Source organism: Brienomyrus brachyistius, chromosome 6 (assembly GCF_023856365.1).
Source record: "Brienomyrus brachyistius isolate T26 chromosome 6, BBRACH_0.4, whole genome shotgun sequence".
NCBI classification, from domain to species: domain Eukaryota; kingdom Metazoa; phylum Chordata; class Actinopteri; order Osteoglossiformes; family Mormyridae; genus Brienomyrus; species Brienomyrus brachyistius.
In genome coordinates, this window is record NC_064538.1 from 20907923 (window position 1) to 21052101 (window position 144179).

General features: G+C 42.8%; 2 protein-coding genes and 1 long non-coding RNA gene across 13 annotated transcripts in view; 1 reads left to right on the top strand and 2 right to left on the bottom strand.

Moving 5' to 3' along the window:
* Positions 1-1873: 1873 nt before the first annotated feature.
* Positions 1874-18644, bottom strand: LOC125745499 (uncharacterized). Of its 2 annotated transcripts, none has more exons than XR_007398688.1 (3): positions 17892-18644; positions 4756-5764; positions 1874-2542 (listed from the first exon to the last, which is right to left on the bottom strand). It is a non-coding gene; the product is annotated as an uncharacterized LOC125745499 (long non-coding RNA). The 2 variants fall into 2 exon arrangements; XR_007398687.1 differs by lacking the exon at positions 17892-18644 and adding an exon at positions 16812-16877 and having other exon boundaries at positions 1874-2494.
* Positions 16935-68567, top strand: LOC125745496 (teashirt homolog 2). The gene is made up of 2 exons (XM_049018422.1): positions 16935-17375; positions 64726-68567. Exons 1-2 carry the CDS (start codon positions 17336-17338, stop codon positions 67776-67778), a joined length of 3093 nt encoding a protein of 1030 aa, XP_048874379.1. The 5' UTR covers positions 16935-17335; the 3' UTR covers positions 67779-68567.
* Positions 68568-141277: 72710 nt separating this feature from the next.
* Positions 141278-144179, bottom strand: part of znf217 (zinc finger protein 217) — a 14746-nt gene continuing 11844 nt past the window's right edge. For 9 of the 10 annotated variants that reach the window (XM_049016240.1, XM_049016236.1, XM_049016234.1 and 6 more), the window contains 2 exons: positions 143788-143918; positions 141278-143650 (listed from right to left, as the gene is read on the bottom strand). In XM_049016240.1, coding sequence (XP_048872197.1) covers positions 143809-143918 — 110 coding nt within the window. In that variant the 3' untranslated portion in view covers positions 141278-143650; positions 143788-143808. The remainder of the gene's footprint in view (positions 143651-143787; positions 143919-144179) is intronic. The other variant, XM_049016244.1, reaches the window with a different exon arrangement.

Consider the following 144179-nt stretch of genomic DNA (forward strand, 5'->3'; position numbering starts at 1 on the left):
ATTCATTTTGGAAAACGTATAGTCACATGCTGTTTTTGATCCGAGGAATTGGTTAATTTTAGTTTTGCTTTTCAGATGTAAATAACCAAATGGGTTTTTTATATATATATATATATATATATATATATATATATATATATATATATACATGGATAATCTCCACATGCAGGACATTAAATCATACTTTTCGGCAGTAAAAAAAGAAACAGGCCGAGCTCGAGACCAGTGGGCTCAGAGGGAAACACATAAGTCACTATCGATGGTGTTGACAAAAGCCTTCCTGTCCAGCATCAGGAAGACGTAACTCAGTGCTGCTGAAATGTCTTTTAAAAGCAGCAACGCTCTGATAAACCAACTCCCCAGGCCTTTTCTTTAAGGATACATTGCTTTGTGCTTTGCCAGTACAGCATGACAAGCAGCTCTGGAAAGCCATGCCTGCCTGCCAGCATTCTCCCCGCGCTGATCTTTCCTTCCCGTTCCCTTTTCCAAAGAGAAACCCGTGTTCTTCATTCTATCCTCGCTCGGATCCTCCCCATCCGGGGGTCAGAAAACGGCTTGGGCTGACGACGCCGTTGTAACACGAGTGCGCACCATGTTTTCGTGACGTTTTATTATGTTTGCAATAAAGTCCCGTGGTACCCTTTATGGATCAGTGGGTACGTTTAATGGTGTAGGTCACCTTTCCCCAAATACAATGTCCTCCACAAGTCTGGAACAGCACTGAGTGGAACCAGTGCTGGTGCAGTCAAAATACTTATTAGTCAAACAATTCCCTCCGGAATAATGCATTTGTCAGCCACTATAGGGGGATAACCTGGTCTTGATGGTGCCGGAGGACGTCCCGGTGGAGCCAAAGATTGAGCCCTACAGACTACAAAAGCCTTACCCATCGACAGTGGTGGTAGGTAAGTCTTTTTTAGAGGGTGTGAAAAAGATCAACCCTCCATGCCTTGCGGCAGCCACCCTGAGAGAGCCATGGTATGACCCATGGCCCCTATAAAGTTGCGAGTGAATCAGTCCAGGGATAATAAACCTCTCCCAAAAAAAAAAACGAATTCTCAAAAAACAGGAAGAATACAGTCAGGCCACAGGGCAGGTAAAAAGCGCTTCATATTTACCTATAAAAAAAAAGAAATGAAAGATGCTGAGGCGCCCATTTTGCAGCTTTATTTAATTAATGTGTGAGGTAATCCTGAATCTTAACAATAAAATGCGTGTTATGTCCAATCAATACCTATTACCTATTGACATTGATTAGCAGAGTTGGAGTGTAATTATAATCAATTTAACAATTAAAAATAAATTAATAATAATAAAAAAAAACACATTGCTGTATTCAGTGGGAGAAAAGTGGCTGACTGGCAGAAACACGAACTGATAATGAAGTTTCCCTTCCCCCTGGATTACGTCTTTGTCTTTTAAACGCTTTTGAATTTGGAAAGCGAGGCGAGTGATCTTATGACGGCAGACACAGGGGTGAAAAAATGCTGTGCCTACCCAGCACAGCAAAGAAATATCGCAAGCACTAGCATGCACTGAGACATTACTGCTCAAATGTTATTTATGTTAAATAAGGTTTATATGCAAATAAACTAACTTAAATACTAGATAGATAGATAGATGATAGATAGATAGATAGATAGATAGATAGATAGATAGATAGATAGATAGATAGATAGATAGATAGATAGATAGATAGATAGATAGATAGATAGATAGATAGATAGCCCACAGAACTATTTAATTCGGGTGCAAATTACCAAATACGTTTTCAGTACATGCTGGATTTCATACATGGTAAACATAGTACAGCAGTGTAAATGTGGTAAAAACTGTATTTAAAGTAGCTTGTTCTTCTTCCATCTTCCCGCTCTGTCTCGTCTCAGGTTGCCTTACTCAGAATGTCACTTTGAAATGCATATTTTCATACTGCATCACATACCCAGCAAACGTATTTAAATCCACCCCGATGTGTTCGACGGGCTCTGATCCTCAATCCGACGGGCTACTTGATAAGACCTTGAGGGGTGCTAGTGCAGCACCCCTCACCTGAACTTCAAGCTCCTTCCACATGACCCCCCACAGCACCACCTGCCCCTCTGCGAGAATAACACTATGTTTCGCCCTTTCTGTCGGTTGGAAGAGAAATCCCAGTTACAGTCGAATAAAGACTCAGTGATTCATCAGATTTACGCGGTTTGGCCTCAGTTAGACCCCAAGATTCACACGGGATGAAGCGTGACACCTGCCTTTAATCAGGGGCCGTGACCCCGCCCCACCAAAATAGCTAAACTTCATAAAGAATTCATTGCTTTGTACAGTGTTGTACGGCCCTCGGTTCATCCCCTGCTAAATATATGCATACAATTTGTTAGGCATCGTGATAATATTTCCATAATCATCACCGAAAGAACTTTGTTAATTTCTGCATGTGGTTGAGAGTCAAGGGATTTAAACTTATTTACCTGTATTTGAGGGAGAAGAGCAGCTGTCGCTGTGGACAGAAACAGATGACCAGGCTGTTACACCCATCCGCGCTTCTCTAAAAGTCAAATGAAGCAGCACCTTTCATTTTATTTCATTGCCCAGAAACTGTGAGCCCCATAATGACACAACCCCCAGAATCCATCATTTCCATGCCTACTTTCACTCCCCCCGTTGTTTATTTGTCCTCCTTTTCATGGCTACGTTTGGGTGTTTTTGGCACCATCCGTATCAATTACAAGTTCTTTATTTAGCAAACACTTTTATCCGTGTTTTTGAGAAGGCGGGGTCAGGCGGTCCCTGGAGCACCTGGGGGTAAAGGGTTCTGCTCAGGGGCCTGACAGTGAAATCGTTCTGCCGACTCTGGGATCTGAACTTAGGACCTTCAGATCAAAGGCAGAGCAGCCAAATCCGGGCGGGCCGCGAACATCTCCCGTTGCGGAAAGGGAAAGCCCCCCCGCACGCTCCCAAGTCCTCCCAGTCACATGTTTCTGTTCTGCGCCCTAAGCTGAGCCCCCCCCCCCCCCCCCCCCCCCCCCGTGACGTCTCCATCCATTTAAATCAGTTCGCAATTTGCCCATTTGTATGGCTTAATATTTACCTAAACAATTCAGATTAATTCAGATTTCTCACCCCAGAGACCAACAGCGGCGCCATTTCACAGAGGAGTACAATTATGCGCGACAGCCGCGGATGGGGAAACAGAAAGAGAGGGTGCTGTGTGTGTTCTTCCTGTGAGCAAACGCAGTGAGCAGGCGAGCCAGCTAGCGACACCGCCAAGCACACCCATCCGCCCTTTTCCATTTTCACTACCCGCCTCTCCAATCAGCACCGCCATTATCACAGATACCAGCTCAGAAGATTCCAGGAGCAGAATGCCACACTTTGGTATCTTGCAATTTGGCCGTTAAAATAAATGCGGCGTCACATGATTTGTCTTATTTAATACAATAAAAATATATTTGTCTCGTTGACTTGCTGTAATTATTGGACAGTGTTTCTATTAAGTACTTACTTAAACGAGTGCCAGGCCATGTAAACCACGCATGCAATAACCTGCAGTTCTAGTCACCCATGTACTGATTTAGGTAGCAATGTTAATTATCTGGTAGCAGAATTTACTGCTTGGGGTAAATAAAGTTACCGCTAGTATCCGTGTAGTAATTTTGAAAGCTTAATGCCAAAAATGATACTGGTTTCCACAATTTTGGCCACTAATGAGTCTATCTATCTATCTATCTATCTATCTATCTATCTATCTATCTATCTATCTATCTATCTATCTATCTATCTATCTATCTATCTATCTATCTATCTATCTATCTATCTATCTATCTATCTATCTATCTATCTATCTATCTATCTATCTATCTATCTACTTCAGAGCAGAGTGGCTCTTCAGGTCATCTTAATGAATGCCATTCTCACAGTGCTCCAGCATCCATTGAGCTGAGGAGGCCTTTGGCTCGACGGTGCCAGCTGGATGTGAACACAGGTGAAATTGAACTCAGGTTCCATCCAAGGGGAGGAGGAGTGGGGGCCCGTCTCAGCCAATGGCGTATCCTCACAGGCCTTCCGCAGGTGCGGGACCACCTGTTTGGGCCGATCTCAGCATGCCGTTACCCTACTTTCACTAACCTCAAGTACAGTTACCATAGAAATTGTACAGTAAGCATGTCCGTTATTTTACGGACGGCCCTCCATTTTGATGGTGGCAAAAAAGGGTTCTTTGTGTCATTTATTTGTAAGAAGAACATGAGAGCCTTTATTTATGAAAGGAAGTATTTGTTCTCATTGTGTGGCGCCTTAGCAGACTGTGCCACGTACATTAACAAAACATCTGAGTAGTTCTAAAGAGTGGAGCTTGAATTTACAGTTCACTGTGGGACTGTGTCATGTACCATGTTATTACTTGCAGAGATACAAAGGACTTCAAATATTTACCGCAAGCCAATCTAACTTTGGCGATCCTAACTATCAAGGTGAAAACCAGTTTTTAAACAATTACACCATTTTGACAGACTGATCCTATTAGCAAAATCTGAATCACTCTTGAGGTTATTCCCCCCAAAAAAAGTTGCCTTTGTGTGACGTTCCAGCTATTTGAGCTAATAATTATTGATTTGCTTTTTTTTTTTTACAAGTTGGTCTGTTGCCCAATCAGGGGACCCTTTTCGTGACATTGTATAGATTTTGAAAATTTGTTTTGAAATTTCTGTGTGTTGAAAAGACGTGAGCAAATTCCTTTGAGAAAGGCAGGGAGCAGCTTACCGTTTCTGGGGTAACCGTCCACAGCGGACTGTCGACCTGTCACAATTCGATCAGGCGTTCGTCCGAACGTCAGTGGCAGAGAGAGACCACTAGACTGGCGTGCGGTTTCCTGGCATCAGCGTTTCCTTCCGCATTGCTCCTCCCTTGTCTCCGCCTGCGTTCTTGGTCGCGTGCAGCAGAATGCAGAACTCGCAAAGCTGCACGTGACGATCAGCTGAGCAGGGATGAGTTCGGCTCGGTCAGATCGGACGTGCGGATGACGTAATGGCTTCCACGGGTCTTCGAGGCCCAGGTGCCATGCCAGGCCTTGAGAAGTGTGACACGCTGGAGTGTATTACCTCAGTATTACAGGAGAGAAAAGGGTGAAAAACCCAGCTCTGGCGGAGCACAGAAAAAGGTCTGGATGTGACCATGTCTGTCCAGCTCCGACCTTAAGGTGCAGCTCCTGCTGTCCGCCTGGTTATGGTAAATTATGTAGCTTCTCTCTGCTGATTAGGTGAGAACCTGCATATCCTTGCAGGAATCTCTGTCAGAGCCTGCTAGCATCAAGACCTTAGGTTCATCTGAGTCTGTAAACCAGCCTCTGGGCAATATCTTCTGCACTCCAAACTAAAAAAAAAAGAAAAGTTTGGCTGCTTTGTTCATGGCAATAAATAGACAGACAGGTAAAACTTCTATTCTTGTATTCAGAAATACTGAAAATCCAAAAACTATTTTTTTTTCTAAATGTAACATAGCACCACCAGGGAAGTAGAGAGCTGTGATGCCTGGAGTTTTTAACTTCTTTCAGGTCCACCCATGGCTTAACAGAGGTGCCAGACAAAACCAGCCGCATACATCCGACAGCAGTGATATAGGACAATGTCCGCAGTGGATGATCACAGAGATGATAATGGCAAAAATCCCACTTTATTAAAGAAGGTATACCACTTCTGTCGCAGTTCGATCTTAAGCTTTAGAGATGTTCGGCCACGGATGCTGCCATCTGGGTTAGGGAAAACACACAAAGCTGCAAAGAAAGGATCATGATTTTATCATGAAAAATGCAGAACATTAATGGAGGAAGTGAACAAGGCTAGGGTATAATCTAGATGGGATACCAGGCCATCACAGGGCACATACATGCACACACTCACATACTATTGTATGCTATGCTATATTATACTATACTATACTACACCATACCATACCATACCATAGCACTATACTATACTATACTATACCTAGGTTAGTAGTATCTTGTGTTGGAACTGTGGGTGGAAAAGCACACAGCAAGGGCAGAACAAGTAAACTCCAATTACTGCTCTTGAAGGTGGGATTCAAAACCCAAACTCTAGATGTGTGAGGCACATTATGTTTACAGTGTATACTTCTGGTTAGCATTCTGGGTGTCTCTGAGCATTGTACTTGTTGAGTACTGAGGTTCAGAGGTCAATCTGGCAGTCCCCTGAATTACAAATGGCCTCTTCTGCCAGGACATGGGCCAGATGACAGGTTAGGCCTGTCATGTTTGGAGAAGCACTAAATGTGTTCTTCTCTTGGCCTCCTGGAGAAGTGGGTCTTCTCAGAAACCCAGCATGGTTCTTCAACCATTGGGAGCCACAAGTGCTGATGGATGAGGAGAAGCTTAAGTCCAAACTTATATTTTATCTATTCAGCAGACTGTTTTATACAAAGCAACATATGGGTCCAACAGTTAGCAACTGGCTAAGGGCCTTGCTCAAGGGCCCAATGGTGAAATCACTCTGCCGACCCAGGAATTTGAACCAGTCACCTTTTCATCACAGACACAGCTTCCTAACCCGCTGAGTGACGTCCCACCCCCAACAACACATTCATTACACACAAACAAAAATATACATACATAAATACACACTCTACACAGTTGTGCATTTATGATGGAAAAACACAGCATTATCAGGCGTCTTTAAGAATACACAGACGTGTAGACACACACATGTAAATGCAATCGGCGATAGATCATAAGAGATATGCTTGTCAAGGGAGATCCAGTGAAATCCCATAATATGTTATTCTTGCTCTCCCATCGACGTGGAGCATTTCTGCACTTGCAAGCAGCACCAAATGAGCTGTGACTCGAAAGCACAGCAATTAGAATAACAGTTGTGCTTTGGCTAAATTTGAACTGGATAGTGTGCAGCCAAAACAGTGACCTTGAGCGGCATCCTGTCACACCAAAAAGCCGACTCCTTCTGCCACGGGAAAGGCGTCCTTCCAGATGGCTTTGTGCACAATCCTCTCCCTAATTGTCAGTTTTGTTTTCCGAGGAACGTACAAAACATGACAAGCGAGCCGGCGAGGAATAAAGGGAGCATGAAAGCTAGAAATCGGAACTTTCCAACGACAAAGCAAATCGGATCTAGCGTTAAAACCTACACGCTCGTTCGACGAGTTCCTCTTTTACAAACATGAAAACGGATGTCGGTAGGGGGGGCTGGCTGTGCCATGATCTTACAAAGTCCAGAAACAGCTATTTACATTCAAGAACGTCACAATTTGGACACTGAACCCCTATTAAATCTTTAATTGCATCATCACAGGTGCAACACTCTCTGCTATATTACATGGTTCTTAATGTGGAACACATACAGTATATGTTTGTCAAATGTTGCCCTATTACACTTGGTCCAGACACTGCCCATTACAAAGCTTATTTGGATATTTGATGCCATTGTTTAAGCTGAATCATATCTGTTTGAATTTGATATGTGTCTCATTGCTCTTTCAGCCTGTTGCTAACCTTAAATAACAGCATTCCAACCCGAGGCGTGAATGAAAACATCAATTTCTGTGCTCTCAAGGTGTAAAAAAAATAGCTCATTGATTTAATAAAACCCTTTGCTAAATTGATTGGACAGAAAAGGACACACATTGACCTACATTTACCTTAGGACCCTGAGTTAATCTGTTTTCTTGTTGCGGTTTACAAATAATAGCCCTGTCATAATTACCGCACCTCAAATGTGTTTGTTTGTATTATTTTATTGCTTAGGCAACACTTTTGTCCAATGCAGTTTTTTTTCCCAGTTGCCAGGAATAATGTATGGGAGCAAACTGGGTTAAATGGCAAGTTCAAGGGTACAGTGAGGCCTGGTGTTCTGGTAACAGAGCCGGTAACATTGAGGTTATCAGCTGATAACTATGCTATGTGGACAGCTGTGAATGTGCCCATTCAGAAGTCGATTGGGTGCTTAGTCATGGCAAGCTAGAGATGGTGGTGGTGGTGACCCCCAACCTCTCTGTCCCGGCAAGCTTCTCTTTGTCTCGGAAGGTGCCCACCTTGGAGGGTGGGGAACCTGCCGTGAATTTTGCCTGTTAGGGTGGTTTGCTAAGTCAGTCCCCCTCAGAAGATGGCACCCTGTGGGCTACCTGTGTCACTCATAGGATTGACTGGCCGTCACTGTCAGTCATGCCAAGGACGTGCCTTTAGGGACTCTCTCTGCATGCCTGAGACTGACGTTCCCTAAAAGGCATGGCGGTCATTGTCTTAGATGAAGGTCACCCAGTGCATCCACACTGAAGTACAGACAAAGCATTCACAGCGTTCCTGGGGTCTTCTGGGATGCATGGACTCTCTCAGCTTCTGGTTCCCGATTAGCAACCGACCAAAAGAAAGGGGAAGTTTGGCGTTTGTGCGGCTTCTCGGGTGGTGTTGGTACCGTCTTGGCCGCTGTGCTGTCTTGTGGTTTCGGGGCTCTGCTTACTGCTGGGACACAGCAGCCCCGCTGTCCAGAGGATAAAACACCATCTCCTCTCGTTTCAGGATGCCTCTTTTTGCCACCTTTGTCAGTATCAACCTATCGCTCACCTGGGATACTCTCTTACCCTGGCCCTCCTCCTGTCCTGTGAATTTTTCAGACCCTACAGTCCCCCCTACTGCCGGGCCTCCGGTGGTCAGGATGTTGATTGACATTGAGAAATAAATTACCAGCGGAGCCTGCAGTTGGACAGATATTAGTGGGGGAAAAATTGTTTGCTCCTCCCCCCAGTTATTTTTGATTGACAGTTGAGAGAAGATTTCCCATCCTCTCTTTGCCTGTACTATAATTGGGGTCGATGTGCAGAAATCTATGGCCTTCACTAGCCACCACTGCATTAGATGATACTTATGCAGAGCTACGGTGAACGACTGGGAGGATTCTCTTAAGTTAGGCCAGAAAAGCATTGACTGGTCGCCCACATTAGTTCCCTCTACCGGATTACCACTCAAGCTTGCAATCCTGCAGTGCCAAGGACCTTAATGGAGACTTGAAAAGAATTTATGGTTTTATTTGCCATTCGTATAAATATGAATTGAGGTACATTGGAATGCATCTTTTCACATATCCCATCATGCTCTCCTTAGAGACACACACATTCACAAATATATATATATACAATTGAGTGTGAAGTTTGGGGTCTGAATGCAGGGCCAGCCATTTACCTGGTAGCCCTGGAGCATTTCTTAGGGGCACAAGGCCCTTGCTTGAGGGCCCAGTGGACATATGACAATCTACCAGGCCTAGGATTTAAACCTGCGATCTCTTGATCATGGGCATGAGTCCTGACCCAAAGAAGCGCAGAGCAGCGTGTTAGCAGTGTCGATAGTGTAATTTCATGTGCATTTACAGCACTCTCCTTTCCTCCAGTCTGCATTTAATCTACAGAGTGAGTGAATTTCTCTCATTTCGTCTTTTCTGCTTTTTTTAGTTTAGGGGCAGAGAGGTCAAGGTGTCTCCATCTTCTCTGTCACGGAAAAAAAAAAAGTACAACAGATATTGTCGACTAAACGCTACACAATGAGGTCTTTCATTCTGTAACAATGCTTCACCTTTGGATATAAACAGTTCCTTGGTGTGTAGTACTGTGTTGTGTGTGGAGGTGGGGTGCAAAGAACAAATATATTTTTCATTTGAGGCGCAGAAGGTGGGGGTGGGGGTAGCCATGATAATGTCGTAAATGAAAATGCTGTGCATTATTAAACGAGTCACTTACGCCTGGAGTCCCTGCCGCGTTTATCCGCACCTTTCTGGGTGCGTCGCCGTCACATCCGTCAATGCTAAAGGCGCATCAAAGGTGCAGTTCATTATTCATACGTGCCAGAGACCCGAAGACAGCAGATGCTAGACAGGTCTTTGCCCCCGTGGTTTTATGACGGTTAAAAGGTGAGCTGTGCTTTTAAGTTCGGGGGGAAGATCGTGGTTATGATGCCCAGCACCATCATCATCATCTTCATCGTTGTAATCATGCAGGGGAGATTCTACGAGTTGTTAAGGTCGGGGGGGGGGGGGGGGGGGGCATAAGAGGGAGCTGTAATTCACACGAAGGGGGAAACCTTGTCATTAACCAATGAATTGTTTTAAATCCATGAGTGACGGGGGAGGGGTCACTGCAGGGGCCAATCAACTTTCAGCTGGGGCCTGTCTCCCCGTGGCCCCGCCCATGTAATCGTGGCGTATGTTCATTTGGTTTCTGCTACCTTCATAAGCAACATTGTTTCCCTCTACAGCATCCACTCGAAGCGGAGCGTCACGAAGTACGTGCTTTTATAAAACTTGATGAATTCATTCAAATTAAAAATGTAATTCTAATTGCCTGCTTAAAGGATGAGCATCCAGTTGCTGCTCTAAATTTGCATCTTCAAGGAAAAATAATCAGCCGATTCCACATTTCTGTGATCATACTTGTACGTATCGTCTTTCTTTCCCCACCGACATTTATGAACTGGCCCCCTACCCGAGCAAATGGGAAATATAAGAAACACTACATTTAAGTAACTTTTTATTTGACAATTCATACGTGCCCATGGCGTATTTCACAGTCCGACAAACAAACGAATGAGCATGATATTTTTTGAAACCTGATATCACTCACAGGACTTTGCTTTCCCTTTCTGTTGTGGCAAATTCCCTTTCGGCTCAACATTCCAGGTGAAAAGTCCTCCCAAATAATGAATTTAGGGAGGTGCTGGTGGAGGGTAATGGTGTGTACCTGTTATTGCAGAACATACTGAGTGTTACTCCAAGGCAAATTGATTAAAGGTCATAAGTAGAGTCAAGGGCCACCTCCCCTCCCTAAAAATGGCCGACCTGTGGCTCCTGCCATTCAGGATGTTACGTGTTTATTTTTCAAAGTTGCCACCAGAGTACTGGATTTAATCTATCTGCGCGGCTTAAATAAGCCGATCTAGCCGTTGACTCGCGAACAGATTAGCAGTCGGAGATGCGGCCCGCGCTGAGATTTATCGTGTAGGATAATTGACACACGACGCACGTGAACACGGAACTGGGCAGGCGAAGATGCGTTTGCGCTCGTGGAAACGCCCAAGACGTGGCTGCGCAAGCAAAGGGCCGTGAAAGATAGTAACACCTGTATTCCTTTTACTGGTTGTTAAGCACTGGAAGAAAATTCTGTGCAATATGCATAACCAAATGCTGGAATAATGAGCCATCTGTATGTGTGGTCTCCTCCTTGGAGATGCCAGCTACGGCACCATCTGCGACTCAGTCACCAGCTGTTTTCTTTCTTATTACATGCTTATTAAAAGCTGGAGTTGCTCTCCTCTTCAGAAAACGGGAACATGGGTGGCACTCTTTGTAATCCGATTGCCTCGATCTCAATTAAAAAAAAAAAAAAAACGGGGAGTTTGAATTAATTTCTGACTCCTGTTAGAGTGAAGTCACCATTCTTTTTTTTTTAAGGGAACAAGGCATTTTTCTTTTCATGAGGACTGATGTTTCGCTAAACGGTATATTAAATTGAAAGGAAAAGAAAAAAAAACAATACACGACATGCGAGTCAGAATACAGGCATGCAAAAGGTCGCCGCAGTCCCTCGGAAGAGAGTTTAGTGTACCGTGAAGGGGGGGGGGGGGGGGGGGGGTCCCCTGTAAATGTTAGTGCATTGTGGGCTGTTCCCATTACTGAAAATTATGGAGTGGGGTGGGTGTTTCAAACATTCACAAAGGATTATCCAGACACTAAAAATTGCCTTTAGATTTATAATTTTGCTTTGGAAAGGTGGGGGGGGGGGGGGGGGGGGGGTTCACATTACAAAAATGAGCATCCTGAAAAAAAATAAGTAGTAAAAGGAAGTCTATTTTTTTTTTTGCAGATGGTACCTTGTACATCAGTCACAGGATAAAGTGACCATTTTAAGGGAGCAGACAATGGAGAGTGAGGGCCTTGGGTGGGGGGGGGGGTAACATCTGATGGTGGGTGGCACAAACATGGACCGACATTTGCCTCCGTCAGCTGATCTCAAGACATCAATCCCCCGGTGACTTGGACATGAGCTGCATGTTGCGACAGAAATGTCTGACGGCATTGGCAAGCCCAAGCCGGGCCGAGTGGATCAGGCTCGATTGGAACCCGAGAAAGTTGGGTTCAGTATGGCTAAAGGAGGCGCAGCAACAGAGGGCGAGTGAGAGGCAAACCAGAGCACAGGCATGGAAGAGATGGCCGCGCACGTGGATCATGGCATACGCTGCTACTCATCATAGAGCACGCTAGCATGTTCTCTCAGTACCACGCCTTGTTTCGATATCTCCTGACCACACGTCAACCAGAAGCAAAAACACACATTCGGGAGGCATTGAAGATGAAATTTTCATTACCCATCCTTGCTTCTGATGGGTGGCGGAGAGAATTATGGGTACTCTCGTTAACTGTAAACAAATTAGACCCCTTTTATGAGCGTTTCTTCCTGCGTGCATGCAAATACGCAAGCGTGCAGGCTGCATATGTGCAGGCAATGCATCCCCGTGCACATTGAACCACACATGGAAAACACCGGACCACACAGAAGTTCAGAAAGAGCACGGACACAAACAAAGCCCCCAGCCCAACATCCACCCTCCATTGGAAATTATCTGACAAACCCTCGTACGATCAGGAACGAGCTTCATTAAAATAAATGGCAGGACATTAATCTCTGCTCACGTGCTGACGTCTGGTGCAGAATTAAGTCAAAGTGGGCTCACCAGGCCCGTATGGGGCCCCGTATGGGGCCCAGTGTGCGGACGTGTCGAACACGTGTGTGTGTGCCCGAGGGCAGCTAGGGTCCGCGCTCCGTGGATCCGCTATGGGAACTTCTCACTTCGACACCGGCATAAAAGCTCACCTTCTAAATTTCTTTAGGTTCTGTATGACCAGGCTGTTAATTAGCTCTCTCACCTTGTATTGCTTTTATTTTGCTGCTTTGCACAATTCCAACCTGTCGTACGGGGGTATAGCTAGGAAGCCCCCCGCCCCACTTGTAATTTACTTGTAATTTCATTTATCTGAAGCGCTGGGCCCCTGAATTTGCCAGGTTATGGACACCCCCACGGCACCCCTCCTGTTATGCTTTGGGCCATTACATCTAGTTGTCCTATACTTGATTAGTGTTTTATTTTCATTTGTTTATTTTATTTGTTTATTATATTTTATTAATTCTTGTGACTGCATTGGCATACCACTCCAAATTCCTCGTACGCGCAAATGTACTAGCTGGTAATATAACTGATCCTGATTACATATCACATGTCCTGAGCCGGCGCATGTGACTGACATCAGAAGCACAGGGGCCACGGGCTTTAAAAGCACTTTCTAGGAGGGATAAAAGACATACAAATGGAGTCATACCCAAGCGTAACCCCACACCAGCACCGCACCCTCATGATAGCCTAGCTTGGGGCTAAATCTCAATAGCGTTCGGAAAAGTGGGCCCTCTGGCACTCCGCTCAAATTGTTATGGTTATTTTTATTACAGAAAAGATATCAAGGATGTTGTATAATTGGACATTTAGGCAAAAAGTTGAATGGCTGCACCACTGTGCCTACAGAAATAATTAACCTCCCATTGTTCAGTGTTTAAAAAAAAAAAGGCAATGAATTGACCAGCTAGGACTGAGGATTCTGGGAAGGCGTTATACGTTTGTCAAAGTGACCTGGCTTGGGGGGGGGGGGGGGGGATGGGAGAGGTTAAGACAAGAATTTTTCAGAACAGGAAGGCAAGGATGCAGCACAGGCCTCTACAAAAGAAAATGTGAAGCCAACAGCAAATGAGTAAGAGGGCTAATAAAAAAACCCGAAAGCTAAATCACATTCCCCATGTACAAGACGGCTCAGGATGAATCCAGGAAAGACCGTCGACTGCTGAATCTGACCTTTATTTTCTGGCCTTCTCCCTCAAACTGGGGGACCGGGGCTCTGCAATCTGCAAGCATATGCTGCGGACAGGACGTCAATGTTATCACTTCTGGTTTGCGCGTTACAGCGCGGAGCCCAGGCCCCTAACTTCTCTCCGTCACCAGCTGTCTGTCTCGCATGTAATTTCAGTTTTGGATCAAGAACAGATTTTCATTCCCCAGGTGCCCCACTGTTTGAGAGGGATAGAGCATTTTAATTAGGCTGCCTAACTTTGGGATTTTTTAGCAAGTCTGTGTAACTAAATAGTTGATCCTCCAGGATACGAAAAAGGACACAATGTCAAAGAATAACATTGCTGGAGGCTTCTTTCTCTTTTTTTATTTTTTGTAAAACTAAATTTGGCAGGCTTCGTTCAGGCTGCGCGCATCTAATGTAAGTCTGAAATATACGCACATCAGTCTTCCCAGGAAAAGACATCCGATGAAATTATACCTCAAGTCCAATAACAAGAATAGTGTATAAAGTACTCCTGAAAGCTGATTTTTTTCTGGATATCACAGCATTTAAATCCAGATCGAGGTTTACAACCACTGCCATGTTAGACAACTATGACATCCTCTGAATTAGAATTTACTTTATTGGCCAGGTACACCAAAGTATACTAGGGAGCTGTCTTGGCATTATTGGTGAGTATATTCACAGATAAGGTAGAATATTAATTTAAAAATAAATAAATAGATTCATTCACTCATTCATTCTCTGTGTAGCATTCTCCAGTGCATGGTTGCAGGGCTCCGAAGCATATTCCGGAAGTAAACAGAATACTATAAAATGTATTTTATAGTATGGACAATAGTGCAAATCAATACCGATTACAGTCATCCTTGCATTACACTGTAAAAATCACTGGTGGGGAGAGATTTCCAGACCATTTTCCCAGAATATTTTCATCTATATCAAGAAAAAATATCAGTAAACGTGATCTTCCGGGGATTCTGGGAAGTCAGAGACTGGACGTCACATTTGTGCTTACAGGAAATAATAAGAGGGGTCTCTCGTACGGCATATGGGGCGTGTAAAAGGCGTTAATCGGCGTTGCTGGCAGATTGAGAGCAGGCCCTGTACGTGACCAGGTGAGCGGTCGGCACGCTCATGCAAAGCAGCCACGTTAATGAAAGCCGACATGTAAGATGAAGCACTCTGAGAACGTAAACAGAAAGATCAATTTTACTGAACCGCGGCGAGCGAGCTTGTCAAACAGCAGAATTCACCAGCATTTCATCCAATATTTAAACATTACATGACCACTGGAATTTGGGACTTATACAATAACCATATCTCAGTCTCCTCTTGCCCTGGCTCGCCCATATTTATTCGTTTAAAATCTAAATATGTATCTTGTCACATATTTATGGCGTAGCCAGAATGCATGTGTTATTTCAACAAAGTGGTGCTGCGATCTGCCCATCATCGGACGTTGCCGTGAGCCTATCAGGTCTGTCTTACGAAAGGCCCGATGTTCCAGCACGTTCTCGTCATGGAGATGGAAGCCCGGGCACTGGTCTAATCAGAAGGGCTGTTTGGTGGTGGTGAGGGGGGGGGGACGGGCGGGCACATGCGGCAAACCTGCCGGCCAGAGGAAATGGCATGGATGGTAAACACCAGGTGCGCGACTACGGAGAGGGGCTCGCCGGCAGGGGAGACAGTGCCTGGGTAGCGGGGGGTGGGGGGGGGGGTGCAGTTTGCATGGGGCCTGTCAGTGTGCACACAGGGTGTTAAAAGCTGTCAGCCTGTTATGCCCTGTGCAGGTTGCGAGCCATGATTGATCACAGAAAGGGTCAGAGGGAGTTCAGGGGAGGCTTAGGCATGCTGAGTGACAGACACCCTTACGTCTGCAGCAAAGAGAAAAAAATGAATGATGGATGAATGAAAAAATATAATGAACATTACAGTAGATCAATGCTGCTCCCTTTATCCGTGACACACTATTGTCCCATTCCCCCCCCCCCCCCCCCCCCAACAAAGATTAAACCCATCTTCAGCATTCTGATACTGTAAGCTGTTTACCTGGTCTGTAGTTACCTTCGCTTCATTTTCTCATATGTGAGAAAGGCACATTCAAAATAATAATATTAATAATAATAAAATAACGATAATAATAATAAGAGTAAAGTTTTGGCAGCCTCGAGTTAAAGAGTGAGTTTAACATTAGTCCTGACTTCCTATTTGACACACGCCTATTTGACGGAGTGCTTCTTTTTCTAACCCTGACTTCTGGAGCAGGTGGAGAGCTCAAGATGACAGACATTACAACCTGATCTCCTGCTCTGAAAAAGGGCCCAACATAACTATAATAACAGTCTGCACACGTATACTTCTCTTCCAGTAATAACAGTGAGAGCGGTAATTTTGCACTATATTTAACTTATAAAGTGACGTCTTCTTATAGTGGGTTTCATCTCCGAGGCACTTCCCAACATACTGCTGGCCGGTTACCTTAGGATTGCGTTCAAACGTCTTAAAAAATAAACTACAGCTTTTCCAAAAGCATAACATCTTCAGAAGTAAATCGACTAAATATTTACCATGCTGCCCGGTAAATGTAGGCGTTCTCCGACAAATTTGAGACCATCACAAAATGAAACTACAACATCGAACCGTGGTATTATTATTATTATTATATTTGTCGCAATATGATGTACATGCAATTGTAAAGTCTTCATGCTTTCTTACCGCAAAAAGACGTGTTTGGAGGGCAAATAAATGATACGACTGTAAAAATGTAAAAAAAGTAAAGGCACAGTCTAAAGCATTGAAACTAAAAAATAATAATAAAGCTTGGCAAAAGAAACAACATTCACAAACTGAATGCACCGGCAAGGACAAAAGCAAGAAGAAACGCGTGTTTTTTCCATTGATACAGACCAGCCCGTATCCGCACGTCCTGTCCAGCCTCTGTCTCTTTAATAAACTCGTGGTTATCTAGTGTAACAAATGTCTCGCTGCCATCATCAAGTCCAGGCGTGGAGGGAGGAGTTTTTAATGTTCAGTTTGTTCGGCGGATCGATGTTTGCTGGCATCGCCTCGCCCTGCCTGTGCCGTGTGTGATATAGTGTTACAGTGAAGCGCTGCGCTGCGTCCTTTACACAGCTCACACATCACACACGCATACTGGGGAGACTGGCATCTGACAGCGATCGCTCCTTGGCTTTGGAAACGAAACGGAGAAAAACGGAAAGGAAAGAAAACAATCCGCCATAGATCTGGGACATAAGAAGTGAAAGTGCGCACCGATTATTTCCCCCCATAATCCGCTGATATTGGATTTTTAAAGAAGAGGTCAGAAGTACTGAGATCAGAGAAGAAAGACTCGCTCTTTCTTTATGGACTATCTCAGATCGCATAGCAATTTTACCTGGGCAGAGTCACCGTGAACTGCGAGTTCAAAGATGCCAAGAAGAAAACAGCAGGCACCCAGACGGGCTGCGGGTAAGGGGGAACGGATCGGACTGGGCTATCATTACCAGTCTCTGTCACTTTTATTATAGACGGTTAAATCATCTGTGCTCAGAATCGGATATTAAAATGCAATGCTTAGTTCTGTACTTCTGGGGCTAAGAAATTGACAGTGTGATTTTGTAAAATATAGAATAAGCTCCAGCTCTCATAAACGCCAAATAGGACTAAAACAGTTTCGTCGAGGATTAAGTCTTGCGTATACCCGATAATGCCATGATAAAGTCAGTTTCGCTTATTGTAGATACGTGAGTGTTTTTTTTTACTCGCTCATTCATAGTTTTTGTTCCGTATTATAATAGCGAGTATATTCTCGTGTACCATTCCCATTGATTTGAGAATCGGTACCGTTTTGTGTACAAACCTTTTGTAAAAAAGTTTCTTTTAAACTCAGTGCTTGCCCTGTGCTTTAGGTGGGAACTAAGCGAGGAGGCAGCCTGCATGCAGTATTAAGATGCGCATGTTTTTATATTGATCAAAATATCATACCTGAACTTCATATGAACTCTCAACCATCGATGTCTTATGGCCAGACCATGTCTTGTATTCTTCATGCTCAGTCTCATCTTTCTTCCATCTGTCTCGCACGAGGTTGAAAAAGTTATACAAATTCATGCAATTATTAGCTATAACATCACACGAAGTGCATGATGTAATATTTTGTGGTATTTCAGTGGAACCTTGTGCATCTAAACTGGAAGGAGTGAGCTGTTCGCTATAAAACGATAAACTTCTAATTTTAACGGTGATTCAAGCTAGTGTTAGTAATATCTTTGGGTTCAATTCGGTAATAATCGAAAGCGTTAGCAACAGCGATTTATCTGTTTTCTGTTTTCAAAATCACGCCGTGGCATTTATATTTAACAGGTACTGTATTACTTTATTTGTTTTGTTATAAGAAAAAAAACTAGCTAACCTGTGTATGATATATTCCTAGCTTTTGGTTTGATATTTGATCATCTGTCACCTTGCGGTCATTGACATCAGATTTTGAAAAGTATTTATAAATTACACATAAAATAACTAGCTTAATTGTACTCCTAGCGTATACGCTGCCCGGTTTCCCCAGCCCAGACACGTACAATTAGTCATATCTTAGGTTAAATGTGGATGTTTTCTATACACTTCTTTCTCTCTCAACATGAAGAAAGTAGGATTAATGCTTAAGGACAAAAAGGGATTCCGATCCCTGCAGTAAGGGATTGTCTGGAAAGTTTTTTTATTTTTTTAATTGCGGTGAAAACAATAGCACGTAGAGGCAGAAAACAATGAGACGCAGAAACAACATTTCTTTACAAATATTCCGTTTGGCAACCTATATCTATAATCTAGGTCTAAAAATATGGTAAATTGTTTAGTAACATTAGTGAATTATTCCGCACAAAGGTTAGTTTAAATGTGTGTGATGCTTAGCGGCATAATCATGACCAAAATAACAGAAATACTAAAATTAAAAATTCTAAGCCATGTCCTAAACGTAGTAAACATTTTAACCACGGCATTTGGAGAGGTGCTTTCCGTCTCAGGGCAAGTGAAAGTTAAAGGTATAGAGCAGTGGACAGGGCCGGCCTCTTCATTGTTATCCGGCTAATACGATATATCATAGTAATAGTGATTATAATATCGTGAGCCAGTCTTGCGTAAGCTATTTTGAGGATGGATGGATTGATGGATGGATGGGTGGGTGAATGGATGGATTGATGAATGGATGGATGGAGGGATGGATGGATGGATGGAAAGATGGTTGGACAGACAGCAATAAAAATACTTGCCTTACTGCTACATAAACTGTTTTTGCCAAAGATGGCTAAAATAAAATCAAGTAAATAACATCACACTTATTATATGAAAAATCCATTGTTATAATTATTATTGTTGTTAGCATGACATGTGCAAATATTGCTAGCGGTCCTTTATTAAACTTGTCTGATGGAAAGAGGTTATTTAAGACCTTTTACCAATTTTTACTCACAAAATAATACTTCGGACACGTGGGCATTACCGACAGATGACTGGTGATTTTACAGTATATGTATAATTTTAAAAAGGAAAACAGTAATAATTGGAAGTCCCAAGATGGAAGGATAGGAGAGTGATCTTTAGCCATAGTGACCGAGAAACAGCAGTTTTACTTCTGAGGTTGTATATGTTTTTGGGATTAAAAAAAATAAGTGTTTTGTTTTGAATGAACCTGACTAGCACTGTATTCATACTTCAGACAAAAAAATAGTGGCGTAAGAATAGAAATCGTATGTTATGCAGATGGAATGTAGTACCACAAAGGTGAAATTTTGAGAATATGAATACATTTATGTATGCAGAAATCCTATATACCTGCCGATTCTGGCTGTAGTTTGCTCGTTTTATGGCTGTGAATGGAGCGGGTTTTTTGTGTCTTCGTGGTGGTTTAGAATTTACTTTCCAGATGGTAAGTATTGTTTGCCAACGATACCACATCCTTTACCCCCATTAAGAGTCAGGAGAGCTTTAGCTAACAATCCCTGCCCCCACTGTAGCTCCCCCCACCCCACCCTGCCCCACAACACATACACATAAAACATACACACGACACCGTACCGTGTACAATTCTTTCCACGTGTCACTCAGTGGAAGGCCCTCTCTGCACACACATCATGATTATCCTGCAGAACTTTTGAGAAGATTCCTTAGCGATCCGTTTACATGCTTTCAACTGCCTCGCCTGTAATCTGGTAAATGTGTCAGCCCTATAGAGAAATAAGCCTTCCAGAAGAGTTTCTTCATTGTTGAGGTAATTGTCTCCTCTTTGACAGGCACATTCATCAGTGGCTTAATGGTCAATCAAAAGTTGGCAGGCAGAGTGTTTTCATTCTTTCCTATCCACTACATTAGGAATACTTAATCAAAATGTCTCCGGGTAATGGCTGTGAAGAGTTCATGACTGACTGATCCGTTGTCTGCGCCGATAGAAAATTAACAGCTCGGTGCTGGGGAGATGTGAGCTCACAGATAAACAAATTGTGCATTAATATTTCATCTTCAAGACCCAGGATGTGCTATCAGCGGCGGAATATTCCTAGCTGCCCTGTCATCTCTCTTTCTTTATATTCTTGAAGGCTCTGTGCAGCTGTAACTCATTTCGCCTGATGACTTTACTGGGGTTACGGAGAGTGACGACAAATTGATTACCTGGCGGTGCAAGAATGGGTGAGGAGACACGGAGTGACAGTCATGTTATAATAATATGTTTAATGATGTGTGGAGAGGGAACGGGGAGAAAAAGGTATTAAAATAAGAGCCGGGAAGATGCGAAAAATAAAAAATAAAGTTTCGGGGAGTCGACACTCTTAAAGCTGCAGTGCCTCCATCCCTGCTTTCCTAACCACCCCCCCATTTTATTTTTGCTGTGTTATATTAATTCTTGGGAGAACCTGGGCCTAGATGGAAGGTCTGACGTTACAGGAGTACTCGATGCACATGGTCAGTGAGCCCCAGCGCCCCTGGGTAATTGTGCAGCTGGGTGGCAATTAATCTTTGTATGTTTGAGTCAACCGACTTCAAAAGGGGGGGGGGGGGGGTCAGACCTGTTTAATTTCTTATCTTTCCTGACTTTAAAGAGTTAAGGACTCAGTCTAGACACACAATTACTTCCCTGTAGGCTTCAACGATTTGGTTGTCATGCAAGCAGTGCAAAGATTTGGAGGGGAATGTTTTGATAGACTTTAATATTTTCCGTAGATCATCGTTCCTGTTTGCCATTGGTAAATCGATTGCCTCCTTTCTTGAAGGAAACCTTACGTCACCCATTGAAAAATTCCCAACTTACTCCACATTTCACTGTAACTCGTGGCGTTCTGTAGCATCCTGGACCGCTTGCCCAATTTGTTGTTAACAAGATAATGCTTTTTGTATGTTCCCTGGGTTTTTTTGTTCTGTAAGCCTCGTCGTGCCAGTAACTGACTGACAGAAGCTTCAGGGAATTGGCTAGCTTCAAGTTCTCCTTAGTGGTTTGTTCTGGAAACATCTTAGGAACAAGGCAGATGCTGTTTGTCTAGTTTAGGTTGAAAAAAGTGATGCAGTAAAAGTCAGGGATTGAGAGGAACCGAAGCTAAGAAAAAACAGTCATTAAAAATTCCTGGTAAACTGTCAGCCCCCTTTATTAAAGGACTTACTCACATTTCTCTAATGTATTTGTTTGGTTCTGTTGTTTTGCTTGTTTTTATAACTGTTTCGTATCAGCTGGAGTTTCAGGATCTCGTTTCATTTATCTCCCTAAAACTTATTCTATCAGGTCAGCCTCAGCTTCTAATTAAGGCGTAATGATTTCTGAAGAAGCTTCTACGGCTCTTTATTCCGTGAGACAAATCAAAACAAGCAAAATAATAGTTGTGGAGGTAAAAAGAGATTTGTGTCTTCCGGTGTGGGTTTGACTTCGCATGCTGGTGTTAGCTGAGTCTCTGCAGTCACATATCCGGATCTGTCACTGGAGAAACTAGGGTTGTTTGACTTTAGTATTGAGGTAACAGTAGAGAAGCTCCTCCTTCGCTATATGGAGAAGAGCAGCTAGCCTGTGGCTCAAGGAGGTGTTTGTGTCCCAGAAGGTTACGAGGAGCATCATTTAAGAGAAGCTACACCTGTATTACATTGGTCAAAATATCGGGATATATGACCTAGCTAGATATGTACACAATAAATAGGAGAGCAAGTGGCTATTGTAATATTCTTTAGTAGTCAGTCGTGTCTAACTAGGAAATGTATCACACCGAACTGAGATTGACTATCTTTACTACACACCAGGGTGCACTTCACGCTAATATGCAAATAATCATCTTATGTGTCTAATCACTGCAAGTCTTAGGTCCAATCAGAACCTATGACAGCTACATTACAGATGAGTGCCTCAAGTACAATTGCTGGATGGAGAAAGCTGATGTTGTTTTTTTGATGTGGAGGCAAAATGATTCAAGTAATTTCATCTCACATAGCGTGTTTCACATCCCTCAGAGCTGGTGTGACGAACTGATGGCCCGATTTTGTCTGTTTTACTTCCCTTGGTTGTACGTTGATTTGCATTAAGGCGGTGGTATTTGTGGCTTGGCGATACATGATACTCCATGCCACCCCGACACGTCCCGTAACACACTCTAGCTGCACTGCACGCCTCTGAGCTAAAAGCTAATGTTAGCTAATACTTCCTATGCCAGAGATTGTACCCTTTAAAGATGGTGGAAACTGGGGCCCTCTGTGGCCCCAAGTGAATCGGGCTCTGTGGTGCAAGGCGGGGGTGTCATGCCTGCACAGCACCTGTGTGTCACTCCTTCGCCTCACACCCCCATCAGGACCAGCGCTCCTTCCTAGGCAAATGGCACAATTCGATACGCCGGTTGGCTGATTCGTGTGGATCATTTTTCCCAGAATTCATTGCGGGAGAAAAGGCTATTCATTCTTATACTCAATTTTTTCCCTGTTATCCCAGTATTAGGCACACTGCCGAGTTTATTTCAAGCCGGTTCAAAGTCATTATTTTACCCATCGCAGCATCAAATAAAGTGCAACTTGGTTATTTTTACTTTTTATTTATCTGTTTGCTTGTTTTTTTTTTACTCGTTGCACATCTTGTGATTTACAGTTTCATTTAGTCACCTGAAAGTAATGCCACGGGGAGCAAACTGGAAGAGGAATTGCGGAAGGGAGCTTAATAAATGTGGAAAAAGCGAATATCACAGTTTGCCCTTTGATTGCTGGGAAGAAATTTTGACAACGATACACTTTATTAAAGCGGGTTCAAAAAAAGTTTTTATCTGCCAGTTGAGCTGGATCAGCTTATGAGTTTGTTAGAGGGATTTTATTTCCCTTCTCAGTAGAAATACACTCTTTTAAATTGCCTACATTCATCCCTTAGTGTTAGACACAAGTCAGGGAAGGACATAATGAGTGCTGTTCATTTGTGGCGCGCCCTTAGCACTCATTCGGTCTATCTCTGTTCACCATATGGCTGTGGAGTTGTGCAAAATAATCAAAGCCAGATCAAGCAACAACTTGTTTCCAGATGCATTTTGGGAAGCCAGTGGAGCTGTTAGCCCTCCAGTTAATAATAGGAATAATAATAATAAAATCACACTCTGAAAAGTCACACTTTACTCATTGACCTCGATTCAGCGACATTGATCTTGTTGCTTTCTAGCCTTTGGAGGAAACTGTGCTTCTGCTACCTTTGAACGGAGGTCGTTTGGGAACGTCGTCAGACGCAGGTCTTCTGCTGAGTTATGCAGAACTCCTCCGCTCTTTTTAAAATTCCCAGAAAACTGATTTCCTTAGTTTTCTTGTCTTTCATGCACAGGTATTGTCTTGCCAAGTATATTTGACTGACATTGATGGTTTATAAACTTGATGTCCATAGTGATTATTATATGCTTAGCTATGAAGTAGCCTTATAGTACAAAAAATATCATGCCAAAGAACTAAAAATTAAAAATCTTTTTTGTTTGTGCTGCATTAGCTCCCAAGGTGGGGGAGGGGTTCTGACCTCTGTGCCTATCTGTTAATAAACGCCTACCTGTGTGAGCCTTTGGATGTCCAAAGCCTGATAAATGATTTAAAAGCCCCCCTCCCACCCCAAGATAGCACAGGTCCGAAAATTGCTGAGTATTGGGATATATTGAAGTGTGTAGCTGGCTTAACTTGAGTGATTGTGTCTTTAGTTTGTTTACTAGGCCCTCGTCATTAGACGGAATATTCACAGTGACTACACCGCAGACACTAATCTGCTTTCTTTCTTATTTTTCGCTGCATTTAAAAAAAAAAAAATCCATGAAACAGGAATTATGGCTTCTTTTCACGGCCCCGTGAGCAGCGGCGAATCTAGCGTGAATAATGTCACGCACAGAGGGAGTACGGCTCACTGACCTCAGTCCGCATGGCGGCCATGGGGAAATCTTAACCCTTTATGTGTCGGGTGGAAAGCTACGTGACAGGCAGTGAACTTATATGATGCAGAGGGAATGTTTTTCATGCTACACATCTGGGATGCGTTTGTCATGCAGTGATTTAATGTTGGAATTGTGCACTGTAAACCTGCTCTTTCACAGTTGAGTCTCGAGCTCCATCCCTCTTGCGCTGGGCCTCTGTTCCACTGTAACAGCCACCACAGCGCCACCTGTGGGCACTTGCAAAGCGTTTGCAGTCGGAACAGGACTCTGAAACAGCTTGCACCAGGTGCCTCATGGGCAACACTGACCTTTTTTACTCCTGTTCTTGCTCACTAACCCCCGCCAACACACACACACACACACACACACACACACAGATACAGACACATACATACTCCTCTGCCGGTGGCAGGAAATATACCACCATTGGCTGCCACTCTCAAAGCAAAACCTCTCGGCACAAGCTGTCCCCGGTGGACACCCTCTTAATGGGGGGGGGGGGGGGGGGGGGGGGGGGTTTCAGTCCTACTCGAAGAGGTGAGGGCACGTCATACCCTACAATGCACCACTTATTTGCTTCTCATCAAGTCTTTAATTAGGTCCAATTAAGATTTAGAATGTGAATTAACCTTTAGCAGTTGTTTCCTGTATAAATAATGGCTGTAATATTTTTTTTTCTTTAGTTGGTGTTTTTGATCATCAGCAGGTTTTGTCTCGGCTCATTTTGTTGTTCTGTACATAATGATACCATAATTATACAGTAAATGCTATTACAGCTATTTATTATTTTTTAATATATTACATTTAAAATGACTATTTTAAGTGATGGTCAGTTGTTCTCTAAGTATACAGTTTTGAACACAGGGTTACTAATTCCTGTCACTGATAGAGACTTTAAATTCTAAATGTATTAACAGTTTTTGTCTGAATTCATTGGTTACTTTTTACACTGATATGCTGGTAAAATGCAATTTAACTGCAGTCTTGTTTGTTGCAAGCACCGATGTTCTAGAACAGTTTGTCTTCTACAAAAGCACAAACAATCGCTCCTGTGTTTATTGATTGCTGGTGACACCTAAATTTTCTCCTTTGATCTAAAATCTACCTTGTTTTGAGTTCTCTGTATACATATATTTTAATATATTCTGTGACTTTTTTCCATTACAAAACTGCTGCAACCTGTGTAATATCCAGCAAAACTGTTGGAAATCCCCAAAACTTTTTCTTTCTTTTTTTTTTTTGGGGGGGGGGGGGGTTTAGAGAATAGGCATCTACACGTAAATTAAAGTAGAACGTATTCAATCTTCCGTCATCTGCCGTCCCCATAGCAAAGATTTTCCGTGTGTATGGCAGTTATTTCATTAACACCCTGCATAATCGTCATCAGATAGCTGTTATCAATAGTTTGGAAGATGCACACTTACTGTAAAAGCCTAGCCGAGTAGTGACTCTCCCTGCTACCATAATTTGTAGAGAGTAGGATGCACAGTCAAACTATTCTGGCCAGTTTGGTGATAAATGTGTTGTTGTTAGGATCTGGGACAAATTCAGGCTTTTCGTATTACTTTTGAAGCAAAATATATGTGGCTTAGCAGTGTTTGTTTTTCTTGGTATTCGGACCATGTTTCTCGGTATCAATTATCTTAATGTTTCATGTGTAGAATAAAACTTCATGTGAAAGTGGAGTTTTGGGAAATTGTCCGACTTGAGCAGAGTTAGTTTTGTGTTTACTAGAGTGTTATTTATACATTTTTATATTTTTAAATTGTGATTTACTGCAGGACAGTTAGAGAGTCATGACACCAGTGCGGGTGAGGTTTTGTCTGGTGGGAGGGCATTGATGATCTGTGATGTGTCTATGATAAACATATGGATAAAATGTGAAAACGGTTGGGGTTTGACATTACTGTACATGTTGTCATGTGTGCTGACTTCCATTGTGCTTTGAAGCTGAATTTCACTGCTCCTTCTAAACTAGCCGGAATTGCAAATGGAAAGTTCAGTCTGTATGCCTGTAGCCACAGTAAAAGGTTCCTATCTAAGCAGGAAGGAGGGGGCAGGAAAGGGGGGGGGGGGCAGCCAATCAGCAGGACTAATGTCCACACTATATCATGTCCCCAACCTTATACTTTTGTGTATTTGTTCGCCATTAAAGCTGTTGGTCTTCTGACTGATTTATAGCTGACAAGTTCCATGACTAGTCATGCGGTACAATTATGTACGGGCTAATTTGATGAATCAACTTGATGTTCCGCAGCCCCTGCCGGTCTCCCCTGCGTATGCTCTCAATTTTCTGCTGGAGGTTAAAAAATGCGCTTTGAAATTTTGCTAATCCCATCACATATGACTATGGTGTCTCGTGGAATAATGTTTGGACATGCACCCTTGACTAAATCCAGAAATAGAATGGGGGGGGGGGGGGGGGGGGGGGGGGGTATAGTGGGGTGGGGAATGAGGAGCCACAGCTCTGACAAGTGCTCTCAATCAATGACTAAATGGACTGTTAACCGAGGCGATGTGCTCTCCGGAACATTCTTGGTTATCATTCATCCCCCCCCCCCAGCCCACCCCATCCCAATAGCTGGCTCCCTGGGCTTCACATCCTAGATGTTTTGAAGGGAATCTCAGAGAAAACAAATGTAACGGCAGGGATGAGCATGGAGACGGCCCGTTATTCACAGAATGCACCCGGCAGGCATCCGCGCTAACAAACTGGACCCTTTCTCACAAGCATCCCTAAATCTGTCGTCTATGTAGCGCTGAGGATTGGCGTAAACGAAGCAGAGCGACTGAATTATATTTTAAATAGGCTCGGAAACAGCTGAATTTGCAGGATCTCTTCAGAGAGAAAGGATTCTGCTGTAAGGGTTCATGCACATTCCTACAATACGGTAGAACCCCTCTGTTGTGAATCCTTATTGGCTCCTTGTTTAGTTATCACCCTCCCCTCCCTTTAGCTCATTGGTCCATTCAGCCAGTGGGGACCAATGTGCACATTAACCCTTTGACCATTGCCACCTCCTGATGGGCCATTGTACCAAATGTCGCGAAATGCCCAAATTCAAACAGATGTTGAGTAAAGAGCAGAAAGGGATTGCATTGTACCATGGGACCAGTGTAGTCTAATTGTTTTCTGTTCCTCTTTGAGGTATTGATTATAGCGGTCAGCGTTTAAGTGCATCTTTCCTACAGGCCTACAAGGGTCAAAGGGAAACAGCAGTAGGACTGCTGCTTATATAAATAAAATTTTAAATGAAATACACTTTCCAAGCCATAAATTAATACCAATTAAGATATTGATTAGAGATTTGCCTTGTCCTGCAATTAGGTATCACTGAACCAGCTTAGCATCTCCTTCAAATTGAGTGTAGGCTTTCATTTATGATGTCAGTGTTTTTTTTCTTCTTTAAAAATTGGATAGATATTCTCACCCCATATTTACAGACAATTGATTCAAGATTGTGGGGAAACTGAAATAAGCGATGTTTTGAGTCCAGTCATTTAACAGTGAGAACAGGTTGTTCTTAAGTTGTTTTGGAATCGATAGAGAAATTTCACTTCGTGCCGTGAGACCTTAACGACTGCAAATTGATATCGCTTCAGATATGCGTAATTAAGTAGCTTTTTTTGTCAGGAGCCCCACTTTTTTTTTCAGTTTGCTGAAATCTTTCCAGTGCACGTCTGCTGCAGGGACAGTGTCAACGCTCGAGATAACGGCAGCAATTTCACTAATGCGTGTGGGTAAACCTCATCGCCCTCTGCCCGACGGAATCCGCCAAGCGTCTTTATCTTGCCGTCTTTGTCAAAGAATATAAATGCCTCCTGATGTTTAAAAGTGTGTCACCAAAACAGCGTCGGTTCTACGGAGATGTCTCACTCACTTTTTCCCCTTAGTTAGCAAAGTGTGTATAAGCTACCTTCTTTAGCTGCTGTCTGATGTGGCAGCATAGGGCACAGGAATTGATGGTTCCTCGTACCTTGAATGGCACAAATCATTGTGTGCAGGTGTTTGTTAGTGGCTGCCATATGCGTCACACAACATTACAAAGTGTGTAAATGCGTTCAAATTGTACAAGTCGAGCGTATCCAGTAACTTCGCTGGAAGTTTTGCTCAGACGCCTTTACGTAATTCACAAAAAACGTCCAACAGTGCTGCCGAGTGTAATTGTGGTGTTACAAAACAAAACATGCAAAGATATTGTAATGCTAACGAGGATTCCAAACTCCACACACGGAGCGGAGGTGGAATTTGAACCCGGGACCCTGGAGGTGTGAGGTAACAGCACTGAGCCACCACACCGCCCTTATATAGCAACATTCGCACTTGATAAATTGATATTTACATTTTTTAAGAACCATGTGCGCAAAGACACAGAAATGAGCACAGATGGCCAATGACCTGGTAAGAGAAAACAAAACAACGGGACATCACCTTCTCCTACAGCATACAGTGTATCATTAGCTCAAACACACCATAGCTGCTCGCATCATTTGCATACTGCTGCTGCTTGTCCTCATTTGCATTCTGTGGCCAGCTGACATATAAACTGTTTGTCTTAGTTAATGGGTAAATACATGGCAATTATCAAGGATTACATGCAACATTTCTGATCAACACAGTGGATTTGTTCCTAAACATGCGATAAGGAGTCTTGAGTCGTGTACCGTGTCCCGCTCTTAAAACTTCCGAGCAGGAACTGGAGGCTACTTTCATAGAGGTTAAGGGACCGTCCTCCAATAGCTTATCCTGCTCAGGCATTTTGGCCGACTGTATGTCTTTGGAGTGCAGGAGGGAACCGGAGTACCCACAGGAATCCCATGCAATTTAGGGAGCACCTGCAAACTCCACTCCCGTATGCAGGATGGAGACCACATTCAAGCCCCAGCCGCGGAAATGTGAGGCGACAATGCTGCCCGCTGAGCCACTGCGCATCATCTTGGACTGGATATAATTATGCCTTGTAGCAGACTTACGGATGTTGAAGAAAAAAACACCTTTATATTATTATGTTTATAGTCTTCGGTTTGGAAACTCACTCGCAAAGCATGTTTATGATTTCCCATTAAAGCTACTTCCTTTCATTTATATTTTATCCAAAAAAAAAAAACTATGCAGGCTCCCCCCACTTCCCATGCAGAAGCAAATGAAAAAGAAGGATTTCCCAAAAGGATGGACTCAGATTCTGCCTTCATGTGATTTATTACACGCAGTTGAAGGGGGAGGTTTCATACCGGAAGACTTTTGCTTAATTGTTGCTCAACTGTATCTGACTAAACCAAAACACAATGCCAAGATTTCCTGTAAGAACTGACTCGGCTGATGAGTGATTCCTGTAATTTACATGTGGGTGTCCGATTGTCATATGGCTGGGTATGAGTGTAAGTGTTTCGTGACTGACAGGACAGAATGCGATTTTTGCCCCATGCGTTCTGACACGCAGAATCACACAGGCCATTGTTTGTGGAGTGTTCTAGAAGAGGCGGGGGAATTTAGTATTGTTAAGCTAGTGCGTTAAGATTTTCCAGTTGATAATTCTGCATTGCCTGGGGCCCCATTTTCATTTAACGTTTACAGTTTTACTTTGAGGTCACGGGGCCGCTTCAGAAAACGTTTACTGTATTTTCTGCCACCTAATTATTTTGCATAGATGAGTGTACAGGCGGCTGAAACCGTCCTATATCTCACAGACCATCACTATTCGTGTTATTTCAGTATTTTCACTGCTATATGTTACTTAAGCTTAGTATCAGGTATCACGGCTTCGGAGATGTCGTGATACGGTTTTGTAACGTTGACAGATGACCTAAAATGGAAAAAAAAAATAGTGTTGTGTAGTCATTTTAATGCAGCTGTGGGACCAACGGAAATCCAAAAAAGAGGGAAATGCTTTTTGGATGATTGTTATTTTTGGTATTGTGCAGGTAAAAGGGTCCTATGCCCAGCAGGGTGTCTAGAGTTATGCCCGCTGAGCTGGGCATGACCAGCACTGGATAAAGGTCCAGTTTCTCATGGCAGGATGTGACACCCGCTGTTTGTCAGCTGTCTGCGGTCATCTTACTGAAATGACTGGCTCTGATGTTTACAAGCCCACACAGAAAGCAGGCTCCGCGACTCGACGCCTGCCCACGGTTGCTGGATGCTGGACTCCGGTAGCTGCATGGGGAGGGGGCAGATACTGGATGTGTGTATCGCACGGAGGCGACCGACAGATCTCCCATGGTGATCGCGCCGGCGGAGGGGACGTTGCCGGCTGGTCCGGCTGCCTCAACGTACTTGTCAGGAAATTCAGCCTGCCCCCCCCAGTACCGCCTCGCTCGTCTAGATGTCGATCTCAGCCGGGGCGGTTTGTCCGCGGGCCATACATCTGTTTCCCTGTCTGTCAAGAGTAGCTCCCGTTCTTTATAACCCACAAGTTTCCTTTTACAAGCCTGAGTGAAGCTGCTCTACCCTGTGTGGATGTCTAACTGCACCACGCAAGGCCGCTAGTTGGGGCCGACCTTGTCTAAGGCTCTAATAACCACCTGTCTCTTTGAGGGCCCCTGGGGGAGCTGGTGGGGGTCCCCAGCTCTCTCAGGCTTCAGGAGGCTTTAGGGTGTAGTGGAATAAGCACCCCTAATACCTGACATTATACCACCGCTGGGTGGATGTCCTGTCGGGGAAGTCAACAATCAGTTGAGTTCCTTAATTTGACTCACGCTCTGAAGATTGCAGCACCAGCTGGTCCCAAAACACAGGTTTCCCCTTCATTTTTTCAGCTCAACATGTACATTTTCACTCCACCTAAAACCTATAAATAACGTTATTTGCCATTTGCAGAATGACAGCAACTTCGGAATGTTTCCTTTTTCATATTGTGTCTTGCACTCCTTTGAGACACACAAACATATACGGGAATCTGTCAGCTTACGTCCTACTGAGTAACGTGTGACCGCATTTACCTCCGAGGTCTATCGTAAATAAACACTGATGGAGAGACGCCTGAAAGCGGACGCAGTAGGATGTTAGCGGGTGTATCGCTTAGTGTAACAGCTGCAGTAGTATGGGCCGTATAATGACTCCCTGTCCATATCTAACTCGTATTACCGTACGGCTTCAGTACTGTATATGTGAGGGGTAGCTACAATAAGCAGACATGATAAAACAAACTTGCTGTACGATAAAATACCTCCCCACTGCTTCGGGCATCGGCTTCTTCCTCAGCTCCCTAGTTTGCCGCTGTGCGACTCTGGTTTTGTAGTGCAATTAGTGCCTGATTTTTTTGAGAACTTCAAGATCGAGCTCTTTTTATCATAATGTGTTGTGGTTTCATATTTACATGATTGTTTTCTCTTGAGTACTGTGCCTATATTACAGCATTGCCCTCTTGCCTTTCCGCTGTAACTATTGAGAAATGCCCGAACTGAGTAATTGTGTCCGGTGGTCCCGGTTAGAGATGCGCACTCAAGTTCACGGATATGGTCGAGGTATTTTTGCGTAGCGCCTGCAGCATTTCGGGGAGGGGGGGGACATGTCACTATTCAGCCGGGGATGGGACTCGAACTGCCCACCTTCTGATCACTAAAAAGTTCTATTTCCATGGTTCTGCATTTAATGTTAAGTTTAAAGGTTAAATGACTTAGCACTGAGTCCCCCCCCCCCCATACCCAAATAAGCATTTCCTGTGTAACACTTTCCAGTCACTAAATAAATTAAGCTTACGATTCTCATGGAACTGAAGACGTTTTTGGCCTGAGTCACGGAGACCCACCTCCATTCACTACTGGCGTTAAAGGTCACCATCCGGTCAGCGGCTCAGGGAAAGTAGCCCGACGCTCACAATGGATGCAGCGGCCGGAGGGGGCGGGTCCTGCCATGCTGGTATAGTGTGTGACGCTGCCTAATGTGCAGGCCTGTGCTTGGGATTTCGCAGGAGCTTTTCCATTCAGCCGAGAAGGGCAGAAATGAAGTATAATTTCTTTGGGTAGCGTAGGTGAGGAAACCAAATTTGAACTGCTTAAGCTACATGGAATGAGAGGCCCCCGGTCTGGGCATCCCACCTCCTTTATTTTGGAAGTATGAAGCGTCAGTGATTATTTACACGCCTCTTTATACGGTTTTGTTTTTATTAATGTCCCTTTTGGCCTCATAGGAAATAATTCCGTATATAAGAGAAAGGCGATATCACAAGTGGCCTGTCCTTTACTCCCCCCACGACCCCCCCTCCCCCCCCCCCTGCACCTTTGTGCAATGTCTCATAAACGTCACACATAGTCCAGTTTGTAATATAACTATTCGGCCTTTTCTTTTCTGCCATAGTTCCTGTTCATCATCTCAAAGCCATAACTTACAGCACGGTCCTCCTCCAAGCTCACGGTACAGGCAGTCTCTTCGGGGACCTCATCAGCTTGTACCCCCTCCCCTTTCGCCTTAGGGCATCCATATTAATTTAGCCTGATTAAAGAAAAAGAAGGACCAGGCCCGATCGTGGATTATTCTCCATTTGAGAACATCTGTGGCGCGTGACCTGTACCGGGGCCAGCCTAGGCGTGGTGAAGTCCACATACCCGGAGAGACTTCCTGGAATAGCCCCATCCTACATGCTCGTCATATAGGAATACATCCGACTCAACATAATTAGCGATCAATTCATCGCCATGCCAAGTCGGGGCGTTTGCGGCTGTTGTCGACTTGGCCGCTGAGGACGATGTACTTCCACGAGTTTGCAGAAGGACCCTCCTCGTGTTGAGGCGCCGTCGAAACCGCACGAGAACTGAGTGCAATCAGGGATGTGCATTTCCGTGCGGCATCACTTCCCTTTCGCCGCGTACATCTGCGACTCGGCTCGGAATCACGTGACCCACTCGATAGCGTTTTTTTCCCCCACCCATAAGGGGAATGTGCAGTACCTATAAGATAATTCAAACTTGGGAAGTTTGAAAGCAACTTTATTCTACAACAATAACCATATGGGAACAGTGCCCGGGATTCGCTGGACTTATAAAAGTAGATCTAATACAAAAAGCTATGAAATTCATTCCCTTTTTATAACCCATAAAGCAGTTTCAGGTCAGGTGCTACTGTATTTAGGTGTTGGCGAGAATTCGTATTCAAAGGTATGACTTGCGTCCTGCGTGAGTGTGGGAGGTCATGTTATTCTTATGAGTTTGTCAGCATCTATGGCGCCATCTTGATGACCCATAAGTCTCTGCTTCTCTGTGTCAGAGTGTGAGGGCCTCAGTGGGGCCCCTCTGACATTCCCTCCCTTCACTGGTCGAACTCCATGGTGCCGTACAGTGCAGGACAGCCTCCTGCAATGTTGTGCATGATGCCGATTGTAAAAAGGGATTTTCTGCCATGTATTGTAAAGCAAGATTAGAGTTATATAAGCATATCCAGTCGTATGTCTGCTATTTCTCAAGGGTGGCTTGAAATTGTACGTTCATGCGTTCTGTGTTAACATCCTAAAATCATATCCCACACATATGTGAAAGGAAACTGCTTACAGGTTGTTATTCTACTTCATTTATGTTTGGAGGAAGTAAGCACAGGAAATTGGATGATTTAGCAAATTTTACTGACGCTTCAAACCAGGCTGGTGTTTGATGTTGTCTTTTTAAGCTAATGCTACTTAGATACTGTGCAGGGAGATGGGTTAGTGCCATAGCAACTAATCGTCTTAACGAAGCTAACGACGGAACTGTTACCGTGTCACTCTGCGTCGTCACCAGTGTCAGTACAGCCGTCCGACATCCTTGCAGTAACGTTCTGGCCAGTTTCGTCCTCATTCTGCCCCCATCATTCAGCAGGAGTCTCCAGGCTCTGACTTGTATAATTCAGTCAGGTCATCATCACCATCGCATGCCAGACTAGGTTCATCTATACACCCATGTAAATAACTGTAAGTGAAGGCCAATCAAATGCCTTTGCCAGGCATTATAGAATATCTACCTGTACTTATTTTGCCACTGTATCTACCCAGTTTTCATTGCTTGTCTTTTACCATCGGTTTTCAAATTGTCAGTACAAAATTATTCTATATAAGTAATTGTGTTTTAAACCTAAAGGGAGAGTTTTTATCAAATTCAGGCAGTGATAGATTTAATTGACCATTAGGTAATAGCATTTTTTTTTCTAATGTATTTTTAACTTTGTATATTCTGTGCAAAATTTAATAACAATCAATTTTGAAGCCGGTCAGTTTTTCAGGACCTCACCGCCGGGTCGCCTGTAGACTGACCGATATCTCCTTTTATCAGAAGACTTTCTTTGACCTGCAGTATTGCAGGTAAATATTTTGTCTGTCAGCCTGCAGAGGATATTTCCACAACAAAGCAGTTGGACTACTTCAGTGAATTTTTGAAAGACCTCTGCTTTAGATTATATCCAGATTTTTAAGCTAATGAATCAGAATATGCAGTGACACGGGTAACACACATGCTTTTTATTACTTCTTTACTAATTAAATTGTTTTTTCCCTCTACATTTAAGCACCTCTCCCTGTAAAGTTTCAAAAAATCCATTTTCATTTGGTTGCACAATATACATTTGTTGTGTGTTTTTTTTGGTCCTGTGCGGTACATATTTGGTGGTATTACACTGCGGTATTAAATCCTTTTAATAATCTTTTATCTGCCCAACAGAAGCATGATTGTTTTTTTTATAGATATTTTTTTCCCTCCTTTTTTGTAGCAGTATCAGTGGTGGATAATACTATGGCGTTAACACTGCTTGAATAAGCAAAACCTATGATTAAAGATGTGGGTGTGTACACTGGCGTTTTTGCAGAGCGGAGGAAATCAATGGTAATGAAACAATAGTGCAGCGTCTCACTTTGCACTGTAATTATTGACACGCTTTGAAGGCCCCACCAAGGGCCCTGTCTTCCTGAACCCTACCGGTGTGGCCGTTTTGCAGGTTTTTTTTTTTTTTTTTTTGCGGTGCACGCCCTCTGAGCCAGCGGTGTCTGGTTGCCATGCCGACTCCAATCATGACTCAGGATGGAACGGCCCTTCATCTTGCCTCGGATCCTGTGGGGTCCCGCTGCAGGTTGGGGAGGTTTGCTGTTTCCTGCAAGCATGGCCGCCGTGAGTCCAGTAGACGGCCTGCACTAGCCGCTTGTTTGTAAAAGCGGCGTGAGTTTCTGAGTTTTAGATGTCTGAATATCCTCTATATAACAATGATAATGACAATGATGGCACTCTTTGCAGTGTGTTCCATTCTTTGTCCCCAGTGCATCCTGGGATAGGCTTCAGCAACCCCATGGTCCTAGATACAATGGATAGAAGGATGGATGGTGACTCTAGCGTTTCTAGGATTAAGATGGGAATAAGAGGCACCATAATTCATAGAGATATGCTTTCAATTGGTAAGTAATAAGGGAGGGGGGAGTCTGGGGGGCCAATCAGCTTTCAGCTTTGGCTCCACCCCTGTACCTGCCCATGACAGATGGATAATAAGTATTGAACTACTTAAGTATTTCCAAGCCTTTGTTATATAAAGTTTGTTAAATAAACTTATAACGGCTGATGGACATATGAAGAACACATACACACAACTCCGGTGAATTATTGCATTCTGTTAATTTAGCTTACCCTCTCATCCAGAGTGACACACACAGTTAATGTGGTAAAATGAAATGCCTTAAGTGCAAAGGTAATTGACACTGATTAAGCCACATCAACGGGCAACAAATTGAATGAAACAGTGCGTGGTGGCTGACGCAGACACTGGCAAACGAAGTTTACGTAGGCAGAGTTAGGTGCTGCATTTCTAAGCTGGATGGCCAGTGAAATTAAACAAGGTTATTCCAGCTCTGAACGCGATTACATCTGGCTACACCATCAGGGAAGCCATTTGTGAAAAGAGGCCGGCTGTTGGAAAATAATTTTTTTACGATATATAGACACAATGATTCATACCGACAAAAAAATCCAAGACAAACTGATGACTATTGCGAGCACGTTGTGCCAGGATACATTTGATTACTTAAAATAACGTCACATGTAACAGTCACTAGTACGCACCATGGGTCACTGGGTGCTGGGTACTATTGTTTTATTTACCTATGTTTATCTGCAATTTTTTATCATTATTTATGGAGCTGCCAAATCTCAGGCTCATAGTTAGAGCCATGCCCAGTAATTGAGTCTGGTAAATAATCAAACTTTGCCGATAATTAATTGTGCGCGGCTTGTGTTACACCGTTAGCCCCTAACGTCCTTGAGAACGTGTCACACGAGGTGGTCGGGTGCATGTGCGTGCACGCACCATTTCCACCGCCCCCCGCCGTGGCAGCTGGTGCGGCGACAGCCACTTTGATATGTGAAATTTCGGCCCTTGAGTAATTGACCCGTTTTGATAAACGCTCCTGAATGACACTGGCATAATTCACCCTAAAAGTTTGCCCTGTCATGAGGATGAGCCAACTGTCTCCCGCAAATATATGAGTGCAATTTTCCAAATAGGTTTATAGCAGCCCTTGAGAGGGAAGGGTGAGATAGCGATATTACTGACTTTATTACTGCGGCCCGGCGCCGCTCGCTGGTCCGTGAGGCTGCTCTCTCTCCACAAGCTGCCATCAGACCTACATCTAAACGATGGGTGGGCAGGGGGGTGGCACACGTGACCGCAAAACCTGTTACTTCCCTTTAGGTGGCCTTGTAAAATGAACCTATCCTGCGGTCTGCACATACTTGGGTGGGTCGGGGGAGGGGAGGGGGGGCAGTTGCAAGGACGGCAAGTCCAGAGAAGCATCTTTCTATGTACATCTGACTGGATGAACCCAGTGCGGATACACATTTGTGGCCACTTGAAACTGCTTCCCACTGATTAGGGCCAGAGTGGTTCTGGGCTGAATGCCAGTCTATCACAGAGCTATGGTAATAATAATAATAATAATAATAATAATAATATTGATGATGATGATTACTTCAGTCAGTACCCCATGACTAGCAACCCCTCCCACTTGGGCCCTTTCTCGCCCCCCCTCCGAACCCAAGCCCAGGACAAAATCCCCAGTTCTTCCCAGCAGACAGCAGACCTAATAATAATAATAACAAAAATAATAATAATAATAACAGTAATAGTAATAATTATTATAATGCTAGGGCATATCATTGGCTAATGATAAGGTTGGCCTCTCTCTATGAATGGTCTCTTGTATACCCATCTTAAAAAGCATCGTGAATAAAGACTGAAGCTAAAATATCTGTTGTACCTAGAATAGCTTCAGTAAGAGATCCACCTGAAATACCCGAACTGAGCATTAGTGTGGGAATTACAGTCAGTTACCTGGCGGATATAAACCCCGTAAGCGGACTTCTGTACGGCTGAGATGTAGGAATAAGGAAGAATGGAGAGGAGTGCAGGCTGAACTAAGCGGCTGTAGACAAAGACAAGAGGAGGTAATTAGAGAGCATTCAATGGTAAGACTGGTTAGCGGCTCAGGAGCTGGCAGCCAGTGGAGAGAGGGGCTGCTGCTCAACAATGGAGCGAAATGTGACCAGGAGGGGGGGAAGTAGGCAGAAATGATAGACTGAAGATAAAGAGGATGATTTGTCCATCAAGGCTTTTTTGCCTTCCATCCAAAAAAAAGACTCAATTTATGAGAGTGGCGTCTGAGATGCCATTATGGAAGAAGCAATCCTTTTCTAATGTTGGTTCTCTTCAGCAGAATCATCCTCGACTCATTTCTTCTCAGTCTGTTTCTCCTAGCATTCAATTTTTCTTAAAGCAACTTTTTTCAGGGAGGACAATTTACTCTTGACCCAATAAAAATTCTCTTCCCTCCTTGCATGTCAAAACAAAATGTACACTCCTAAGAATCTAATTTACGGAGCCAGTGTAGTGCATCTCTGAGTTGATGTAGGACCCAGGTTTGAACAAAAGAAACACTGTATGTCTGCAATTCAGCACTGATGCCACAAAACCTGCCCACTCCTTTTTTGGCTCCCCATGAATGGTGTCCTTTAATAGTCAGGCGGGTGTCAACTGAAGGGAGGGGGGAGGGAAAAAAAAACAGCTGAGGAGGGGTACTGTATGGAGGGATGGTTTGACTGGCAACAATCAATCACACCTTGAGGAATAGTTAACAGGGCAGCAGGAAATAGATTACTGGCAAATCAGGGAGTTTCACGAACAGCAAATAGTACAAGCATAAGGCCGCAGTTTTAAGCTCAAGTTCATCAGCCTACTTACCTCTCACTCTGTGATCTGAGTGCGAGTTTCCCTCAAAAAGTCAAAAGCAAAGTCAGCATTTTATTACCATTGTAATAATACTGCAGAGTAACATCCAGAAACTGGACTGCAGCCATGCTAGTGATGCCGAAATTTATTGATATGGGGGTTTCTTGCATATTAAGTTGGGTGATTTTGTATAATGATAAAAAAGTTTCCCAGCAGAGCTGAATAAAATTACTTATGTGCTACATGTTAATAGTTACAGTAATGTGTTGATAGTTATTGTCGGTGTTGTTGTTGTACCAACATTAAAAATTATTTTTGTCACGTGTCCTTAATTAATAAATGCAGTTGAAGTGGAAGGACATGACTGCTTTACTAAGCTCAAAAATACAAAACCTGGACCTCAGACTCTGATGTGAATTAGGGAGTAAACTAATCAAGTTCCAGCAACATTCAAAAAGAGTTTAAGCCTTGTGGCAATCATTAAAAGGACCCAGAGACAAAATAGCTTTTCACAAAGGTACATATTCACCTACACTGAGTTTGGGAAGCAAAATGTTATTGCCATTTTATCACAGCCAGCAAGGAAGCAGAACAAAGATTAACCAGCATTTAATTTGTTTTTCTACGTTAATCAACAAGCTAGAACTGGTTGACTACATTCAAGAAAATACATGGCCACTAGCTAGATTTACATATATTAGCTTGTAGCCAAATTAGCCAACCATGTTTCAGCCAAAAAAGAGAATTTTAATTAAGATGATATACGGTGTGATATACATAGAGATACACGAATATATGGCCTAACAAATGGCTGAGGATTGTACAGTAAATCTCACTGGATAATGAATAAACAGAGATGAATGGCTGAAGCTGATTGAAGGCTGTTATTTAACTTTTAAATATTTACTGAAAACCACTGTTCCGAAGAGGAGGCGCTGCAGATTAGAGGGGTGCGTTTTACGAACGGATGAATCTTGAGCAGTCAGTGTAGCGAATGACTGGTGTGAAGGATTTACGCGATCATTACGCAACTGGGCGCCGGTATCTGCTTTATGGAGAGAAACTGCCTTCGGGACTATGCAAGTGGTCAGTCGCACGGCTTCAAAAAGTTCATTAGGTGGAAGTTGTGTAGAGGTTCACCCATCAGAAAAACTAGTTACCTAACCCTGACCCAACCAAAGGACTAAATAACCTGGAGACATGTGCTGTTTGAATATTGGTATGTTTCCCAAACAAAACAAGTAATCCCTCAAATGACTGCAGATGTATTGTTGTAAGACACCGGTGGTAGGCAGACTGTCCCGTGCCAAATATAAAACGTTTAATACTTTAGTAATAGCAAAAGTAAGTAAAGTAAGCCCTGTAGTAATGACAATTTTGTCGTAGGTCAGATTACCCAAGATAATTGTACTTAATCCATGAAATTACATTAACATTTTATAAAGTGATGTTTTTGTGCCTTCATATTTTTACTTTTCTGGGGTAACATATTGCATTCTTGAGGTTATTGTTGGCTGCCACTGTGTCCAGTGATCAAAGGGAGGCAGTTGATTTGTGTTGAGCTAATGAATAGGACAGCTGATTAGCCACCAGAAAACAGCACTGCGAATGATGGTGAATCGACATTGGACAGAAGGGGACAAGACATCCCTGCTGTGTTTATTAAATGCTCGGGACTGTAGGGGGGGAAAAAAGTAGTTTCTGAGATTTGGGATTGCTGCTATCTTTTTGGTGTAATGAAATTTAAACTGGCTGCATTTTTAACAGAAAAATGTAAAATGTACACCCTAAACAGACCCTGAGGTATAGGCAGAAAAAAAGGGAACGTTAGTAATCAAAGAAACTCCAGTCAGTTTCTACTATAAGCACAATTCAACGCTAGAGCCAACTGGCACTGCGATATTGCTGTGATATTGCGAGGGAAGGTTGTGTTTCCATTACCCAGCAGTGGAAAAAGTCAGCTAGATTATAGACAGCCACACTAACGCATTATTGTGCAGTTTGATTTCAGTCTGCATATCATTTTTTTGTGCAAGTTGACTTGCTGTCCAGTGTAGTTTGAGATTAAGTCCATCGACTGATCTTAACTAAACTGCGTGCACAAGAGAGCGCGAGAAAAGTAATGGCAAAGGACATAGATCTGGTCAAGTCCAAGCAAGTTAAGTGCTGCGACAGCGCAGCTGGAAATTGCAGCGGAGTGGAAAACCATAAGATGCATTAAATGCATGCCTGTCTAAGACACCATGGCGCGATGGTGCTGAAAACGTTCATTACGGCCTTTGCGAGATTTAGCCCGAGAGACGCGAGGATAAACCTTTATTGTAGGAAGAACTGGCTCTGGGACGAACCACTTTGATGATGTTTTTCAAACCGTAAAGTTGACCCAGTCTTAAAAAAAAAAATGAGCTAATTAATAAAATTCTCCAATTGAGGCGAATGAAGTTAAAGCACGACGTTGCTGACGGGCAAGGTTAAACCTGAACAAAGGATGGTTTGTCGGGAACAGCAAGTGAGAGCATTTAAATGAGGAGGGGCACAGAAGGGGGGGGGAGAAAAACTGAATTGGATGAAAAATGAGTAACTAGGGACTGAAAAATGCAAAGCAGATGTTTTTTCTTGCCTTTTCTTCAAAATGGCAATGAAACATTAGTGGTGCTATTACAGATCCCTTTCATAGCTCCTTTTCATCCACTGACCCACCAGCAGAGATGAGCAAGTGAATGTCAGTTTAAAGTCCAGTCCGGTTCAGTTCCAGATCCAGCACCGGTGCTGACGGGCCGCTCACCGAACCCTTATCACCACATTTGTTTGTTTGTTTGACTTACTTGATTTTATTTACATGAACTGGAAAGACTCTTCGCTTCTGGGTTCTGAAAGGTCTAGCCCCAAAACCGAAATGAACTCCTACCATCACTTTGGATCAGGACAGGATCTACTTAAGCTGTGATTAAAGAGAAGCACGGCAGTCATCGCAAATCTCCTAATGATGGTGATTTTCCTAAAAAATGTGGCCTTGTTTTTACTCGTGCAAACGCATTTCGGCAGCATTTCTGAAATAATGGAGGTGATTTTTTTTTCGTCTAAGCTAAAAATAAATAATTGAGAATACTTGGAAAAAATATACATAGCATGTAATTCACTGTGACTAAAGATGGGTTAATGGCCCTAATTCTATCTTGGAGAGCTAAGGGATTTGAGTTTAAAGATTGAAAGGCATTGGGACACTGCAGTTGTACCCTAAAATATGTTGGAAATGGACCAGCCGTGTATTTGCATAATGCTGGGGAGCCCATGTTGTTATTGAAGCCAAAACTCAAACCATAAAATCATTAGCGTAGGCAGTAGTTTAGGAGCAAATATCCTGCAGTCTTAGCACACTAATAATGAATTGCCCCCCCCCCCCAAAAAAAAAGAAAATAAAAAAAATAAATACATAAAATCAACCTTTCCCTGAACCATAGCATTAGCATAATGGTTTAAATGTGTTTCCCAGAATTTTGTAGGCGACTAAGAACCAAAATCAGGTTAATTTTTCCTGTTTTTTTGTTACTAAATAAAAATTATGCTAAAATTCTGCCCAGTTGTTGCAGTATTTCTCATATTTATCTTGCTTTGAGATTTATTTTTTGCTTTGAGAATGTTTATGGATATTTGTATTTTAATTTCTCCCCTTATTTTTTTAGTTGAAATGTTATGCGTTTACTTGGAAAAAACATCAAATTTTGAGAGATGACAAAATTAAAATTAAGTTAACTACTTAGCATTTATTATCTAACACCAATTACATTATTAACTGTCTTTTAATAGAACGATATACAATTAAACCAAAAATGTGGGCCCTATTTAACATGTAATGCATTTTCTTTTCTTTTTAGAGTTTGTTTTCTTTGGTTCTGAGTTAATACATTACTTCTACTGATGGGATCTTATTAACTACATACCTCACCCTAACTGTTCACAGCTTCCCTTTACGTTAATATGCAATACTGCCTTGGGTTTGAATTGACAAGGAGTTCCCTGCATTTACCTGTGATTTGTGACACTCATCCATCTCCCAAATGCTTATTCAGTGGATGGTCACTGGGGGGGGGGCTGGAACCTATTCCAGGCAGTGCAAACCATAAGGCAGGGGACACTTCGTCCGGTCCATTGCACAAACATGCTATAGATAATTTATAGGTGCTAGTTAGAGTAACTTTATCTCTTTGGACTGTAGGTGGAAGCCACGGTATTTGTAGGGAACTTAAACAACACGAGCCAAACTCGCAAACTCTACATACAGAGTTCGAGTGGGATCTGAACCCAAGTCCTTATGTCGTGGGGAGACATGTGCGGCCAACGATACTGAATCACTGAATCATTATTATAATGCTAATACAAATAAAGGAAGACCAGGAAATAAAAGAAGTCTGAAAAAATTGCAAAAGGCAGTAGCATCCCAGCAACTCACTACAGGACTTTTATAGAAAATGAACAAAAAGAAAGAGTAATTAAAATTTGACGTTAGCAAATAGTTCCATAGTCCCATAGTTTTAATTTCGCTTCAACTCGTTAACATTTCGTCAAGTGAATTTAGCGAAGAATTTATGTGATATGCAGTTTCAGTGCTGGCATCCTTGCCTTTAAATACCTCCAGCTTAATGAAAGGTGCATTTTTTAGCTTATCGTTATTTTTTTGAAAGTGGACGTGAGTGCAGTGGTGCGTCACTCTGTTCCTCGCCAGCCAAAGACCCCCAAACCCGCAGAGCTGCCGTTAGCGTCCCTGGGCTGAAAACGAGGCGGAGATGAACTAGCTGGCTCGTCTGCGCGGTCGGCCCGGCAGTATATCACGGGGATCGCAGCTGCGTCGGGCCTCTGCGCAACACGGGCCGCTCATAAATATCCACCACCCCCCCCCCCCCCCCGTACCCCTGTAGGGGCCCCTCTGATGGTGGCGGTGGAGGGTTGCTGCTGTCTGTGTGATGGACCGCTGGCGTTCTCCCTACCCCCACCCCTGGAATCTCTGGGCTTAGGCTCGGTGATGTGGGGAGGCTTGGTCCTGCCTGAGGAGCCTCTCTTGTCTCCCCTGACCCTCCCCCCTGCCCCCCCCACACACACACCCCCTCGCCCCCCCGCCCCAATCCGAAAGTGACACATCAGCCTCCCACAAGCACCGGCACAGCGTCTTGGCGGCAGAACCTCAGCAGCAAATGGGCGTCACGCTGCAGGTGCGCTGGACAAATTAGTCCTATTTATCTAGTCTGATTACCTTAATCCGCTGTAGAGGTTTATTTATGTGTCTTGCTAATTCATTAAATACGGCCGCTTTGTGTCCGTTCCATCCGTTTGTATTTTTGTTTCGTTTTTTTTATATTTGTGTTGGTATGAGCTTGAGTGTGAGAGGCATCCTGCAAATTATTTCTTTATGTATCTTGAGGATAGTGTTCTGGAATAAGGCTTAACGACTTAGTTAAAATGACTCTGTGCACACACACACACACACACACACACACACACACGGACATGGCCAGAGACACACATATTGTGGTGACAATCAAGAAGCAGTAATTAGCCTCCCTTACTTTGTTATAATTGGAGGCGGCGGGTGCTGCAGTCAGTGGTATTTTTCTGGTAAGTACTGCTAAGTTCTTCCGACCTGCTCACTGTTTTCTTCATTCCTGCTGAAGCGAATCTCCTGCATTCATTTGTATTTTGATGTGAGTAGATTGCTTGTCTTTCATCAGCCTGCTGACCTTACGGCTCCTAACGGTAGGAGTAGGAATGGTGTTCATACCGACCGATGGCCCCCCCCACTTTCCTTTTGGGCCCTCTGTCGCCTCTTCCTGTTTGTGACACTGTCCAGGTCAGCCCCAGTTGGCAGGGTACAAAGGAAGAGAGTGTTTTGGGGGGCTGAGGGGGAGTTATTTCCTGTTCTTGTGATTCATATATCAGTGGAACTCCCCCCTGTGGTTGTTTGGCAAAGACAGAATGACGGGTGTCATTTATCATATGGACTGAAAGAGGTTGTGGGAAAAGGGATTTGAATTCTTTTGTAGGTGTGTATATCCTCCTCAGCGGTGGATCATTAAATGGGGGTTTTTTTTCCATATACAGCACACTCTTATAACTCTACCCACCGTTCTTAAATCTGTTTCACTCCAGACTAATGGACTAATGAGGAGGATAATGTGAGTATGTGTAATGTTATGGATATTCTGATTATTGGACCATTTAGGCTGTGAAGTAACAGTTTGGGGACGGTTTGTCTTTAAATAATCTAAGGGAGATTAGCCAAATTTCAAACTCCCAGAGGAAAAGACAAAAAAACAAACCTGCCTGAAACTGGTTGTGGATTCTGCGTCGTTGACTGTCTTAATGGGGACACTAAGGGTTAATCTATTTTTAAGTCTGCCGTGTTATCAGTTATAGAATAATAGGATTTAAAGCTACTTCTGCGCTGAATGTCCGAGGAAACACTATTTAATTTTGTTTCTATTCTGTATATAATTCTGTTGATATGAGGTATGTGTTGTCTGTTTATTTGTGATTTGTCACCTACCGTGCCAGTCGTGTTCCTCAAAGGCAGGCTCAGCCCCCAGGCCCTGTGCCCCCCCCCACACCGACCCACTAGCTAAATACTATCATTCTAAAGCTCATGTCTGTTGTAAATCCGCTAGATCACTTCCAAAGGAGAAAGACAGCTACTGATCCCACCAGTGGCATATAGAGCTCAAAAAGTGTGTGGTGTGTGTGTGTGTGTGTGTGTGTGTGTGTGTGTGTGTGTATTTACATGTAAATATACATGTGTGTATGCCGGGGTTTGTGCAGGGGCAGCCCCCGGATTGGCCCCCGGACTGCCCTCGTCCCTCCTCTTCACCAATGCAAAACATTTCATTGGCTAATGATAAGTTTGACCCCTCTGTCTGAATTATGGCCCCTCTTCCCCCCCCCCCCCCCCCCCCACCATAAAAAAAATCTTAGAATTGCCTCTGATGTGTGCATATTTATGAATTATGCAATATTCACCGACATATATAAATATTTCAGGTTTCCTACATTTTATTTATTATTAGGATTATTTATAAGTATTTTTTCTACTGGGTAGCAGTTAGTGATGTTTTTATGTTATTGCATCCGGTGAAAACTTCTACACTGATATGACATACTTTCTGCGAATAATGTTACATCCACGCTATCTGTCGATCCTTTCGGACCGTCTGAAAGCCCCTTATCCATTTAGCACGGTCGTTTAATCGGTGGGTGAAGAACAGGAAGCCAAAATGCAAGATGACAATTTATAGGGAGCAGCGGTCTACCAACCAAGACACGTTTCACTGTGTTTTCTTTTAAAAAAATAAATAAAAGGAAAAAATGAGCCCTTATCCAAGGCCCAAAACTAGACCATAAAAGGGCATTTGCTAACAAAGCTTCAGAGCGGTGTGTAGCGGCGCTCGTTTCATGATGGCAGAAAAGAGTACGAGAAGCTAACCGCTATAGCTAAACCCTACCCTTCCCCTGATTTTTTTTCCCTCACCTTAATGTCAGCCAAACTGCTAATTTTGTTTTACCAATTAGCCCTAAGTTTTTAATTGCAGTTATTGTCTGTTTATGACTCTGCCGGGAGCACATGATTGCAATTAAAGAACGCAGCAAATGATAATTAATTAAGCGCTTTTCTTTTTTTCCCTCCCTGAATGGGGGGAGAGGTTATTGAACCTGCTGTAACTTGGCTGATTTTCCCGCCGAAAACATTTGGCGGTAGCGCTAATTCGCATTTGTTTTCATCAAGCGGCACCTAGTAGTATTATGATCCCCCGGATGCGTGCTCTTTGGATTCCATTAGGGGTGCGTTCTGTGCTGAAATTGGGGTGTGTTGAAGCCTCATCACCTCTCAAAAGCCTCGTGAACATTATCGGATGTGGTTGCTCATTAACTTCTTTTTCAGAAGTTTTTTGCCCCCCACCAGTTTCCAGAACAAGCAGAAATTTTCAATGGTATTTTTGGTTTTATTAATATCACCATCACTCACATGCTGTATTTAAGTAATGCGCTGAGTGAACTTTTACTTAGGATCTGTGACTGTGATCGAAAGGTTGCCGGTTCGAATCCCGTGGTCCTCAAAGTGACGTCCCTTCAGCGAGGCCCTTAAACCCAGCTGACCCAATACACTGTCTGATCCTACTTTCTAAAAAGAAAAAGAAAAAAATGATGTTGTTTTGGATAAAAATGTCTGATAAATAATTTTTTAAAATGTAAAAAAAAGCCAATGTAAGAATCTGGGCATCCTGTGCATTTTAACTTTTTTTTTTTTTTTTTGAGCACCGACCGAGTTCGCTTCTGTAATTCATTACACTCTGCAAAGGTCTGGGCACTTCCGTGAATCTGTCATGAGATGCCGGTGGCCGGCGTACGCAGGAAGCGATGCTGGTGGAGATTTGTCCATGCACCGCGTTCGCCGTCTTCCCCCGGCGGAGCGTCTATGCAGTTCACTGGCTTATCACGCTGAGCCTCATATGAAACGGCCCAAAATCCTGCCCGCTCCCTGTGATTGATGAAGCAACCTTCATCTGCTGAGGCAGAGCCTTTGTTCTCGCGTAATCTTCCACCATATGGCTAAACTCAATGTCCTTAAGTGCATTTAGGGTGGCGGGGCGGAAATGGGGGGGGGGGGGGACCAGCGGACACCGACCGAAAGGGTCAGCCTGCTGACGTGTACACAGACGCACGGGGAGGGGGCTCCTGGCGCTCTTTCCGAATCGTAATGAACTCCTTTCGAATATTTAGCGTGTTTGTTTTCGATGAGTCTGGGGGTGTGAATAATTTGCTCAGAAAATGTGTTAATGGATTTTTTTCAGTCTTCTCAAAATGACAGATTAGCGTAGCTGGAGAGTAGATATATATGGAGAGTTTATATATATATATATATATATATATATATATATATATATATTTGTCTGGGTTTTAGTTGGCTGTATCCGAGGACAGCGAGAAAGCGGTAGCTCGCGAAAGTTTCTGACTTTGCAGCGAATGTGTCTGTTATTCATAATGTTGATTTCAGGTAAGTTATCAGTTGAGGATGTCTGTGAGCTTGTTTTTAGGGACCGAGACGTACTCTGATGTGAAGAAAGGGGACGAGATGGTGTAGAGGAGACGCATGACAGCTAATCTTGATGAACTTGTGGGTCCATTTGCTTTTAACTTGACCTGGATGTAAGTCGGCATAGTCAGATTTACTTCCCCCCCATATTTTATAGGCTCTCATTGTGCCCGCATATCTGAATGGGGAGGGGGGTCCTTCTCCTGGAATTCTAGAGAGTTCTACAGCACGGATGGGGAGATAGATTGGTGGGGGGGGGGGCACTGGATCTAGGTGGCAGCACGAGTCATCAATCACAGGCCCTCATGGGGAAGCCGCCGGTAAAACTGGGCCGCAGGCCTAGCTGTCAGGCACTCTGATGGCGGGCAGACGCAGGGCTGAATGCCGCTGGTTCACCAGGGATCGGCATGTGCCCGCAGCTTTGCTGCGTAAACACGCGCAGGTGCTGGTGTCGTCCCAGTGCAGGGCTGCCTGCATTGCCGACAGAATGAAAATAACGCGAATGGCGCGTTATAAAACTTCAGGAGCGTGCTGGCGCAAACCGACATTAATCCTTGTGAAATCTGAGAACCAGGAAACCTGAAAGTTGGTGTTGTTTGTAGGCATGATGCTTCACGCCTTCTGGCAACAAAGGATGTTGATAAAACTCGGGTGCGTCACAGTTATGCTTCATGAATGAGCAGCACGGACTGAGACCGCGACAAACGATGGATGAGGTGAGTTGGATCTTGGCTGCAACTGACGCGTTTGAAGGCCTTGGTACCGCCATCCGATGGGAGGAATGAGAATTGACTGAGGATGCCGCTGCCAAATAGATCGTCCTCCTCGAATCTGCACGTCGAATCTGCAGCGTTTGTTTACACTGTCGGATGCGGTTAAATCGGCGGGAACTATCCAAATCAAACACGCTCACTCCGAAGACTCACTTGCTGTGGCGTGGCTCATCATCGCAGAAATGGCGGCAGAGGGCAATCTCCCCTCGTCGGCTCCCCAAAAAGACTCTAGGACTCATCCATTTATTTACCCCTGAGTCCTCCAGAAAAGGCTGCCGGGTGCATCTCCACCAATGGAGAGCATCGCTGTCAATACTCCTTGAGATTGATGGTCCTTCTGCCCGTGTATTGATTCAGCCCAGGCCAGAGATGTATAAGTACCATTTGTCATTTCGGGAATTATTTGGAGTCCTAGTTAAAACCCAGCATCGGGGAGATGGCCGGGCCTGGGGGGCGGGGGGGGGGATGCAGGTTGTCAGGGCTGTGATGAATGACTGCACGGACTTCGGCTTTCGCCGCGAGCGCCGGGCCCTTTAGCCGCTATTTGCTCTCACCGCGGTCCAAGAAAAACACGGCGACGAGTCCAAAGACTGTGCAGCGTAGCTGTGTTGTGCGGGCCACCGGGCTAGGTGGGTGGTCCAGGTCGGCGTGAGAGGGAAGGAGGAAGGGAGGGGGTGGGATTTGCAGACACAGAGTGACCCCTCCCTCCCAGCCCAGTGAATATTCTCTTAAAAGCTTAGGGAGATAGAGACTAGCAATGTATAAACATATATATATATATATATATATATATATATATAAATTTGGTTGTTGAACCTTGTAGCCAGTTTCAGTTTGGGATTTGCGTATTGCTAGATGGATCATCTTTAAGATCATGAGGAACGTGGCCTAGATCCAAGAAAGAGCTGCTAATGAGCTCTATAGGCTTAACACTCAAAGCGTAGCTCAAAGTCAGCTGTACAACTTCTACTGTCAAACTGATCTGTGTGGTTCAACTACATTCTCATTAAGCTGTTCCTCAACACCGAATCCTCAATACCCTCAACACTGACTCATCATTTTCCGTCGGTCCTGACTGAGGGATGAATCGATCTGAGCGTGAAGATGGGGGCTCACCAAACGTCCGTGGCATTGAACAAATAATAAAAAAAAAACACTGAACGTAAAAAAAGATCAAACTCAAGAATGACAAGTAATTACGCCAATTGTCAGTCAGATGTTATATTTGAGAGTAGGGTTTTGGCGGTGCGGGGTAGGCTTGCCGCTCCAGTGGCTGCTGAAATCGTCACCTCTCACGTCTGTGTGGGTCTCCTTGTGTGTCCCCAGCCCCGGCTGAGCCCAGGCCCGGCGTTCCACCACAGGAAACCTTCTGTCCCTTCTGCCTTCCTCCTACCTGCCAAAATCCTGCTCTCCTAGCGGAATGCCCTTGAGCTCTGTCCATCTCTCTTGGATCCAGGAACACCCCCCCCCCCCCCCCATCCCACCGTAAGGTAGCAGCCCGGGGATTAGCGATGATCCCAACGACCTTGTGGCATTTTGCTCCGGAAGCTTCAGAGGCGGATCCCGGAACCTGCAACCGGGGCCCAAGCTCCCCCCCCCCCCCCCCCCCCACTCCGTTCCGCTCGGTTCGACGCATTTGAACAGACTCTGTGGCACCAAACAAACGGGAAAAACAAACGCAGAAATGGGGAAGATTACAGTGGGCCGCTCTGTTCATATTTATGATATTTATATCAAACTAAGAGTGTTTAATGAAAACTTGACCCAATTATGCCCTGAATTAGCAATATTTACTCATCTGGCGAATTAACAAGCAGATGCTAAGGGTTCCTGATATCACACTTAAACAGATACGGTCTCTTATCCACTTCTTCTCCAGCACGGTGCCTGCAGAGTGAGATCTTACCTCAGTCCATCTCCGACCATGAAGCGCTACCTCCTTCTCAGCCCATCTGAAATCTCGTGCATCCCGCCTTTTTATTTCCCCGTTTCCTAGAAGTCGAGCAAACGAGTGGCGCATGTAGGACACCCAGGACAGATGTTGGGGATTACTTCCACCTCATCGCCCAGTTCTGCACACTTAAAGTGCCCCCGAGGGTCCTAGGAGGGAGCAGGGGGGGTGTTGTGTTTTAACGACTGTCCGTGCTGAAAGGAAGAAGGGCCTGCCTCCCGGTGACGACCGCATCGCGGTGGGGGGGGCATGTATGTGTATGTGTGGGTGTTTGTGGATCAGTGACGCATCTCCAAATGTTAAATATTACCAAGCGGTAAAACCCAGTGAGAGCAAAAGCTCATCTAGAAGGGAAAGTCAGTGGGTTTTTTTTTTTATGGGGGGGGGGGACAGGTAACATGTCTGTCGTTAGAAAGGCGAGCAGATTGAGGTGCTTTCGCCCTAACACCAGCAAGGTGTGCAGTTATCGGTGCTGGTGCTCTGCAGAGCTGGGGGGTGTCGCCGGTCAGGGATGCCGCATCCTTAATTACCATTGATATCTCCATGGCGGGGGGAGCCGGCCGTGGCGCCAGGGTCTGTGCTCACTTTTTAATTAAGGCCCCGTAGTGTAACTCGTCAATGTACATTATTGGAAGAATGAATGTCAATGCCATTGCCTTTTCTATCCCTCCTTTATCTCTGTCAATGATTCAAAGACATGATTTATGGCTCGTCTCCGTCTTTCAGGATCATCCATCAAGCCGGGGATCCGCGGCAGCGCCGCTCGCTGTAAATCATCCTGAAAGCCCGTCACTCATTTCCATTAAGCGCACCTCCGTCGCCCTGTCTCCGCCCCCCTCGGTGCCCCCCCTCCACCCACCCACCCAGGACCCCTGAAGCCCGCCTGGGTATCTGTTCCATTCCGTTGCTCCGCCCGCCCCCCCTCCTTTTCAGTAAATTAACCACTTTCCAGTGCGTTGAATAAAAAGCATCGACTGGGAAGAGACACCCCCCGCTACATTACCGCCTAAAGGCCGAGGACCGGCATGTGCGCTTGTTCCTTACTGCCTGTTGGGGGCAGCGGTGCCTTAGTCACCTGCATTTGCCATGTAAATGACTTAATTTTTTTTCTAAAATGATAGATAACTATAACACCAATATTCAGGCTTTACAAACTTTTTAGCATTTACGCTAAAAGGCTAAAAGACATAATAGTTTCAACTAATTAAACTAGATAAATATTCAATATGTCACTACCATGGACCTCAAGTGACCTCGGGGTCCTCGCCACACGTATACAGTTGCCCCCAAATTTTGCCCGTCAGACTGTTTTGGGTCGGCATCGTCCTTCATTAGAAAATGGGGGGGGGATTATATTCAGTGAAAGACTGTCAATCGTCTCACAATGGCTGATGTGCTTCCCAGGGGAGCAGCCTGTCCCTGCAATTCAGCGGCTTCCTTTTTTATTTTAATGAACATCTAAATATCAGCGATGTGGGGGGGGAAACTAAATATCCATAAGCGGGGAGGAGGGAACAAGAAGGAGATGAAGCCCGTATTGAGAGGGTTGGGGGGTGGGGTGGCTTTCGGGGGGGGCGGGTGGGGGGGGGTTTGTGCCAACACATATCACAATTTGGGCAGCAATTGTTCCCGCAGCCGACGGCGGGGGGTGACACTGCGCGCCAGGCGAATGCAGAAGTTTGCGCTTTCTTGGGAAAAAGCAGCGGGTTCTAATCACTCTGCGGAGGACGCTTGACAACAGCGGCCGACAAATTTGCCATTAAAATGAAACGGAGCGGGAGGGGTCTCAGCGCTCGGGGACGACGCCCCCCCCATCAGTACCATCCTCCCTTTTTCCTTCTCTGCGCATCTCCTCCTGGCACTCGGGGCTGCTGGGGCCCCCATCGCTCCCCTTCATGCTTGCCATGAAACAGCCTTTGGTCCCAGTGAAGCTGACAGTATTGCGTTCCTGCTAAAAATTTACTGTGGAGCCTCATTGTATTTAATGAAGGGAAAATGTGGCATTCTACTATTAATGAACTTGGAATATATATATATATATATATATATATATATATATATATATATATATATATATATATATATATATATATATATATATTAAAAAGGTGGGGGTAAAAACGCCTCCTCTGCTGAAAACTGCACAAAATTGCTTGTATAAGGAAAGTGTTGGTTGGAGCACATCCAGAATATAATGAAAGATCTATACGGGGAGGGAGAGCAGGCAGAGTAACTGGGATGCAGATTCCTGTTAATGGAGTGCCGATTCCCCGGCTCCGGAATTAGATTCGTCGGGGCTTGACCTTGATGGAAGTCTGTTGTCGTGACGACAGATGGCAAGAGGCACGGAAATAACGTACGACGAGTGGCCCGCGCCTCGCAAGATCCGCTACCTGTTCAGGGACAGCAGTCGGGATGGATGAGCTGATTAATGGTGCGCCCCCCCCCCCTCCCCCCCCCGCCCAGCATGTGCTCCTGCAGTCAGAAGAAGGCAAGTTGGCTGGGGGGCGTTTGACGAGCCACGAGCCACATGAAACAGGCCACCTGAGTTGGGACTCTAACGTGTCGGGGTTTCTGCCCCTCGCTCAGCTGAGTGGTCAGAATGAGCACATTGAAGGATGTTTTACTTTCCGTCTGCATCACTTAAGCTGCATCGGGATTTTTCACAGACCCCCGTCTCACTCTCCTTTGATACTGTATGCATCCCTAGAGCCTTTCGGGGGTTAAGGGCCCAAAAGAAATGTGACTATTCTGACGAGGATGGGATTCAAACCATTGACCATCTGATCACAGGTGTCCCGTGAATGTGCATTTCTGTCCCGTTTTATGGTGGCGACAGCTTCCCGTGTGGACAGTCTCCACTGTGTACGTCCTGGGGACTGAAGTTGCTACTTCCCAGTGTGCCTGAGGCATTTCGACAGCAGCACAGCACATATAGCACAACAGTACAGCGTCTCCAGCTCACGCTCTGCTTCTCCCACTGCTTATATAATAATGTAAAAGTCTGAAGTTTTAACACGGGCCTAGAATCCATTGTCTAGTCACAGTTGTCCTTGAAATGCATCAAGTTTCAGGGAGGACGGTTGACTGAGGATTCCTCATCTCGTTGAAGTACTCGTCTAATGAAATGAAATCCCGCGCTGAAATCCCGGCACGGGCGAGGAGGGATCCTGGCACAGCTGTGTCTGCAGCTGTTGGAATCACCTCGATCCCCCGCTGGCACCACTGGTACTAATGTAATTCTGCTGCCCTTGGGCCTGTTGGAACTTCAAAGCCCAGACCGTGCGAATGGTCCACACCGCTGTCCTGCCTTGTAAAACCGCGAACGGGCATAGTGCGAGCAGGCGGTGGTCTCTTTAATGATGGTTCCCCCTCCATGTACAAGAACGCAGGCAGACAGGCATGCACACACACACACACACACCAACGCCCACACACACACACAAGCACCGCCCATGCAAACACACACACACGTTGGGTAAACATATCTTTATGGAGACCGCTCATTCATTTCTATGGGAAAAAATGCTAACGCTAACTATGAAACTATTCACCATAAGGGAAAAAAAAATGGGTATTCATCACATTGTGGGGACATCGTGTCCCCGTAAGGAAAGGTATACCTGCTCACACACACACACACACACACGCACACACCTTTTGCCTCTCCCAGCATTCTTGAGTGACGTTCAATCAGGGGAATCTGAACTGAAGCAAGATGGGCCTTTATTGGTGTGCCTCGTTTGCTTGGCTGGGCAGCCCCAATATGAGCGAGCGAGGGATAGGATGATGGCTTCTCCTTTGATACGGTTGAGCGAGGGGTAAACTGCCACTCTGCAGAAAGTAGCTATCAGACCTCATCATGTAGTTCCGCAGAGACCGTGTCAATGGTGCAGGCGACGCCGTATGACGGATCGAGCGTCGCGCCCCGACGCGGACGCACCTCACCGGTGCCAAAATTCCACTGTAGGGGAGGTGGGGATAGGGGGGCATGTACAGTGTAGCGTTTCTATAAATCTGCTTGCTAATGCCCTGTCCGTTTTTACCAAAACTAAATATCTTGCAGTCATTCATGATAACTGGGCTACTAAAATACTAAATTACTCTCCCCCTTGAGTTCCCCCCCGCCCATCCTCCAGAAGGACGTCTATGCTGTCCCTTATCCTGAGCATGGGGAACAAAGGAGACAGTGTCCAGTTGTCCGCTTGCGCAGCCGAAACAGAAGGCCTCTTCATGGCCCTTTCAGGAGAATTACGCAGACAGGGACACTTAAGCTGAAAATAACAGAACGGCGGGCCGGCCAGATTTGGGGGGCCGCGCTCGGAATAGATCAAATGGCCGAAAAAGTTGGGGGGGGGTGCAGAGGCCCAAGGAATCTGCAGACTGATAAATGGGCCCTTTCGGTGTGCCAGCCTCGTCCACGGGGGGGTGCAGAGAAAGATAAATAATAACTGCTGTCTGTGGATCAAGTGGACAGGAATACTGCGGTCCGATAGAGGAGATGAGAGACGCCCTGGCCGAAGATCCACAGCGTTTAGCTTCCGACTCTCATTCATGCAAGTGGGGTCAGGAGTACAAAGTTCATTTGGATTCGGTTTCAAATGTGCGCCAGTCTGCGTCTATAGACACATCCACGCATCTCAGAAAGTGTGCTGACAAATTGCGCCTTGGCCTACAGGCGGCCCCTCCTTGAAATGATGACATGCAAGAGAAGCTGTCCGATTTTAACTGAAAGGAATGCGGAAGGGACACACCCAGGTCTATTTTGGGCAATATCTGCACCCATATATATATATTTTTTTTTTTTTTTTTTCCACTGCCTTAAAAAACAGTTTGAATGCTGAATGTGTCACTGAGCACTGAAGATGGGCTTGAGGCTGAGTGAGTAATCCTAACCCTAACACCAAGCCCAACCTGAGAGCCAAGTAAAGGGAGAATAAAGAAGAAAAGAAAATGTTTCAGCACTTCTATCCTCGAAATAAACTTAAGGGAAAAGGTGTTAAAATAAAAGCAAATTCCAGGCCGAGCATTCATTAACTTTTAAAGGGCAGATAGCGTGGTGGAGAAAGCGCTAATCTGCCCTCTGCATGTAAACACGCGTCTTAAGAGGCACATGGTGCGTGGTGGACTTGGGTGAACGGATAGAGAGGGGAAGCACCACGCCGGTGGTAATTTCATACATGGCCCTCTTCCCCCGGAGCTTGTCTCCATGCCGGCGGTAAAAGAACATTGTTAGAGCATTCTGGGCCGCCCCGGGAGTGAAGCACCCGTGAAAGGTGGCTGCGTGTGAGGCCGCAGCCGGCGGTACGTTCAAAGCGATGACTCGGGCGCTCAGCTACATATTGCGAGCCTCTCCCGCCGCTCACTTCCCATTAGGCGCCGGGCTGAGTGATGCGTCTCCGGGCGGAAGCTTCTAGCTGCCAACAAAAGAGCAGCGCTGCATTATGACATCATCGGAGGGGACTTGCAAGCCAGAGCCGGTGGGGGGGGTGGGGGGCAATGTGAGAACATAGATTTGCTTCGACAAGATGACATTCGGCATGGCACAGACCCCCCCCCCCCCCCACCTCACTGCCACCTGCACCCCTCCCCTTCTTTTCTTTATTTAATGCACTCCAAAAATCCACATGCAGTAGCTAATTAGTGAAAATGTTGGTTGCATGCATTTCTTCATGGTAATTTTTTTTTTTATTTGTAATGAGTCGTGATTTTATAGTGTGAGATGTTACCACATGGTTGATGTATCTTTTATTATCCATTAGTTAGCCTTTGTTTATGCATCTCTTACAATATATTTGTCATTATTTAACCCTCTTAAATATGGCTTTTTAGAAGGGAGGCATTGAGTGGTTTAGCTGTTTAAGCTGAAAATAACATGGCCTCTTCATGCATGGGAAAATTGACAGGAATCTCTCAGCCGCATTATGATTCGTCAGATGGATCAAAGCTCGTTACATCGATTGGATGTTCAGTGGCTTTTCTCATGGCTGTTCCATACAGCTTTGTTTAACCTGCTCCGCCAGCTTTAGCTAAGGCCCCTTTTGCCGGAATTTCCTCTCAGATGTCCTCCCAATTTTGAAGGGGGACATAACAACAAAGTAACCAGTAGTGTCAACGAAACCTCTGAACCGCGCAAAGGATTTACTGCAGTAAGGACAGTAAACCAATTAAAGACTTGAAACAAGAGAATTGTATGAAATCTGATACCGTCTCTGTGTAGGGAGCCGGGGTTATGCGCAGACAATCGCGTCGTTAATTAGACGATTACGGTTTTATTTTTAGCAGCATGCCGCACCCCTCCCATCTCCAGCATTTTCTCCTTATCTTGTCAAGGAACTACGACGGAAAATGTTTACAAAGCTCTCCTCTGCCAGAGCTGCTTTACTGGCAAATGATATTTAAAGTGATCTAATTAGGCGCCTGAAGTGGTGATGTCAGCGACGGATCGTTCGGGTGCCAGAAAAACAGCCCAGGAAGGGTCTTTATGACCAGGCACGTGTGAAATTGATACCCGCACTCAGTCTGCACGGTAAGCATCTTTGCATTTTACTGTGGTACGAGGGGGGGCGGGGGGGCTGGGATCTCGTGAAGGGAGCACATCTGTATGGCTGACTGCGAAGCACACTGCGAGACACGCAGCCATAATTAACTAGCAGGGTAGGCTCTGTTTCCCCCATCTGTCTGCGTGCCGGCGGACGGGCTGTTTTTGCGACGTTGATGCATCGCGGTGGCCACCTTCAGCAGCCCTCTCCTCATTCCGAAAGACAAATCAAACATTTTCATTTAGTAGTAGTGGTGTGGACAGAAATAAAACTCAAACTACCAGGAGTCTGTCTGTCTGTCACTATAGACTATACACTATAGAATATGGCCATAAATAGCTCTGTACCAGGTCTGCATACACTATAGAATATGGCCATAAGTAGCTCTGTACCAGGCCTGCATACACCATAGAATATGGCCATAAGTAGCTCTGTACCAGGCCTGCATACACTATAGAATATGGCCATAAGTAGCTCCGTACCAGGCCTGCATACACTATAGAATATGGCCATAAGTAGCTCCGTACCAGGCCTGCATGCACTATAGAATATGGCCATAAGTAGCTCTGTACCAGGCCTGCATACACTATAGAATATGGCCATAAGTAGCTCTGTACCAGGCCTGCATACACTATAGAATATGGCCATAGGTAGCTCCGTACCAGGCCTGCATGCACTATAGAATATGGCCATAAGTAGCTCTGTACCAGGCCTGCATACACTATAGAATATGGCCATAGGTAGCTCCGTACCAGGCCTGCATACACTATAGAATATGGCCATAGGTAGCTCCGTACCAGGCCTGCACTGCTCAATTTATACACACAGCGTAGAAAGTCACACTTGCTGCTAAACAGGATGGGATGATGAGAGGCACTGGGTGAGGCAGTGACGTGGGTTATCGACAAAAAGTGGAGTAAATGCATCCGGGGTCGCGCTGGCAGGCCTCTACCCGCGAGCCACGAACGCCACGGGAGTCACAGGTCTTCCCCTCTTCATTTGTCGCTTTATTTGTAGCTGCTGCATGCCTTAAATTCCACTTCATAAAAGCGCCGCCTTTCCCTTCTGTTCCACGCCGACTTCCGTGCCGAATTGTACTGAAGGTGCCGGTTTGTTTATTTATTTAGTTTTCTTTATTTTGCTGCAATAGGAATGTTGCGTCAGCCGTGAAGGGGTGCAGTGCGCATGTGCAGTCCCCCCAGCCCAAGACACGGGCCAGCCCAGGCCATTTGTGTGCGAACGTGGGCTGACGGCCGTGACATTGGACTTTTCGCTAATGAGGGCAGCGGGACACGCGTTTGTGTGGGACTAGCCTAGCCAGATTAGCGCCTCTTTCACGATTCTTTCCAGACTAATAAAATAAAAAATACTCCAGCCACTGTGTGGCGTGTAATTTACAGCAATTACTTAGCTGTATGAATATGTATGTTGTCTTTTTCCCTGGATTTGTTTCTCTAGCCCACCCCCCCTGCGATGCCACGTACCTGTGCTGGGGGCAGCGTCGTCCTGGGGCCGAGGCATAAATCCGGGAGATGAAAATGTCACCGGCCAGGTTCATTTTGCAAAGGGCTTTTGATTGGCGCACGCACGTGTAATTGATTGTTCCAAGGACAGGAGGAAATCTAGAAATGTCATAACAGTACTGCTTAGACTGGTCCCACTGCTGGGCAATCAATGGGAAGTAAAAAGGGATATTGATCCACACATGGCAAGAAAAAAAAAAACGGCCGAGATGAGGCATGAGAAAGGGGAGAGCGGAGCAAGCCCGTGGACCTGTCAAAGCCACCCCCCCCCCTCGAGTTACCCCATCTCCGCTCAAGGTAGAGTTACACCCCCATCAGATACACGTGGGGCGGGTTGGCTCGAGGTTTTGCAGCTGTTTGCTAGTCAGCCCAGTCACTTATTGGCCACCTCACCTGTCACTCACCAAATCAAAACATATCATCGGCTAATGATAAGGTTGGCCCCTCTCTATGAATTATGGCCTCTCTTATGCTCCCCATCTTAAAAAAAAAATCCTGGAATCACCCCTGGCTGGATCAGAGGGATAGTGTGAAGGTATTGGGAGGGGTAGGGCAGGTATTAGACTCATACTGTAAAATGAGAGAGAGGGATTTGATAACGTTTCCTTTGCAGAGGTTCCTTTAGCCAGATTTCACTTCCACACTGTGTTCAGTGTTTGGTTTTACAGTGAGGGTGGGGTGGGGGGGGGCAAACAGAAAGGCTAGGGAGGTACTCCACTGTTTATTTTTATGTCTTTATATTTTACCAGTGTTGCAGCACTTATTTTAAACGCGTGTCTAACAGCCCCAGGGGTGGCTGTCAGCTGACACCTTTACGTCCCGCAGAAGCTCATCTGAACACTGTCTCCCCGAAGATGATTTGCGCCACTGGCAATAAGACTTTAATTACCTGAAAATACTATAGCCAGAGTCCTTTTAAAATGCTGAGACCTTCATTAACGGAATTTTAATGTGCCGAGGTCTAGGATCATGAGGTCCACTCACTCTGCTGTCAGACTGCTTTATTGTACTTTCTTCTTTTTTTTACCCTGAGTGACAAATTCGTACAGTACCAACAACGAAATGTGCAGTGACAATAATACTGGCAGGATTATATTAGGCTTAGGATTACTAAAGTCATTTTAAACTTATACTCAGCTAAGTGTTCGCCTTCAAGCGTCAGAAATCTGTTAATGAATTCTTCCCTGGGAAAAAACATGAATAAATAAATGAAATTCAGTTTTATGTCCTTCAAATGAAATGCATGATTGCCACGTACATCATCTTTGGAGGAGAGGGAAGGGGGGAAAAAAAATGTCCCATCCACCTTGTCACGCACATTACGAGCGACACGGACACATTAGCCATGTTTTTTCGTATTCAGCGGTTTAGCCGCGTAAGACGGCGGCAGGCTTGCGAGACGAGCCCTGATGGGACCTGCCTGTCTGGATGCATTCGAGGGACTTTGCTCCATGCTTGCAGACACCCTGTGATGGCACCTGCTGCAAGATGATCTCCAGGGGAGGGTGGGCAGCACTAAATGTAGGCCCAGGCTTCCTGTAGTCACAGGAAGTCAAAATGTCTGCCTAAGAGGGAATGGCTAGAAAATCCTCACTGTGCCCAATTTTACGTGAAATTTACGTATTCAAGGGCCCCTGTAAAGTGCGGGGCCTCCTAAATGTGCTTGGATATCCTAGCCCCTTCCATGGCCCTGTGGTCTGGCCTCTGTGTTGTAGAGAAATTGTGAGGAAGGATTTAAATGTTTCTGTTTTAAAAGCCAGTTTGAACGCTGCACATTCTTCCTTCAGTTTATTTGCTGTTTTAGAATGTAGACGAACACTCGAAGGTGACAGTCCCCTTAAAAGTCAAACGCGCTGGTCTTCCCAGTCCCAGGGAAACAGTAAGTGGGATCAACAGACATTTTTAAACGTTAATGAAAATAAGAACGATCTTTATATCAAAAGCGAGCTCCCCCGCATCGAGACGGATCGGGTTGATGAGTGGAGAAAATGTGTTTTATTTGCTTTTAATGAAAGAGCGAATAGGGAAAGGAGTGTGTAACCGTAGAGTGTGAGGTGGGGGTGGGGTGAGGTGGGGGGGTTGCAGCTGTCATTAATGTTAAATACCCAGTGGATCAGGCTGCTGCGGCCCCCACAAACACTGGCACTCAAGGAAACGCAGACCCTGTTGTGCCAGGCGCCTGCTGAAACGGATTAATGTTATAAACACTTCAAGTTGCTGATTTATGATGGACACCCTAGGTTTCCTGACCTTTGCATATCCCTGTCTGAACGTATAAATTTGTAGTGACACAGATTGGAGGCTTTACAGGGGTTTATGACATGCTAAATCTCCGCAGTGGCATGCCAGCCTCTTATTTTGTAAGCCAAGTTAGACTGAAAGGGGTATTTACTGATCTGAAATAGCAAGCGAAACAGTTTCGTGCAGAATTGCCCAATATTTAGTACATTTTTTGATGTTATAGTGTGTGTTTTTATAGACATTTCTTTAATAAACATAATTTTGTAAGACGTTTTAACTTGAGCTGTTTGGTTGATAATATCCATACAAAGTTCTTATTGAGGTTGATTTTAGTATATAACATACAATGTTAATTTGAGAATATTAATAATCAGCTTGAATTGATTTATCTATAAATATGACAAAACTGCAACAGCTGTGAAATTAAAATATACTGTCAAGTTAAACAGCCTACCAGATAGATATTTTAAGTCATAAATGTCTCGTATTTTGTTGAATTAGTAAGGGTGTGTTTGTGTATTCTATGGCTACATTGAGTTCGCTTGGCACACATCTTCATCATAAACGAATCGAGTTGTGCCACCGTTCATGACAATGTGGAAATATCTCTCCCTAGAATGTGAATTAATTCCTCAGACTTTTAGTCTCAGTCAGGACACAAAATCGTGGATATTCCGATTTTATAACACAGGAAAGCTATAATACATCTCAGAACTTAAAATATACTTAATTTTTTTATCTTAAATATATTTATATTACTTTGATACTGCAATAAATACACATTAGACACTCAAATTTGCTAAATATAATTGTAAATGAACATAACATGAAGTTCTTCGTGCTTGTTTAAGGAGTGTAAAAATGCTGAACAGCTAATTGTGTTGACCTTTAGTTTCAAACATCTTCATCTTGCATCCAGACATCCTGTAGCCCACACATTCCAGTTTAAGTAATTGCCATCGTTACTTTCATCATAAATCATGGCCGCCTTGAGTATTCTGTAGTATGTTGAGGTCAATCATGGCCGCCTTGAGTATTCTGTATTATGTTGAGGCCAAAACAATATATTTTACCCATTTTTTTCTCAGTTGTCAGTCTGTGATACCAAGGACCCACTTTGGTAAAATCTAATAGAAAGACAAATGTGTTTACTCCTCCCACCATGTGAATTATCACATCTCACCTTTGAAAAATAACAGTAGGAGCTATTCAGAATGGAACCGTTGAGTACATTATCATAGAAATTGCAGCAGCAGAAATATGCAGATGCTCTGGATGTCTCTGCCTTTCATTGTTGGGTTTGTTAAAAGTGCCAGTCAGTGTAATATTTATGAACACAGATTTCTAATTAATCATGGGCCCTGTCATCTTAGATTTCCATGAGGTAAAGCTATTCATGTTATTCATCGTATCACCTTGTTGCTACGAGGGCCGAAGCCGGCGCTTCTCGTAAGAATGAAATACGATACTGGGAAACACGTACACAGCTAAATGCTGGCAGCTTTGTCACGGAGATCCGTGCCCCTTCAGAAGACCATTCCTCACTGTTTGTATGTTTGAGAGAGGGCTTAGCAAGAGGGGTTAGCTTTAATCAGAATCAGAATCTTTATTTGTCAAGTACACAACAGTACAAGGAATTTGTTTTGGTGCAATGTACACAAGATAAAAGTATTTTTCAAAAATTAATAAAATAAGGTATAGTGTAGGTAGTGAAACAGATCTGCAAATGATGAAGAAACAGACAAATAAAGTGAGAGGACCAAATGTAGGGTACAAACAGCTTGGGGTATGTGCAAATGAGCTTATGAAGTCAACAAGAGTATGAAACTCATACACTGGGTGATTAGATTTAAACGCGTCAGGCGAGCGTTTCCCATAGTAATCTGCTTTATTTTTAATAACTAGCCATAAAATTCTTGTGAGCCGATGTCGCGACCATTTGATGTCTGAGTTCACAGCTGCTCCTCACGAAAGTTCTTTGAAGGTCCATTTCGCTTGCCGTACCGTCTCAGCCGTCGGCTCGGAATTCTTTCGGAAGACTAGAGAACTGCTGGGACCGAGCTGCAAGCCGGTCATAATCAGCAAAAAAAAAAAATGCATCTAAATCCATGCATAAAACATGGTTCCCTATTCCTGAGATGCTCTCGGAGGTATGGGAGAGCATGTTAAACCAGCACCCATTGTGGTCAACCATTAGATAATGTCTCCTGCAGTAGAACAAGGTCACCGCATGCTTAGAACATCTTCCGAGTGCACGGCTCCTTACAGCCGGGGCTTCATTCTCCATGTTTGTTTTGAAAGGGCAAATCCCGTTTCCATCTCCTTCCATTAGCTGCCAGCCGTTCACCTCCAGGGTTTCTCCTGGGGCTCTTGTGAAATATTGATTAAAAAAAAAGAGAGAGAGAGAGAGAGAGTCTTCTGGATTTGAAGACTGAAGACATTCCAAGCCGTACAAGGCGGGTGCTCTTAAGCCCTCGCATACTGTATTCGTCTCACAAAAGTGCCTGTATCTCAAAAAGAAAGTTTAAACCGAAAGAAGTTGAGTAACCGCCGGGACAAGACCGGGAGTTCGGTGTTTTTTTGAATAAAAGCCTCCCTGTCTGTGATGCGTCATGAATTTACGACGAAACACATCAGAGTGGCACAGTGTGAGTTTAGCTAGAAAGTTGAGCCGTGACAGCTTTCAGTCGGGCACGAAGAAGTCACCTCTGAAGCAATGGAAGGCCCCAGAATGAAGGAACCCAGTGTCCTTCAACTTCAGTGTGATCGTTCTCCAAAGACCTGGGTTGTTTTTTGTTTTTTTTCTGAGGTGGGATATTTGTTTGTTTTATTTTTTCTCGTTAGGATTCTGAAGGTGCTGCAAATTACACCCGTTAAATCCCTGACACATTTTGGTTTCATGATGGAGTATTGATATTGTAATTAACGTTGCCACTGGTGTTCAGCGAGAGGCACATAACGCGGCGCCTCGAAAAGGAAAAATCTCTAAGAAGGGAGGGAGATGTCAATTAGAAATAGTGTTGTTTAATTACCAGTTAATTGAAGCAATAACATTTGCGTCCTGTGTTGCAAGAATGAACAGGTGAATAATGAAGAAGATAATTACTGTTTATGAGATTGTCAGGAATAGTAGGGTGAGGTAAGGGATCATTGGTAATCTCAAAATGGCAGATAATGAGCTCATTTTTGCTCTCAGCTTTGAGGTGTTTTTAATGTTATCCGTATTCATATTCTGAATCATAAATGTCCAATTTTTTCTACATGGGCACAGAACATACATATGGGTTGGACATTGTAAAATGGGACTTCAGTATATAGCACTTTCTTCTGTGATTTGTGGAAATGACTGATTTAGCTGAATTGTTTTTTTTTTATTTTGATATTATACACTTTTAATAGGCAGTGCTGAAGCAGCAGTCCTACTCTATTCTGTTTACTTTTATATTTGCACATTTATTTTTTATAACCAATCACACTGCATTCTATGAAATGTACTGGAAAGCACACGTGAATACATATTCGGTTCCTGACGTGCATTTTAAACATGCGTGCGATGTTATTGATTAATAATGCCTTTTGAAAATGTTCAATTTGCTGTCAGTCTACAGCTGAGGCATCTAAATTCAGCTGCAGCGACATTCTGGGATCTCAGCCCGGTGTAACTGTACCCAGAAGCCTGCTGCTGCAGACACCCATAATCACACGGGAATATGTCATTTGGAATAACACTTAGCAGGACCTTGGGAGAAATCAATTCCCTTTTGCCAGTCACTGGCCCACAATTGTTATAAACATGAAGGGGGGGGGACCTTTTGACATAGCTCTCAGTCAATGGCGCGCCATGAATTACAGGGTCCTGCCAGATTCCTTGCTGCTTGTTAGAGGACGCACTATGCAGAGTCATCTGTTTGATTCTCTGTAGTGTCTTAACAATGAGTCTCCACAGCCTCTCTCCGCCAAGATGTTTTCTGTTTGCCTTGTCACATTTCAAAAAACGGATTTACAGAGTGACGCTTAAAGCATGAATGCTGGACATGATGCAAAAGCTCTGCATATAAGGGGAATCAACAAATCTCTCTCTTGATTTCTTCATAGAATTATCTGTTTTTTTTTTTTTTTAATTGCATTTCCCTGTTCCTTTGCAGTGTACGAGCCAGATGACGACGTCGGTGTCCAGGATGCCATCGCAGAGGATGACGCAGAGAACACCATGACAACTGAGGAAGAGGGCCCCGACAAGGCCAGTCTTAAGGAGTCGGAGGAGAAGGAGGTCGACAATAAAAGCAGCTACAGCTACCAGAACTCTCCTCTGAGCATCCTCTCCAATCAGGAAGCCGAATTGGAGTCCCGCCTCAGTGACGCCAGCGACAGACTGTCTGACTTCAAGAGCACCTCAACACCAGAGAGCCAGAGGGACCCAGAGAGTAAGGGCTCCAAGCTGAAAGATGAGATGCACAACAGCCTGGAGAAAATGCGAGCTGCATATGCCAACTTCCTCTCGGATTCCTACTGGACGGGAATTGGCATGGATTTGAAGATGGCTAACAATGCAAGCAAAGGAAGCTGCGATAGCACCAATGGGAGTACCAAAAGTGAGTTTGACTGGCACCAGGACGCACTCTCCAAAACCCTCCAACAGACTCTTTCTCCCAAGCCTGCCTCCAAGCCAAACCTCTTCAGCTCCGTCCACCTTTACAGGCAGAGCAACAAGGCATGCGGGGCCGTCTTCACGGGGGCCAGCCGGTTCCGCTGCAAGGACTGCAGTGCAGCTTACGACACCCTGGTGGAGCTGACGGTGCACATGAACAAAAGTGGCCATTACCAAGATGACAACCATACCAGACAAGGTAGCACCTCCACGTCTTCCTCCAAGATGCGAAAAAGGAACCTGCAGGACATGGAGGGGAAGGAAGATGCACAGAAAGTCCTTAAATGCATGTTCTGTGGCCACTCTTTTGACTCCCTGCAAGATTTAAGTGTCCATATGATAAAAACTAAACATTACCAAAAAGTGCCTTTGAAAGAACCCATTCCCGTAATCACACCCAAACTAATTCCACCGACTAAAAAGCGGGCGTATGAAGTCACAAGACCCTGTTCTCCAGACTCAACCACAGGGGTAGCCAACTACAATGATGCACAAAGGTCCTCCGGCCTCCATGCTCCCCACAGCAATCGTTATGGGTATCAGAATGGTGCGAGCTACACGTGGCAGTTCGAGACATGCAAGTCTCAGATCTTAAAGTGCATGGAGTGTGGAAGCTCGCACGACACTCTCCAGCAGCTCACAACTCATATGATGGTCACAGGGCACTTCATCAAGGTTACAAGTTCGGCTTCTAAGAAGGGGAAGCAGCTAGCTTTGGACCCCCTAGCCGTCGAGAAGATGCAAGTGTTCGCGGAGCCCACAAATGACTTGCCCTCCGGTACAGAAGGTGACAAAGGGTCTCCAAAGAGTATGGCCACTGGCAACACTGAGAAGGACATGAGGAAGGAGGGGTCGGTGGAGAAAACTGCAAGCACCAAAGTAGAAGAGAGCGAAGTCAAAGATCATAAACTGGATGGTGAAGACCAAAAGCAAGAGGATAAACCATTCAAGTATCCATACTTGCGTGAAGAGGACCTTGAGCAGATGTCTGGAGGAGGAGGAGACATTCTGAAGTCTCTGGCTAATACAGTAGCGTCTGCCATTAACAAGGCGCAGACTGGAACACCCAGTTGGAGTGCCTATCCTAGCATTCACGCTGCATATCAGCTCTCTGGAGTAACTAAGAGTGTTCCTCTTTCAGTGTCACCGCCCATTCAGCTAAAACAGACCTTTAACAGCAAACTGAGGCCCATAGCTCCAAAAGGGAAGTTTTATCAGCCCGGTGCAGGGGCTGAGTGTTTTCCAGGCCAGCATCAGAGCATGGACATCAAAAAAGAACTGGGCAGCACCTGCGACAGCAAAGAAAGCAAAAAGTTTGATGAGGCTGAGAACGATGACAGCGATGGCCACGAAGATTCCTCCTCCTCTTCAAAGCTGGATGCAGACTATGTGAAAGAAGGGAACGAGGTGATCAAAGGGAAATTGAGCCCGGATTTCTCCGACAAAGGGAAGATATCACCAAGCCCTCCTGCCAGCAATGGATGCATTAATCCCTCAGCGCTTGTCAATGACTCCCCTGAGATTCTTGGCATAAACCCACTAAGTGCACTGCAGTCTGTTCTGAACAATCACTTGGGTAAGGCTAATAAGCCTTCAAACTCAAGACCAGAGGCCACACTCACAAATCGCAGGCACTCCACATTCACCAAAGTCAACCGTGGTCTGGAGAAACCTGCCTTGGCTCTTATTCCACCCAGAGATGGCAGGGTCAACAACTTCCTCTTCGAGAGCAACGACCAACCAATCGACTTAACGAAATATAAACAACACAAACCGAGTCCTGCTCGCCTGCAGAGCTCAACGCCAATGCCACAGAAGCACGCTCTCTCTGACATTGCAGACATGGTCAAGGTTCTTCCAAAAGCCACAACCCCAAAACCAGCCATGCCTTCAAAGATGCCTCCCATGAAGCTCGAATCGGACGTGCGCCGTTTTGAAGATGTGTCTGCGGAGGTGTACTCAGTCCATAAGCGGAAAGGGCGGCAGTCCAACTGGAATCCACAGCATCTCCTTATTCTGCAAGCTCAGTTTGCCTCTAGCCTCTTCCAGACATCGGAGGGCAAATTCTTGCTTTCGGATCTCGGCCCTCAGGAGCGGATGCATATTTCGAAGTTCACCGGACTTTCCATGACCACCATCAGCCACTGGCTGGCCAATGTGAAATACCAGCTGAGAAAAACAGGAGGCACCAAATTCTTGAAGAACATGGACACCGGCCATCCGATCTTCTACTGCAATGACTGCGCATCTCAATTCAGGACACCGTCTGCTTTTATCATCCACCTGGAATCCCACCTAGGTTTCCAGATTAAAGACATGAGCAGACTGCCACTGGAGCACCAGACAAAAGCAGAGCCAGAACTTTCAAAGGCTTTGGGAGCCGGAACAACGGAGGCCCCGTCTCCAGAGGAAGACATAGACTCTAAGTTCAAATGTAAACTCTGCAGTCGGACATTCGCCAGCAACCACGCCGTTAAACTCCACTTAAGTAAAACTCACAGCAAGTCACCTGAGAACCATTCACAATATGTTGAAATGGACAAGGAATAACACAACAAAGGCCCAACTTTTTACTATACATTTAATTTTGCTGATTCTTTAATGCTTAAAAAAGTTTAAAAAAATGTAAAAAAAAAAAAAAAGTCTCTTACCATGTTTCAAGTAGCATTACTTGCTGTCTTTAGGAAAATCTATTAGTGAGATTCAAAAATAAATATTTTTAATAAAGACCAGTATGGACCGTCTGCCTGAACTTAAAATGGACTATTATCAGAAAAAAGAAAATAAAAAAAAAAATTTGATGGTCCAAAGACCTAACAGCTCATCATTTTGCACCCTAATCAAATGCATCACCAGTAATGAAATGTATTACTGCTTGAAACATAATTGCTGATGTCTGCATGCAATAGCATTGGCCATGACTACTATTTATTTGTATGATATGCCAAGTTTTAATTGTATTACTTTTAAGACTGATTAATGCGTTTAATTGTAATTTACAATTCTAATTGTGAGTCAACTGCATAAATGTGCAGGTGTACCATCAGGTAGCCAGAAACCTGTTAACACATTTATGGAAAATGTACAGTATAATGCTCTGTAAAATGTTTGTGTTGCAATGATAGAAGAAAAGCACTTTAATAAATGTTTAATCACCCGTTTAGGCTCAGATTCTGTAAATGATCCAACCATTTTAGACAGGCTGAAAATGAGGGTGTCCCATCGATGTTAATAGAGCTGAACAAACATAGTGTGTTTCATGTTTAAAAGATGGGGAAGCGATTGACACCTGCACCTTTTTTTACCTATACAAATAAAGCGTTAACATTTTCTAACAAACTGTGTCGTTTAGAGTTACCAGCATTCTGTTTCTTTTGTGGCCGTCTTATGGGTCATTGTCACAGAACTAAAATGTGTGATCGTCACGGCAACCTTGTGGAATTTCACGCATGAATAAGGCACTTTGATCAAGGCTATATACTTGCCTGAAATTTACTGTGCTTCCATATTCACTAGATGGAGCAATGGATCAATATTTTGCAGGGTTAAAGTTCACGTAAAAAAAGAAGATCACATCATTACCAGAAGCTCTTTTTATATGAAGTCATCCTTTTCATTAAAATTAATAAATTTATTCATCAGACTTTTTTTTGCCTCTGCTCTAGCCAGCGCATTATGGTGTAATAATCAAGATTTTCAATAAATTTGTCTTAATTCTGTCAATCAGTAATACCTTTGGAAAGTTAATTATATCAGTCAGACCAGAGACGGAAAGACTCTATACAACTGAACTTCCAAGTAAGATTAAGCGAATATAGAAGCCAATTATTGCATTCGACTTCCTGTACAGGCTTAAAAGACTATAAACTTATTTTCAGAGCAGAAAGCATTGTGACTCTGAAGCTGTAATGAGCTCTTGCAGTCTCCTGACTTTCCTGTGTCAGTGGAAATTTTTCGTATTTTCACATTTTTGGCCGTACAGAGGTTTGTAATGTCAGCGCAGACGTCAAAGGAGGTAAGAACATCTCTTAAAGAAATTAAGAACGCTGGTGACCAAAGCATAATGACCTAGTATTTTCCGTGTGGTTTGCCGCTTATGAAATGACCATGAATTCTTATTTTTGGGTGATGATTCGAATGGATTTATCTGGATAGGACATTTCTGGGCCATAGAATGTCGCTTCAGTCATTATCGGTGATTTTCTCCATATTCAAAGAACGATGAACTAAAAATTTACCTTCGGACATTGCTGTAAAAGCGAGCGCTAGCGTAACTTAACTACAAACCGATATAGAAGTAAGCAGCCTATTTGTACAAATCAGACAATACCAGTAGGTCTGTGCAAAATGGCTTAAGAGAATTAGCTTATGTGTTCGGGGAAACGCTGAAATTCTGGCGATAACCTGTTAATTACCTCCTGTGAGCCTTGTTCTGCTGTGATTTTTGGTGCAGAGATCAAAGAGTTGCCTTTGAGCAGTTTGGCTGCAAGTTCAGGAGAGTTGCATGTTTTCACTTCCCAGGAAGTTCCCTGCTACCTGCTCTGGATCACTTTGCTATAACTCTACACATGAGTGAAGTGTGCAAGTGACATGCTGCTTATAGCCTCTGCTGAAGTTTGGGCTTTTTTTTCCCAAAAAAAGAATCTATATGAACCTGAGGCCCATATCGAAGTGCTCATTCACAGGGGCTGGGCCATAGGGCCACAGCTGAAAGCTGATTGGCCTCCAAAGTGCCCTTCCCCTGTCACTCACTAAACCAAAACATATTATTGGCTAATGATATGGTCGGCGCCTATGTATGAATTTTGGTCCCTTTTATGCCCCTCTACCTTAAAAAAAGTCCTCGATTTGCCTCTGCTCATTCACTGCCACCCAGTGAACCCGGTCCACCTGTCTTTAAGGTGAACTGTGTGCCCATTTCTAGAAGACATGCGATCTGTCACATAGTAGGTGGCAAATTGTGGAGATGTGACGTTTCCGTGGTCCTGAAGAATGTAGCTCTTTGGTCAGAATCATGGTCCCCAGTGACCATCTGTCCTCAAACCCCTCGTTCATCTCAGTGACTTAAACAGGAAGAGAGAAAACAAGTGTCTTAATCAGGAATGGAAGACATATGAATCAACAGAACTGTTTCATCTTAAACTGCGCTTTAAATCATCTGTACCGCAAAACACGTTACACCAATTAAACATGTACCACACTGCTGTGTTTTTCATTAGTGGTGCGTTTGTCTTGAATTAGGCCTGAAGAATTGTGTCATCACTCTGGGAAAAAAAAAGAAAAAAAAAACGGATTTTTTTTTTCCTTTTATGGCTGTGATTACAATTGTTATTTTGGCAGTAACTGCACTTCTGAAGCACTCCAGTAATGGATGCAGTTCCAAATGTATATTATGAAGTTTACTTTGGAATGGGGACTCGTCAGAATCACAAATATGATTGGTTCCGGGGAACCGCATTGTAAATAAAAAAGCCGCCTCGAAACCAATGTTGTCATAGGAAACAACACCGTACGACGCAGATTACAGCCTGAATCACAGCCGTTGCTGTATTTCCATCATATAAGGTCGTGTTTTGTGTCTCAGCCATTATACACCATGAGGATAATTACCTTCAGCACTTGTGTTGTTAAATAGCAATTGTAGACACGAATGACACAAACAAGGCAAGTGCACATGAGAGAAAGCTACTTTTTAGTTGTAGTACAGTCCTAAAAAGTAGAAAGACCCAGAATCCATTCTGCTGATTCACACCTTTTGGCTTCTCAAACAAACAAGCTTTAACTGTAGTCGCATATGTTTTTTATTTCCTTTCATCATCCGGCCAGTAAAGATTTTACACACTATTAAGTGTTGCATTATCCAAATTAAAATGTATTTCTGATCAGCTCGTTACTGGAGTTGAATTCTGTTTGTGTTATATACAGCAGTGTATTTCCGTCTATTATAGCTTTAACACCTTGACGCGCGTAACTTCAATGTTGAACAACATCCCATAAATGCATAACAACACTTAATGTTATCATCATCAGATAGTCTGTACATTCGAAAATGTAACCTTTTAAATAAAAAATTGTCGTAAACACAAAGAAAATGTATTCCATTTTTTTTTTTTTGCAAATAAGTCCCAGTGTTAGTTAGTAGCTGTTTCCTGATATACGACACAATGAAATCACTCCGACTTGACTTAACGTTGTTGTGATTTTATACGTACTCTGGCCGTGAAGTTTCCAGCATTTTAGAGGAAACGCTAAGCTAAATAGTTTTCTGAGTGCTTCACAAAATGCTCTGTGCTGTTCACTGCAACAGAAAAATTCTGGGCTGATACATGCGCCAGTGGTGGATCTGAATTTGCATCCTGGATAAACACAGTGGGTTCTGTAACCGAAGTGGATCTGCCTGCACTGTAACTGTAATGCCTTAGAATAACCTTGCTGTAATAATAATGGCGACAAGTCACACTGCACCTATAACACCCTCCAGTAGAACGATGCTGGAAAAACATGCTTTTATGTGGCCCATTAAAAGCCCAAAATTACTGCTTTAATGTGGAAGTTATTGTTGTTGATGCTACCCTAGTATTTATGCTACACATATAAAATTAAAGATGAGTAATATGGTATTTAGACTGTAATCAGGGAAACTGTACCACATGTATTTATAAATAGCTAGCATACCTTGGCTGAGTTTTCCCATTTTCTCTTCAGTGATATTTTGTTGAAAACTGATACCCACAATGCAGTTGTACATGACTGGAATGCATCCAATTCATTCATGATATTTGAATATTCGCGTGTGGACGGTTGGTACAATTTGAAGGCTGAGAGAAAATAAAACATGACATTGATTCAATGACATAAAAGCCTTAGAAATTCCCTGTTTAATTCACGGGCAACTGGAACCCTTTTGAATGCGCTGCTTTAGGGACGAGACTCGGCAACAAAACAACCCAGCTTTCAGATGTAACTAGACCCTCTTTGACATGAAGTGCAAACATTTTACATCAAGCTAGAACACCATGGAGAGGCACCTCCTCACGGCCACCGGCAGCAACCTCCACTCTTCTTTAAAATCCACCTGCTGTATGTGACTGGTACTTTAATCAATAAGAATGTTTTATTCGCAGTGGTCATGTAGTACGAGTAAATGACTATTGGAATGCTGCTTTTTACACATCCCATCTTGCTTACCCTTGTGAGACACACACACATATACACATGTGTGTATTCATATCTTTGTGGGGACCATCCATTCATTTCTATCGGCAAAACCCTAATCTAGACAATGATAACCTTAACTCCTGTCCTGCTCCAACCTTAACGACCTAAACAAAATTCAAGACCTTTGGCATTTTTAGCTTTTTGATAGCAATCACAGATTTTTCTAAAATCGAGTTTCTGCTTGTGGTCCCCACAAGGTCGAAATAATAGACTTTTATCAGATTGCGGGGACAATTGGTCCCCACAATGTAATATACACATCACACACACACACATACATACTCATATACATATATATGAAGTTAGAGGACTTCCTGAAGGGCAGGGAAACCATACTGCTGAGGCCGGTGCTCAAACCAGCAACCTTCTGACCTCAAACTCCGAGGCCTAACTCTCTAAGACACACACTACCCCAACGCTCTACGTGTAAAAAATACACAACCCAGCACTTGGTAGATATACTTCGTACATGATCCAAGCATTTTTTTTTACGATTACTCTGGCACAAGGAGGAAATAACAGCAATATATTGGCTTAAAAGCATCGTAGGAAAGAGACACAAATAACTTGAGCCGTACGCAAAAGCACTTTCCACTGAGCGTTCATAATCGCAAGGGCAAAGCGTGCAGCCCGCTTCACCCGGCAGGATTCCTGGAATGTTAAAAAGGACACCAGCGCTCTGTTTCCTTCTTTGTTCCCGTACGGCGTCTGTCCCCGAGTGTTGCTTGTGAAAATCCAGATTACATATTTTTGTGATTAAATCGGCTTTACTTGGTACGCCGAACTACTGCGGTATCATTACGATTAAACATTCCTTCCTCTTTTATTTCAAGGCTATTAAAAAATAATTGCCTTCTAAATTCATAAACATTTAATGCTATTTCATCTTTTTTTTAAGCAATCAAGGCTTCAATTACCACAACCCATCATATCTCAGTTTTATAACAGGCGACTGACATTTGATGGTAAATGGAAAAAAGCAGACGGTGGCAGTGGTGATTTGAATGTTCTGACACCGACTTGCCCTCTATTGTTGGGAATGAGAAGGCAATCACGATTGTTCATCAGATGGTACCTAATGCAGTTAAAGTATTCAGCTATAATTTCTCCTTGCATTTATAATTACTGTCATAGACCACACACCTCAGTGAGCAGATTAAAGCTATAAATTATTTAGGCCTTGCTTTTGCATGGGAACCTTGATTTGTCTGGTGAGCCATTATGCTTTAGAGTATCAACTATTTTAACGTGAGGGGCCCTGGCAAGCGGTTTAAGAAAAGGCAGAACAATATGATAAAATGAGTGCGATGTTCCAGTCATTTGTGTTTTCAATTAAAATTAAATCCAGGGCTTCCAGATTGTCTTGTCAAACCGAAGTGCACCGCAATGCAGATTTCTGTCTCCATTCTTGTTAAATTAAAACATCTTGAAATACAGACCCGGCAGCCGCACCTTTTTCAATTGTGCGGCTTGATTGAAAACCAATACTCATCATTTCAATGTGTCTATCGTCCATAACGCTGTAATTAAATACAATGCAAGATATATTACGCATTCAGATTCTTCCTGTGCCAATACGTTTGAGTTTTATGTTTCTCCTCTCGTGTTATTTTTATTCTTATTTAGGCACAAACGGAAACAAGAGTCTGTTAGATTTGATTATTGGACAAATGTAATTTCAGCATACAGGATTGAAAGCAGTCTGCCATATGTGTGACAGTATTCTTATCGGTAAGCCAAAAGCTTGCCGAAAAAAATCAACTGAAATAATGATAAACATACACACACACAGACACCAAGTGGCCAATTTTTAGGGTGCACTTAGATCAGGGGTCTCCAACTCCGGTCCGGAGACCTACTATCCAGTAGGTTTTCTATCTTACCCAGCTTCTGATGAGCCACGCCTGTCCTTGGTATTTACCTGAGAACAGGTGCAATTCATCAGAAGCCAGGGAGGACAGAAAACCTACTGGATAGTAGCTCTCCAGGACCGGAGTTAGAGACCCCTGACCTAGATAGCACTGGGTTATACCCAGTTTTTCTTCCAGAGACTAGATGGGTTATACTTTTACAGATGCCTTTCTGCACACCATTGCTGTACTCTGCTTCCTATTGGCTGTTAGGAGCTTGGCCTTTCTCCCCTGACCTTTCTAAGTCACAGAAATGCCATCGGCTGGATGGTTTGTGGTCCATCACACCATCCCCTTCACACTCATAAGCAGGTGGGCGTTTCTGAGATGCTGGAATCGCCACGTCTGGCACCAGCAGTCGCAATAAATTCAGAATCGCTTAGATGAGGTGTCTTAATCGTTCTAATGTTTAGCCGCATGGTACCTGAGCCTGTCGGCCATGTCTGTGTGCTGTACGTATGCAGCTGCAATCAGGGTTGTCGAGGGGGGACACATATGCGTTTTTCTTTTGATCGAAAGTGCCAACCCAAACGGAGGGGGGCAAGGTGATATTTTATGAATTTCTATGTTTGCCCCTAGTGATAAGCTGTCTGGACTTGCATTGTTTATATTTTTAAACTGTTTATATAACTATTCACAGCCCCATTACTTACTTCCCTTTAGTAACATGCCAAAATAAATATCGCCAAAAAAAAAACTAGCTAATTTGTCAAATCACACATGTACTTATATGCAGATATTCACGTTATTGTGGTTTGCATGCACAGCACACGCGTATTGCAAACGGATAACGGTTCATGATGTGGTATGTAACCAGCCCTGTATATCACTGTCACTCTGGCGCTTGAAACGTGTCATTGCACTAATTTAGTCTCCATCCTGCAAAACGACTTTCAGCTTCTAGACTCATTTTATGGCAAAAGGAAAGAAAATGCTTAGAAGAGGAGAAGCGCGAAGAGGCTGGATCCTGATGCAGGACGTGAAGAGTGGGTGGGGAATTTGGAGGCTGCCGTGCACAATAATGTAAAAGTCCATGAGGCTGAACAAACATAGTTTTGAATCAGTGCACAGATTTTGGTGATGCTGCCTTACTGCCATTTCACCATCAAAGAGTAGAAATGGGGAACGATGTAAAACCTGCCCAAGGACGAGAATTACAATATAAAAGTTTTTTTTTCCTCATATATGGATCTGCTACCTTTTCCCATCATGGTGTTTCTCGATATTATATGAAAATGACATTTTCCCAGCTATCAGTAAATGTATGCTTCATTTGCGTCAATTAATTTCTCTCCTAACATTGGCTGTGGGTGAACATTATGCTGCCGATAGCAAAGGACCTCTGCTCCCTGCCTGCCCAGAAGGTTAACTGTGAAAAGCAGAATCATCTATGGCAGACCGCTTCAACTCAACTGCTCAATAGCAAAAGCAATTTGCATGGGCGACGGCGTTAGAATCCAACGAAAGCGACGGGGCAGTCGCTCGTCCTTTTCAACTTGACTTAATTGTCATTGTGCTTTTTGTGACTAATTTTAGAACAACGCACTGGTCTCTTGGCAGATTCATCCTTCTTTTAAAGATCAAAAATGGACAAGGGCACCGACGTCTGTCCTGTTTTTTGACAGGACGAAGAATCACCTACTTTGGACAAATCCCGATCTGCATAACGCTACCATCCATAATAAAATATAATACGATAATAATAAAAACAATAATAAGTGATTATTCACTGACGAGCAGTGCGGAGCAGCACTAGCAGGTAGAGCTGACAGACTATCTCTCTACACCTTCATGTTTATTCATTTCAGGTGTTTCCATATTAATACACTTAATCTAATATAAAACATGTCCGCCTTAATTACAGCCTTTCTTCTAGCCAACCCAAGGCTGACGCACTTTGTGCGCCGGGCATGATTAAAACGTGCCTGGTCTCCCCTCTCGGAGCCCATTCGGCAGTTCATCCACGTCGCTCACAGTAGTGTTATTACTCTCTTCCGGTAGACAGATAGAAAGATAAACGCCAGCAAGATGAGGACGCAGACAGACTGCAGACAAACACCGGCTGAGCTCGGAAGTGTGGCCGCGTTTCATTAGTTTCATCCTCGCAATTTTGCTCAAGCACGAAGAAAATAGGATGAAGGGAAAATAAATAAATAAGCCTTCCCTAACATCAGGCGAGAATATGTCCTGTCCAAGCCAGTCCGTGTTGGTTTAAGGAATTACTCCCGCATTTTCGTACAGGCGATCAAAAGTAACAGTCTGTCTATACCATTATATACAAAATGTCTGCCTGTAAAATCGTTTTGAAGCATTTAAACCATTTTAAGCTTCATGAATGTCACAAGCCCCATTATTCATAGTCTGATGGATTCGGAATATCAGGACGGCTTAGAGTGTGCGCACAGGCCTAGCCGTTTTGAAACGTACTCGTAGCTTAGCGCCGAAATCAAATCACGCACATAAGTACACATGCACAGCAGAGACGGCGGCGGAAACACGAACATAGCGTGGTCGACGCCAGCTCGCGTTTGCAAATCCTCCGTCAATCTGTCATTAAACGTGTTATCGAATAATGATAAGCGTTCGCTGCTTGCTCGCATCGACACGCTCCTCTCTGATGCTGATCCGCCGTAATGGGGCAAATGTGCGTTGGAATTTGCCCACTTGAATACGCACCCAAACATTTCTTGTTGGCCTTGCCCTGTCCCTTTAGCTAACGCTGCCTCCCTGTCAGAACGAGAAACCAGAGTAAAAGTCGAGGACAAAAAGCTTATTACACCTAATAAACAAATCTCATTTGTTTCCAGAATGACCATGAAGTAATTACCTGTGAGAGAGTCAAGAGGAATCTAATCCCTCTCCTATACAACATGACGTTCCTAAAAGACCGTCCACTAAAACCGCTTTTCATCTCTTCAACTCTTGAATATCTCTCTACTGAAGTTTCAAAACAATTATTAAAAATTCAGCAACAAATGATATCGTGGATCGAACATTCCCATTTTCTAAGTGGTTCCAGATACAGTTGTATTTAATTATTTGTCATAAACCCCAAATCCATTAACATGGCAGCTATATTTCTTGTGTAACACAATAAAACGAATGGGAGTTTGCAGTTTTTCCATATAACTTCACTTGAAGTGCTGATTTAATTTTTGTAATGAGACTGGCAGTAATTTTCACCTTTTTAAAATGTCATCGAGGCAGAATTGAGAGCAATCCACAGGCATGTTTCTAAAAATAAATTCAAAGATTTCTTCAAAATGTTACACATATTTTCACAGTGAAGTATATCATGCTTTGATTACTAACTCTAAAGTGTTTTAAAGATCGAACACATCACCGTAACTCACAGCAGAATTTTGCAGAACTACACCTGCATTTGGAATTTTAATTCTGCCAGACATCTTATTTCCTGAAAGGACAGTTTCCTTTTAAAAATAAAAACATACAACATTCTATGGATACAGTGCATTGTAAGATGAATAAGATTTATTTTAAAAGGTATGTGTAATTATATATATATATATATATATATATATATATATATATATATATATATATACACATACATACACACACACACAGATGGAGATGTTTTTTGTATGGTTTTTTATGGTTAACTGCTAGACATGAGAATTCAGAATAGCTATTCTTTCATAATAAAAAAACAAGAGGTCAAACCACTAAAATGTATTAAATATATGAACCAGTCACTGAAATGTACATCATTTAATATGACTGTGATTAAAATAAAGGCAATTGTTTTTTTTCTGAAATCTAAATAATAGATTTTCTAGCACGGTAGACCTGTACTTGTATGTTACTGTACATGAGATGCCTACTGTCCCACAACACACTTACCGTCATGCACAATCTCCTAGCAAAATGTTCTTATATTGCTACACTCTCATTATGATATGCATACATTCTCCTGCTACGTACTTTTTAAGGAAAGGCTTGTTCCAATACTGTCACCCCCACTCGCACTCCCACCATTACTATAACTAATGCTACCGCTGCTGGTCTGCCTCCGACCGCTAACCTGCCTGCTAATGGCACCATTGCTAAAATTAAAATCACCACCTCTACCAGGATGCATATGCAAATTTACTTAACAGTTGTAACTTATACCTATAATTGTACCGTATTCCTATTATTAGCAGTGTACGGTGGTGAAGAGGACAGTTGAGGTGGTGGGCGGAGAGTCAGGGCAGAAGTGAAAAGTGCAGCCTCACAGGTACGTGGCTCCGGGGTCACCCACTGAACCACGGCGCCCCCTTCTGTTTGGAATGCGAGTTTATCTGCTCCTACGCCGCTGGATTGGACTGCTTTTCACTGAATGTAATCAGAGGATGGTAGAAGCATGGAAATAAAGTTCGATATCCTCCTGTGATCCAGCAATTCTTTTTTGTCCTGCGTAGAGGGCATTATTTTTTCTCTCATAGCATATATGCTGCTCTATTAAGTCCTGTCGTTCCTTAAAGCAGGGGTATCGCAGTGGTTACCACTGCTGCCTCCCACCTCTGGGACCAGGCTTTGAGTCTCCACCATGCATGGGGAGTTTGCATGTTCTCCCAGTATCGTCGTGCGTTACACACCGAAAGCATCAGTCTGTCATTCACATTGCTATTTCATGAGGTTCTGCGTGCTATTCTGTGTTCTGCCATGTGAAGGTCATGGGTTCAGATCCCAAGGTGAGTACGGAAATTGTAACATCTTCTACTTTAAGTTGCTCTGGCTAAAAGAGCAAGTTAAATACACTTCCTCCCATCTTCCTTATTTACTTCATACATCCATGGTTTCAGACCACTGAGCAGAAACCTTAACTGTAGCCAAGTCCACACTTCACTTTGGTCTCAGTCTTCTCTACTTCATAGTCCTCCAGTCTTCTGATGAAGGCCACAGCCTCCATGTTGCATTTCTCCTACTAGGGAGAATATATCATGTTTACATTACCTACATATGTATTGTTCCAGTTTCAATAAACATGCAAGTAATTTGTCTTGGGCAGGAGTGCAGTAAAGGCAGGGAAATTAGGAAGATTCCAAGTGAACATAATTGGATTGTTCTGGAATGGAGGCTCAATATAATATTCCTTTATTGTTGTTAGGTGTGTTCCAGTGCAACATATAGCATGCAAAACAATTTCAAGACAATTTACTCATATATATACATGAAATTGTACAGAATATTTCATGACTACAAACTTGTAAAATTGTCTTGTATGTTACGTGTTACGGTTTATAAGCCTTCAGACATTACAGACAGCTCTCTAATATGTGTGAAATGTATGTTTCTCCGTTGATGTTCTAACACTTTTGTTATAAGACTGTTTTCCTGTTTGAGCACAAATAGCCAGGCCTTGTCCCATGTCACCCTAAATATGTCTCCTTGTTAAATTTTAACCTGACCCTGGTCATTCTGTCCTCGCCTGCTCATCTCTTTTCCCGGTCTGCTATCACGGACGAAAACTAGCGAACACACACATCTCCCAAACACGAACCCTGCCCCCAGACAGCCTCAATTCCCAAATTCCGGGGAGTTCATCCGGACTCTATCACCTTACCAAATATCACACTTACTAAATCCACTGCAGTTTCCATGAGGCATGTTGCTTTGTGGGTTGGGTCTCTGTGTTTTTAATTGAAAAATAGCTGGTTCTAGTTTCCTCCTTGGCAGAATAGTCACATGTCTGTTGGGGCCCCATAGCGAAGCGGTTAACCTGTAGAAATGCTGCAGCAGTGACAGACCTCTATTTATACACACACACACATATATGTGTGTGTGTGTGTGTGTGTGTTTGTGTGTAGATCTAAAACAAGAAGCTAGAGATAAGATATGTGAAAACAACATAATCTCTATATGCTTCTGCAAAAAGTCTGTCTGCAGACCTCCACAAATTGTAAACCAACTTTGTGGTCAATATTTGCATAAACGTAGAACTAAACTTTATATTACATACCATCATCTCCTTAAGATTTTTTTTTTAATTGTTTAGTGTTTTATTAATCTATTGCTTTTTTTATTATACTGGATTTCTTAAACTGGAGTGTACAAATAAATACAGACACAAATCTTGGTACGTTCCATGACTGCATGCTATCAAAGTTAATTAATCACAAAACATATAGTGGATTTATGTTGGATTTAACTTCAGAGAGCATTAAATTCTCTTTCTTTGCCATGAAATTTGATGAGCATGTTATTTGAAGTACATCAGTAATTATAACATTTTAATGGCAGCAACTGGAAGATTAAATATGCCGTTTGCCGTACTTGTGGGTTTTAAAATATACAAATTGTAATATTTTCTATTATTATCATCCCTTTCTAAATGGCAGCCCACACTGTCAGAAAATTTTAATATTGGGATTGCAAATTTACACTCCCCTACACAATACACCATTTAACTCCCCATGCCCGAGACAAAAAATCTGTATCAGGGAAACTTATTCAATAATATTAATAATAATAATTATTATTTTTTTAGAAAAATAAAAGTCATGAATAAAAATCAAAATCAAAGAAGACTAAAACCATTATTTAAACCATGACGAAGGGCAAAACAGATATCAAGATATTAAAAAGTGTACGAAAAATAAATAAATAAACAGATTAATAATGAAACATTCTACTCTCTAACAGTGTCCAGCAAAGCAGCTGGAAAATGGATGGATGGATGGATGGATTTATGTTTATTATTATCCGCTTACTCGGGATTCTGTGTTATTGCAATAACCTCAGTGGATTAGGACTCTGTACCTGAATACAGAAAGTCATGAGTCTGAATCCCGGCAGAGCCGTCACGCCCCCTGGGCCCTTCAGCAATACGCTCAGCCATATCTGCTCCTGGGCTGCTGCCTATTGACTGACAATCTATCCTTGTGTATGTATCTCGGTATGTAAGTGTCCACATTTTGATAGTAGATGGAAAAAATGTGGCCTCCAAACTCATGTGGAGAGAATGACTGACTGATTTGACCCAAAGGCAGAGGAGACTGTGACTGACACATGCATGATAATCCCGCTCACTCTGTCTTTCAGAATCTGAATTTATGTTATTGGCCCGGAACACCTGCACAGGAATTTGTCTTGGCGGTATTAGTGCATACGAGCTACATTCATAGATAACATTAGAACAAAAATTAAGAAAAATAATTTTTAAAATACATTTAATTAATAGTATGAAAAACACTTTTAGATCCTCGTTAATAGCAACAGCTGGCAAAGGTAAAGTGATATTGATCCTTATAAATCTTAGATACTTTGACTCTGCACCCTGTGACCTCATTTGCTAAACTTGCCAGTTTTCACTCATTTTTATTCAACACAAATAAGCACATTATTAAGCACCTCAGCTTTCCTCAGTACAGGCAGACCCTTATGGTATATTTACTGCCAGATCTGCCCCCCCCCACTTCCAAACATGTAATGATTGTCTTTAAAAATTCATTTCTTTCATTTCTGCTCTCGGTGCGAGGTCGGCATGAAAAGACACACTCAGTGACTGAGCTGCTTCTCCGTACCTCTTTTGCGAGAGGAAAAAAGGGAGTTTGAAAGGCTTTAGCGAGCTGTCAGTCATCTGGAGTCACCCCTCGGTGGTGGGAGATCCTCGCAGCGCGCTGCACAGTCAGCAGAGAGCCGTACAGATCAGCAGCCAGCTCCGCAGAGAGCCTACAAGCAGGGCCTACATTCTCCGCTTGTCTTTCGTTTTATAACTGAATACAGCCTCGCCTGCCTGATTGTCTTTAAGCCCCTCAGGGCAAAGTCACCGGAGCCGCAAATGCGCTACACGCTAAAAGTCGACTTTTTGTCACTCTCTGGGATATTCGCTGTCAATCCAAAAGTGTTATGGACTGACAGCAACAGAATGTTCCGGACACTCTCTCAAGGCTTTGAGTGCAGTATGCCGTTGAGTCCGAGACATCTGCAACTCCATCTTCTGCAACTACTTGTTCATCGCAGGGTTGAGGTTTGCCTAGGACCCGTGCGGAATATACAGGGCATGAGGTCAAGGGCACCCTGGACAGGGGGTCAGTCCATAACAGGACAGCAGATAAAACAGTTAATCATCGCAACAGCCTCATCATTCCAGCAAAGAATGCACAAAATATCAAAACTACTCCCATTGATTCTAAGCTTATTTGCAAATGTGCCAAAATTGTTTGTGTCCCACATCTTGGGGTCTAACCCTTATTTGTATCCCTACATGTTTATTTGTTTATTTATTGATATAATTTTTTATTCTCCGTCTTTTTTTAATCGTTACTCTGTTTATTCTTTTGTGTATGTTCGTCTCGACGGTATGATTAAATTGTATTCTTGTGCCAACACTGAAATAATCTCCTCACATTTATTATAAACTATCAGTTAAAAGTTTTTGCAAGCCACAGGTTCTTTACTACTTTCTCATTTATTGTCTAAACTGCAGATTTTTTATTCTTGCTAAGTAATGCAAAGTTAAGTGAATAATTATATATGAAAATATAAGTCAAATAAAACAAGTTTCCTTTATAACATGGAAAGAGTTTGTAACAGTGCATGTCTGACATCCTGTTAACTGGTTGTGTGGTGATGGCAGAGTCAGATTCTAGGCAGTGCTTTAAACGAACTAGTTAACTGTTTCATCCCAAGAAACAGAGCAGTATTTAATGTCCCTTGTACAAATAATGCCTCTAATTTTCTTCGCTGTTATAACTGCTAGAGGAGGTTATTTTGAAGAATCTAAGATAGGACATTTTCTTATTAATAAAGGTACTCAAATGTCGCAAATGTATTGTAAATTTATTTGTTAGCAAAGAATATTGAGTGGGGGGGTGGCATGGTGATGCAGTGGTTAGCACTGTTGCCTCACACCTCTGGGACCCGGAGTTTGCATGTTCTCCCCATGTCGTCGTGGGGTTTCCTCCAGGTACTCCGGTTTCCCCCCCACAGTCCAAAAACATGCTGAGGCTAATTGGAGTTGCTAAAGTTGGTGTGCATGTGTGAGTGAATGGTGTGCGAGTGTGCCCTGCAATAGGCTGGCCCCCCGATCCTTGGTTGTTCCCTGCCTCGTGACCATTGCTTCCGGGATAGGCTCTGGACCCCCCGCGACCCAGTAGGATAAGCGGTTTGGAAAATGGATGGATGGATGGATGTTCTTTGAGTGCATTAAGAAGGTGCTCTGAATGTTCCTCAAATGCATCATTGCAGCATGATAGTAAATGATAGTAAACGTGAAAATATAGAAAATCTCAGTGTGTGAAAAAACTTTTGCGTACATAGTGTGCAAATAACAGGATTCTGATTCTGAATATTAACCAGCTTTTGGCTAAGGATGATGTTTGCGCACAAGGCTGTGCCGTCTCAGTCTTGGACTGGATGATGCGATTAGGGAGGCAACCCTTGATTGTGAGCAGTTCATCAGCGCTTCCCTTAGACGTGTCATGTGGGCGGTGCGGAGCGATGAGATGTGCAGATCAGAGCTGATGGCTCCCAAATATGAGAACAACAGCACGGTTTTCTTGTTACTAGGCCGCAGGCCTCATTCTGCTAGTCCATAGGGAAGTAACAGGGGGTCTGTAGATACATCTAAAACTGACATGATGCAGTTGCAATAGATTCATTGGCTTTATAGAACAAAAAAGAAACTCGACAGAGAAGTAAATGTTAAGGCTAGCCCTCTTAGTCTTCCGTTACTTACTGTATGTGATTACGCATTACTAGAAAGGTTCTCCAGTTCTAGTCTATTAACATTTAATCCCTGGTTTCAGAAGGACCCAAAACCGCAGCTTTAGACTTTGCTGCTAGGCCCTGATGCCGCAGATTTGCAGGACCATCGCACCGGCCATGCGTGGTGGAAAGGCAGCACCGGGCTTACAACAAATCATTAAAAGGTCCATCTAGGTCAGGAGGCACCTCCCCACATCCGGGGCTCAGTCATGGGCTGGCTAACTTCCACCTAAGGGTGCATATTATTAATTTGTGGCTGCTATACACCTTTAGACACCCTTGTAAAAATGGGCCATGAGCAGTGCTGAATTTATGCATTGCTGGTGTTAGCGCAGCGGTAGCGATGTAGATGGCAGCGTTGAGTTCAAGTTCATCTTACTTGAGTCTGAGTCAAAGCCATATTTTTGACAAATTGAGTCCAAGTCAATACCCAGTCCAACAGGGGGCTAGTTGGAGACAAGACCAGTTAGTCCATTACCACAGCTGGGTAGCTGAGTCAAATCCAGAGTACAAGTCCAGAAAAAGTTCAGTTATATACCATGAGTCTGAATTGAAAAACCACAAATAGAAGACTAAATAAATACCTCAAATGTTTGCATGTAAATAATTTATGTAAAATGACCACCAACTAAGTAATTATTTTCAACAAAAAAATAAATGATTTGTCAAACATAAAGGTAACAGAAGCACATGTGCACTGCATCCTGCAGTAATTATTATTTTTATTGTGACATGACTGCGTCCTGCTGAAGTTAAGTTGGAAGTTAAGGAATACATTGATGCTAATATAAGAAATTGGGAGGGGGGGCACTACAACTGCATACAGGATGCAGACATATGCTATAAATTATGTGTGTTTCAGTCCGAAAATTCACCCAAGTGACCGGATTTGAGTCAAAGTTCGGACTCAAGTACCACAACTTTGGTATGTGCAGGAAATGGATTCACATTCTGGGGAGGAGTGAGTGTGTGTGTGTGTGGGGGGGGGGGGTGGGTAGACACAAAGCAGAAACACCCACAATGGGGAAAACTGCTGCACATAAAAAAGGAATGACATACAAACTCCACACACAGTGTACGTGGGATTTGGACCCCTGTGACGATGAAAAGCAAGACATTATTATACAGGGAAACCAGAACTGAGGAGCCCTGACAGTCATTTGACTCGCCACCCCAAGATAGGATAATGGCCTCGTCCAGACTCCCTTTCTAACACTTAGCACTATAAAAAAAGCATTTTACGGTTCCTCTCCAGCCTGAAGAAGCTCTTGCCTAATTTTCTAAGATTAATTTATGATGCCTGTGTACCACATCCATCTCTGCAATGTCCAAAGCCTTTTTGTAGAGTTTCAAGTGGCACAAAATGATGTAAGCGAAGGCAGACAATGCCGACTGACACAAGCCCTCTGATCGAGAGCAGTGGCTAATTCAGGAAGTGAATCTGGGGTAAACTAGTACAAGGTAAGAATAATGAACATTACTCCTGTGCTGGGGGAGAAGGCGCCATGTGATTTTCGTGACATGTGATATGTGAAAGTGTGTGGTTTGAAAGTATGGAGAAGAATGTGACCACTTAAAGATGAGTTTGAAGAAATTACAATTTTAGAAGACTGACGTTATGTATTGTCAGTTGTTTATTTGATGCTTTCGTTCAAATGCAATACGCATTTTGATTTATTTATTGACAATTAGACAGTCTCACGAACATTTCTAGGTAGAGACCTTGCTCAAGGGTCCAATGGAAAAGCCAATGCGAGGATATGAACCAGTGATCTTCAATCACAGGCACCACATCCTAACTCACCGAGCCACGCATATGGGTAGCTGGCTTTTGTGTCGTTTCACGATGTGGAGGAGGTCTGATATCTAACATCAGTATTACTCAGAGCGTAATTGTGAGGTTCCTGTCACGCCAGATGTAAAAGTTCCATCACAGTATGCGCATCTGTTTCTGGGTGGGGGTGTGGATGGGGGGATCAGCGCAGCATGTGTCCATTCCCCTCTCGTCACTGAGCACCTCACAGCTGGCCCGGGGTTGTTGGTGCTCATTTTTCAGAGCTCCCCCACACGCACACACACACAATTATTTTCCAGCAGCTCCGCTGACTCGTCAATCAGCACGACATAAATCCACAGCGATATGGGCAGATTTCAGTCGTTAATAGTAAGAATGCGCCGACCAATAGCGGCCCGCTTTGCTCCCAAAAAGCATCATCAGCCAGTCAGATGCACCCCTTCTCGTAAAAACCTGTCACGGTTTATTTCTGGCATGGAGTGAGATCAGAGGTGACATGATGTGTTTACGTCCAAAAGTGTTTGTTTCTAGTCTGATTCATAACAGGATTCTTACCTCACAAGTCCACACAGGAAGTCAGCGCCGGTCAGGCTTACACCCCAGGGACCCGTGTCAGCTGCCACTGTGAGTAAACTCCACCCCGACAACGATACACTGCCGTCACGTGTACCCTGTCACCAGTGTACCTGACTCAGCCTACATTTAAGCATTCTGCTGGTGTGGCAAAGTTAACTGGGCTCTTTGTGACATCACTGCTTAGCTTATGATTTTGCCCACTCAGCCGGCTGGATTTCACCGGAGTGGTTCGGGTTAAATACCTTGCCCAAGTGCAGTAGTACAGAGGTCCTCCTGGGATTTGAACTGACAACCCTCAGGTTAACATCTCCATGTTCTTAATTAGTCTATTACCAGCTACCCATAATAAAAGCACATCCCTCTTAATTTTCTATCTATCTATCTATCTATCTATCTATCTATCTATCTATCTATCTATCTATCTATCTATCTATCTATCTATCTATCTGTCTGTCTGTCTGTCTGTTTGTCTGTCATTTTGTGTAATACAGCATTCTTCCTTATTATTCCATCTTTCTTTTTGTACAGTAAAAATTTCTGTTAAAAAGAACTCACCAAAATGAATGTGTTAACTGCATACAGTGTGCGAGAGCAGCTTCCCCCAGGCCATCATGCTCCACTACATCCTGTTACTCTTCTCCTTCCCTCCCACCCTCCCAAAACATAAGTCAACCCACCCCCCCCCCTAATTTGTAAAGCCTGAGCTGTAACTACAATTGCACCACAGAAGGTTATTTCATTCCTCTACGTAATGTGCTTGCATTCGGATTAGATGACAATAAACTTCACTTTACTAAACTTCGCTTCACTTTATTTTTCACTTGACTTCACTTCATATGCTGATGCTACAGATCATGCCAAAGCAACGTCAATTTAGATTCAAATTCAAGAACATGAAGCAAATTTTATCGGTGTGCATTGAATTATTTGTAGGTAATTTTTACATTATTTCTCATCACTGCTAAGGATTGAAAGCTGTCCAGTTTGAATCCTATGAATGCCAGGAGAGATTCTACTCTGTTGGACCCTTGAACAAGGCCCCAAACCTCCAACTGCTTTCTACTGGGTATGACGTTAATCTACATCCAGCCCTGCAAGCAGGTCCTTCAAGGGAAAATTTGTGGGTTGGTGGCAGGATTGGCAAAAAAACTTCTTCCGTTCGAACTAGTGTAGTGCTGAGGTACCACCCGCCGCACGGCTGCATTCGGGTCCCCCCCCCCCCCCCCCCCAACTTCTCAGTACCTGTGTGCATGTGTGTGTACATGTAGGCCTCACCCGTGTGCATGTATGCGAGTGTCTGTGTCCGTGTTCACACACATGTCTCTTTGTGGGGATTCACCTGTGTGTGTCAGCAGTCTCAGATCTGCTCTCAGGGTCATGTAAGCTCTTTCTGTCCTTTGAACTCGCTGTCCTCCCTGGCAGCCCAGGCAGAACATCCTAGACAGCGATAGACTCCAAAGCCCTCAGGGTTGCTTTATAGTCCTGTCTTATTTTACTGGTTCTTCCCTCCCCCTCTCAATCTCTATAACATTTTCAGCTGCATCTGGACGGCCACTGACTCCTCAGAACAAGTAAACAGTGTACTTACCTTCTCCCCTATGCCATCTCACCTGTCTACTTGAATCAGCTGAAGTTGGATTTTCTGGAAACCCCCACATTCGTACATGGGAATTCATACTTACCGACCCATAATAAACTATTTTCGGTAACTGGAACGCTTACGCTCTATTTTTATGTGTGTTCTTCGCAGTACGGTTCCGACATGCTAATGTCAGCTCTTCCAGTTTACGACGCCGGTGTGAGTCAGCCTTGTTCGAATGTCCATCACCAATAGCTTAACTCTTGCCATATGTCAGCATTGCCATTGCTGTCGGGAAACTGCGCGATGCTAAATTTGCAGCTAGCGTCACCTGCAGATGTGTGTTGCATTAGTTGTCATCCTAGCTTCTCTTCCAGTGGTGAAAACCATAGTTATTCAGGTTGACTTCGCCTCCTTTGTGTGCAACTCAACCAGCTTTTGACCTCCATTGAAACGTGCAATTATTTTAACAATAACATTTTTTCAGGATTGTTTTTCTAGGCCTGCTCTGTTCATAAATATTTTTAACAGTGTGTTTGTTACTATTTAAGATAATACTTTCTCTTGAGCAACATTTCCATACACACACACACATTTATGAAGGCTGCTAACTAGCCTGGTTTGTATTTGATCAAACTTCAGCAGTACTTTGTTGTGGTTCAATTACTGACAGGTTTTACCGACTGTACTGAATTAATATGCATCTCCTTAGATTATGCCAGGCTTACATCTATATCTGTGTACGTCTGTGTGCATGCGACTGCACGTGCGTGTGTGTGTGTGTGTGTGTGTGTGTGTGTGTGTGTGTGTGTGTGTGTGTGACAGCAGGACGCAGGAATAAGATGAAGCTTGAGACAATTGGAATGACCAGAAACCGTCCAGGTAAAGCAACTTTCTAATGCCAGAGACGACCGTTAACTTACCCGGCAGTTTCTCATGAATCGGAGGATGACATCAAATGACCTTCAAAAGGAATGGGGAACATTAAGTGCAGGTGTGAAGTGCACTGCTAGGACAGTTCATATCAGGCTCCTAGAAGCAGGACTGAAGCCCCTTAGAGCAAGGAAGGAGCCCTTCATTAAGGTGAAGCAGAAAAGAACCATGCTGCAGTTTGCTATCTATCTATCTATCTATCTATCTATCTATCTATCTATCTATCTATCTATCTATCTATCTATCTATCTATCTATCTATCTATCTATCTATCTATCTAAAATAGATGCATGGCCACACATTAAGAGATGAACAAAGCAAAAAATTGTCTTGAAATTGAAAGTCGTGATCTCTTCATTTTTTCCACAGCTCTGTGTGTGTGTGTGTGTGTGTGTGTGTGTGTGTGTGTGTGCGTGCACAGACACACACACACACACACACATATATATATATATATATATATATATATATATATATATATATATATATATATATATATATATATATATATATGAGATTATTCATTAGCTTGGAAGATATGCAGTAAAGAGACACATGTCTTAGTATAGGTATAATTTTCTTCTGACGTGTCTTTTTCAGGAGATGCTATAATTTTCTTTGTGGGCCCATCCCAAATGAAAAAGTAGACATCACAGAGCATAAATAAATAAATAAATAAATAAGTTACACCTTGAATTTTTAAAGTGCCTTTTGGCTGTTCTAGTGCCCATCAAATGCTCCGTTCTGTCTGGCAGTCCGGTTGACTGGCAACATCACATTACATTATTTATTTGCTTTAGCTGACACTCTTAACAAGGGAAACTCCGCTTTGACTAGCGCGTCCCGGGCTATATGACGAGCCTGAGGCCCTGCCATGTCCGCCAGTGGATGCGCGGGACTCGGCTACGGAGAGGGCCGATTTATTATTTTTTTCCCTTCTCTACGCTTGACAGGAATTACACGCTGCGCGGTGAAATGCACAGACTCAGCAGTGTTTATCTGCGAAACTAATAACTCACGCCTCTATCGAAACTGCAGCAGACTGCATCCAGGAGACAAACAGAAAAACTCTAAATGGCGACAATAGCCGTCTTTGCATGTGACACCTCTCGATTGCAGATAGCATCTGTCCCGTGGGCGGGGCTGCGAGCTGACGGCGTGATCGGCGGACTAAAAGTGAAACCGGCAGAGCAGCGGTGGAGGCAGCCCGGCCTCACCGGCAGCCCACTGCTTTCTCACAGCCTGCTGCTCTCTCAGTCGTGCTTGTTTCGCTCTCGCTGGCTTTGATGGGCCGAAAACACTCGTTCGTTACTCCCCCCCCCCATCGATGTTTCAGTCTAGAAACATTCACACTTCAGCTGCCTGAAAATGGGAGATCTGGCACGCATCGCAGGATGCGGATGCCGTGCCTTCTTAACGTGTCCAGAGGCGTGGAGTCCCAGGTAAAGCACTTGACCTTGCCTACATACTCAATTACCCCCATAAATATCTACCTGCGTCCTAGAAATGGGTCAGATACTGTGGAGAATCCCGAGGACTCTGCATCTTGAATAAAAACGCTTGGTACACCAAACAAAAGCGCCAGCGATCAGAATAGTGAACATGGGTTTCTCGCGTGTATTCAGGTTGTGTGAGACGAGGCGCGCGCAGAATTCCGGGGCTGCACGTGCAGAAGAAAAGAGAAAAAACGCGTCTATGTGAATTCAGTATTAAATTTCATCACCGCTGTCTGAATTAGAGCCTTCGAATTTGCCGGGGCAAACGACGACAGCGTCAGGAATGTCAATTTGCAGAGAGAGAAAAAAAATGTGTTCTACCACAGAAAGTATGTGCGGCCCGGTGGATTACAGCCCACACGTAGGAAAATGCTGGTTCACAGACGTCAACGAGATTTAGTGTTAGAGGCGGATAATGGAGAGCAGAGAGAATGTGACGGAAGAGTAGAAACCCACAAATGAAGCTGCAAACTATAGACGCCATGACAAGGTCAGACATTCCACTGTTTCGGCAAATTAAATGTGAGCTTTTTTTAAACTCCAACGCCTATTGTATCCTGAGCATCATTCTTACGTGTTGTTTATTCTATTAAAAAGGGAAAAAAACTAACATTTCCATGTCAGCTATAGGTGGAAGACAAACTCGCCTGCTACGTATAAATAATGGTTTCTCCACAAGTAAGAGGGGAAAAAAATGATTTTGGACATCCACCTTTTTTTCATTTAATGCCAAAAAAAGGAAATAAAAGCATTATGCACCAATAGCTACTATACATTAAAAAAATAGACACCCCCAATTCACCGGTCTTCATAAATGCCCAAAATTCAGATGCACTCATGGTAAAAGGCAACGTTCAAATCAAAAAAAGACAGACTGCTGAATCAATGTGGTATTTTATTATCTATCTCTATCTTATTGCTTAAAAAAGAAGGATTATATGTCATACGGTAACCTGGGGCAGACTGAAGTGCAGATCTATCATTGTAGAGAGTCACTGGCCTTTTGCTTGTAAATCACACGTCATACAGCCTGCAAGTTCATTCGCAGGCCACTGAATACATTTAGGACTTGGACGTGGGTTCGTGCTGCTCGCATCTGATTGAGTGCTTCCTGTAAAATGGGACGTGTAAGTAGATTATTGTTTAAAGTGTAGCCTTTCACTGTTTATCGTGGTCAAGCTGTAAATCCAGGCTGGATTTATTCAAAATAGTTCGAAACGGTGGGAGCTTGGTCGTGAAAAAGCAGTTTGGTTGTTTTAGAGACAGAAGTCTAATGTTTATGGGATTTCTTGCTGATCTTTCAGAAATGAAGTTGAGTTTTTCAACGAACAAGTAAGCAGATATGGGTGAGATAATGAAGCATGAGAATTAGGATCCTTACAGTATGTGTTACCATGGCTGTTAAGGTACAAGCAAACCACAAAAGAAACCTAACCTACTGATACACAATCAGAAGCATGATCTTTAACTCTCAGGTCAATAACAAACAGGTCAACTCTGATTCTACTGGAGAAACACCCAGGAGACGATGCTAAGAGAATATAGCTCTGGACTGCCTTACCCGAAGTCATCGTTATTGCATAACACATCAAGACAAACATAAACTCTGTAATGAAATGGAAATGCAGAAGATTTCTGTTCATCGATAGAAGGGGCTATCGCTTGTCGATTGTCCAGCGTTTACTTCCTGCAGTATAAATGGGTAGAAGTTGAAATTTGTAAGCCATACAAGCTGATACAAGCGGCTTTAGATGGGAAAAGGTGCACGATAAGCAGATAGTTGATAACAAAGACACTGCTGAACACTCTGTTCCACCAAAAGTAATCTGCATCCGGTAGCTGAACCAGTCTTATGTGAATAAAATTAAATATTGCTCCTAGAATTGCTTTCTAATGTCTGGGGGCTTGTATAACTGGTAGCTAAGAAACAGTTTTGTTTTATACATTTTATACTTTCTGGTGAAACTATTTGCATTATAAATAAGCCAATGCATCTGTGAAGAGGAGCAGATAAATAACAGGCATTCCATCATTGTGTGAATGTCCCTCAGTCTTCATTTAATGTACAAACCGTTAAATCAGATGTTTAAGGGGAAAAGCATGTCTGCTCTTTCCTGAAATCAGTATGACATTATTGTGTGGCTTATTCTTTAATTATCATTGTATAGTAATCATATAGGTTCCTCAGTGTTTTTTTGCACTATGGTTTTCTCTAACACTTTCAGCTTTCGTCTGTATTTCGTGGTGACTGAACTTGAGTAGCCTGTCGAATATGAAATTTTGGTAAGACTTTATATTTACTGCAGCATCATTATGCTGCAATGGTGCATTTGTGGAACATTCAGAGCACCTTCTTAATGCACTCAAAGAACATCCATCCATTTTCCAAACCGCTTATCCTACTGGGTCACGGGGGGTCCGGAGCCTATCCCGGAAGCAATGGGCATGAGGCAGGGAACAACCCAGGATGGGGGGCCAGCCCATCGCAGGGCACACTCACACACCATTCACTCTCACATGCACTCCTACGGGCAATTTAGCAAGTCCAGCTAGCCTCAGTTGCCTCAGGTGGGAGGCACCAGTGCTAACCACTGCACCACTATGCCACCCCCTCAAAGAATATTATATGATAATAACAAACACAATTGTTTAATGTTTGTTATTGAATATTAAAGCTGTTAAGGTATGTTAGGATGTTCAGGTATGCTTACATGCTGCTTATGAATGTTTTATGAATGCATTAAAAAGGTGCACTGAATCTTCCGTGAATTCTTAATGAATTCATTATGAAGGTATTACTTAAATTTTGAATACCTGACGCACTTGAGGGGCGGCATGGTGGTGCAGTGGTTAGCACTGGTGCCTCACACCTCTGGGACCCGGGTTCGAGTCTCCGCCTGGGTCACATGTGTTTGCATGTTCTCCCCATGTCGTCGTGGGGTTTCCTCCAGGTACTCCGGTTTCCCCCCACAGTCCAAAAACATGCTGAGGCTAATTGGAGTTAGGAAATTGCCCATAGGTGTGTGTGTGAGTGAATGGTGTGTGAGTGCGCCCTGTGATGGGCTGGCCCCCCATCCTGGGTTGTTCCCTGCCTCGTGCCCATTGCTTCTGGGATAGGCTCCAGACCCCCCGCAACCCAGTAGGATAAGTGGTTTGGAAAATGGATGGATGGATGAAGCACATGCAATAAACTAATCAAATATTATTATTAGGCTATATTATTATGGATGTATGTGAGGTTTTCTCAGTATTCTTAGCCAAGGGGGGTGCATAGCCAATGAATGATTTTACCTAACAAGAAAGTTTCTATGATATCATTGTTGTGTTAATGTTCTGTCTGTCAGTCTCTAGAATTATACATATGTTTCATTACATATCAAATCCAGGATTTAATCATTAAGGGAAGCTCTTTAAAGAATATGTATAACTGTCTTGCAATGAGTATATAGTATTTCTAAAAAATTATACAATACAATGCAGTCTGTGCTCAGAAAACGCTACACCTGTGTGGCATGAATGAGTTTGGTGGTTTTAATACTTGTTTTCTTCAGTCGAATCATGTGACCTGAAGCTGAGGATCACACTGTGAGCTCCCTGGGTTTCGTTTGCTTCAGCAAAATAAAAGATAAACTATAGATACATCCAGATAATATAGATAACGACACAATGCCTTTGGACAAGTGCTGCTGGTTTCATCTGCAGTATGCATTACTGTAAGATTTGCCAAGAGATTATAATTAGTATTTAATGAGCTATCGATCCCTGAATATTTGAGAGTATTTTGTCTGCTTTTGGTTATGCATGTATTATATATTTATTCAGATAGGGTATATATTTCTTCTACTGTATATGGTATAAGCGTTGCTAAATATCCCCCCAGAAAAGTCATAGTTGTATTAACTGATCTGTAGTTTGAAGAGTAGTCATTGGTGCCTATATGATTATACTATTATCTTGATAATCTATAATAATATAAGATAATGTTTATTGATTTTGCATGGGAATTCATTAAAAGCCAATCCAAAGTATTATGGGAGTTGGGTCCAGCCTACGTTTACCTCACCACCATGACATGAAGTGAAAGATCACATGACATCTTTCCCTCTCCTGTTAAGAGGCTTGACCACAGTATGTGTTTTTTTGGTCCTGGTAACAATAGATGGCACGTGGGGGGAATTTTTTCACTCCTAGTCTTCACTGAGCTTGCTTCTTTTGGCATAGTGTAACACTGCAAGAAAGTGTTTTGTTGATTGACACACTTGTATTAACAGTTTCTGTTGCCTGACATTGTTTTTCTTGCATATCATTGCAAGAGCCAGACTGTCATCTTTCGAATGATGAACAATTCTGTTGTCTGTGCCAACAAGGGTACCTAGCTAGGGAATCTGATACATTGCACAGTGGATGAAGAATGCAGAATGAAACAAGATACAACTCCAAATTTAATTCTGTTGTACCAAAAGGAACCCATATCCACGTTTAATGTATTTTAAATGCTTTTCCACTCCAGAAATGTATAAGCAGAGATTTAAGACTACAACAGTAGGATAAAATATGCTTTACTTCCATCAAGCAATAAGAATCGGTTTGGCTGGCTTTGTTTATGAGACAGCCTTGTATTGCACAATGTATGCAGATATTTCCTGCCCAGAAATACTTTAGGAGAACTTAGCATTGCTCTTCAGCAAAAACACTGACGATTAGCAGACTTCATTACTCCCACATTCTCGATTAGCAGTCCTACACTGTTTCCACATTCATTATTTCAATAATTAAGCCCGCAGGACAATCAGCTCTCTTTTCATTTAAATCCACAGAAACATCCAAACACTTGAAACATCTGAAAAGTGTGATTGTCAATCAGTCTGCCGCTCCGAACTTTCATCACTCCCTTCCCGAGTGTCCTCTATTAACTTTAAATGTGCAGGCAAGTGCTTTCATTTTGTTTTAATGAAGTTTTAAAGTTTGACAGATCTCCAGTGTAAGACATCTAGAGCAGGGGGAGATTTCCATTCCACACTTCAGCTGCTGTAAGTGCATTTCCCTCCTTTCTGCATTCGCTGGATTGTGACTCCTCATCTGCAGTTTCTTACTGCTGAATCTCACAGGATGTTTCATGGTCAAGTGATTCCTTTCTTTACCTCCACAGCGACAAACACATCTCTTCCATCGACGAGGTTCGCTCTCGTTTTCCGAACATCTTAAGAAGACACCCACAACTGTATTTGTAATTGTTTTTTAATTGTTTTAGATTTTAAAATAAAGCACACATCAAAACCCGCCAGATATTTAACTCACATGTGTTTCCTTATTCACATAATAAAGTTACATTTTACTGTAGTATCATAATACTACATCTACTACTGCTACTACTCCCACTTCTACTACTAGTAGTAGTAGTAATATTAATAATAATAATAATAATACTTGTAATACTACTACCACTACTAATGCTACTAATATTATTAATAATACTTCTAATAGTACTATTACTACTATTAATGCAACAATAACAGTACTAAACAATTGCAATTGAGGGGGTCAGACTGGGGCCAGTTGTTCTGTTACGGGGGGTCAGATGCATTTGACCTTAATGTCCTCCAAGTATTTCATGCACTAGATTACCAGTATTAAGAAGCACATGACAGTTTTAAAAACCAATAAGATACTTACACAATGCTTTGCAGTCACATTTTACAGCTTTTACAAATATGTAACTCCCTCTGATATCTCCTTCATAACGTCTTGCTTCCATGAGAGTGATTATTTTTTCTGTCACACTTCGCTTTTCACCGGCTGAAGGGACTCGACCACCCGCCGCACCCACGTTAAAAGACGGTCAAGAAAATGTGCTTACGTTTGTTTCGCCTGTTCCCAGCGCACAAAATGTTAGCCCACATAGATAAATGTAAATAATAATAGTAGTAATAATAGTAATATGTTTATTTTAGACTCAAGTAGTATACTTATTTGGTGGGGGCGGGGGATGCATGTTGTCACGGGGGCACTGCCGCCCCCCACAACTGCCCCTGAATACAACTAATTATGGTGGTGGTGATGATGATGATGATGATGATGATGATGATGATGATGATGATAACAGTGTAACTAAATGCTATGGTTCAACAGGTGGCACATAAAATCTTAGGAAACACTGGGTTAACCGCCTTTAGAAATAAGGTAGCAGAATGGAGGCGCCACATAAAAGGAGAACCAGTGTTAATTTGCGTGTGATTCTGTGTTGCGTGCAGCATCATCCCAAATGCAGTGTTACTGCAACATCGGACCTGTGACACATGCATCTGCCGTCACCAAACCACAAGGCACCCTGCAGCACCCACCATGCGCTCCTCAGGTAACGACAACCTGTACTGAAAGACCGTCCTTAACTGCACATCGAAAATAAAAAGGAAAAAAAAGAGCATTTCCCGAGCATTTGAAAGCCTAAAGGCTTAAACTAATACAAAAAGTCTAATCAGACCAGCAATCCCTGATGTTAATGAAGGTGTCACACATTGTGCAAAGAAACTTGGTTCTGGCAATCTTCCATTTTTCGGCTGCCTACACCAGTGACATTTCATCTCACATTCAAAGAGCGCCTAGCCCTTAATGAAATGCGTAATTAACATATTCTAATTGTGCTGAGCACAGTGATGGTTTTGACAGAGCTCACTTTCCATGTCTAATTCAATGCTAATTTAATCTGTTCTTTTCCCGCCGACATGACCTTTCCTGATTGAGTTTCACCGCGAAGAATTTTTTGATGGATTGATTTATCAACCTCTCGGAATGCAACAAAAGCGCCGGTTTCAGACAGGGGGGTGAAGAAAAAGAAAAGAGGGAGGGTGAAAAAAGGAGAATACAATAGAGCGACCAAGGAAAATGAAGTGAAATGACTAAAAAGAACAGAATTAAATGACCTGAAAACAACACCAACTCAGTCATGAGTCTGCTTGGTCACATAGCAATGCTCTCCTTGCACATTTTCATCTCTTTGAATGCCTGTGCCCAGACAAAACGTGTCCCGAAAACTGTCATCTGCTTTCACTCAACGATTTTGACTAAGCCCTTTCAGTTGGCTTACCTTGAACGCGGAGATCAGTAGGTACACTACAAAGATTAGCTAAATCTAAAAGCTTCCTCTTCCGAGATAAGGGGAGTCCTGCTCTATTCATAAATCGTTTTTAATCTGAGCATTCACTGTAGCTTGGCACCACAAACGAACAGGCAGTTCAATGGACGGCTCCAGCCCACTCAGAGGGGGCCTGGTGCTCTCCACGCATTAGATGAGAAAACATCCTGTTCCAAATTTGGAAAGGGGTCAAACACACTCGCTGAGCAAAGATGGAAAACAAGACGCTCGTCCTTTAGAAAAATTATCAAAATTTGATGCATGCAAATGGAAGAACATATTTCAGCGGCAGGCAGGCAAAAGTTGGTGAAAAATCAAATTCCCTGGCATCTGTGATGCCCAGGGACACATTTTGTACCCTGGTGCAAGACAGAAACGATGCTGCCAATTTAACCCCTTTGGGACAAAGACTGTAGAAGAGATATGACTGTCACTGCTATTGCTTGAGACTAAGTGGGGGGTGTGTGATGTCCCTACTTTCCTGACCTAGATGTTGGCTTAATACAGAAGACAGAAAACTGATTAAATCAATTGTACTTGACTTAGAAAACTAGCTTAGAGTCCTTTCAAGGTTTATTGCATTTCATTATTATTTTTAGTCGCCAAATAGACAACATGTCTGCAGAATTTCCTGTCTGATGCCTGGTTTTTCTTGCATCCCAGCGGCATGCATGTTGTGGAAACTGAGTCCAACTTTCTGATGGTTACCGATTAGCCTCTTTTCAGGGCTTTTTTTAGTGTATTACGTCTTTTGATTTTATGCCCAAAATAAGCCAGCTTGAGTCTGGTCACTTGTGCTTTAATTGAAAGTTTGAAGCTTGAATTTAATCGAGAATCCACACATGTGTCCTCTTCGCTATTCCACGATATTCTAAAGTCTTCACAGGACTGGAGTTCAAAGACGTCCGTCCTCTTTCCTTCCCGCTTCTTCATCGTCCGGCTTTCACATCCGCAAAAGGCCCCAGAAAGAATCACATTCTGAACATTTCTGATCTTTGTTCTTAGAGGTTCATCAGTACTTTTGAAGATTTTCTCAGGGTCCTTCATCACAGTGCTGCCAAGTGTCAGTCTGCGACATATATCACAAGTGCAGGTCTTTGGCTAGTCATGTTAGAGGCCAAAGCTACCTATACGGTCTATGTCTTCACCATCAGCTTGCAGTTTGCCATTGTAGCTTTGGTCTTATCTTTTCGATTTTCCTCAAATTCTCATCTTTTCACTCCGTGCTGTAACCTTCCTTATGAGTTTCATCAACGTATCGAAGCCTGTTAATGTTTCTTCCACTCATCTTGAGACCACAGCTAATTCTCTGCTTCTAGTCCTGCTTCTCATTTTATCTTACATGAATAGATGTAGTGACAATATGTGAAGAACAGAACATGTCAAATACACTCAATAGTGCGTAATTAAATTACTACTTTGCCACCAACAACTTAACACCTTCAAAAACAAACACAGCAGCCCCAACAACAAACATGAACCCCGTCATTTTCTCCGGACAAATAGCAGCGCAACCAGGTTTAATCAAAATAGCTTCTCAGAAGGGGCATTGGCGAACACTTTGTCTCTCATTAAATGAGGTCTAATTCTGGTAATGTCTTCAAAATGTCAGATCCTGTTCTGCGCTGCTCAGGAGAGAATGGGAGAACGTATAAGAGGTGCGAAATTCCCCAGGCGTACAATCAGGATCACATTAAATCCAATGTAAGCTGTTACGAGGACACTGCGCCCGACAATATGGGCAGCATTGTTCCCAAAGTAGTACCATCCCACTGAAACCCTTACGTTAGTCTACATCACTGGCCCTATTCTTTTTTTTTCCCAACACGGGGTCATTTCTCAAACTTACTGAATTAAATTCTGTAGGAATATACAATATAGGCCAGTCATACACAGAAGCAAATGCCCCAAATGGCAAACCTCAGTCTTTTTTTTTGTTCGACTCTCTTTTCCTTTGTCCTACTTGAAGTCAAAATAGAGGTGTTGGAAAAAAAGAGAAGGGGAGAAAGAGAGGAAGGCTGCAGCTGTCCGTCAGGGCGCCGGGAGGGAGGGTTATGCAGAACACGGCGGTAATTGAACACCGTCAGGCCCGCCCTCATTTACATCGCCGCTCTTCCACCCCCCGTCCCACCCGCCCCCTCCCTCCCTTCACTGTTTGATTGGCAGCTGTACATGAAATGCCACATCAGTTGAAAGTATGTTGTGAGCTGGCACTAACAACCCCGACTCTGGGGAGACCTGCCATATTGTAATTTGGTTATCAGGCATGAAGGAAATAATTCTAAGTGCCAGGAAATGTGAGCCAGAATGAATGCTTCGCTGCTGCAGGTTGCCCAGGGTGACAGCTCTTATTTAATGTACAAGAACGTCCTGTTGCCTAAGGGAGGGGGGGGGGGGGTTTAGGGTAGGTAGTAGGGAATTGTTCTTTCATTCTTTTTCCTGTGGAGAAGTGGGAATAAAAACCTGTTCCTGAATTTAAAAAAAAAACCCACTTATCAGCATACTTCCTGAGCAACATGTATATGAATTAAAGCCACTACACTGTACCGTAAGCTAATCTGTATGTCCTCTATTACTATTGGTGGGCCTGGAGGGAAGGAACGCCACCAGCCAATGGACACAAGGTAAACGGTCTGAATGTGACGAATGGGAGGCTGAATGTGACGTGCCTTTAAGTGGGCCCAGGGAAGTGTCTGGGCTTCCAATTGCAGCCATTGGCCATAAGTGTATTGTGCTTTATTTATTTTGATGCATTGTTTTCAGTTTTTTTTTTTTTCTTGAAACATGGGGAGTCCTCTCTTGAGATGGAGCTGTCACGTTGTCAGGAGAGAGCCCAACGCTGGCAGTAGCCTGGAGGCAAATGAATATACGAAAGGGGCCTAGATGCATCAGAGCAGGCATCTTCCTAGACGACCAAGTGGGGACAGGACTTAGGGCTTTCTGAAAAGTCGCGGTGCTGCCGTGGCAGCCAAAGTTCAGCCGTGATTCGCTGCTCATCTAAGACAAGTTAAAATCGTACGCTAGCACAAAGACACCAGCTCTCAGCAGTACGGGCAGACACAGAATCTGCTTGCTATGGGGTTCTGTAAAAAGAAAAAAGTCAGATTATGTCCTTGGGGCAAGCAGCCCCTACATCATAGTTAGGCTAATAATTAATAAATCAAGAAAGAGCAGCCGATGCCAGGATCCTCCGGGGAGCGGATCTGGAGCCGACGCCCCTAACGTCCCCTCAGCCCGAGTGCAGATCATTTGTCTGGGTTGGGTGTGAGCTGTCCGGTTCTAAATGCCACGGCGCCGAGCTCGCGAACAATGGTCCCGGCGCTGGGCCATTATCCCACGTGTCAGCGTCTGGACGGGGTCCGCGTGCCGGCAGCCACGGCGCCGAGGAGACACGGCCCCAGACGGCCCGTCAGCCACGGCCTGCATTATCTGTATACTGTAAATACCGTGTGCCACTCTCGCCGTGTTCCCAGCAGGCTTGTTGTGCAGAATTCGCCGGCTCCCTGGTCCATAAGATGCCTCGATGGTCCAAATGGGCAGGAACAGATCCTGGCAAGGGCAAGAAGGGCAATTGCCCAGGGTGGCATCAACTGAGGAGGTGGCGACTAAGCAAAATGCTGTTCGTATAATCTCTCCCCCTCCCCCCTCCGAGCCAGTGAAACTTGCCTAGAGTGCCACATCGGCTTCGACCGTCACTGCAAACGGCAACACATGGTGGGTGAGTGTCCACGAGACTGAGGTACGAACATTTTTTGCGAGTGGAAAGCTAAATTTAAGTTAGCTACCCTCCCCAAAATGGATTGGAATACAAACTACCAACATACAGCTCTGGAAAAAACATTAAGAGACTACTGTTTATTTTAATTTATTTTTTAAATCCTGGATTAATCGTGGTTCTGCTGGCAGGAGGCTACGCTGAGCGGCAGGTTGCTTCCAAAATTTCTAAGACAGCAGCACACAAGAACAAGGTGAAGCAGGAGACATTGGAAACGACCAGAAACCAGTCAGGTAAAAGGCTGGAGCAACTTTCTAATGCAAGAGATGAACATTAACTTATCCGACAGTCTCTCATGAATCGGAAGATGACATCAAATGACCTTCAAAAGGAATGGGAAACATTAAGTGCAGGTGTGAAGTGCACTGCTAGGACAGTTCATATCAGGCTCCTGTAAGCTGGACTGAAGTCCCATAAAGACAGAAAGAATTATATATATATATATAATTGAGACATGAGTGAAACAAAAGATTTCCAGAGCTGTACTTACCATGTAACCAACAACATCCGAAATGCTGAATCAGAATAAATAGTGACATTGAAATCAATAGAGTGTATCGAGTGCTAATATAGACATGTGACTGAGTCGATAGGGGCAGTTTGGGATTAGTGTTCAGCTCCGGACAAAGGCATGACCCAACCACATTTGGAGCAAAGATGCACATCCTGATGTGGTGATGGGAAACATCAGAGACGATCCACCCTCCGCATGTGGAGCATCGGGTTGAGAAAGACACTTGGATCTATGATCTGATCTCCTCCACGGCCACGTTCCGGAGCAGCGATGTGGAGGAGCTGTCAGCCGAGTCACGCAGGATGACCGACAGCTCTGTTGACAGATTTGTGGAAGTCGGGATGCTTTCTGTTGCAGGAAGGGGCAACCTGAAAAAACAGGGGAAATGTTGCAATATCCGGGATTCTCGATATCTGATCAAACGAGTCAACAAGCTGACAACCCGAGGCATCATTAGTGATGGAGTCATCCACCGCCCACACAGGGCCTTTGCCAGGGGTTGTTGCCCTGGGCGACAAGGGGCTATGAGGTCGGTCGTCTGCCTTCGGGCAGGGAGATTGCTGAGATAAGTCTCAGGTACATTCATGTCCTTTGTCCTGTAACATTCATGTTTTTTTGGCTGGTTGTGCTACGCAAATGATTCCAAATCCACAAACATGGTTACCTAACCGGCAACCCAAAAATTATATGATGATTAAACGATCTTTCTGTTCATGTAAAACTATCATTTTATATTTTTGGTTAGCTTAGCTGTTTCAAAACCTCCAGTAAAAGTCATCCCTGTGTTTGCTCTAACCGTCCAATAGTCCCATGTATCCGTTGACTCAACCACTATCATAGCATGTTTAGCTAATCAATATCTCATTCCGTTATTAGGCTAATCTTTAAAGTAAGTTCTGTGACTTACCTTCTACCATGAAAGGGCATGAGGATAGATACCGTGCGAATAGTGTGTGAGTGTGTGTTCTGCGATGATCAGGCATTCTGTCTAGGGTGTTCTTGTGGTCTGTGCCACCTAGGTACAGCTCCAAACTTGGCCTGAATAAGCAGTATGGATGGATGGATGGATGGATTATGTCTTGTCAGTTGTTACCCTCTATATTGCAGAAAATAGGCTATTCTGAAAGCTGTCACAATTGCATACACTGTACTCCCTTGTTTTGTTTACTGGCAAGTTTTCAGTCTGGCATGACTGAATGACATGGTTATATATGTGCGTGCATCTGTGTATATAATTAGAAATATAATTAGGAATCATCTATATATGATTGATGTGTACATACAGGTACCTCTCTACTGAATATATTTCAATATTTGATATGCCAGGACATATATGGTGGGTTTATAAATAATAATGTTAGGGTTAGGACTGACATGTACAGAATGATATTGATATTTCCATCTTGCCAGCTAACAGATATTCGCCTTCGTACAGAGAAAGGTTTGCAGCGTCAATCTCCGTAGCACCTCATTTTGTGAAATTCAAATGAATAATCTTCGAGGCTCGCCTAACACTGACCAACGACTGGATGGAAACTTTCGTGAAGTGAATCAGCTTATTGACCAGCCGCGAAACGCGAATCGATTGCATGAGATGAATCCTGTGAAAAGCAAAAATCATTTAGACACGATGCTTCACATAAGTGATCTGGGACGACAGCAGGCTGCATCAAAACATTCTTAAGCTTTCATTTTTAGATGGAGAGGAGAGCAGAATACAGATGGGATAATGTGGTTTGTTAGACACCAGGGTTCGATGTATAAAAATGACAAAAAAAAAAAAATAAATGACGGAATCTCAAATGGTTACAAGCAGGTACTTCATCTAAGATTGATAGTGAGAGACATTGTGGTCTAAGGGGTCTTTAAGGAGATGATACTCACAGCGAAATGACTGCCCAGCTCTCTGATGAGGACATACTCTTGCTGGTTTTGTGACAATATGAACGGCTTCATTCCACCATCTCTGGCTGTACTCCAGGGTGCATTCAGAAATCCCGACTAAAACAGACTTTAAGAATTAAAAAAAAAAAATGAAGAATTTCAACAAAATGTAATCTCCACGCAAAGTCCCAAGTTTGAAGTGAAAGGCTTTTAACTGGCCATCTCTGCCAGAATCCAACAATAAGTGCTGGATTTGCGCCTGGGAATTAACAGATATTCCAAAGAATGGGATTTTTTTTATTTTTTTGCTTTGATTGTCGAACATATTAAAACACTTATCTATTTATTATACATAGGAATAACTGAACAACCAATCATTAGCTAAACAGTAATTGTGCTCCTTCTGAAATATCATGCCATTGGGATTATGTGGTCTGTAGGCAAACCTTAATTTTGATTTAAGCTTCATATTTTTTTCACCTCTATTCCAACTCTAGTGTTGGGGAAAAAACACATAAAAGCCTAAAATAACATGAGCAATTTGCACCGAAAATCTAAAAAGCAGTTTCTTGCTTGAATCCTAAAACAAAAAAATGGGTCCGTGATACATTTGCTAAGTGCAAATCTACTCTGGAGATGATGAAAGTGTATTTCCTGCACAGGTCCCTTGCAACCCAGGAAAGAAGGCTTTCGTACATCAATATTAACCCTTAAAACTCCTTAACGCTACATTAACACCGAAGATGAAAAGGAAACAAAAAGTCCCCGAGAATCTCTCAGCCAGAATCCAAAGCCCAACTTTGCAGCAAAGTTGGCATTTTTCACTGCCATCCAAAAACAATTAACGAGCGGATTATGGGACAAAGAATCCCACTCTGAAATACATTTGGGTTATGAGCATTTAATGAGCTTTATATAAGAAGAGCAGTTTCCCCAAATGTTCTACATCTGAAGAGATTTTAGAATGAACGGCCCACACCTTACACGATAAACAAAAGACCCGTAATCCTCTTATGTCCAATACAGCCGAATTTGCAGTTTTTAAATCCGCTAAATGAACAAATCACTAAACGTGGCCTCCTAATGTAAAAAGCAGAAATCTCAACATGTTTAGCCAGTTACTGTACTTGACTTTTGTTCATCAATAGTGTTATACATCGCTAGTAGCAGCTGAAAGAGGTCAAGGCCGTGGAACCTCTTTAAGGTCACTTTAAGGCTAATGTGATATGATTGCAGGGATGTGTTTGCGCTCTCATTCCAGTGGGCATTCAAAGTCCCTTCTATTTTCTTGTCAGGCCACCTAGCCGACGGGGAAGGACAAGGACGAGGAGATCTGTGGGGGGAAGTCGAGGAGACGGACGCAGGTGGCTTGAGGAACGTGAAGGAAATAACACCTCGTCTCTGGCGGTAAAGAAAACGCAGAGAAAACGTAGAGTTAACGTAGAGTTAATGTAGAGTTAACGTAGAGATCCAAAAGGCTGGCAGCGGTACTGACTTCGCACACACCGAAACAGACTCTTTGAGGTTTATAATGGATGTCAGTTTGAGCTTGATCCCAGGTGACCCTTCGCGTTCGAACGCCGTCATTTTAAGCAGCGCAAAACCGGCAACCCAAAAAGAGATATATCAGCATTATAAATACACCCTCAAGCTGTTTATTTGTCACGATCTAGTCTGAATTATAGCCGCAGACCACTTCACGGTAGTTTTATACATAATGTCTTGGAAATTTGCATTGGTAAGTTCAAAACATCATTCTGATGCAAAAGGGGTGACCTAAATGTGTATTTAGTGCTTTGAGTGCCCTGGATGCCAGCATCCAATTCTGGTTATCCCACGCCTCACACTTCCTGGGACAAGCTTCAGGCATACAATGACCCTGTACTGGAAAAAATGGTCATAAACGAGGGATGGATGGATGGATGGACGGATGGATGTCCTGAAATAAGATATAATGAATTACACCTGGCAGTCAATGACTCTGTAGGTTCATGTCTTCAGAATCATGTGTTCACTCCCTACCGTTGGCTCTGTACATGGAATTAGTGTGTTCTCCCTGTCTCTGCAGAGAGTAAACTCCAGGTGTTCCAATTTCCTCCTGCAATCCAAAAATGCTGTTAGAGAATTTGTGCACCTAAATTGCCCTAATTGCAAACACAAAAGTGTCAACTGCAGTGGACTGCCATCCTGTCCAGAAAATTCCCTAATTTGTGTCCCATGCTTTCTGGGATATGGCCCAAGTTAACCAGGACCCTGTCCTGGATGTGAGGTTTTGGAAGAAGGATGAATTGCATCTAGTCAGATGCTGACGTCCCTATTATAGAAAGTAGCCCAATTAGAAAAATATCAGCATTGCAAACATACCTTGTGCTACTCTTAGCCCTGCTAACTGACACAGCTTCCTTCTGAACACCGGATGTGTAGCAGGGGTCTTGTCTTCCATCATTTGCATGCAGAGAAAGGGCTACGTCACTAGGGTTCTGAGACGTTTGGGCCTGTCGAACTTCCAGGGAAAGTCTTAGGCTGACTGACAAGCTAAATCAGAGGAAATTGTGTGTAATTATGACAAAATAACGTTTTGCCTTTGAACAGGTTTCTCAACCATGATAATTGAATTATATATTTTGAGACTAGTTTGGCAGCTACAGAGGACACATTGGAGCCCGGATACAGGCTGCAGAGGTGTACAAAGTTGAAAGCTGTCTTTCTCTCAACACTTGAGCTTGATTTTCGAAAATGTCTGATCGGCTGGACTTTTACCAGTGAATCATCGTAGATGTGAATCCTGTGAAAAGTAAGTCTTAAGTTTGGGGATCTGAATACTTTAAGCTGCAATCACTGCGTTAATTTCAAGGCAGGTAGTTCAAAACTGCAGGGCAAACGTTAATTATTCAGATTAATACACTTCAACAACGGCAACGTCATTAATGAGCACAACATTCGGTATGCTCGAGTTCTTTGTAGACAGCCAATTCCATAAACTTTTGAGGCTCATCTCCAGGAAGAATTCTCAAGAGATGATAGGAGCTTAAGTTCAGATGCAGTGATATGCATCCATCAATTTTTTGTGGAGAGTTGTGGAGCCTTTCCCAGGAGGTATGAGTCTGGGGAACATCAGTCCACACAAAAGCATCATGGACAACGCAGAGATGCTAGATTACTAATGCACATTTTTTTACCATGGGTATGCAGAGATAATATGCACAAGCATGAGGAGAACACCAGTACAGCTGGGAAAATATTGTTTCTATTTTGGGTTGTCCCACTATATGCAAAGCAAATTTCCAAAAACTCACTCTACAGGTCATGTGGCTGGGATGAGTTCATAAGTACTGTAAGTACCGTTTCTGTGGTCTGAGTTTTGGGAATGTAACTCTTCATTGGACTGAATGAGTTTTAATTCCTAATACAGTAGCATGTGATAAGGAAGCCTGACTTTAGGTCATTGGCTGTCTCACCTCAACAACAACGAACAACGGGCTGAGTGAATTTTGGAAATTTGCGTTTCATGCGTCGGAACTGAACTCACTCTGTGCTTATGTCAAAGATGGCCGCGTCTCTCAAATTCCTTGCGAGCCGCTTAAAAGGTTTGCTTCCCTTTGGGGAAGAACTATCACCAGGTGCCAGCAATTTTATTTAAAAACCTGCACGGCTCATCGTCTGGCCTCTCGGGCCCTGGAATCGCAGAGGTCCTTTCCCCAACAGCCTCGCAGGACGCCGGGAAGATAAGTCGGCCAAACTGGCCTCGCGTCGGCGTCCCGTGCCCCGCCGCTGGGCCGATCCGCCGCCATCTCTGACCGACGGCCCTGGGTCTGACACCAAACTGTCACCGCGCGCGTCAAATCAGCCGCATGGCAGGCGCCACCCGCCAACGTCCCTCCACGCTCACAGATGGCACGCCACCCCAAAGCCGTGGCGGCCCTGCCAATCTCAGTGCCCTCTCCTACCCTTCCCCCGGCCTGGCCCAGCAGCTACCCGGTTGAAATATGACTCCCGTATACCATTTTTTTGTTATTCTGTCATGCAGAGTGGACCAAAAAAAAGCCATTAAAATGGTGTCATTCGCCTCTGCTTCTCAGGCTGCTACCCTTTGTGCCGGGATGCATGATATTCTCAGGGCTAACAAATCTTACACGTAAAACAGCACAGCAGTGTCTCTGGCACGATTTTTGGTCGCTGGACGGCATAGAAATAATTCAAGCGTTAAAAAGGGGAATTTTCCATTCATGCCAAGCTGTGACCTCCTGTGACAGCCAGCTTCCACCCAGAACTTATGCAGCCACGTTGGTATGACCGAAACTTTGGGGGTAGCTAAACTCAAGCAGAACAAGGCCGAGAAAAGTATGTTTTTATATAATTTGTGCATACGAAATAGAAATAGCCTTTTTAAGTTTAATAGGTTATATAATACCTTTTGTGAAAATGTTCTTGGCAGATACTGTATGGAAAATACAGCTGGGGAAAAAAATAATGTGCGATAAATTATTATTTTGTTTCAGAAGTTAAATATTCAGATAAAATAGAGCAGGTTTTGTTGGGAATGCCACAATAAGATTCTCAGAGTCTGACAATCATCTCGGTGCCTTTGTGTGTCTTCAGAAAATCGTTGTCACTAAGTAGAAATTAGCATAACAATAATGACAAAATAAATTTTGCAGTGATATTTTAACACAGCCGAAGAATAAATTATAATCATTTATAATATAAAGAAAAAAATCCCCCTAATCACTCAGAATTGTAAATGTTCGTGCTGAGGTTGTTTACGTTATATACAGTACAGTATGACTAGCATATTTCACTCTCCTTAGCAGCTACCCGTGTTGTAGATAAACCAGCGACACTGCAAAAAGAAAAAAAAATTAAAAATCAATCTTTACTGATCTGTGATTTAATCTGGATTTAATTATTCTATCAAGTTCTTGGTTATTTTATCAAGATTCTTCAACTGCAGACAAAGCTTACATGCGTGCAGTAAAAACATGGGGGCAAATTGTTGCAAAATTGCATTACTTGAAAATTGCATTCGCAATATTCATAATTTAGATTTACTCTGATGAAACAGACTTGCATTTCTGCTGAATTACTGTAGCAGGGATCCATTGTGAATATTCCTTTCACTGACGTACTAAATAACAAGTCTGATGAACACATTTGAGCGCAAAAAAAAAAAAAGTGTGAAATCGCTCCATCTTTATTTTATAACAGTTCCACATATGAAATTACAAACCATTTCTTAGAAGTGCGTAGTGGAGCCAGAATCAAAACCGCTGGTCGGATCCAGAGCTCTGTTTTGGCATTTTTCCTGCCTTAGTGCTACTGTGGACTTCTAAATCAGTCAAGGCACAATGACAAGAAGGAACTTCACACTTAGTTATGACATCTAAGACAATTGGAGAAAAAAAAGGCAACCTTCACAACTTTGAAGCACACATAAAACTTAGATCAATTGTATTTTTTCCCACTTTTCATTTTTTTTTTTTTGCCGGTAACTTGCCATCCTCAAACCCAGCTAAATCAACATTTCAAAGTCTTTACAGTGCTTTCTACCTCTGTGCTGGATCACAGAAGAGGGAAGGCTGGGCTTCATTTACATTGTTTAGATATAGGCAGTAGCTCTATCTTGAAAAGGGGAGACAGAGCACTATCTATCAGATACCCTTTATATGGCTGAATATAACCTTTCTTCTGCCGCTCAGAGGGAAAACTGGAAAAATAAATAGATTTCAACATCAAAGGCGATCATAATTGACATGTTATGTCCATGTAAACAGATCAAGCTTGAGACAGACTTCAATGAAGTGTACTGGGGTTCGGAGTAAGTGCCGAGAGCACTGGTTTTCCAGTCCCCCCTCCCACCACCACCACTCACCCCCTCCATGGTCAAAAAAAAAAGTGAGCGAGATGGCAAAAAAAAGTGGGTGAGGATATGGAAAAGAAAGAAAGTAAGTTTGAATGACTCCCAGAGCAAGTGAGAGCAGCGGACCCGTCAGTTGATTAGTGCTCTTGATTAGCATTTATAAGAGGCCCAGCGGTCTATTATTTGCATTCCTATTTAGCCGTGATTTGGTGGGGGCCATGCCATGATTAAACTTGTCACAGGGCCTGATTGACAGGGTCAAATCTTCACATTCCATTCTCCCGAAATAAAAAAAAGGGAAAAAAAATAATGTGTCAGTCTCCTTTCCTGCACACCCGCCGCGCTCGCCGCTTTCCTTCCCTCTCTCTCCCTCTCTCTCTCCCTCTCTCTCTCTCTCTCTCCCTCTCTCCTTCGTGCCATCTTGTCATCTCGGATAGGTCAGGAATGTTTTAATTTTAGGGATAGATTCTGCCTGTCAAGCAAGGCGGGATGGTGTGTAGTTCAGAAGATGAGATGTGAAGGGTGTAAAACAATGAAAAAAAGGGAAAGAGGGGAAGCAAAGACAAAAGCGCTCAGTTTATTAGGCAGATTTAATTACCCTGAATAGAGATTAAACTAGGCGATTCACTGAGGTGTGAAATTAACCCTTGATTGCAGAGGACACTGTGCTGGAGAAAAAAAAAAAAAAAAAAAAATATATATATATATATATATATATATATATATATATATATATAGCACACGGCCATTGGAAAATAAGCTATTTCTTTCCGTTGGTAATTGTTTTTTGGGGGGTAGGTCACATTTCCCCTAATATCAGTATGTGAAGAGTGCAAATGAATAGAGACTTAACGGCTGCACTATAAACCGTATTGAGAATGCTAACGGTATAAGTCTGCTAGTGGCTGTGACACAGTCACCCCCAGGGCCGAGCCTCAAATTTCCCAAACATCACATGGCAGGGGAAGGCTTATTAATATTCATAAAGGAATTGGTTCCTGATTGGCAGGTGAAGCACTGTTGGGACTCCACCCCTACCAATGACTATCAGTGGATTAGTTAATGACTATTCATTAGCTTACTTTATAATTAACAAGCTAGCTATGGTAGCAATGAAGAATCATAGGTAGGTAACTAGCTAGATAAGCAAAAAGTTATGTTAACCTAGGTGAAAGCAGCCAGGTTAGCAGTCAGGTAACGTTTTCTTCTGTGAATATTAATGAGCTTCTGTCGGAGCCGCAACAGAGTATCACTGGCCAATCAGCTCCTGCTTCATTTATGAATATTAATGAGTCTTCCCTTGCTACCCTAAGTTTCTGAAATGGCCTAGATGGGATTAAAAACACCAGAGCTATACTGATGCAACCTGTCTGACTGTCCCAGGCTCCGCCTCCGCCCACACAGCCCCCTTATTTGACTCTTAGCGGAGAGGGATCCTGGTATCACCTCCCAGCGGGGGTCCCATCTCACCGGGTGAAATCTCTCCGCCGTCCTGGGACTGAGCAACACGGAGTTAAGGCGCAGAACTCAAACTGAGCGCAGACCTCGAACGTGTGGCAGATGGCATAGGTGCTGTAAGGAGTCCTCTGTACAGCACACCGCACCCATATCTCAAACCATCTACCCCTAATTACGTTCAGATCACACGGGGAACAACAGCAAATAAAAAAAGAAACGTCCTGTTAGTTGAGCTTGCCACTAAAAAGTTGATATTTTCTTAAAGTTACACTGACACCAAAAAAAAAACAGCCAGTATTACCATGTCCTGATGGGCATGTAGTGTGGAAGGAGCACTGGCACGGAAACTGTACAGTGAAGTCAGTGTCCTTGGCGCTTGTTGTGACTGGTTGTAGCTGCTAGGATAAATAATACATCTCCGACTGAAAAGGCAAGATGCTGGTAACTCTTCCCAGAACTAACAAACTGGGGAAGTGACAGTTTCAAGCTAATTTTTGCATATTTCAGGTTTTTTTATTATTATTATTATTTTGGTCAAGTTACTACAGTTTACAAAAACAGCAGAAAAGCAAGTGCTTCACTGTATTCTCAAGACCGTCGGAAAAATAAGATCGTACAACAAAAAAAAGAAAAATCTCAGTTGGTGAGTTAGAAACTCGGCGATTGATTCATTTTCTTTTCGTCAATCAGCACCGGAGATGTAAACTTTGAGTTGGACGGGAGCAGAACCGAGGAAAAACAGGGACAAAATTGAGGGGAGGGGGGAAGAAAAAAAAAAAAAAAACACAGACGACTAATAGGTTGCGTGATGCTGGCGCGCATCACAGCCGTGGAGGTAGACATGTCAGGATTCTGGGAAGTGCACCATGACTGCATTATGGGGGAATCTGCATGTTCCCACGTCCCTTAACTAAAAAGCCTCCCGAGGAAGGAGAGACCACAACATCCTCCCCGCTCAGGCATCCCCCAGTGGTCTGTCAACTTCCCGCTCGTAAAACTACCATTTAAACAGCCTCACTGGAGATCCTGCAATTATACCGACGTCTTGTGTCTTGGGGGGGGCTGAGCGGTGAAGTTCTGCAAGCCTGACAATCCATTATGTGCCCCGTATCGGCACATCCATGGTGGTGTGCCATGAGTTAAAGCAGTGTCAAGACTCACTCCACCCCCGCCCTCGAAAGCATAGTCAAGCAGTCTTCTGCCGTGAAAACAGCTTGATGTTTACAATGATGACTGACATGGCTGATGTCTCGGTGTGGTAGGACTTCCTCATTAGCTAGCTGGTCAAAGCTTTCTCCTGCACTCTCCACAAGCGCCGTCTCGGCTTAATTTGCGCATGCATGCCTGCCCCCCCCCCCATCAGCGGCACCGCCCTGAAGATCTACCAAAACTCTGCTTCCTGCACAGTCTGATGCTGATGCTGAACTTACTCTGCTCAGGTGTCACTGCTGTTTATATATAACCACATGTTGCAACACCTCTAAATCAGCGGCCGCCAAAACAAAGGGTCTCTCTATTTAGCTGCGGTGCTAACAGCCCGCGTGTGATATAGCTTAATAAGTGCCTGAACAAGAGGGTTTGTGATCATATAATTAGCTGTAATTAATGAACAGAAAGTGAAGACTCGTTTGCACTTTAAATTGCCCCATTAGCTCTTGTCACCCGCTATACACAAAACAGCATGGATTCAATTAGGTTTCCTCTTTTCTTCCAACACAAAAGTAATTATTTATGTTACCTGATGCTTATCTTCTGTTTGTGATCCTTTTGCTTATACAGACCATGTTAATACAGGATGTATAAATGTCCTGATTCCTAGATTTGGGGATTGACCCATGGATTCCTTAAATGAACCGATTTCATCATCATCATCATCATCATCTTCATCAACAATCTTCAATTCATTGGCATCCTCTTCTCAAAAAACATCGGGATTATACATTTTTGAAGCAGGAGGTGGGAATCTTAGTGAGTTAGGACACTAGGAATAGAAGGTTGCTGGTTCAAATCCCACAGTCGACAGAATATCACTTTTTTCCCTTAACCCCAATTTCTCCAGGGACTGTCTTGTGTTTCCCTTCCCCCCAAAAAAGCACATTCCTTTGGATAAAAATGTCTGCTAAAAAAAACTATATATATATAACGTCTATTTTTCTTTTATTAACAGGTGTTGTAATGGTTAATGCACTAGGGATATGGGCAGAAGGTAGAAGTTCAGGTCTCGAGAGGAGTGTTGGAGAGCGGTGCTTAATCTGAGTTTATTTTATTAATTTCCATCCCCATAATGGATGGCGTGTAACTCTAACTAGTGTCGGCCACACTGGTTACAGTTGTCTGCTAACCATAAATAATGATACATACTAACACAACATAAATTTTAAAAATCTCCTGAACTGATTAACATTCCATATGCAACACAGCATTCAGCTGAGTTCATTTTAAAATGCATCAACATTTTGAGGATAATGTTATGCAGAACTTTAATGAGGTAGATTTTCTGGTGCTTCCTTCTGTGAGCAAGAGGAGAGGCTGAACCTGCAGCCAGAATGTCTGATGAAAAGTCACCTATATAGGCTTCATTTGAATAGCGTTACTGCATATCCAGCCATAGGAAAAGAGTGTAAGTGTACATGTAATACCATGCAGGCGGCATGCGAGCACACAGCTGCCATTTCAGTGTAGTGCACAAAAAATAAAGACATGATATACTAATAAAACCATCCACCAATTTCACACACACACACACACACATGCAAACTTGCAGGTTTCATTAAGTGGATAATATAGTTGAAATTTCAAATATACAATTAATAATACATAAAGACAGTTAAATTGTTTTCCAAGTATATTAAAGAAAGGAGACAATATATTAGTAAATGGTTAGTAATTGGTTAGTAACTGGCAAAGTTTTCCCATCCATAGTATTTCAGTAATTTATATTTCTACTGTTTTTGCACATTTTCCATGTTCTAATCTCAACAACACAAGGCCGGCTGCTTGGAGACACTTAAATATTATGGGATGGTCAAAGTAACTTTACAACGTTCTTTCAGTTCAGTTTCACTGAATTGTTGTTGGTATTAATACTAACACTGGTGCCTGAGTCTCTGTCAACTTTGAAACCCGTTCCTTTCTTTCAACTAACTAGTTATTAATCAGACCCAGAACAAAGGATGATTAAACGAAAGCGCATCATTAGAACCACCCTTTGTGATCTGATGTTCCATCCACATCATTCACATGGCAATATGTCCGGTCAAATTTATAGATTTTGCAGGTTTTCTTATACACAATAATGGCAGGTATGCAAAAACAGCAATGAGGCTGTTACTTGGAAAAAAAAAGAAAGAACCGTATGTAGTATTTTGACTTAAACATTTTGAGAAATGTTACCCTCTCTCGTTGACAGAGGCAATTCTAGGATTTATTACGATAGGAAGCATAAGGGGAACCGTAATTCTAACAGAGAGGCCAACCTTATCATTACCCAATAATATGCTTTGAATCGATGAGTGACAGGGGTGAGAGGCCAATGAGCTTTCAGTTAAGGCTGCTGTGCTCCGCCCCTATATACTCAATATAATGCAATGTGTGATTGTATCAGGTATGCCCAGGTATGGCCTGACTATATGGACATTATTAAATTTCAGTATACAATTGTTATTGTAGCAGGGGAGAGGAGTTGGGGGGGGGGGGGGGGGGAGGCAGCAAACACCACAGAGGCAGCTATGAGGCTAAGGGTTGGGATTTATAAAAGAAATGTTCAACTACCAGGGTGCCAAGCCTCAGGATGCCCTCAGGCCAGTTCCAGAGGTTTAAATCGGCGAGAAAACAGCGAGTCTCAGGCACTCAGGCAGTGACAACACAAAGGCGTAATTGCAGGTGAGTTCTTTGTTAGCACAGATGCATTCAGAATCTTGCTTTCAACCTTTGTGTTTAAAAGGGCATAATCCTGGTCTGCAGAAACCTTTGTTGCCAAAAACTGTTTGCCACACATTTAGTGTTACTACTTATTTCAATAGATATTCGCTAGAATTAATGAAAGTTTTAGAATATATAGGTTTCTCGTACTGTTTACTAACACATTTAAATTAATAACCTCTATTTGAAACATCAACTATAAAAATGTTTTTTACAAGTTTGGGAATAATATTATGTTGAATATTTAGCTGAATTAGGAACTCATACTGAGGTAGGATTCTGTCCGTTCATTTGCAAAAATACAGAATGCAGCTTTTAGTTATGAAAGCTTGAAGTGTAAATAAATAATAATTTAGAGAAATAAAGCACAAGAATAGCTATTCTTATCTGCCGTCTACACAAAACAGGTCCGCTTCATGCAAACACAACGTCTCAGGAGTCTAATAAAGAAATAACGAAGCCACAGAAGTTAAACATGAAATGAGCTCGTCTTTTAATTCAGGGAAGTTCCTCATTAAGCAACTCTTTCATGAAAGAGCAGGTTAAATACATATCAAAGGGAGGTAGGAGGAAAAACAGCCTTACATTAAAAATATAAGATGTCTTTCAGGAGAGTGATGACATGTCAAACCTGTAATATATTTCCTGAAATTCAAATGGCTTTGAAAATGCACAATTTTAGCTGGCAGAGTCCTGAAGTTGATTATGTGTGAACGGGGGGGGGTTGGAAATAGGGGGACGCATCCCCTGCAATATCACCAGAAAGCCCCCCACACCACCACCACCACCACCTCCTCCCAAACAAACAAATGAACAAAGAAGAACTTGTTCCTTATCTTTAATGAATTTGTATGTTATCGAGGCCAATTCAGAGCCCAGAGACACACATATACTGATATAGGCCTGTAGTCCTATATCAGACAAAATCATTTTATCAAAAGTTATTTTTTCGGTTATGTTTAGTTGTGAAACTGTACCCTAAACAGTGTTAGTTTTATTCTAAACCATGATATCTTTGTTTATTAATCTTTCTTACTTCGTATCCTTTAACGACGTGACTATCGCACGTGTCCCCACTGTAATGTTAGGATATGCATCATCTAATTCGGACCCCCCTCAATATCAAACCCCTTCCAAAAGGAGGCCGGACCCAGTGAGGGAGAACGGGGCTGGGCACCATTTGCATGGCAGACTCCGCCCCCATCTGCTCTTTTAATGGACAGGCGCTCACTTCTTCATGGGGTGATGGGGGGGGGGAGTGTGTCAAAGAGGTGTCATTAGTAGAGAGGAATGAATTGGCGCAGGGAACAAGAACGGCGTAATTCGTTCACGATAGACGCACACAAAGAGCGAGGTCACACTCCGGTGATCCCTTCTGACCACCGATGGAGACTCCAGAACAGTCAGGAGGAGGAGGAGAAGGAGGAGGAAACTGCTGGGACATACATTCTAATTACCCCCCACGTGTGCTTTTGCAGGGCTGCGCTAATGGCCGGCCACTCCTCGGCCATCAAACGAGCCTTTTACGGGGAGGAGGTAAAGCAGCCCAGCACCAAATCCACAGGAATTGAGGGACACTCTCCTTGGTGATGTCATAAGCAGGAAAATTAAATGTGCATCTAAAGGATATGGCAAAGGAGCAGTGCTTTGTGGGATATATGCAGATGTAGACGTGAATGACAGCTAATCAGGAAATCCTGAAGAGGAGCTGGCGAAACTGTGGTGCGATTTTGAAAGATGACCACACTGGACGGACCTTCACGGGGCATACAGACCATCCCATTTCTTCCCTCTGATCTCAGGTGCTTAGCCATGCAGATCTGCCTGACAAGACTCTACATCTCTGTCCGCCTAATTGGATGGTATAGAGTTGTTTATGGACATTTCAGGCATTAAAAACTCAGCTGGGGGCTGTGAAAAAATCATTAGAGGAAGGCCTCAGGAACAGTGTTGTCAACCCCACCCCCAACTCGTGTCAATGACAGACACGAAAATGCTTCCCCACCATTAAGAAACAGGCACTCTGCCTGAAAGCCCTTTTTTATTAAAAAAGAAAGGAGTCTGTTTTCAGTAGGAATTTTAAAATATTAATGAGGAACATTTAAACTAATTTGAGGTGGATGGAGATCGGACTTATTTTAAACGCCGAACCTGGGAAACAGCAATCCTGAGTGCAAATTGAGCGGCTTCGGCAATCGGACACTTCATACCGCAAAAGGATGTCTGAGATGGTGAGCCATGGTGAGCATTAAGCACCAGTCAGCTTTGATGACTCTCTGCTCACTTCTGGAGCGCAGATGTGAGATTAAGCAGCTTCTCAGAACCTTTTCCACATACCAGACCCAGCAAGGCCAAGACCATTTTCCTTTTAAAATGTTACCCTGTGTGCGATTCACCTTCAGGAAAACGGAAAAAAAGAAAACCAACCCTACAGCACCTTCTCGAAGTACCTGCATGTCTGCGCTGGCCTGGCGCTGGACTTATGGATCTCCAAACTGGAGGCACTTCTCATTTGCATGGACAAACAGGAGGCCGAGTTCCAAGAGTCGCCGATGGAGGTTTTCGAGTGACAAGCACATGAAAAAAGTTCAGATTTTCACTCCATGATACTTTCGGTTACCTGAAACATACCTCAAAATTTGGACCCCACCATCTAACATAAACATAATAAACGCACGCGCACACACACACACACACACACACACACACACACACACACACACATCTGAGCACAATTAATACCTGCAATGCAAACTGTTACAACAATGAAAACATGCACTCTGGCTGATAACCTGACATGATGACTCCTTAATAGCGCTCATTACCTTACATCTCAAAGCCGATATTGCAGTGGAGCAATAAGCCGAAGCACTGAATCAATTCTTAAACCTAAGCCTGGTGTCTCATTTCCTTATTATATGCAGACATCTATTCATGGAAGGGAATGGGAAATTAAATAAAAGGGAAATTAAATAAATATGTACTGATCATTACATAAATAACAATGTGATAGAAGAAAAACCGACCAGGTTCTACATTTTCAGAAAAACAGATTCATTATAAAATTTTTAAAAATAAGCCTAACTAAAATTTCCGGGAACACTTTACTTCAGGCTATGTTTTTAGTAACAAATAACAAATAATAACGCATTCATAAAGCATTATAAACATGGTTATTTATAAAAAGGCATAATACATTATAGGCATGTGTATTAGGCATTATGAATGGTCTATGAAGCTCTTATCTATAATGCACTATAGATACCTTTATAATGCAGAACACAGCATCTTTAATGCTTATATTGGCCATTTTAATGCATTATAAAGATATCTATAGTGCATTATAGATGAGAGCTTCATAAAGGATTCATAGTGCTTAATAAACATGACTATAATGTGTTATGTCTTTTTATAGATGTTTATAGCCATGTTTATAATGCTTTATGAATGCATTATTATTTGTTGTGAAAGTGCTTATAAATTATTAAAAATATGGTCTTAAGTACTGTTACCGAATTTCCTTTATGAATTGTAAATGTATATGAGTAAATTCCTAATTTGTAAAAGTACATGGTGATAAATAAAAAATTTTACCATAGCTTATAGCTAGAGACAAAAAACAAGGTTAGTCAAAGGGACTGATTGCAGAACACTGAAGAACTGGCTTGGCTTGTAGCTGAAAGTGGTGGGCATTATCAGCTCAGAGGGGCAGGGGGCTAATTACTCGGCATGAAACTTTGGGGACGGCTACTCCAGCTAGCTGTTGCAGGCTGCAGTAGGTTCCTCAGTGCCAGGGATTTTGCTGAGGCCTATCTGGTTCTATGAACACAAATTCTGAATAATTTTTTTTTTCTAATCATGTTACAAAACATTATTTTTGTCCAATTTATTTAGGAAAATATGGCAAACATATCTACCAAGTCTAAGCTACCTAGACTCTTGTTGCTGTTGTATAAGATATAAAATACAGCACATGATTTTGTCCTATACAGTACATGAAGACTCAGAATACTATTATGCAATAGAATCATAGTAGTGCTGGGTCAGACTGGGATGTTGTCACTTGCATACAGATGAGTAGATCAATAATCCCTGATTAACAGCTCCCATGTGAACCACACAACACCATGATGACGAGAAAATGTTCTGTCATGTCCAGTTTCTTGTCATTTATGTCAAAAATGCCTGTTGTGACTAGTCATGTGTGTAGGATTCTCCTAATCTTTGATCTTACTGAAAATATTACTTTACATAATGAACAATTACTTAAACTATGACCCTAGTTGAACCTTTCTGCATCCATCGGTGGTACATTATTTATATTTTCTTCATGACCTGAGATAAAACCATACATGTTCTCCCATGCTAATAAAGTACAAACTGTGAAATTATTACCTAATTATTGTTTACAGCTGGACATCACAATAACATGTAATCGATTAAGGCCATATTTTTGTAGTATTTGAGCCTGAGATTTTATAAATACTGGGACAGGTTGGCTACACAGCTTATTAGCCACGAGCTGACACGGATCCAGCACCGAAGGCGTTTGCTGGTGTGGCCTTGCCCTCTTACAGGATGCTAAACGCACAGCTTAGATGGTGACAGAACAAGCAGAGAATAGTGCATGTAAACCTGATTATATGGGACAAAATGCAGGGTCTGTGGAAGCTAATTTGTACCCCTGGTTGTCATTTCATGCTTCTTATAGGCAGGCTAGTCTCAGAGCTACATTAAAGGCAGAACACCTCAGCCAGTGGGCCATTCTGGCCATTTACAGCAGCATGTGACACTTAGATACTGCCATCTCAGGCCATTATTTTTTCATGAAAGTTTTCTCCACATAGGATGGATACCCACAGTGGTGTGTGGCTCTGTGGGTTAAGAATCTATGACTGCGTTGGAAATTCACCAATTCAGATCCTGTGGCTAGTAAAATAATGCCACCATCGGGTCCCTGAGCAAGGCCCGGTAACACTTTACTTAAAGCAGTCACCATATCGCAATGCTTATACTGACCATTATAATGCATTATGAAGGCACGCATAGTGCATTATAGATGACAGCTTCATAGAGCATTTGCAGTGCATAATACACAGGCTTATAAAGTGTTATGACTTTTTATAAATAATTATAGCTGCGTTTATAATATTTTATGAATGCATTATAATGCTTTATGAAGTAATCTATAATGCATTATGATGACTGCTTTAAGTAAAGTGCTACCCTATGCCCTTAACCCCACTCGCTTCCGACACACTATCTGCTGTCCCTGACTTGCAACTGTTGTGTAAATGTTAACAATAGCAGGGCTCCACATTTGGAAAATACAGGTATTGTATGTCAGGCCTTTTGTAGTTTGATTTTTGTTGGATATCACAGCATCTCGTCAGTCATGCTTGCCACTCTTACTGCGATGCAATTATTCTGCACAATGATCTGCTCGTTTTCAGTGTGCAAACATAAATCAAGCATAATAAAAGCAATACCAGCAAATAATAGTTCTAAGGCGATGGCGTCATGTGAAGGTTGCCAGTCCCAGGAGGGGGCTGGCCAAGTTAGCTAACATAGATTATTCTGGAATAATATCCAGTTTTGTAAATAGGTGAAACCTTCAAGTCTTCTTGGACGAAATAGATTGCAAATGCAGCTACATCTAAGTGTAAAAAATTACGAACTAGATACAAGGATCTTTTTTTGCATTTACCACAATTCCTATCGTCTGTTGTCTGGACCTCCCAAGGAGTAATTCTTCATATTTTTAGCAAACAAATGAATACAGACTCACGCACGCACAGACATGAGCACGCTGACAGCCAGTGAAGGAATGGATCATCTTTATCTTATTCCATCTTTATTGCCCGAGTCCAATCAAAGAGAACCAGTACCCAAAGTCCGCACCGTGCTCGGACCAGAGCTCCCCATTACGGAAACGCTGTGTCCCATCAGCACTTTCACTTATCACATCCCGGGTGACATTGAACTTCCCGTGCCCCGGCCGGCGAGACACAGCTCTGAACCTGCACAATTACTCTTCATCCTCACTAACAATTTAGTAATGAAGTATTGATTTCCAGATTCCGTCTTATGGATGATATTAGATTTTGTTTGATAAACTGTGCCGAACCTCTAATCTCCACTGTCCCTTTTCTCGCTGTCTGTAAAACAAAGTGCCACTGGAGAGATAATGACCAAGGAACATCGATGAACTCATTTCATCAATTTGTAACACTTGACAATAAAAAAGAGGTGCCATTTTTCAAGCGGCAATGTCAAAGTTTATTGCACTGGGTACAGTCTTATTGGAAGCCCGACATCTTGTGCAGAATTCACCCCTAATTTATGGTCCCAGTGTGCGCGTCGGTTTTAAAGGAAATGTTTGTATTCTGTGAAGATATTAGTGTTGCACCTGGACTGTCTGATTTCGCGGGGCACTGGGGAACTATGCGTCACGTCAAAAAAAACACAAAAAACAGAATGAAACGCCAGACGTCTTGACCAATTCCAAAGTGTGGAAAAGCTATGTGAGCATTAATCTTGCGCAGATGTGAGACACTAATCATACCGACGTGAAGTCACAACTCCATACATAAAGCCTCCTCTACACTGCTCCGTCTGAGTACGCCTGGATCATGTTGTCCCTTTAGCCGTCTTATATTACAGATCTCAAAATACTTGTAAGCTCCCATAGACAAGCTAACATCTAAGCAGGTTGTACTACAAAAACGAGACATTTCCTAAAGTCTTAATGTCCCGCTTTACAAAGCAGAACATGTGACAGTCATCTTGAAGAGTTTTACTCCGTTTATGAACTGCACAAGACAGAACAAAAAAAATCCCAGCCGTTACAACATCCCCAAGGACATTTTGCAAACACATCCATAATTTCCATGATATAACACATAGAAATGTATCTTAAAATGATGTCATTTTTTTTTCCTTCGGAAACAGGCCGGTCATAAAATGGGCCCCACATACCATGGCTGTGTCAATAACATCACAAAGCAACAATAACATACTTACACGATGGAAGATACATGATTAAATCTGATCTACATATTTGTCATATTTAAAAAAAATAAACTATACTTACAACGATAGCCACCAGGAAATGTAGGTGGAACTGTACTTCCATAAAGAATGCAAATATTTACGTAAATATTTCGAATCATGTCCAAAATAATACTGAAAAAATCTTAAAATACATATAATACTGTGTAAATATAAGTTAAACAACTTTAGAGGCTTTATTATTCAATGGGAGGACTTTAGGTGCACATTTTAATTAGAAACAGTTCTAAACTGTTTTTACTAATTGAAATATCACCCCACCGGGTTCATCATGTAAGATGGGGGGTGGACAGTTCTGGATCTCAGGGGTCTTGGCATGTGCTGCTTTTATTTTAAACTCAATACTCGGCGGCGTAATTGAAGTCATTATTTGCATAAAAACTACTCTGAGTCTGTTTCAGGTGTAAATTCACCTCTAACTTTGAAACCCTTGGTCAGCGGGAGAGAGAAACCATCCAAAGCCGTGCCTAACAGTTTGTCTCCTGGATATGAAGACTCGATAATTCTTTTCCATCGTGGACAGAGTATGACAGTGGGTTGAAATCCCACAGAGCTGGGCATGCGTAGGGTTAGGGTTGCTTGAAGAAAGTGTGACACAACCAGATTACGCTTCCTTGTGTCTGACCCTAGTACAGGCAGTGGGCAGAAGCACAGAGGCCTTTACATGTTATCTGCTCTGAGGACAGACATCCTTTATAAAAAGGCTTTATTATTAAAAACAATGTACAGAAGTAGATAAACAATTACAGCTTGAATGTATATTGACTTCCAGAGAAACATTCAAGGTTCCGAGTGCAAAGGAAGAAACCGCATTATTGGCACATATAACAAGAATTTGTTACTGAAACTGGGACGCTACCAAAAGTGGCAGTTTCTTTTTTTTATTATTTGTAAATCAGTCTCCAGCACATGAATGGCAAAGCAGCAAGACCTGAGATGGAATGGAACATTAAAACGATGTGTGCTCTTCAAGTTGAACATCTGATGAAACACCCAACCCATCCATTTACTGTAATCGCTTATCCTATTCAGGGTCACGGGGGGTCTGGAGTCTATGGGCACAAGGCAGGGAATGACCCAGGATGGGGCCCTAACCCATTACAGGGCACAAACACACGCCACTCAGTCACACTCACACATCTATGAGCAAAACTCCAATTAACGCTAGAAGGTTTTTGGACTCGTACCCGCAGGAAATGACGACACGGGGAAAACATGCAAAATCCACACACATGGAACCCTAATGGAGACTCGAACCCAGATCCCAGTGGTGTGAGGCAACAGTGAAGTGAAATATAATGGAAAAATAGCCCCAAAAATAAAAAAGATTACAAAAAATATTAAAACAAAATTAACGTCATAAATATCATATGCAGTACTGGTTACAATAAAACTCAACATTCCCGATCTCAGTTTGTTCAAACAGAAATGTATCATGAGTGAGGACCTCACCTTCTCACACTGACTACGAGCCATGCACCCTGCATTTAGTAGACATCTCCGTGGTCTTTATTACTTAGAACAGGAGCGAGCAGGAGGTTGACATCTCATGTGAGCATCTTATCAACTCTGATCGGTACGCCTGCCCTCTCGGAGACAGGGAAGCGTTACATTCAGCCGACAACACAAGCGCATTCCTTCAAGCTCTGCTTTTTTTTTATTTACGATATAGCTTTTTCTTCTATGCACTGGGAGAGGTTAGGGTTTCACAGGTGAGTGATCACTTCATAAAAAAATGAAAAATAGACTGGAGAACGAAAATAGAAAAAATGCAAAAAAGGAAGCGACATTCTTAAGTGCTGTAAGTGCTCTAGAAATGTCCTTACCTGCATTAACCCCCCCACAATGAGCGCTGCATTGGATATTTCACAGCTGACCTTGTCATTAACTACAAGGGATCAGGATTTTTAAGAAGGTCTAGAGAGGCTCAATTGAGGTGCCCCCCCCTGACAAGCTAGGATCTAACAAGACGCTTGGCCAGACGCGATATAGAGTGCAAAGTGCATGCTTTACTTTTTAACGTTCTTCTTAATCGCTTAATTGAATGCATTTCTTTAAATGTGAAGTCAGTCTTGTGGTCTGGATCACGGCGGTGCCTTTGGAAGCTGAGCTCTTCACAACGGCGTCCGCACTTCTACTGAGGCTAATCTGATTTCCCGCCCCTAGCCGCAGATCTGCATGTGTTGCGCTTTTCAACCTCATTACCGGCAACACAGAGTAACGTAACTCAATCCTGGAGTTATTAGCTCCTGTGCGCGTTGTACGCAGTGTCGAACGACATATGAGGCAGGGTCTTCCGAAAAGGGGCATCGCACATGCACTCTCCCATGAGTCTCGACACGAGAAGACTCAGAACGTTGTTCTTACTAACAAAAAAATATATAATTAACGTATCCTTATGGAGTCTGGTTCTCACCATGTGACCAAGCATAATTGAAACATTTAGCTAAAATTTAGTCTGTTCCTCTGTGTAGCTCCGGTTCTGGACCCATACCCATAATTAACATCAGAGGCACATAAACATGGACAGAGATTCCTGAGGCGTCGGAGACCCCTTTAACTATTTCCTTAGTGCAGTCATCGACAGGGGGGGGCGGGTATGGCAAAAAAGTGGAGGCAGCGATGGTAAAAAATTGTCAACAGGGGGTCCTTACTGAGACCCCTTTATAACGGGGCCTGGGTTAGCTAGAGCACTAAAGCGCATCTGGTCGGCACGTACAGGCATCATTTAATAAATGGCATCATTTCTTCTTCTTTGGTGCGATAAAAATTAGCGCCGCTGACAGCAGAAGGACAACCCGCCACCACCGCTGCCCGCTGGGCCGTGACCTCTGTGCCAGGGGTCATCCATGCATGAGAATGAACATTCAGCAGGCACAGGCACCAAGAACGCATCCCCCCCCCCCCCCCCCCAGTCTGCTCCAGGATCTCTCCCACACGTTTAGGCTCATTATACAGGGCCTCAGTTGCGCTGACATTATGAATGGCTCCAGCGTCCTCGCAGTTCCATCACGCGAGAGGTCAATCCTACACAAACGAGACTGCCAGTCCCACAGAGGTGATTATTGATAACGAATGACGTGGCCGGTGTGTAGACACTGGGGAAATACACATGGTGGTCCAATCACTTCTCCCTCTCGCCTGCCCAGCAGGGGAGTTGCGTCTAATGTATAAATATAGAAGAGGGGAGGAAAAAATAAAGTGATTCATAAGGAAAGAGAATCAGCTCTTCCCAGGCCAGGAAAAAACAGGCCCAGGAAACTAGTAAGTGTAGACAGAACTATACTGCCATAGAGAAGCTGCTTTCTTCCGAATTTCCTTTGCAACTAGCTAATCAAATAACCATCTTCCAACAAAGTCAGTTCTGCTGCATGTTTTGCCGGCTGTGATGCTGAGGCGCGTGACACAGTAGAGTGACATACACATATGTGCATGTGACATGCATGTGACATGGCTACCGACTCCCCTGTGTGAATCTCTGCCACTTCACCAGGGAATATTAAAGTTTCACTGTCTTGTGACGCTGTGTGAAGTTTGTGAGAGATGAGACAAGACCGCAACCGCTGCAGTTTCCAAAAATAACCGAACCGAGGTTACGGCGATGCAAATGGATATGAATAAATGTGTTAACACCAAGCTTATTCTTGGCGTGCATGCATGTATCGTGTCGAACGTTGAACAGACACAAAATGCAAATAAACATTTGCATAAAAAACACATCAGCCTGTGTGGTGATATTCACGCATATTTCATAAAGGTAAGAGTGGTCTTAGTTATAGAGTATCTTGAGTTAAAAACAGATATCTTTTTTTGCATACATGTTACATGATATATCAAAAGTTGGTGATTCTTGTCACTGATTTATCTGCTCCATGATAATGTCTTTCCAAGTTTCAGAATTAATGTTTTTGATGTTAATGGTTTTTTTCTTACACATTTTTTCTTGTTTATTAATACCTGCAGTTCATGCTATAGAGGTTACTCTGCATTATCTTCAGGCAACGCCTCCATCAATTTCGTACAATATTGTAGGAAAAAAGGAAAATTAAATTTAATAATTTGGTGGCTGTACCTTATAGCATTAATTAGTGTATGTCATAAACGATTTAGAGAATTACTGATTTGCTTGTACATATATATATATATATATATATATTTTTTTTTTTTTTTACTTGAGAGGACATCTGTAAATATCTATCTATATATAACGAAAAAAAAAGAAAATCTAAAACTCTCCAATCTGGTCATTGCATAAGTATGTATCTTAGACTTGTAAATATTTTACAAGTCACTTTTTTAAAAGCACAAAGGATGTTCCGCATTGTGCCTGTGGATAGAAAATTTACTATATTTCATTGACCTCTTGATTTGTTACACAATTCTCATACAAAATTAAAGCGCGGAGTGTTCCAGTAGTGAAAATGATATTTAATTTGGGTGTTCTAAATGAGTCTGTTGGCAAAACATTAATTTACATATTGGTACATTTAAAATGTAACAAATTCACCATGCGGGATTTCTCTGCTAAGCTAATTTAACTGTGTAGCCCCTGTTAACCTCATTCATTCTGATTTGATGTGCTTTTTTTGCATGGCCACCGGGTCGAAGAGAACATTTCCTAAGAGACTGCTTTTGGTCCAGTGGAGTCCACTGCAATCCCCACTGATAACGTCTCCAAACCAACAGAAGTCACATTTCAGAATTTCTACGGCCAGGACCAACAGAGAAACAAGGGATTCTCTTAGGTGGGAGTCAAACCCATGTCCACAGCAAGGAATTGCTGCAGACCCTTCAAACCAATCAGCTACAAGTCAAAGACAATGGGTCTGTGTCTTCTGAAGGTTTTCTGAAGATCCTGGCCGAGTCAATATTCAAAATTTCTTGCATTATTGTTTGATAAAATTTGTTACCAGAAAACTGCTTCTGCTGGGAGGAGTTTGTGGTCCTTTCTCAATGTCAAAAACATGTCTCTTTAATGGAAAACTGACGCTTGGGTTTGGAAAACTGTCAAGGCAGACACGTTGAACCATGAATGGCATTGCTAGCTCCGGTGATGTTTTCCTAGGACAAATTCAATTAAAAATCTTTACTGTTAAATAATTAACACTGTTTAATAACCAGAATTAAAACCACTGGAGCGGAGCTTTATGAGACCTGAACACTGCCGCTGAGTAATTTGACACAAAACCCATATATTGCAGACAGCAGCGGCACTAAGATCATAAATCATAGCCTAAACAAAATGGTATAAGTAAAGAATGGCCAGACTGTTTTTATTCAGTTAAACAGTAGGTTGAAATTTCACTCCAGCTACTCACTGAAATTAGGCTGATCGGCAGCAAAACTGACAAGACCACAAAATAAACTGGACAGCCAGAGGCCACATATTAAATAACAAAACACGAAGACACTCGCGTATTTAAGTTAACGGACGGCCAAATTGCTAATTATTGCCTCTCCCAAAAAGCTAACGAATAGAGCCAAGAAATTCATCGGGAAACATAAAAGTTTTCAAATAAACTGCTGTTTACACAGCAAAACATGTTTTCCTCAAATAAACACTTATTTATATTACACCAACTACATTTGCATGTTAAGTGCTCCTATGTACAACACAGACCCACAGATGTGTGTCACTATTCATCTAACAAATCACATAGCGAGCGCACAAAAGTCAAATTCGTTACATTTTTAACCAGCGAACGCAGTGAGCGCTCATCTGCCCTGAATGCGTGACGTTACGCTGGCCAGCTGTTTTTTGTTGAGTTGCTGCTTCAGACTATGATTGATATTTACCGCGAAACAAATCTGTCAAGAGTGAGCAGGTAAGGATGTGTTTTTTGAGGCTTCCTGCTCAGGAATAATGAGGAAGGGGGTCAACACAAAATAAAGAAGCGGAAAGAAGGAGAACAAGCCCAGGCAGAGAGTGACACGGATAAAATAAAGCAAGCAGCAAAGCTAGCTCTCAGCACCCGAGGCCTTAGCAGGATTTCTTGCTTAGCTGGATAACTTGTCGGGTTTAAGGTAATCTGGGATATATGTCAAAGTCCTTTTAAACTGGGGTGCCTTATATCTGACAAGTTATCCGGCTAAGCCAGAAATTGGACCTTGTGCTCAAGCCCCTGGTGTACCCTGGGGAACAGGTATCTGAGAACTAATGTAAGGTATTTAACCTAGCAGGCTATCAGACACGGCATCACACCATCCCTGAAGCTTATCCTGGGAAGTGACGGTAATGAGGCAGGGAATACCATGGGTGGGGGGGTCTGCCACGTAGGAGGTTATAGCTTACACAGTCAGTGAGAGACAAGCAAAATTAACCAGTAGCACAAACTGCTGACACCCAGCCTTCCCACCCCAAGGATGGACACAAGCAGCAGCTGCATCTCCCCCATGTAAAGATTTACGTAATGTGGTTAAAAGTAAGTTTACGAAATCCATTGGGGGCCAGCTGCTGTTAAAAGACAAATAACATATTTACGGACACCACACGCATGTATTTCGTTATACATGCTAACATGGATAGTTACACTGATACTTATATTCAAAGCAACTTACAATTATTCACTCACGAAGGCAGCTAGATATTTGACAGAAACAATCCAGATTATACACCTTGCTGAAGATCTCTACAGGAGGAGCAGACATGTGATTTGCGCACATCGCCTTCAGGTTAGAAGCCTGTCTTAGCCATGTAATTATGTCACGTAAAAATACTATAATGGGTTACACACTTCGGATAACCAACCGTGATGGATTTATGTTAAGCTGAGTTAAACATACATCGTTTAGAAACAACATATGGAATTTTTTTCTGGATATTCTCAGCTTTCACTTTAACAAATTAATGTTATTTACTTCATTTTTCACAAACAATGTGCATTGGGAAAATTTTATCCTAATTACAAATGCTTTATCCCAATGAAGCGTTTCTTTACATTCCTGTCCACCGGTTGACAGGTTTGAAAGAAGACAAATAGACGGCAGAGGGTAATTCTTCAGTACAACTTTTCAAGGTCGCTGCACGGCGTTTGACCTTTTTCCGACCTGCCAAGATCAGAACAGAACCCAGTCAGCCATAAAGAGACAAGGAATCATTTTCAGTGCAGGTGAACTGTACTTAGATTAAGAATATGATTTTGATATCAGGCTGTGTTTAGGTTTCTTGCTGAAATTGAACACAAAACCGCTGAGCTAAGCCTATCTTTGAAGTCAAGATACAAACCCAATCTTGACTTTGACCATTGGTGCTCAAAGACAACTTACCGTGGTCAGCTTCGGAAAAGCTACACTAGACTACAAGCAAGTGCATTAACCACGTCAAAAATTTATAAAAGCACCTTCATTTACAGCTTTTTACAATGTCTAGAAGATGTACTTTAGTACATTTTGTAAAACTTTACTTGAAGGAGCACGAGTAACTTAGTAGCTCAGTTGTTACTCAAGTACAAACCACATACAAATATAGTAACTGCATGAAATACAGTACATGAACCGCTATGACTGATTAATGATGAACAACATGGGATCAGTAAGTAACTAACACATAGTTACTGGTTAATTAATTCATTAAATAAGAGTGTACTGCTACATCATACATTCCCACTCGAGCAAAATGCTGCTGTTCATTTTGTAGAGTGAAATGGCTGAGTTCTGTTTCGGCGCCAAAGTCGTTATGCGAAATGGTCGCTAAGCGAAAATCACAGCAATCTAGGCATTACCGCAATTGTGCTTACTTTTGTTCTGAGCATTTTTAACAAGTTTTTGTACATTCTACTTGAAAGATCTCTCTCCGGTGTGCATTTTTGTCAGGCATTTGAAATTTGGTTGTAAATGTGTGCATTGGTTGGACAATATCTTTTTTTATTACCGTCGTATTTGCGAATGCTGGATGCAGTGCAAATTGTGTGAAGAGTTTTGCCAAAAAATGACTTCACTATGGAGAGATGATGGTTAGCAATCGTAAGAAACCATAATCAGCCAGCAAAGATGAGGGTGAAGATCAGGAGTTTTCCAGAGTTTAGATTGCAGTGGTAATTGCAGTGGTTCATCCACCCAGCAGCTCTGAGACTTACGTTATCTGAAAATTTGTCAGCAGGACCCATGGTTTCACGGTCTCGCATGACAATGGCGGTTGTTAAGAAAACAGCATGAGGATGTCTGTTATCCTGCAAAAAAAAAAAAAGTTTGTATGTCAAGATAAGCTTACAGGAAGAACAACAAGTGAGATCCCAAGACTTTATCAATTTAGCTCTTGCCATTAATCACCACAAATGGAGTCGCGTTTTGGCCAGACACCCCTGCTAAGGTCATCACACCCGGACTCCCTCATCAGCTGGTCTTCCAGACATCCATTAGAGCAGAGGGTGCAGCTGGTGGTGAGTCCGCTAATGTTTTGATAACACCATCTCACTCTGTAGAGTGGGCGAGCACTGGTGAGCAGCCGGCTGTGCGAAAAAAAGTCAAATACAGAGAAAATGATTTGCAGCATCGACGAAGCCAGAATAGCCATGTGCAGAATCTTGCGGCTCTGCACTTCGGCGCGAGCGGATCTGGTGGTCCTGTTCACTGCGGAGTCCTGCTTTGCGGCTTCCCCTCATCTTGGCATGTTACCAATCAACTGGGTTTGGCGGCGATCTCTCGCCATCCCCGTTACTGGCTGCCCTTTATGGCTGGCATCGTTCCCTCGATAAGTGGGACGTGCTGATGTTATTTCCGTGTGTTCCTTTCTTGAGCTTCACAGGGTCCTGTGTGCAGCCAGTTACATCATCTCATCGCCCATACTGAATCACCTGTTGGGCTAAAACACCACAGCGTAATACACACATACAAATATACTGTCATGAGCGAGGGGGCACGGACTGGGGAAACAAGGAGCAGGACTCCGGGAATCGGGTGAACATGGGGTTTAATCAGGGAAGATACTCAGGTGCATACAACCACTACACAACGTTAATAACCGGACTAATTAAAGGCATACAGACACGGACTTAAATACACAGAACTAATGAAACACAATGAGAAACAGCTGATGACACAGGGATTCCACACGAGGTAGCGAGGGGGGGCGTGGAACACAGGAAGATCGGCACGAACAGGGCATGACATATGCAATATAAATAATATATAATAAAAATCCAGCAGTACGAATACAATAGCTCTATGGAAAAATGTTAATAGCACAAAGTAAGTAGCATTTACGGTGTGGAGGAAAACAGTGAGTCATTCATGGTTCATGAACACAACATGGAATTAGAGGCATGTGTAGGCACCAGAACGAAGCAACATAAAGAACTTAGCGGCTAATAATTGGCAGGGCTCCAGATTGGGCACCTGCTGAAATTAGAATGAAGCTTCCGGAAAACGGTGCTAAAAGCAGGCCAGTGTGGAGAGTCAGGATCAGTGTGGGAAGCGTGTGTGTGGTGATTTGGAGGGCAACCAGAGGGTAGTCATAGCTCGTATGGGCGGCCATCTCTGACACATCACTCACTTACCGTGAGGAGGCTCCGATCGCACCTAAGGGCCAATCTCACGGCTGTCGTTTCCAAGAGCCCACCGCACTGATAGCTCCCCACCATCTGCTCCTCATATGAGCTACAAACTGCAATGAGGATCCTCAATTCAGGTTCTCAGTGCAGTTCAGGCAAGCATCCTCCCAATCCACAAAATATGCCCTGCACTCTCATCACGAAATTCAAACCAAAATGTCAAATATTGCGGCTTAAACGGCAGAAGACGGTTGGTTTTTCCTAACCCCGTCTGCAATCATTTTTTCTCTCTCAGATAAAAGCATCTGAAGGTCTATCAAAAGGTATAGCGGTAGGTTCCTGCTTAAAACTCGTCCTGTAAATAAGTTCCCCCATACCTTTGATTTTATTCATTTGGACAAATAATTCCAGAGCTATCCGGTGCCAACATGAAATGGCTTTACTTTATGGAGTGCGGAAAACAAAATAAAAGGGTCGGGGGGAGAGAGGAGGGGGGAAAGGAATGGAGAAAGGCCGACGTAAAAAAAAAAAAAGAATATAAAAAAAGGTCCTTCAGGGAACATGGTATAAATGAACTTCCAGGAATGACACAGGTGAGCAATGAGGCATGGATGGAAAATATACGCCGCACATCATCGGATAGAGATGCCAATGGAAATAGCTTCATTGAAGTGTCAGGCCTCATCCATCAATCAATCATCCAGGAGAAACAATAATGCGGGAGCCGATGGCGCCCCGTTCATGCCGCTTACTCATGGGTATCGGAAACGACACTTAAGTGTGGTCCTGACAAGAGAGGAGGAGGCGACGCAGGCGAGGTGCCGGGCTTATTTCGCATGCAGGTGGAGCAAGGGGGTAGGGGGGGACAAAGGCGAGGAAATGGGGGGGGGGGGACCACATCCAGCGGCACTACAAAACCGCTTCCCCATGCCCCAAGCCCCAACACGCTCCCCAAGAAAGTGCCGGCAATGTGGTTTTCCAGCCTTCTCCGCCTACGGTCTTTCCTGGTCTGGATCTGGAATGTCACTGGCTTATGAAAGGAAAATAATACAAATAAGGAGGAAGGAAATAGTGAAGTTTTTCTGCTGAGTTTGGCGTTATCTTTGCCGCTTTAGGATAGTCAGGTTTTCCTGGGCCTTTAATATGTCCAAAAGTTGCAAATATTAAAAATTTGGATTACCTCGTTAGAGAACATGGACCCGTGCGCTACGTTTTTCTTTTTCAACACCTTAGAAAGACCTTAATTAGGTGTCATAAAGAAATTCATTTATTGCAAATAAACAAACAAACAAATAAATAATAAGAACAAAGATTTCAAATGGGCTTCACAAAATAAGGATCATTTGGAAATATAACATTACGGTATTCCGTGTTGGAAGTGTTGTCATCAGCATCACGCGCTTCAAGATTCAAAACAATTTCATTATTAATATACTACAGAATCAGCGTGTACATTCTAGCCTGGACATCTGCTGTCTGAATATTTAACATCAACGATAAGTTGGTCCCTGTTGCCAGTTTTTGACCATAAAACCTCACGCCATTATTCCCAGCCTGTATTATGGCAGTGAATCAAAGCAATAAAAATGAAGATATCAAAGTTTGTCACAGAAATGCGAGTTATATTAGCTACCAGAAAGCTTAGTTTGCAAAATATCCAAAAATAATCAATATAACGCAGCCAAACACAAACTTCAGGCAAATAAATGGCTACTAAGCAGTAGGTTTCATCTTTAAATTACACAAAAGTTACTTGGAGGGAAAAAGCACTGGAAAAATGGGTAAAACTGCTAAATACAGCAGGGTCGTGTTTGCTGTATGTATTTCCTTTGATTTCCCTGAACCAAATCTCTTGACGGCTCCTCGGCAACATGAAACATGACACGTCATCCATTATTCGGTACGTATGTCTTGCCATCCAACCCCACTCCATATGGCCTCAGTTGTCTCCAGACACCCAAATCCCTTTCCTGAAGCCAGGGGCTGTTTTTGTGGAAATCATTACATTACTCTTCTTCCACAGGGGGATAGAGTGACAATCATGAGCAATCACACCCAGAGCAGAGTTTCTGCCCCTAAATCCAGCAGACGACATGGACAATATGAGCATCGTAGCTTTACTGACCTGATTGCTAATTCATGTAAGTTAACGACATGGAGGCAACAATTACGAATGACGGCATTACTGAAAATAAAAAGCTGGAACATTTGAAGGCTGCCCATTTTCACAAATCCAAATGTTTTCAGAGCAGGGAAGCAGTTGCCCTTCACTGAAGGGGGAAGGAAAAAATTAGGGCCATTATTCTGCCTGCAGATTTTGACGTGGTAAGAGGCACCAGGAATGAATCGAGTCTGAAGGTATCTGAGGGACATTACCCGTCACTGTACTGTCCTACAATAAGTGAAGAATTAAGAAATCGTCACTTCCTTCTTCCTCCAGTCCTCTATTGAAGAAAATGAGGGCTATTCATATCCTTTCAGTCTGACTCTTTACAAGTACCGCTACTTGTTTAATGATACGGTATAATGCAGCAACAAGTACTTGCAAATGAACTGATTGTTTGTGTGCTGAACTTACACGAGGGAAGGAAAAAGGCCTTTCGAGGACTAGATGTTAAAACTCAATGTTTCTAAGCTGGGTTTTTTGTTCATGTTGAGTGTTTGCAAAACTACACTCTGTGTCAAACGAGGGATTTGTACAGATGAATGATTGTTAAGGTGGCGTGAAAGAACATTATGTGCTGAATCGTGCATTAAATTATAGACCTAATATTAATCATAGCAAAACAAAGATTTAAAAAATGACGTACTCGAAGGTAGTGGCAGAAAAGTGAACATAGAGAATCATTATGTCAGAATAATGATGAAATACTGTCGCTAAAGTTGTATCGCACTCAGAAATGTTCCTTTTTGAAAGGCTGGGATGGAAGCCATCACAGGCATACGGTTCAGAGAACCTGGACATATTCTCTAAGGATGAGAACCAGCGTATGTTCCAATGACAAGAGGTTTTGATCATTATGTTCTAACAATAAATAGTTTAATAAGTTTACATATTAATGTCATTTGACAAATAGTAGCGTGAGAAATAAACAGAACAGACAAAATAATTGCTGGACACCCTCACATTATAAGATGCTTATTAGATTAAAAAATGAATTAAAGACAAAGGTAATTATTTTTTAATCTTTAAAAACAAGACTGAGCTTATTCTTATTAAGACTGTCAGATATCCGATGATCACATAAAGCCATAAAATAAAGGCTTCAAAATTTTATTTGAAAATAAAAAAGGGAACTAGTATTTACAAACATAAAGAGCGCAAACATAACATAATGTTAAGATTTGATTTAAACATTGTGAAGGGAATTCCTCTTTAAACATGTGGACACCTTTAATATTAAAACATCGAATCAAAAAGACCGAAAGCAGAACAAACCATGACAGAACTTACAACCATTTTGTCAGCAGAACTCTGAACTTATGTTTCCTCATAACTTTTCACTTCCATCCCTAACATTACTCTTTTTTCGCATTGACTGGATTCTGCACATTTTCACCATGGTAACAAACAGGGGCGATTCCAGGAAGGTGGGAGTGCTTCAAAGGGGTCAAATTGGCCAACCTTATGTTTTGAATCGGTGAATGACAGGGGAGGGGGGATCTCCAGGGACCAATCAGATTTCAGTTGGAGCCAGTGACCCTGTGGTCCGTCCCTGTTTACACCACTGATGACAGATATCCAAGGTAGTACTGAGCGCAGATTATTGGCACTGAACAGTATTCATGGTAATGTTCAAAAATGCTTTTAATTTAGGTTATTAAGTCTAGATTAGCATCTTATCTCACAGTTACATTCATCATGTTTTTTATTGGTAATATTGCTTGTACAAAATTACAGGTATGTATTTCACCACGGTATGAACTAACTGCCTTATGCTGATGATGAAAAAATTATGTTCATCCTGTCTTAGCGTTGCAGTTTTACTGGTTTGTGTGCTCGTTGCCAAGGTGACAACCTCTAAATGATTCAGTCAGCTGAACTCTGAATGGCTAGATGCCTAACTGAATCATGAGATAAAAGTATTTTCGGATATTCGACAAATGTTTGTTGTCTATTCCCACAGATCCGTTATATAAGAAAGATAATGTTTCCAGGCTATAAATGTTAAAGAGAAAGCTGTGTATACAATCAGCTGCATGTTCAATAAATACATGCATTGGGAAATGGCGAAGATTGGTTCGTTTCGGGCTAAAAAACATTAACAATGTAAAAAATGTCCTACATTGGCAAATCACAGTTTTGATGTACGACTTTTGTCAATGTGCTCCCTGGAAAAAATGCAAAAAAATATTTTTATAAATGCCACCAAACATAATGTCATTGTCAAATTTACTTAAGTATTTTTACTTACAGATGCCAGAAAATATCTTGCCTTTGACATTGCCGTCAAAGGAATTTGGCATCTTTTCAATATAAATCAACCATCCATCTTCCACCCGCTTATACAATACAGAGTCATAGTGAGCAAAGCACCTACTAGGATACAGAATATCCACCATGGGGAACGTGGCCTCACACTGCACAGGCAGCCTGTGCAGAACTTGCAGACTCCACACAGCCAAAGGTAGGATTTCAACACACAAGGCAGGAGGTTTGCGGAGACAGTGCTAACTGCTAAGCTAACCCAACACCAAAATCAGCTAATGATTAACCATATTCATTTCCCTTCACCAGTCTGAGGCACTAACTTCAATGTCATTACTAGTCAAATGTGTTAATGTGTAACGTTAGGTTGACTCATATTGTTTCCTTATTCATTCTTCACCAAAAACGCACACGGTTAAGTGAAGTGCGAATTTGGCTTTATGCCGCTGGGCATACGGGACGTCAGGGAGGGTTACCAGTCCACGGTAGAACAATTACACACAAACAGTCAAAACTCTGGGCAATGCTGAGAATCCCATTAGCATAAATACATGCCTATGCACTCCACTCACCTGTCCATCCATCCATCCATATTCTGACCACATATTCTAGTAAGGGCCAGAGTGGTGAAAGAGAGTAAATATGCAATGTCCTCACCCCTAACTAGCAATTCCCACTGAACCACCTCATACACTATGCCACCTGGGATAGAGGAGTATGATAAACAGTTAGAATATGGATGGATGGATGGATGGATGGATGATTAAGGGATTGTGCAGCAATTCTGACAACCATGTAGTACTGTCAAGACCTACCTCCTTTTATACTAATAGCCACAGACTTGGCATCCAAAATATTTTTAAGCAACTTAAAGGTGAGAGATCTTCAAAAATCTGCTTGCCAGCACTGGATAAAATAAGCAGAGGCGGTTATAGAAATATACCGACGTTATTGACTGGAGTGAGTCAATAAATGAGTAAATGCACACTGACACTTTACTTTCACACTCTTAGAATGAAAGACTTCAATGAATCCGCCATTAGTCGCCAGTCGCAGGTCATAATTGTATAGCGGAGCACCGGAATATACAGGCTGTAGGAATGGAAACCAAAACGCACCGGTGATAATGAGACAGAGAAATGGGCTGTCAGTACCTTTGCCACTGCAGAGCCAAACTGAGGCTTTGATGTTTAAATGACTTTCTAGTCACCCTCTCTAGGCCGTACCCCAACCTTGTGCCCTGCAGACTGCAACGATGCTACCCCCAGCTAACTTGACCTGGAGTCGCAGTCTGAAGATGAATTATGAATGGATTTCAGCCCTGACACTATTTTAGCTAATAAGTGGCATTTTTCATGCCACGATGTAAACATCGATGTCTATTACTTGTCAGTCACTCACTTTGGCCCAGTGGCACTCAGACTCTGTTCCCCTTTTTGATCCAGGTTCATTAATTACACCTTTATGACCTGTTCATTGAATCAGTCGGAAAATTGTGGAATCATATTACATTAAACGCAAGGGCAAATGCACAGGCAGATACACACAACACACAGTGTGCCTTTATTCCCTTCTGGAAAATGCATAATTAGCCAAGAGTCATAATTTACATTTGTGAATATCTGAAATAATAGCACAGATACGATTCCTTTGGTAAAGTGTGAAACTTTTAGAAAGCACTGTTCCCAAATTTGTTTTATTTTTATGAATCAATGGTTTAGTTCATTGTTCAACTGATTGCGTGAATTTTTAATAATGGTAATTTATTTGGAAGCGTCTTGCCGTTTTCATTATTACGATGACTCCTAACTACATTTCGGTTTCACAAAAATGGAAAATAGCAGCGTCCTCATAACCTTAGGTAATGTTCTTAAAAGTTGCTCCAGAGGGAGTGTTCAGTAATCAATCTAACCATCCCTATTATCTAGTACAAGATCTAGGAGAGGTTTCAGAAATGTTTGCTGTAATTCAAGACAGAATGATCAAGTGGCTGACTTCAGCCACAAATAAACCTGTATCACAGATCTGAGCCGCTTCAGATACCACTTCCACGCACTCTGCACAGACAGCAAACAGATAGTCCAGATTCTGAATGATGATTGGATTAAACAGTTTGGAACCTGTACTCTGATAACACTTCCGATGCCTTTCTCTCGTTGCCTTTTTGGGTCAAATATCGCCACGTGAGGAGATTCTTATCCGTGCGTCATCATTGCGTCGTCATAGTGACCTTCTGTCTGAAACAGAACAGAACGTGAAACAACGTGAAGCGGCGAAATTAGTTCTTTTTTAAAGACATCCTGCCGTGTAATCGAAAATCTAAATGAAAAGTTAATTATTTATTTATTATGTATTTAGTTATAGCGTATATATGTCATGTGGTGTCTTATGTATTATTGTTTAGATACAGTAGTGGTTGAATCACACATTATGTGAAACTTTTTGTATCCCAGTACTTAAACATGTAGCAAACTCTTACAGCAATATGGCTTCGCATCGGGCCTAACGGCAAACAATACATATATTCCGTCTAAATCACGATCACAGGTTTTTTTTATCGCATTATTAGATTACTGCTAATTTACTGTTAGATCTCTATACAAGAACGTTTCTTCTTTTGCGGTCATCCTAGCTGTTAGTCTTTGTGACCTTCTCTGTGACTGCAGGGTAGGTTGCTTAGAAACTGACATAATAGGTGAATTGGATACATGAATTATTTACAGCAAAAATAGCATTCTGCCTGACGTAAACACCGCACCTTTCAGCGTAAAAGCCCAGCTGTTGCCAGAACGTATGTCCCCTAGTGGATATTGATAGATCACCTCATACAAAAAGGAGATAATTATGCGAGTATAAGTGAGGTCGTTTCTCGTGCACTTTTGCATATTTATAGTATTTTATACTATATATGTTTAATTCGTCACTTTATACGAATTAATCTGAAGGTTACCTCCGTAGATATAAAGTTGATTTCTAGCCAGTGGTGACTGTCAATCATTTAAGTTTCCATTACGTTGTATTAATTACACAAACCAAGACTGTGCTGCATAGCTGAATAATGTTCAGTCAATTTTCCAATGTATGCCTAGTTTCTATATACGTAGTACATTAGATAGGAGTACCCAGTACTGTAAATGTTGTACGTATGTGCAATTCAATAATCGGAAGGTTCCCCAAGGTTAAAATCTGAACAATTATTGGTGCATTTTCAACACAACTTGCAAACTCAGCAATCGTTGAAGACATTTTGCCTATCTGCAATCTTTTCTAACTTTTGAAATTGTTCTTTGGTGTATGAAACAGCACGAATATTGTTCAGTATCATTCTATTTATTTAGACAACACCTATAACCGTATATTATTTAATCGCGTCCTGTACATTTCAATAGTTCACGGTGGAGGGGATTGACTGCAGAAAAATATAGAGAGATGTTTAGTATGCTAAAAAAAAACTGCGTATTTTGTCATAGACAGACTATAAGTGTTATTATGCGTCCTTATCCGTCTTTAAAATATTTGGTGTAAAGCTTAACTGACCTCTGTTACAGGAAACATGAATTACTCAACTGGGTCTGTATCTCCTTCTTGTGGCAGTGAACTCGCATTACGAGCATAAACCTGGCATCTACATGTTTAGCTTGAAAATCTGTCTGCCACTTAACATGTTTTTGACAGAAATGCGTATTAACAGAAAATACCATAATACGTCGATTTCTAACGATTCTCTCTGCACTCGTAAAAAGACCTTTATTGCAATATATTTGCTATTCAACGTGCATACTCTTCTGAAACTCAGGGATCAGTAATACTTACCGTCATTAGTGCAACTGGCACAATGACGCTTGTTCTGACCTATTGCTAACTTAAAGCCGAGCATTCGTGTTTCCATAATGCTTGAATACTTCTGTCATTAACCTGGACTGGTCGTATCATCTAACCATCCGCTGCCTGCACAAAGCTTACAAACAGGAGGCAGTCAGGGACTCGGGGCTTCAAAACTGCTCCGCGTTCCCCAGGCTCACAATTAGTAGCTAGTTCATTCAGCTAAAACAAAGCAGGAAAAATGCTGTTCTGAAGAAAAAATATTTTTAGTAACTTAAGTTGAAATTTTGCCACAAAAGAAACCCCAGAGCTAACTTAATGAATCTGGGGAGGGGAGGGGTTACATCGTCATTAATATCATCATCATCAATTTGCATGTGGTACTTAAAAAAAGAAGTTTTTATCTTTCCCTGTAAGTGCTGTAAGTTTGCGGAGCCTGGGAATCGGAGCGCGTTGCCAAGTGAATGTTCATTTAGTGATTTGTGATTTCTCAGACCCTTGGGCAATATGCACTAATGTGAGCTAATGCAATAGATTACACAGCAATAGCCTCCAGGAAGTGACAGAAAACAGATGTGGTATACTTTAAAAAAAAAAATTAAGTTGAAGGTCTTTAATGTGCTGGAGACTGTCCCTTGTAATTTTTCCTTTGAGAGAGCAAACCGCGGTGATGTGCTCATCTCGCATTATTAGGGTTAGTGAGAGTGTGTGGCTTCTCTGCAAATTTTAAAACACCATAAACTAGTTAGATTAGGATAAGCACATATTAAAGCTCTAACTAATCTGTACAGGCCCACCAAAAGCACATCACGGGCCTTTCTGACTATATAAACAATATCTGATAATAGTACATTAACCGAACTTATTCTACCATAGATAACCAAAACAAGATCCAAACGTCACTTAAAACCCAGGCTGCGTCATTGTACGCATACCTCATCCTGCCCGTCCTTTCCGTGGTTCTCCTCGGGTTTCCAGGTTGTAAACACTGCCCTCTAGCGACCGTTTATCAATCTGAACTGAAGTTTCACGTCGTAGGACTGCAAGTCTCCTACATAGAGCAATTACTTAAACGGACTCTGAGCACCGAAGAGCTGCTAAAACGTTTGGACTCATTACATTTATAAACAGCAGTCGGCCAAACGTTTACTTTTCAACTTGTGTCCAAAAAGAAAAGACGCCTAAAAATAATGCAGGTCTGCATTATTTTTAATGATTTGAATTCACTTCAGAATAACATTAACACATAGCAGAACGAATTATTAAACAAATTATATAAATACTCTGTGTACATACTACCCAAAACTGTTACATCCAACTTCATTAAACTAAAAAATAAAAATCTAAAAAACGGGACCTCAGATGGCGGGTAGCTCTCGTCCAATGGTGCGCTGTAAATGTAGATTAGCTTCCTTTAAAACGACTTAAAGATGCAATGAAAGAAACTCTAAAGGTAAAAAAAGACAAAATGCCAAACTGCAAAACTCCAAATCTATATTTACAAGTGAACGCAATTACATTTCAACTCAAGCACAGAAGTCAGAGTACACTTCCAAGCATAGTTCCAGGCATACAGTATGACTTGTAATAAATATATTGCAATGCTCACATATCCAGATATTCCAGCTGTAACAAAATGAATATTTCTACCACTGCCATGTTCAGAAATTGCTCAAAACGTGTAGGAGTGTACTTCATTCTGCAGAAACAGGACGCTTCCTACAATATGCATAAAAGGCATGTGGAAGGAACAATAAAACATTTCCAACTAAGTGTCAGAGTGTGACTTAGACAGGACAAAACCAGCCCTTGTATCGTCTTAGTTATGCTTACTTCTATTTTGTGTCTGGGATAAATCTCGCTATCCGAGACGTGTGTTTGGGGGCAGTGTTGGAGATAGCAGCTGCCGCCATTTCTCAGTGTTAAAATGTCCAGGGATCTTGAAACAAGAATTGCGCTACAGACACATGGATGACAAAACATTCAGAAAATGCACACAAAATAAAATGTAACGAATTGGGCTGGAGAATGTATTAGATATGGCTCAGATCAGGAACGATTATTCACAGGAACATTTTTATATTTTGGGAAAAAAAGAGGTCATCTAGCAATGCTGCGGTTTTTCATTTCCATTTTCTACATTTTAGAAATGAATTATGCAAGTTACCCTGTGATACAATCTGGACCAAATATAAACACACATGTACGAGGTGGACATCACCCACCACAGTTCACTTGAAATTATTCTTAATCCAAGCTAATAATTACAGCAAAAAAAGAAAATTATAAATGAACCCCCTATCTGAATACAGTGATTTAAACAAATAAAAATACACATTTTTTTTTCAGCCAGGAATTTATGGCTATAAGTGGTTTCAAGTTTAGTTCCAGCAAAAAAATGGGGGAGACAGAACTCAATAGTTCTTATAAAACCCTCACACAGAAAAACATATGAAACTAACTTTACATTTTAAAGGGTTAATACTCTCCGACGACGAACGACACAGGAAATGACCTAATTAGACACGCAGAACCTAATCGGTGATCTCTGCAGTATTCCCTGCAATGAAAGTCTTTCTCGATCACCAATTGATAAATGCCAAAGGGACGAACATGTCCAGAAATGTTTTTACATTCAAGAAATACAAAACGAAAGCAAAATAAATAAACCCAAACGCATAAATGCTGCCAAGAAAACAAAAACATTCAAATATCAAAACATCTCATTATTTATATTTATTTGTATATAAAGTGTGTAACCAACATTCCCTAAAAGCACAGTTTTTGATGATGCTCAATGGCAGACCTGATACTCTCTCAGCTAAAGCCAGACTCCACCTGAGAAAGGTTTCTGCATCACCGGCAGCGCCGCAGTCCCTGACGAGTTTATTACTGACGGCCGAAGCTGACCGTTCAGATGGTGAGGATCTAATTGTGGTGGCAGACGGCAGTTAATTAAATACTACTTCAAGGACAAAAGGAGGTCATGGAAACAAAAACGACACCCCAGGAAGCGTTTAAAAAGGCACAGTGTTGCCCCGAGGTTCCCCCCCCCCCCCAGGTGTCGTGCAAAGGCACCCAGGCTAGTTTAACGGGCCACACCGAAAATGGGTGAAGCCACATCAAAACAATTAATTCCTGCAATCTATAAGTTTGCTAAACATTCAATCACAGTCAATTAAAAAAAAAAAAAAACAATATGCATCCTGATGCGTGGATTTGAGTGTTTCAGTGGTTCTGTACAACCCAAATACACCGAGAGACAGTGTGATGAATCAAACTGCGCAACAAAGCAGCAACCAAGTTTCGGCATTCTCCTATAGGTCATTTGTTCAACAAGGATGTCCCCTAGCTAGGGTCGGACTAATGGTTGAGGGCCGAGACCCCACAACCATCCTCCGTTTAAGTTTATTATATCGTGATGTCAAACACAATGTTGCTTAACGCCCATGTATGAACTCCTTAGATGATATGACATGTGTGCTGGGATGGACAGTGGCTTGTAGTCTGGGACTAAAGTCAAAAACTCAAGCAGCAACCAAAAAAAAAATAATTCAAATGAAATCTACTCCCTAATCACTCAAATTTTATTTTCCCCAAAGTTCTCTAAGCACATACATCTTATAATTCACATCTGATGTGCTCATGCTAAAGTCTTGAAAATGCAATATGCAGATATGCACAATGTAATACATCTCATTAGCAATGCCAACACCGTTCAGAGTAGTGTTTGCAGACACACGCGGGTCACAGCTTATGTCATTGGGTTACGTCTTCCTTTCCGGCAAAGTCCTCGCGTCGTGACGCATGGATGACGTTGGCTGCATGGGATCTTTAGCGGTCTTTGGACCTTGAATGAGTTGGATGGGGGGGGGGGGGGGGGGGGGGGGGAAGAGAGAAAACATTCATTTTAACATCAGTTCCCCCAGGGCATAACAATTGAAAGCAATTTACAGTAAGTACAGAGAGGTCAATCAAGGAATTTACCATCATCTGACAAATGATGTTCTAAGCATGCTTATCAGTAGGTCCACAGCGTGCATTACTCATAGGGCTGAAATTGTGTCTCCTTTGTAGCACGTTATTCGGGTAATGTTGATAGAGCAATGGCCTATTTCCTAGGAAGAGAGGGGAAACTGCTCGATTAAATGCGTCGCCGAGTGCATCAGAGAGGTGCTTTAAAAAGCAGAGCGGTGGAATATTTAGGGAGAGAGATTGGGGCATTTCCCCAGAAATGAGGGGACCCAGAAACACCAAGCGACACAGACAAGCAAGCTTTCTCAGCGCCGCGGGTCAAAGAACTCCAAGAGGGTACGGGATTGGACATGAGAGCTCAGGTTGGTGGTGGAGAGCAGGGCTGACAAGTAGAGGGTCTCGAA

Excerpts from the sequence above, each read along its gene's own strand:
- LOC125745496 (XM_049018422.1), top strand. The coding sequence starts at position 17,336 with ATGCCAAGAAGAAAACAGCAGGCACCCAGACGGGCTGCGG. Across the intron at positions 17,376-64,725 it reads GGCACCCAGACGGGCTGCGG|TGTACGAGCCAGATGACGAC; the intron begins GTAAGGGGGAAC and ends GTTCCTTTGCAG.